The sequence below is a fragment of the Myripristis murdjan genome, chromosome 6 (genome assembly GCF_902150065.1).
Source record: "Myripristis murdjan chromosome 6, fMyrMur1.1, whole genome shotgun sequence".
Taxonomy (NCBI): Eukaryota; Metazoa; Chordata; class Actinopteri; order Holocentriformes; family Holocentridae; genus Myripristis; species Myripristis murdjan.
Window position 1 is genome coordinate 6,454,230 of NC_043985.1, and position 110,848 is coordinate 6,565,077.

The 110,848-nt window shown below is 39.8% G+C and overlaps 2 protein-coding genes across 2 annotated transcripts; both read right to left on the minus strand.

Moving 5' to 3' along the window:
- Nucleotides 1-11,611: 11,611 nt before the first annotated feature.
- Nucleotides 11,612-88,937, minus strand: LOC115360831 (rab GTPase-activating protein 1). The gene is made up of 15 exons (XM_030053981.1): nucleotides 88,677-88,937; nucleotides 87,272-87,359; nucleotides 86,593-86,700; nucleotides 86,316-86,508; nucleotides 85,286-85,411; nucleotides 84,344-84,467; nucleotides 83,591-83,660; nucleotides 82,319-82,433; nucleotides 81,547-81,664; nucleotides 73,516-73,628; nucleotides 39,276-39,380; nucleotides 36,742-36,932; nucleotides 32,999-33,123; nucleotides 27,052-27,363; nucleotides 11,612-12,153 (listed from the first exon to the last, which is right to left on the minus strand). Exons 1-15 carry the CDS (start codon nucleotides 88,817-88,819, stop codon nucleotides 12,087-12,089), a joined length of 1,998 nt encoding a protein of 665 aa, XP_029909841.1. The 5' UTR covers nucleotides 88,820-88,937; the 3' UTR covers nucleotides 11,612-12,086.
- Nucleotides 88,938-90,991: 2,054 nt separating this feature from the next.
- On the minus strand, nucleotides 90,992-98,772 carry olfml1 (olfactomedin-like 1). The gene is made up of 8 exons (XM_030054003.1): nucleotides 98,394-98,772; nucleotides 97,522-97,625; nucleotides 96,988-97,178; nucleotides 96,085-96,188; nucleotides 94,851-95,042; nucleotides 92,503-92,683; nucleotides 92,255-92,414; nucleotides 90,992-91,429 (listed from the first exon to the last, which is right to left on the minus strand). Exons 1-8 carry the CDS (start codon nucleotides 98,622-98,624, stop codon nucleotides 91,267-91,269), a joined length of 1,326 nt encoding a protein of 441 aa, XP_029909863.1. The 5' UTR covers nucleotides 98,625-98,772; the 3' UTR covers nucleotides 90,992-91,266.
- Nucleotides 98,773-110,848: the final 12,076 nt, after the last annotated feature.

Here is a 110,848-nt window from a genome sequence, read left to right on the forward strand (position 1 = left end):
AGACCTAAAAAGCAGTTTCCAGGAAAAAATTCTGATGGAGCATTGTATTTGAACGGCTTCTTTATTGCAATGAATGAGAGTGTTTTATTGCCTCAGGACCCTTAACGCTGTTTAAGAGACATTTCCACTTCCCCGGCTCCATGTTCCAGTATGTTGGCTGTGCACTGTGACTCCAGCACCCAGAAAAGTATTGCAAATTTTGCAAAAAGGTTGACAAGATGAATGGATTTTACTTGAAAAACAAACAAAAACAAACTTTCCCAGTGCACCTTCAATGATGAGAATATCCAGATAATCCATGTAATTCATCAGAGTTCTCTTTATTTGAAATAGACCGCGGCAGGATTCGATTGTTCCAGTGAGGTGCCCTCGAAATGCCCCGTCAGATTTAGACAGTCTGTCTCATTATCCAGAGAGCAGAGCTGGGGGAAGGGGGGAGAGAGAGAGAGGGAGAGAGGGAGAGAGAGAGGAATGGTGAGAAAACCAAAACCGGAGGGAGGGAACGAAGAGTGTGAGAGAGGATGATAAACAGGAGGTGTGAGGTAGCGTGATTTATAGAGGGAGGGAGACAGGCCTTGAAGTTTATGACCTTGATGAGCCTGAACTGCTCTTCTTTTCCTCCTCCTCCTCCTCCTCCTCCTGCCTTGCTCCGTCACCCGGCTCCTCTCCTCTCCTCTTCCCCCGTCGCTTTCTGCATCTGCCAGTCAGCTGAGGTGAACAGCAGGCAGGGTGGGCGGAGAAAGAGTCAATATTTCATGACAGCAGCGAGACAAACGGAGTGGAGGTAGTGACATCCAAAAAAACAGGAAATGCGCACAAGCTCAAAGCTCAAGCATTAAAAAAAAAAAGGATGTCTGGGTTTTTGTCAGCCTGCTGTCTAAAATGAATAACTATGATAGGACTGATATGGATTTTTGAAAAGCCATATCTCTGCTTATTTTGGAATGAAGCTGCTGATATAATATTCAGTACCTTCACATTAGACTATTTTTAATAGCCAAAAAAAGTTCCAATGTCAGCCTCTGAAACTATCATCATAAAACTCTAGTACTAACAATAATAATACAAGGTGTTCATGCATACTTTTGTAGAATTTCATCAAAATACATTTGATTTAAAATTGAAATGTTGCATTAGAACTGGCTGACTATGGATCCACAGACAGCCAGTCTATTATTAATCCATGGTAAATATTTCATCTGTCATATCAGTGGTGGACAACACTGACCGGACGGGATCTGGCTGATTTGTAACTCAACTAAGTTCTACTTTTAGACACAGATTAGTAAATACAAGATCTGTTATTGACAGTGTGACAGTCACTCTAGAGTTAGCTTCACTCGTACGACACTGTTGCTTTGGTGATATGAGCTTCAAAGGAACCATCTCCAAACTGCAGGCTGGTGATGAGCCAGCGATATCTGCAAGAACTGAGGTGGAAACATGCACACAATTGCAGTTTTTATCTTGAAAGTCACCAACTTGAGCACTTTCTGAGAAATCGGCTCTATTTCCAGTTCTTTTTCACTTGAGTAGTTTTCCCATCAAGCACTTTAAATAAGATTGCCTCCGAGTTTCCGTAAGGTTTATTTTTTCACTTTGACGGAGCTAGCCCTTACGGAAAGAAAATATATTCACTAATATATTCAATGAAATATATGGTAATATATTAGAATATATTACTTTTAATATATGGAATTACAATATATTGAAATAGATTTTATATTTGAAAATGTCTTAGCAACACATGGAGTAATATATTAGTGAAACATTAATGCAAGATATTTATATATTGCATCAAAATATTGTAATGTATTTCAATAAATGGAATAATATATAATTGTGCATTTCAGATATTGCAGTATATTGCATATGAATATATATGCATTTATATCCCGTAATATATGTCATTTTATACTTAGAAATATCCTCCATAATGTATTTAGATTTATATGTGATGAATACTGGGTACATATATTTAAAAATACATGATCTATGACTTTCCAATTATATCGGAACACGTGTTGGAAATATATGTACAGATATATGCCATGCATGGTCCATGCATATGTCATGGTTGTTTATTGGAAAATATGCAATGTTAAAAAAACATCCCAATATATTTTTTATATATGTTGCGATATATATACATATATGGTATATGCATATATTGCAGTATATTTGAACATATAAAGACAAACTATTACATGTAAAAATATAGTACTATTTTTGGTCTTGATTGTAATATATATTTTTTATATGTATCAATATATAGACATGTATGGTCTATGCATATATTTCAATATATTGGAAAATATAAAGAGTAGTTCCCATATATGGAAATGTATTATGTAATAGATCACATGATATTTTCCAGTATACTGCAATATATTTTTGTTTCATAAGGTGAAAATGACACTGAACATCTTGTCTCAGTTTGGGGAAGTTGGAAAAGGGTATTTTGCCCCCAAATGTTGGAGTTTTTCTTTAATCATGCACAGAGACAAAAAAACTTTGGACAAGAAGAATGATGTGGAAGATGACATGGAACTCAATGTGTTTGCTCATGTGTTGATGGGAGAGGATGGGATTCAGAGGCGAGAGACTCCGATGAAAGGCCGGTGCATCATCTGCTGGAAAAACCGAATGAAGACAAAGGCTGCACATCGGAAAACTGGCATCAAACATCAGAACAGTTCATCTGCTGCGATCATCGCTTCATCTGCGGATCACAGAGGAAGCGCGCTCGTCTATTTTAGTCATTCATTTTCCAGATGGGCAGGGCCCAGCTGCAGTAGTACATGTGTGTAATCATCGGTGCAGCAGAGAGACACAGATTTGTGATGCAGGAAGTCAAATCCCTCAATATCAATACATTTCCAAACATGCACAAGTCAGCTCAGCATCTTTTTGTGTGCAGTCAGTGCTTCAGTCAAAAATTTTATCACAACATGTAAAAGTTCTCAAATAATACCAACATTGTTGTAGACCATCCCGGATTTTCAGTCTATTTCAATTAGGTTTACACAAATATATTAGATTGCTGACATTTATTTAATGAAAAATATCCGGCCTAAAACACACCCCGTTTAAAATCAGTGATAATCTGTGCTGCTGTTGGAGGCTGTGTGTGACGGCAGGTATGTGGCTGCTGCAGTGGACTGAGCTCCACCCGGTGCACTAATGTCAACTCTGGATTAAATATCAACCAGGAGTCAACACACACTGCCTGACGCTGCCTTGACCTCACGTTCCTCACTTCTGTCACAGGCAAACACATCACCGTGTGTGTGTGTGTGTGTCAACCAAAATGACAGATACATTTACCAGATTTGTGTTTATGAGAGAGACTGAGGAAAACAGGATGGGAAGTGTGTAGCATCATCTGACTGAGACTAGACTTTGATATAATGTTGCTGTTCAAGAGAGCCATCTCATATTCTGCTATAACGGAGACAGATGAGACAGAAATATCACAAAGATCATCATGCAGTTTTTCAGGAATTCTACTAAAAAAATCTCAATACTTTTGTAAACACATGGGACTTGTTGCTGGTCATTTTTTTTTAACCACAATAAACTCAACTTGCATCAAGACTGTAAAACAATACAGTGGTGACAGGCTGGTGTTTTTTTTTTTTTTTTTATCATTCATGGATTGCTGTGATAATTGCTGTCATGCCACAGTATAATGTGAGAAAAAAGGGGGAAGTGGAGGGGAAATAATGAAATGTGACAGTAAGAAGAGGCTTACAAGGGTGTAAAGAATGTAGAGCCTTTGGACGATAATCACAATTCACTTGACAATTATACATATTTAAAGGAAGGGAAAAAAATGCAGTCCCCTCTGGTGGTTATCACAACTGATTTGAGTGCTATTTAGAGAAAAACTGACTCGGGTTACCTTTACTTGGCTTCTCACTGCACCGCCTGGGTGTCACTGAAAAGCCTGAGCAAGCCCACCCATTTACTAACAACATGACAGGGTGGGGGCCTCATTACAGTGGGGTCACTGGGTGGTTACGTGTGATTTTGCAGTCTTACTTTGCAACATAATGACATAATGACACCATCCATTATTTAAAGATAACAAGCAAGAGACAGGCTGTTGTGGAGGGTTTACAAGCACAGTAGTGGTACAACCTTAGACAGTCAGCACTGTCTCATTCAAAACAGCTGAAATAGTCATCTCAAATCACTTCTGTAGTCTGTTTGCTGTGATTTGAATCAGTGGAAGTCATTAGCACTTTGTTGCATTGTTTATTTGGCTACGTGTGGTTTCACATAGCAAAAAAAAAAGAAAGAAAGAAAAAAAAAAATCAGACAAACCAAAATGTACTGATTGCTGGTTAACAAAGGGGTTAATGCACCAGAGTTTGATTCAATCAGACTAAACAAGACAGGTGTGGAAACGCTTTTAGAGTGGCAGGAAAGATGTGACGTTAACATTGACAAAGACCACCACCTGGACTTGAATCTAGATGGAAATTTTATGGAGTCTGCTCTGCCCAGCCCATAAGAAAGGCAAACTCTCAGCTCTTTAAAAGAAGACACTTAGGTTGTGTTCACGGCAGCATGTTTCTAGAGGTTTATCTGAACTCTAACTGCAGGAAAACACTGCAAAACACAAAGTTTTACAGGAACATGGAGATGTCGACATCTAATAACCAGTAGTTGCTCATGCTTGGAAAGCCGAGTACAACAGAATGAATCAAGGAAAAACACAGTCTATAGTGATCATGTTATTCAGCTATTTCCTCCTGCGTTAATTGCTGTGAATACCAGACGAGGAAAATTATACAGCAAAGAGTGCAGACACGTCCATCAAGTTTAGCGAGTTACAGGGGCTGAAAGCAGATTTGTTCTGTCTCACACTGCCTCCAAAATCTCTGTCGTAGCAGGATCAAATGTTAACTAAATTCGGTGGCTTGGCTCCAGCCCTGATTCAGGCAGGCTGTGTGTATCCCACTGCTGGTCAAAATACTGTTAAAACTGGTTAAATGAAGTTTCGCCACACACAGCTTGGGAAGTTCATGCCGTCAGATCATGTTAGCAAAGTCAACTATGAAAACAAACTGAGATGATATCATTTAATTCAAGTGGTCCATGTTTAGCAACGATTTAGCTCTGAATTCGACCTGCAAGGCAGCCTGATACCCATCTGGCAAAGTCGCATTAAACCTTTGAATTAGCATACCCAAGTCATACCCTAACACTGTTATAGATGGCATATAAGTGATATAAAATTACAGATGTACAATTAATCAATATTGTCCCTCCCAATTACATCGACTTCAAGTACAAAGACTAGTATTAAAGTGTTTATATATATACATAATACATAATGTGTCTAAAATAATAACATTTTTTTGATCTTTCATTTCTGTCAATACCCTTGACTTAGATGGAGATCAGATCACATTTTATGACAAATTTATTCAGAAAACCATGAAATTCCAAAAGGTTCACATACTTTTTCTTGCCATTGTATATATAAAACTCTTTTATGCCATTCATGTTACATTATATTCCTGTTTCCGGGTGGCCTCTGATCCTGTGACACACACTGTAAACACACAGTATAATCATCAATATGATCATAATTAGATATTCTTAAAAAGAAAAGATTAGCCATTATTTTGTTGTCTGTTAGTTCTATCTGTAGTCATTCTGGAGCCACCTAATTGACAGGTCTATAAATGGGCCATGTCTACCAAACTTTCACTGACAGCCTGAATTTCGCTGTGTTTTAGCCTGAATGTCAGGTCCACGTCGTTATTAGCTGACTTATAAATGCAAAATTGCTTGCTAGGATTCAACCTTATTAAATCTATGTATATGAAAGCATACAGGATCTGAGAACAAACAAACCCAAAAGTTAACCCACAAAAGAGGTCCAACATTATCCAACATCTCCATAGAGGAACTTGCAGAGCAGATGGACTTGCATGCAGCCCAATCTGGAAACAGAAAGTCATGCTCTATGCAGATGATCTGGTGATGATAGTGTGATGGTGGAGACTATTACTTAATATTACTACTTACTTACTATTACTGTCTCATGCCATATAAAAGATAGGATGCAGAGACAGATCCTGACCAAATACAAGCACGCTGACCACCAAATGATGGAAGACTTCGAACTTAAAGAAAAGAGAATATTTTGTCAAAGTTGTGGCAGAAATGAGACGACAAAAAATTCAAACAGCCCAGAGAAATGTTCTTAAACAAATTCAGCTCCCGCATTCCCAAAGCCAAGCAGTTTGATGAAGAGTCCAAACTAAGAGCAGATCTACAAGTAAACAACAGATCTCAGTGAAAAAATATCAACCTGCCACAAGCTCAAGAAAAGTAGCAAGGAAGTGTGATCATTATCTCAACGTTTTAGCTACATCGTTTCTTACTTCCATGCCATTAAAGGACATTCAACTGGACTTGGAGAAATAGAGAGACAAAGAGTAACATGCAGGATGTTCACTCAGACTCCGGCCCCATCATCATCATCATCGCCGACAGATGAATAGAAGGAAACAGATGCTGCCTTTTTCCTTCCTGTCTGCCACTTCCTATTACCTCTGCGTCGTCTGTGTTTGTCTGTGTGTATGGGTGTAAAACAAATTCTGCCTTTCTGCTCTTTTCAGCACAGCTGGAAATGGTGATGGTAGTGGAGTATGTATGTGTGTGTGTGTGTGTGTGTGTGTGTGACAGTAAAAAAAGACCCTGCCTTCCAGTTTCCATTTTCTGCTTCGCGGTTCCCATCAGTTCAGCCAAAAGTGTGCGCATGTGAACATTCAGAGGTGACTTCCTGCTGGGTAAAATACTGCTTTCTGTTACGTCTGTATCCAGGTCATCCACGTGCCATGCTTTCATGTAACATCAAATCACTCACTGTTCCAAGCACATCCTTATGCTTATCCTAAAAATGGATGCAATCTGAGACATGAGGTTTAACATGCAGCCAACCCTTGTACACTTTTTTTTAGGTTTTCAGTGCAGGCAGAATGATGACAGGAAATAGAGGATAGAGGAAGAGCAGTCAGTATCGATGCTGCCCTGACCTTTGATGGTCAGCTCAACAGAGTTATGCAGCCCTCTTTAGAACCACCTCCAAAACTAATCTGGTTTTATATTCAGAAAGAAAATCATTGATGTTATTATTATCTCTCATCTAGATTATTCCAATGCACTACTCCCGCTTAAAGACTGTGGAGTACTAAATATTTCACAATATATCAAAATCCCTCAATTTTCAAATTTCAATTTTTGGTTGAAACAGCCCTTTAATGTTCTGCTTTTGCAGCTAACAAAGTCCTTAACATTTATAAACCACAGAACTGATCATCAGCTGTGGAAAGCTAATATTTTCCTGGAGACTATTCTCCGTCAGAAGGACAATTTCACTCCGCCCAGTTTCAAATCATCCAAACAGAGCAGTGCTGCTGCTTTTCGGAAAACTAATCTGGACGACTTTATTGTAGTGATGGAATATTTGAAGTCTCTGAAAGTTCATTTTCATATTGTGGTGGAATGAATAGAAACCAAAGACTGGATCAAAGGGAGGAAAAATTATATCACAGTTCTAAACTATGACTGCTTGCTTTGGGAAAAGATTTGCAGAAAAGTACATTTTATAGATATCACTCAAAACATGTAGAATCATTGGTATGGTCCTTTAAATCTACTCTCTCCAGCACCTCCAGTTTGTATGAATGCTGCTGTGAGGATTTTATCTGGTGCCAAAGAAGTCACATCACCCTGAGAAAAACACCGCCCCTGGCTACGTCTCTGACCTTTTGGTCAAAAGGTCAGAGACTGAAACCAAGCAGGCACCTTGGGCTATTCCTAAATCTAAACTGAAATGAAATTTGACCCTACATGCTTTAACACCAGCTGGGTCTCCATCCACCACATTTTTATTCAAATTTGGAATTATGTGCATAAAAAAACAAACATGAACCCTGCATGGAAACACTGAAAATGTGCAAAAGTTTATGCAAAAGTTTATGCATTTGGCTGAGGTGGATAAGTTGGTGAATCAAATGGGAGAAAACGTGATTACGACTGAAGCAAACATTTTATTTGCAATAATAATGATGTGATGGGTACTTATGAGCCGTGTGGCAGGGGCAGGTATACGGTGGATGATGATAATAACATTATAATAACGGTAGCCGTTACAGCCAACATAAAATGGGTCACTTGTGCTGTCAGCATCTGATTACATAGCATTAAAGCACCCTTTTCAGGATAATTCAAATAAAACTGTTGATGGAAAACGGTATTCATTTTCCTTTGCTGAATTTTTGAAAAATGCTTAATTATGCTAATAATTAAAAAAAAAAAAAAAAAAAAAAAAAATTCAACAACTTCAGAGAGGCTGAGATACAAGTTTCTCCACAGTAACCATAATACGTGCTGTGATTTAAGTGAAGGGCGCAACTCAGCTCTTCTTGACTGGAAAATAAGGAATAAGCACAGCATCGTGGCCAGTTTCTCATAATCAGAAGATGAGCTTACTAGGGTCATCCCAACCCAGTTATGTTTACAATAATCAGATTAAAAATTCTCCATTTATGTAAATGTAGTTTTCCATCCACACTTTTTGTAATTTTCCGCAGTCTTCCTAAGTAACTGTATCTCTGTCTTGTCTTGATGATGAAGCACTTTGTAAACTATTACAGTTATTACATACACAGATCATCTATATGAACGTACAGTCTTAGCCAGGGAACAAACAGATTCACTCCTCTCTGCTCTGGAATGAAAGAATGTGATTGTAGATTAGCTTAACAGGGAGGATGTTGGGAAACGGGGCAATCATTAACCTCCTGTTCCTCTCCAACTATTTCACACTCTCTCTGTCCTCTCACCTAAATGTTGCCTCTCTCTCTGTCTTAGTCTTAATCTCTGTCTCAGTCCTGTGTTTGTTCTCATTGACTGTATTTACATGGAATTGAATGTCCTGGCTATTATTGGGTTTTTGAAGTATCCCCCTTTTTGTGTTTGTGCATGTAGACCTCATATCCTGATTTCAGGAACCTTGATCAGCCCTTATCCCAGTTTTGAGAAACACGATTATGCTAGCTGGAGACCACTGCTGACTAGCTGCACAGGAAACAGAATCACTGAACCTGAACCTGATCGCCCCGTCCCACCAGTCACAGCTGCGTATCCTCACCCACTGCCCCCTTGTCCTACACAACGTCAGTGTCAGCCTGACACCAGTCAAAGTGAAGGACATGCTTAATATTTCCTGTTGCTCTCTGTTCCCATTGCAGATAATAAAGTGGATAAGCCAAATCCACAACGCAATGTTGGCATTTCATAGTGTTCATTTTCACTAGCCACAGTCAAATTAATGTAAGGTTAATGATTACAGTTAGGAAAATCATATGCATGATTTCAAAAATACTGGGATAGGCCTCATAATAAGTCACTGTGTTTTTTCTGTGTCTCAGATGGTATCTGACAGACTGACAGTGTTAAAATAGAGTTGACAAGCTTTCTCATAGCAGCAGACAGATTTCTTTATACAGCTTTTTAATAGGGCACAATATTGGGATCATCTGCTGTTCGTACGAAACAGATTGAACATGTGAGTCCAGGTGAAAAATTCATGTTTTTTTTTTTCTGAATTTAACCTTTAAACTACATCACTAAATTAAATAAGGAGGGGAAAAGCTTAAAAAATCTTTTGGAGCGCTGTAAATTTTACATGGACTGTGCAGAAGCAGAAACCCCACATCCTAATGTTAGGATGTGGGGTAATGATATGTTACGTGCCTTAGCTCCTTCAGCTCTGTGGATGTCCCAAACATCAATTACCCAGCATCCCGATGTGAAAAATTCAGCAAAGTATGTCATGTCCCCTGAAAAAGAATACATCATAGGTTAAAGATACACTCTCACCTTGTTAATCATCATGCTGTGGCAAAATAACCCAAACAGGCAGGCTTGTTTAGCCTACTGCTGTAAGTGTTGAGACTTCCCGAAAATGAACGCAAAGCCCCACCGCAGGATGACAGTATTTTTAAGGACTTTGGGGAATTATGAGTAAAACAAAATATTAATAATTGACTAAAATGGAAGCTTTATTTTGTTTTAGAGCAAACCTCAAGTTGACCATTTAAAAAGGTTAGTTTCCTGTAATCCCACAAAGAGAACACAATTTTAAGTCTTTAAGTTGGTTTAGTAGGTTAAGGCTGATGTTTCTCAGACAACATGGTGAACTGATTTCCTGGCTGTAACAGTGACGCTGCGTGAGCTTAAGTGAACACAAGTATGTGACCCTTCTGTCCACCCTGCTTTTCTGGCCAGGTTGTGCCGTCCGTCTTTGATCCTGAACTAGCGGGTCAAACAATTACAAGGTCAGAGGGTCCACTTTGCACATTCCACAGCCTTTAATAGGTGACTACCTTAATAGTTCACACAGAAGTGTTCAAACAGAAACTGCATTGGAGTGAAAGACCATGGAGAAATCAACTGGGGGGGGGATTGATATATACAATTTATCACCGTGTCCTAAATGAATTATTCACAAATTCCTAGTCACATATGATGCTCATAATCTGGATCTGGATCTCTGAATCCTACTCCTGCTTCAGTGAATCTCAAGTTCTCCCCCTGTTTTGGACCCACCTCTATAGGATCTGTGCCGAGCCAAGTATCGGTGTGTCGGATCAAAACATTTATTTCTATCCACACCCTTCAACCATCCATCCATCCATCCATCCATCCATCCATCCGCCCAGGTAGCGAGTGCAGATCCAGTTGTGTTTTCTCTCTGGGCATGACAGATTAATAGCAGCACTAAATCAAGCTCTGCTGTCGTGACGCTGCAGCTGAGTGGAAACAAACAGAGAACAGGGAGATGCTGGCACAATTCCCAGTCATCACACAGACAAAAAAACAACCCAAAATTGGAAAAAAAAAAAAAAAAAAAAAAAAAAACATTAGGGAAAACTCCACAAACAAACAAAAAAGGTGTCAACTGTTTGAATGTGCAGCATGATTAACACACCTTTAAAATGTTGAAATATGACTCATGAGTACATAACATAGAGGAAATAAATTGTGCAACACAACAGTTACGCAGTCAATTTGATCATGTTGAATTATTAGATGACACCTAAAGGAGAGCTAATCAAAAAATTTTGTACAACATTAAGTTAATTAAACCACAGCTATGAACTGATGATTATGATCTGATCTGAACTGATGACCTGTGCAGGAATTTTAGACAAGTAAGAAGAGGGGGAAAAAAATATTAAAAACTTAACAACCTGTGAAGAAAAAAAACACCCCACACAGACACTGTCGAGTAAACACATTCTACCTGTGGGTCTTAATTAATGTAAGTGGTTCCCACACCTACCTGAGATAATTATGTGATGACGACTGTGGTTTTGGAAGCTCGATGAAAAACTGACTCATTAACCCACACACACACACACACACACACACACACACACACACACACACACACACACACACACACACACACACACACACACACACACACACACACAGTGATGCCATCAGAGTCCCACTTAAAACAAAGCAGGCCCCCAGCCTAGGACAGACATGCTACTAAATAAACAATAAGTCACCATTAGAAAGAATGTCAATATTTTATTAGTTCCAACTCTATAAAAAGTAAATAAAAACACAGACAGAGATGACTTATGAGTCAATTGGAAAAAATAACAGCACCATCAGAGCAATTCAAGTGAAAGTAGTATCAAAATAGATTTGGGCCCTACATGCATGTGTCCGTATGAATCCATGCAAACACACACACACTCAAAATATTCAGGAGGCGATGAGTTTAAAGCTCCTGTCTGGTTCCCAGGCCTCATGCTGCAGTGTGTAAGACACACAGCTGGTTTGACAGCTGTAAAAAACATCAGATACAATATCTGGATCCATGAAAAGTGCAACAGTTGGCTGGGAGTTCCCAGGTGAGTCAATTTCTCACCTTTTCTACAGTACTAACTAGTGAGTTTTCAGTGCAGAAATGCAAATCTGAATTTTAGTGCTCTGCATTTATTCTTCCCATCTGTTACGTCCCTCTTTCTTTGTCAGTCTCAGATGAGCTTTGATTCCCTGGCATTTCTGAAGGGGACGCTGGTCTGATGTTTGGATGACAGCTCCCTGAAAGAGAAAGACAGGTGGAGAAGAAGAGATAAATGGAATAAATTCATAAAATTGGACAGAGAAGTGAACAATGTGCAATTAGTGACCATGATGTTCCCCACGATCGGTGCAAGTCGCCCTGGATGTGATTGCTTTGTTTTATTTTGGATGTATGATGTCTGGTTTGTGTGGCTTTACTTTGCTTGGCTCAAAGCATGACAGAGAAGTTTTCTTGATTCTGGATCACACTGCCAATTAAATGTGAACACGATGCACTTGTCTGCATGCTTTTCTGAAACTGACTTTCTCAGGCATTGACGCCTATTACGAGGACATGAAGAAACATCTATACGAGTATCAGTCTAGACTGTGGTTTGTCCTTGGTTCATTTTATCGTGCTAGGGTTGCTGAGCATGTGGAGCTGCTGCTTATCAGATGCCAACATCAGTTTCTTTACACCCACGAAACCTCGTGTTAAGGGGTCGTTTCCTGCTGGTGGTTTGGATTACTTTCTCAATCATACAAACTGCACTGCAGTGCTTTTGCAGAAACACAGATTCACATTTTTAGGTGTCTAAGTGCAGTTATGTGGTGCAACCTGAGTTTGAATGTGTCAAAATAAACCACATATAGCAATCCTGGTGAGAATGTGCCCTAAAGGTACATTCGCTTTTCTGTCAGTGGGGATACAGTGGTTATGATAACTGAGGATGAAAGAGTCTTAAAAGATTTATTCCATATTAACATGCTGATACCCATCATGTATAATGGTACACGGCACAACCTCACTGCTAGCTTTTAGCGATGAGAAACTTACTGTCCTATTTGACTGTGCTGTGAGTTTTCCATTTTCAAATAGAACATTTAAAACTGTTTCTGAGCAATTTTAGAGAATCTGCAAATGATGAGTCAACTTCTGTTTTTTCTGCAACTTCCCCAGATATACATACTGCCTCACTGCTTGCAAAAACAACTTAAAACTTGCTAAGAGAATGTCACACAACACACAGCTCAATTAAGAGCCTTCGGGGCTACACCTCACCAAAATGTTAATGGAAATATTATTCTGATGCTTTTGGTGACTTGCTTGGCTTGCTGATTGTTATTTGAAAGCAATAGCGCACGGAACATGCGTTAACATGGAAGCTTGTGGTTGGTCAGATGTAGGATAAGGAGCGCTTGATTTAACCAAGCAGCAGAGCCAGCATTTTAAATGCAATATCAGAAGTGATTATATTCATTTAATTGGAGAAGCCAAAATCATAATTGTGAATAATGTATGATTAATTGTATTTAAAATGGAGGTATTTATTTTTGTGCATAAAAGGAGCATAAATGAGCATTTAGGCTGTATTTCTGACATCTCTACTGTTGCATCTATTGGTAAATACAATTATGCTGATTGCATAACAATTAGAAAACTAATTTCTAAAAATCAGGCTTCAGTTGAACTAGACAGGGCAATCGATGTGCCTGCAATATAGCGTGGGGGGTTGAAAATCTGGTCATCTCACCATAGTGCAAAAAAGGACCCTAACATTACAGTTTTAGTGGTCTGATTGCAACCTCAGGATTAACCTTTTACTGTCAGAGCTGCTTTTCCATGCTCTGTCACCCACTTTTAGAGCAGCCTGCCTTGACTCCACATGGCATAAACACCACTTCAGTTCCCTGGATTAAAACCTGCTCTTGGCTGCTTGGAAGAGAGATATAAGTGTTTGTCTGAGCCTTCTCCAGTTAATGTGTTTATGTGTTTGAGCCGGCTGCTGGTCTGTTCATTTTGGCGTTATTTCTATTGTGAAACAATCCACGTGTTTGAGTGTGTGTGTGTGTGTGTGTGTAGCGATTACCCTGAGCAGGTTAGCTACGGTGGCTTTAGCAGCGTGTGGTTGGAGACAGACCCAACCTGATAGTAAACAGTCATTCAATCTGGCTAGCCCTCAGTCTGGCCTTAATACAATACAAGTCTATGGAGGTAATTTAGTGGAAGAACTGACGATAAGGAGCCCCTCACAGTGTGAGTCTATGGCTGAGTCACTTTTATACCCAAAGGAACTCAACGAAAAAAACAAATATGCATCTAAAATACCAGATATCAACTGAAGAATCAGCCTGTCACCCAAGTATGAAAACCAACAGCTCCAACACTGGCCAACACAGACCACCTACAGAACAATACAAATGTACACTGCACTGCCTTGCACGTGGGAAGAGCGCCAAAACGGGAGCAAGTAAAGACCTTGTCACCACCACACAAAAATGCTCTTGCACAATTGCTGGAGCACAACCTGCATGGGCAATGACCTGTTTTATGTGTATGTGCATGCATGTGTGCACACATCAGAGTGATGCAGGATCAGAGTTTCAGCCCAGCAGTCCAGGTGGAAACCTACACTTGGGAAAGCAATATCCACGCTCCTTCCGCCCATGTAGCTTCTATCTCTAACCGCCCCTGCCATCACATCCATCACACTCACGTTACCTCCGTCCAACTTGTTAAAAGAGCACTTGACTGAAAAACAATACTGATGTATTGTAATTGTAATCTGACAGCCTTGCATGTATGGCTCAATTCACCTGGCTGAATGCAGGTCAGTGACGAGAGGGAAGAAAACCCTGAGGACAATTTAGGATAAATTCCAGCTTGCTTATTGTGTATTCAATGTATTCAATGTTTGACATCATAAATATTTTTGAAGAATTTTTAAAATTCAAATAAAAACAAACCAATTATCATGTGTGACCAATTATCTAATAAACAACATAGCAATGCAAAAAAACAAACAAACAAAAAAAAACAATAACAGAAACAACAACAACAACAACAAAAAACAAAGAAACAAATAGATCAGTATAAAATGCTTATCATCTTTTTTAACTGCAAAAGTAAACCAATGCTGCAATTTTCTGGTGTAACTGTTTTCAGCTCTTAATCAAAGCCTGTTCTTTGACATTTTATTCATCTTTTTGTTGTGGAATCCACTTTACAGTTTTGAGCTTTCTGTTTGGACTACATGCCTGCAAAAATGCATCAGCTGAAAAGAAACTGCCCTCCATTTTTCTGCTCCTCTTGTTTACTGAAGACAGGAAAACATTCAGACAAAATACAGGCTGCAGATACTGCTGCGTACTGTAGTTTCTAGGCTGCTCTGACTCCGTTTGATAACAATCATATTCTAGAGATATGGTTTAGCGTTACAATAGGCCTATTCAGCTCCGAATCATTTTTCAGATCTACTCTTCATCTGTGAAAAACATCTGTCACACCTGAGACCTTAGACTAAAAACAAAGAAGATATCATTCATATGCTGCTGAATGTTTTTCAGCCCTAGAAGCAAAATGAGTTCAATCAGTTCTCTTGTGTCGCTGTGGTCTGAGTCTGTGACCAGTTTAGGGTCTGTCCTTGTGGTAGGGCTGAATAGTTTGTTTGCTCCACTGTTGTACAAAACAGTTAATATAGTTTCCATTCATATGTTACCACAAAGGACCTGCTGAAACATTTACACTGGGTGTCATGTAGAGAGCATGCTACAGTAGCTGCACTGTGGTGGGAATTATGTAGCTAAGGTGACTGAGTAACATCAGTCAGGTGAACAGAGCTCTCTCTCTCTCTCTCTCTCTCTCTCTCACACACACACACACACACACACACACACACACACACATACACAGTGTCATGTAAGGACTACTGTACACTAATGGGAACGTCCTAGCCAGGTAACATCACTTAGCTGAATTGAGCTCAGGTTGCAGACTATGAGAAACACAGTCATACACACAAGGTGCTCCACAGCACATGCTTGCATACACAAAAATAGGGAATGTACAGTGCATGCAAATGTACATAGATGGCTATGTGCACACAAACTTGGACAAAGGGAGTGATTATTACCTCTCTGCTCCAGCAGACATACAGCATGCATAATTTAAATTCAATTACACAGGAGGAGAAGGAAACTGGAGAGACAGAGGCAGGCAGCTGGCTTCTACTTCACCCGTTAAACCATTTCCCTGGTGATGACTCAGCAAAGCCACAAACTAGGCTCAGTTTCCCAGAACCATCTTAGTACTAAGTGAAATCTTTCTCATTTAGGCTTCAGTCAAACCTGAAGCCACTGGCCACCTTACTTCAAAAGGGCCATGCTGTAACTGCATTGTGGCGCAGCAAGCTGCAGGACTGTTGAGCCATTTTTGGTTTTGTTTACATAAATAATTCACTGGATCAAAGACATTTTTTTTCCACGGACATAGTGTCTGACCTGGAGTCTGGATAGGACCATCTGCTGAATACCAAAAATAGAAATACCTGATTGCAAAATGACAGTGTGCATCAGAGAAGTATCACACGTATTTCCAAGCTTTAGATTTCTTTGCTCTGGGGTACTGACTTAAAATGGATTGAAAAGTATACAGATGGATTATCTTTAATTACAAATCAAACTTTACAACAACACAGGTCAATATACTATGCATTTAGATACATCAAGTCAGGAGCTTTTACCGCACCTGAGCTCATTTCAAATACTTAAACATTTCTGAGTGAAGTGTTATAAACAAATGACTGGAGAAAAGCTGACTCAAGATAAGCACTCAACACAAATGTCTTCTGCAATAGGGGAAAGTGGGACTGCAGATGGAAAAGCATGGGAGGAGGCAGAGGACAAAAGCCGTAGCTAATCTTACCATTTTATACAGCTCTTCTTTGATGGTGCAATAAGCAACAGGGACAACTGGCAGAAGTTTTACCTTTTTGATGTTTTAACAAAGCTTCTCTGCCTGGCTGGTGTTCATCTTATTTAACCTGGATATATTCATCTGACTACTGAGTGACAGGCTCTGCTTTTCACAACAAAGGACAAAAGAATTTTACAACCTCATTTTATAGCCCTTCTCCCTCATCCTGTTCTCAGCAGGTGAGAGTGCAGGTGTTCCCCAGTAAGACACTGTAGATTGTAGATAGCATCTGAGGTACGGGCTACAGGGAGTGCTGGGAAGTTACTTACGACTGATATCATGCAAACTGCACTTCCACTGCACGCTTCATAAGATCATGTTCATAAAAGCCTAAGCACGAGCTACAAGGTAGGCACAAAGCAGTGGGAAATCTGTAACTGCTTCCACTGCTAGAGAGGAACACGATGATATGTTAGTCTCTACTACCTTCATTTCACTTTTACCACATTTCAGCTATGACATCTCTAGAGGTATATGGTGTAGAGGCAAGACTTTGATCATGTTGGTAATACTAAGGCGCTGACATGACAGGACAATTCACTTTTACCTTTACCACTGCTGCTTACACTCCAGCCACAGAACAGAGGCTTTCATCACATTCTTAGATAAACACACTGAGATGAGGGCATCAAGGGCACGTTCGCTTCATCTTAACAAATTTCCTCTCCAATTTCGAAGTCATAAGGGAAGCCCTGTAATTATGTTACTGGGTAAACAATATGGTGAACACCTCATGAGACTATTTAGTCTTTAATGATCATTCCTGATGTACGCAGTTTAGTTATTTTGTTGACATCTTTTGCACTAAGCACTCATTGCTGTGTCTTTCTGCAGTACACTGTTTTGTTACCACAAAACCGTGTCTGGGCTACTGGCTTCAAGCCGCTTGGAAAAGTGGTGACGGCAAGGGGTGGTTACATAACCATCAACCATGTGTTTATCATTAGCTAACGTGTCCAATCAGACAAATACAACAGTAACAACAGAAACTATGATGGTAAAAGTAAGCTACCTTATTGTTAAGCATATTGCTAACTTGTTAGCGTCTTGGTAAACGATTCTTGGACTGCATTGACACAGAATTTGTCAATCTGGCATCTAGGTTTGTGCAGAAGTGTGAGCGTGTCATTACAAGGCCTGTCTGTCTACTGTCTGCCCGCTTGGTGTGTTTGCCGGCTATGCAATTGGCCAACACGGTGTGGAGTCCGGTTGTGCTGTGGCAAAAGCTGATTCTGGCTCAACTTCCTTGCTGGACGCCGCTGCAAACTTTTGTTGCTGCCAGAGATAAAAACCCCAAGGATTCCTGTGTACCAGAGGGTTTTTCCCAGGAATAACCTGCCAAACACTGCCTTACTTAGAACCAAGTTTTCATGAATTAGATATAGGTTGAATCACTATTGTTCTATATAAATAAGTGATAGAGAGCAGCAACATTGTTATTCTTGCAATGATTTTAGAGCCAGGAGACCAACAAATGTATAAATTCACAGGTATTATTCTTATGGCCCAGGACAGTGGGCCTCCGGATACACAATCAGGGTTGGGGTACAACTTCTTTCAGCTTTCCGTCTATGGTTACAAAATTTCACACCTGACCTTTTGACAGTTATTTGGTACATTTTTTTTACGTATGAGTCACAGTCTGAGCTGTCCTTTTGACCTGCCTGGGTACAGAAGTTGCAGTGGTTGTGACACTTACTCATTCACTCTTACGCTGGTAATCTTGAAGGCCTCTCCACTGACAGTCATGCAGCTTTGATTTTTTCATTCACTGTTTTGACTCCAGCAATCACAGGCCAAATCTGTTAATAAATTCCTTAGATTATCAACACATTAATATTAACCTTTTGACACTTTTTTTGTTAAATCTCTAAATCTCTCTAACTGTGTTATCCTTTTAGTCAGGCACTATCTAAAAAGCTTCTTAAGTTGTTGAGGGCTGCATGCCATGTTTAAATCATATTAACCTTGACAGCTATTCACCTATAAAAGTCAACACCTGTACCTTTTCCATTTCCATTTACTTTAACACTACAGGTAATGTAGAGTGCTCACTTTGGTCCCATTGGTAGAAAAACAAAGTGCTTAATACATGGAAGAATTCCCTGCTGTTCAACAGTTTCCTTTACTGCTTTTGTCTCTAGACTTGGGGGAAGCTGTTTTTATTCAGCTCCCAGAAAAACAACGAGGTGTGGTGCGCTCATGGTTCATTCACTTTTACATTTGTACCTGTACGCTTTTGTTCCCCTTCCTAGATAAACAGCAAGGCGTGGGCTGAAGCTGCCATTCACTTCTGTAGTACCTCTGCCTCAAGGCTGACCCTCTTCTTGATGTGCCTTAACCCTTGGAAGGCTGTCTATACTTGTACAAGTACTGATGCTATTGAATTAACCAAAGCCAGGCTGTTCTCACAGTACTTAATTTTGAACGAAAGCAGAGATACTAACAACATCCCATAGTGTTATAGTGGTTTAATTGTACAGCCTTACGATGGCATGTTAGTTCTGGACTCAATTAACACAGACATGCAACAGCAGAGAAGAAGCAAGGGAATAGAAACAGGAGATTAAGACACAATGACATTTGACACTCAAAGTTGATACTTGAGGGGGGACCAAAGGGGGAGATTAAGTTCACTCAAAGTTTAAACTGTTGACACGCATCTGCCACTGTAATTCGCTTAAATCTTTCAGGTTTATGGGTAGCGCTCTCTTTGAGAAACTATAATATATGTGTGTGTGTGTGTGTGTGTGTGTGCATGCTTCAGATGCCAGGTCTCTTTCCTGAGATGCTTGAGGCTGAGTCTTTGATCAAACAAACACCATGGTACGGGATATCATGTCATGTCAGGCGGCTTATTTCCTTCATGTGTGACCTGAAGAATGTTATCCTACAAAAGGGCAAGGCCCGCTGCAGTTGCTGTAAAAATAAACACACACACACACACACACACAACACAACACATAAACAAACACCTACGCACACCTACCTACAGACAAACACACACCGACAGCCGGGTATCGCTGGGAAATCTGGAGTGATGTCATGAATGATTGAGATGATGGTGGTGTAGTGTGTCAAGGGAACAATGGTCAACACCATGTGGAGAAAACACACTCACACACATGCATGCTTGCACCTATATGTGTGAACATACCCTCATATCAACATAAACACAAATGTATGAATACATGCACAACAAGAACAGGGTGAAAACACACACATTAGCTGTGTATCCACGGCTCCTGTTGTCTCCTGGAACTGGCTAACTGCTGGTGAGCTCACTAAATACTTCAGAGCTCTTTTGATCCTTGAAATCCTGTCCAGAGCTTCGATTTCTGTGTAATTTTCTACCCCTTTGATGCTCTCTCTCGTGTTGACTGATTCTGTTGCCAAAGTGTCAGCTGTCAGTGTGTTCGTGTGAGTGTGTGATGTCTGAATGACTTTGGACATCACTTCTGAATGGACTTTGTAATGCCTTTTTGAATGGAAATCATTCACACTAAATCAAGACAAGGCAGTGAACAAAACCTGGCCCACTTGAGGGAGTCTGGATTAGGGATCTGCCACAGTTTTCCAACATTCATAAAACCGCAAAAAATGGGAGGGCAACTAATGCCCTCTCAAAAAAACAAAAACAACAAAACTTGGCTCACTTTTAGGGAAGGGCACAAGTACCGTTTTTCTAGATCGGGTGATCACATAAAGTACTCGAGGGGGAATCGGGGGGTATATCTTTTTTTAGAATGCATCTTACGGCAGCAGCAATATATCTGATGCATAATGCCTATTTTAAATCAAAACAGTCACAGTTACATTTGATATAAAGAATTTATTCGCAACTAACAAGAGGTAACAATAAAGCATTAACTAATAGGCCTATTAATTATGAACAGGTGTCAGCTATCAAACGTCATGAGATCAAAGCAAAAAACAAGACAGGGCTATAGTAACATGTAACAAGACTACACAGTGGTGACGCGCGTATTGCAGTTTTATCTGCGGTTACTGAGAATAATCCTTGGATCAGGCAGTTTGGGTCATAAAAATTAACCATTTCTGATTAATAGCTGAGTCAAAAAAAAAACAACAACATATTTTTGAGTTTATTAAATACTTGCAGCAATCCCCCCGTAGCAGAAACAACAACTCCCCACTAAGAGAGAGGCTGTATGTATTTACACACAAGCGACAATGGTGTAACTTCACTGACTGTTTAAATCTCTGCACACACCGACAGAAACGGTCAGGATCAAATGTTAATTAATGTTCTAGGTCACACACACAGGCCAGGCTCATACAGATAAATTGAGACATTGAGATAAATCCTAAGCTCCATCCGCTGTCTAAAAAAATTATTTCAGAGGCTAAGGGCCCTATCTTGTGCCACCTGCTATCCGCTGCCACTACCCGCTACCCGCAAATTGCGGATTTAGGAACTTCCGCTATCCCTAAACGGTATCTTGCGCCACCCGCTACCCGCTATCCGTTATGCCGACTCCGTCATTTGTGCCTGGAGGTGTGTCCATGGGCGTGTTTCATGTGCTATCCCTAAAGTTGCTATCTTGCGCACACACTTTAGGGATAGCGGATAGCGGGTTTGGGCTTTAACAAGAGTGCGCCCAGGCGGCTTCAACGCGCTCCCCGACGGAGCCTCGCCACGCACACGGTCGGACTGATACCAGGACGCCGCCGGAATGGACTGAGTATATTACTCATATAGACTGTTTAGAGGAAAGACTGTTTTAATTGGACACTTACGCCAGCACGTTTTATTGTTTTATCATAAGCCAACAGCTATGCTATATTTTTATTTTTAATATTTTATTTGCCCAATCTACCTTGTCAATAAATTAGTTTACACATAGTTCCACCTCCGCCTCTTGTGTGTGTGTGGTGTGACCCGGGGATTTTACTCAATCAGTACAACCTTGTGACACGTCCACTTGGACACATGTGGCTCCACCTCCCGAATTAACTCGCCTATAATATAATATATAATATGTATATATATAAAGCCAACTTGCTTTAGCCTCAGTAGAACCCCTGAGAAAATCTACCTCCCTCTCTCCATCGCGGGTTTAGGATTTAGGATTTAGGATAGCGCATCCTGCCCTTAAAGGCAATGGCACCTGGCACACTGATTGGTTTAACTGGCATAACGCCCAAAACACACCTATGCATAATATAGCGGGTAGCGGAGGTGTTTTGCGGATAGCGGGAGGTGCACAAGAGAGCAACTTTTACGGGGGAACGCCTCTTCCTAAATCCTAAATCCGCAAATAGCGGGTTTAGGGAGTCTGGCGCAAGATAGGGCCCTAAAAGTCTAATTCTGGTGCAGGTGCAGGTCTCTAAATCAGAGAAAACCATTCAGTTTTATGCGTGCACACAGATTTGGATGGCATCAGAGTCGATGGTGCATCACCACGTTACTTGTTCTCTCATAAAGGCAATTAATTGAGGAATCCGTAAGTCACGCCCATCCCCACTCATAACTGCCCTTCTATTCTTGCTTTTACCTGCATTTGTCTGTGGCAGGCAGAGGACTCTGGTGGTTTCACTCAGCTGGTCTAGACAAACAACACTGCATTGAGCTGCACTGTCCCTTTGTTTCTTTAAAGAAATTCAAGTGTGTGTGTGTGTGTGTGTGTTTGATCAATCACCCGTCCTCACTATCTTGTTACATAAAATCACTACACCTGCATCACAACTATTCCCTTAACCCTTCGAAACCTGCATTGATGACAGATTTTTTGTGGTTTAATGCTTGCGAGAGGTGCACACACCTTTCACAAGCATTAAACAAATGACAAAGGTGTCTATCTGGTACATCAGTGCATGTGCTTCGTCTGCGTGACTGATTTCACAAGTTTCATAAATATGAGGAAGCTGGGGTTATTCCACATTATTTTTTGTGTTTCATTACGTGGAGCATGTACAACTCAAAAACACATACACACACGATCAGGTTACAGCATGCCCAACATATCATCACACACCTACTGTTGCTGCTAACCCTAATCCGGTCCCAGTGGATATGTGCAAGCACACTCATGTACAAACACATGTGTACACACACACACACACACACACACACACACACACACACACACACACACACTTCCCCAGGGAGAGGAGATGAGAGGTGAGTACAGGACAGGAGAGTGGCTCCCACACGGCTGAACATACAGCTTACAACGCTACAGGATCAGATGACAAGCCTCAGCCAACACACAAACACACACATGCACGCATACACACACGCGCGCACATGGACTCACAGCCACCTTGTCAGTATCTCCTCTCTCAGACACACACACACACACACACACACACACACACAATGTTAACAAAAAAAAAGGCAGTACTGCAGTACATAGACCATTACAGCACAGTGAAAACAGAATGTGATGGATCACATTCCACATACCTGTGTGGTAGGTTAACACTATCATGAGCTACCACTGTTTGACCTGACACACACACACACACACACACAACCAAACAATACCTGAGGAGAACCTGACAAACAACTGGTGCAACTGTGCATGCACACACATGTACAAATAAAAAAATAAGTTTTAACTACACTCCACTAAACAATGTAAGCAAACTGGTCCAGGAATCAGTTGATACAGCAACAACAACAACAACAAAAACACAAACAACAACAGGGACAACAAATCTCCAAAAATGTAATACTTTCACCATATCAGGAGAAAGATAGTGTTTTTTGGGAGTGATATCGGAGGTGGTGCTGAAACATTTTCCAACAATACCCAGGCCTAGATTTTGAGCCAGCACTTTTCAGCCAGAGAATTCCCAAAGCAGAAAACTCAACTAAAAGCTAGTAAGCCTCATGAGTATAGCTGTCTTGTTATTGTGTAATAAAGGAGACGAAGGAGGAATCCTTTCACATATTTTGAAGTGAGTGAGCCAGGTCACGCTGAATTGTAATTAAGGAACCTTCCACACCCTGATTCTGTGGAGACACTTTGTCTCTGGATGCCACTGAGGGAACATGTGTGCCGCTGTGTGCGCAAGTGTGTGCCTGCAAGTGTGACTGTATGGTACTGCGTGTGTGAGAATGTGTCTGACCTTGAGACTGTGTGAGTGAGTGTGAGTGAGTGTGTGTGCGTGTGTGTGTGTGTGTGTGTGTGTGACTTCCTGTAGACCGTGGCAGGGCAAATACTGGTTGAGCTAGTTACCTGGCATTGTGTCAGGCATAATTAGCACTGTAATGCTCATCTGGAAAACATGTTTTCTCATCTGCCAACATCTCTATCACAGCGCTGGTAACATGTATGCTCTGTGTTAAGTCAAAGAGAGGCTGGCAAACAGAAATAAAAGGGAAAAAACAGGCAGAGCTTGGGCATCTGCAGGTTTCAGAAAACCAACATTACAACCTGTTAAGAACTTTTATCACCAACTGGAATAATATCTAAACCAGGATAATATAAAGAGAATAAATACATAATAAAAAAGAGTAAAAAGCATGAAAAAATCTGATTTATAATTGAACATAACTAATGAAAAAAAAAATCAAAAACTGAATGTGTGGTATATGAAAACGGATAATAGGAAATTTATTGTTAAGGAATTTTGTTTATAAAAGCAGATGGGACATATGTTGGACTACTGACTCATTACAGGACATTAGATAATATAGTTGAGGAGCCAAATAATGCTAGCCAGGTGTCCAGAGGTTTTCAGCCATGGTTAATGTGATATTGTCCAAAGTGTAAAGAATTTGAATGGTCTGTAATGCAGAAGAGATGTATGACACATATCTCACTGTGGCGTAGTCTAGCTCTCTAACTTGGGATGGAGGGAAAAAAAAAACAACAACTTTACTGTCCCATGATCTATACCCTCTTACACCAGGGAGGTCAGAGAAAAAGGAAAAGGACTGATGGCGGGGTGTGCCTGAGATACAGTCCATCACTGAGACAGAGCAGCTTAGCTCATCTTCCTGTACATGTCAGTTGGACTTCCTTCTTTCTCACACACGCACATCATGAACTACCATGCGCCAATAAACAATGTGAAGTCACACACTAAAAAAAGGTAGGCGTTGTCTGTAGTAGTCGAGATGTGCCTCCCACGAGATTGTTGAGAGGGACGTACCGTACAGAAGGTGTGTAACCAACTCAACAGGAAACTACAGGTCTATTTTAGGACCGCAGAGTCCCCACCCTGCCCTGATTCCAAATGGTATGGAAACACAACAGGGTGGGCTACCTCTTCCTCTTTGTCTCACTCACTCACCTCGTAAACCCATTAGAGAGACCGTAAACACATCAGTGTGATCGACCTCCCAATTACACAGACTAGCATTCACACCCATGCATTACACACACAGACGACACTGTTAATCACCCGGGAACCTGGCTGTGGTTCTCTTGAAGCCATGAGGCACGTGGAGACAAGGCACAGCAATAAAAAAGGTAGCAGCTCAACCCAGGGAGGACATATCACTCAAACTGATTCAAAGTGTCAACGATTTGGTTCCAACAAACCTTTGCCAGAGCAAAAGTCCTAGAAATAGGAAATTTTGAAAGAATTTGAAGGCTAAAAAATTGATCATCTCATCCCACAAATTTCATTCTGACAGCTTAGAGTTGTGAAGCATCTTGTTTGAACTGTGTAACATAAATACACATAAATAAAGGGTTATTGTTAACTGACAGGTTTCCTATGTCAGTTAACAATATCTATGCCGTAAACCAATGAATACGTTATATAGCAGGTCATCCCATTCATTGCCACAGTTTTACAGGTGTTGATCTACTCTCAACTCTCTCGGTTAAAGTCAGCACAACAGTTTTCACTGTGGTCTCACATACAGTATGACAGTATGGTTTTATCTCAGCTTATTCTGCTGATATAATGAATGAGCTGTTAAATACATTCTTACTGATTGGCACAGTTTTTGCAGAACATACAAAACTTGTACAACAAAAGCTGATAGATCAATGGGCATATGTTTGTAATGGGGCGTGTCTTCTCTGAAATAAACTCACTTCGTATTACTTCAGCTACCAGAAAGATTAACACAGACTCGCAAGCTGCTCTTCTGATAGCATGGAAATCTGATGTGGTATTTGATGTGGGCTGCTCTGCCTCCCACATTTACTTTGAGCTTGACCACAAGTTTCTTCTACATCCATCATCTGTCAATGCAAGGCTTTATTCAGCATGTTAGATCTTGCTAGTTACCTCTACTAGCTTACTACCTATTGTGGCTATCCAGTGCAGCGACCAGGCAGATAGATGAAAACCTATTGTTTTTTTGTTTTTTTTTGTTTTTTTTTAAATTGATTCTATGGCTCCAGGGTCCAGAACCTCATTGAAATATCTATGTATAACTTTAAAATGAATTGCTGCTTTTCTTACTGCCCGGAACTTTTTTTTTTTTTTTTTTTAAAGAAAATACCATTTTGCAGTCACTTGCAGCGATATACTTTGCAACATACCTAAACTCCCCTTCCACGAGTTATCTGTCAACAAAAGGATTATTCACCTCTGATCCCTTTAATTACCAAAATGCCTACATCATAATTCTAACCAAAGGTAGCTAAGCTGTCATGTCTTACTAACACAATTCAAACTGCAACCAGCATGGAGGCTAAAGTAAGCACAGATGGGGTCAGATTACAGTCACTGAGAAATACAAGTTGAGATGGGATATAATTGTTGAACGAGGTTTTACAGTCAATATTATACACTTAACAATTTGTTTGTCCCCAAAATAAGCATATCAACAGGAGCACTTCTCCTGTGACTGATTGTATTATGTGATGTTGAACCTTCAGTTCTTAATGGGCTCATTATATGGGGCTGCATCATGTAGCTGGAGTGGAGAGGACCTAAGTCAGTTTGTGGAACAATTACTTGAGCTTAAGTGATGCATAAAAAAGATGAAACTCATTTCAGCTGTCTGAAAATCTTGGATAAATTATTTCAATCCCAGTGGGTGGAGATTTAAATTGGAATACCAAATTAATTTCGGCTTAAATATGTTAATCCCATGCCCTTGGGGTATGTGAGTCTATTGCTGAACATCCAGCACCAACTCCTATTTCAAGGAAGAAAAGAGAAGTCTTGCCTCCTAATTTGTCATGTCACAGCAAACAATCTGGTAGTACAGGACGCAGTGTTTTCATCTGGGGTGAGCTTACTTGATGAGAGCTGTCCTGGGAGTGTCCTGCTGCTTTGGCTGCTCCCTGCTCGCAGACGCAGTGGATTCAGAGCCGCAGGATGACAGAGTAGTGGAAGATGGGATGGAGGAGGAGGGTGGAGGGGTTGGGGCGCGCAGGGATGAGGGGAGGATGGAAGAGGAAGAGGGGGAGGTCTGTGTCATCGGGTTCTTGCTGTTCCGGAGTAGGCGGAGGGATTTGACTCTGATAGGCTGGACGAGGCTGTTGTTGCTACGACGACGGGCCACTTTGCCAACAGGTCCCGTACCTGTCCTCCTGAAGGTTCGCTCTGGTCTGGGAACGCAAAGCAGAGACAGCACATTTAAAACAGCTGAGCCTGAATATTACTGAACATTAACAGCCTTGCCTCAGAATGGCTTCCATTTTGCACTTCTTATAAACTCCACATAAAACACACAGGCAGGTTCACACTATTCCACTTAAGCACGTTTTGTGTTGATAATGAGAAAATGGGTTGTTGCCTGAACAATGCCAGATGCTCTCCTCAGTTGGTGATTATGCACAGCATTTTACATCGTGACTTCTGTAGGCTTCAGAAAGACAAATTTAAGACTTCTACCAAGTACTGAGACCAGCCTGGCTAAGTTGAAAAAAAAAAAAAACTGCCAAAAACAGCCTATTTCCAACTGAACATAGGTTTCAAAAGTTTTCAAATTTTAAGTGCGTTTAAAAAAAATGGACACCCGGACACCAGGAATTTATTAAAGCAGCAAATTAAAGCAGGTATGGTTTTCTTATTGAATATCCATATTCTGTTGCACAAACCTGTGTGCAACACACATTAAACAGTCAATGCCTATAAACAATGTTAATACCACCATTTGATTTTATTATACTAAATTTAAAAAAATGTAATAATAATAATCAATAATAATCAATCAATCAATAATAATAATAAAAAAAAAAAACTTTCACTACCTAAGATGTTTTAATTTAATTAATCACTTAAAACTTTTTCCAACTTTAAAAGTATCAGTGGATACCCTGTGTTTAAAGTTAATAGCTACATGCAACCATGTTTCATGCACTGCTGGTTTAGATTTCAATGCATTTTGATCAACTATGGAGAAGAGCAGACTACCTATGTATCACAAAATTTCTAGCATTATTATAGGTATAAATGAGGTGCCAGTTTGAAAAATGCACAACAGTGTGAACATACACTAATCATAAAACATATAAAAATTTTTGTTTGGTGTGCAATAGAGAAGATAGGTCTACTGCTGGTGGAGGGTGTGTAACCCATTTATTTTGCTGAATCCATTAATTATTACTCAAAAGGAGGGGACTAACTTGTATAAACTGATAAAATTCACCAGGTTTAAAGACAGATTTGAGGTTGATCCTTTTTTTTTTTTTGCCTCGGACAAGTGGGTTAATGCCTCCTCCAACCCTCTCACCTCTCACTGTTTCCCTCATTCTCACATCAAGTCAAACACCTTAGGTAGCATTATCAAACTTCCTTTCTTTACCATAGAAAATATGAAATAGCAATCCCACACCAAAGCAACAAAAAAACTACATGGATAATCTGTTTCTCTCCTGTCCCCCCTCGCCTTCTTTCAGCTGAGATAACAATTCCATTACCACTGTGTTGGGATGTGCCCTTTATCCTCAGGTGCAGGCCTACAGGCCACAGGAAACACCTGCATGGTGGTTACCTCACTACAGAGGAGGAGACGAGGGTGTGGGCAGTGACACAGAGGGGGAGAGAGAGGTACTGTACACAAGCACACTTGTTTCTACAACACAACCTAAAATAAAACAAACCACTTCAGCATCAAGTGAGTTGCCAAAAAAACCCATTCTGCTGTGTGTTACACTGACAGTCATAAAACTGCAGCCCAGTGTAGGCTCAAAATTAAAATTAAAACACAGGCAGGAAAGCACAACTGTTTACAAATACAGCAAACCAAGAGGAATCATTTAATTAAAGAGCAAACAGCATAAACATGAAATCAGTAGGCTAGTAAAAGCCAAACTGCAACTGCAAGGAACAAAATTTCTCTTTTCTCTGAAACAATTCTCAAACTGTTTGTCTTTGTGTCTGTGGTTGTGCCCATGTGCTGTTTTGATCTTGTACTGTAACTTGTTGTTTAAGTATTCATTCTTGTGGTTTATTTGGAGGTAATGGTGTGTATCACCAAATTTCTGATAAATACAGTCTTGTTTTCAGCAAGACAATCATGCATTTTTGAGTTTCTCTGATGGGTAGGGAAAACATATCGGTCTAAGAAGTCACAAAAATTTCTCAACCCATAGAGAACCATGCAATCATGCAACACTGATGTGTCCTCACTGAAATGGAGATCAACCTGGGATTCAGATTCAGGAAAAAAAAACAATACCTTCCATAACAAATGACCCATGACATGTTTTGGGTCCTGAACTGCAATTTTAAGAACCCACTAAATAAAGTTTAAACTGGAGTTTATACAGTGCAGACACGCCAGCTGAGACAGGCTCTAGTACACCATACCTTAACATAAGGGTGTGTATTTGTGCACGTAAAGGGATTCCTGAAGAGAGACAAATGCCACAAAGGAACGCAGAGCATTACTGCTATTGTTTGAATGTTCCCATCCAGTCGCTCTCTTTATGTTTCTTCTGCTGGAATCTTCCCAAATTCAACATGTCTGACAATATTCCTGACAGGATTCCTGAGAGAAAGAAACAGAGAGATTCTTGGACCACGCTGTACAGTTAGAGATATGTCACATGGTAATGTCAAGTGACCGTGGCATTCTAGTGGCCTGACCCTTAGGGCTAAAGAATGGCACCAAATGCTGAACTTTGACCCCACCACAGCACACCCTGCCCATCCAAGCCTGATATGACCTGAGGGCTGTTAGCGCTCAGTGGAAAAGGAGGAAGATAGTGTTTGGTCTTTGAAGTTTGCAAAGGCAGCTATGTTGGCTCTACAGTCCTGCTCCAGCGTAAGAATGTTAGAAATCTCCTTATTTTAAGCTGATTCTTAATTCTGAGGACTTAATAAGGAATTAATAAGGCACACACTGCTAAATATTTACCTAAATCTCAGTCAGCCACAACTGAGGATAATTCTCTTGCTAAGGCAGTTAACATTTGAGCATAAAGACAAATTTTCATTTAGCAGAGCAAGGGAAGACTGGAATTAATAAGGTATACACTGTTAAAATACAAACATGACCTATTTTCTGTTGGAGTAATAATCCCTGCCTATTTATATACTACTAAAAACTAAAAACATTTTCATCTACTGAAAACAGAGCTTTTAGAAAATGCTCTGCCGTGTGGGTAAATATGATTTTTTTGCATAGTGTAGCAGCAAACATGGGGAAAATGGAGGGTTTCTGACAATTGGATGATTGGCATGCGATCCTGGCAAAATAATCAAAATAGCGGGTAAAGTTAGTGTTGTTCTGCGTATGCCTATTAAAGAAATTCAAGCATTTTCAGCATTGTGGATGGCCAATGTTGAGAATGCTATTGTGGATGGAAAACAGTTTGACACAAAAAACGAGGTTTCAGATTTCTCCAGATTAGTGTGGATTTGTGCATTTGTTCTAAATGTCTTCAGAAAGGTTGGATGACCAAAATGTTGACAAAATAAAAGTGCAGAATTTAATTTTGTGGGTTTGGGAGTATTTTGATTTTCTTTGTCAAGATAATTAAGTGGCCTTACACCCAGCACCACATCAGTCTGGAGCTGGCTGAGTTTATGTAAAATATTAACATATATAGACTAAACTGTGAATTTTTGTCAATGTTCCTCTCATTTTCTGTTGTTACTGTGTGAAATGAATTCAAGTCCAAGACTCAGCCTGACAGACTAACCTGAAATTAAGAAAGGCTGACACAGGTGTGAAGCTTTTTCCTCCAAATATAGAAATTATGCAGATGTCAAATGTGTACTGGTCTTAGAATTGTCAGAGGATCAATAAAGTCAGAAATGTCTGTCAACAACTTCTCCTTATCTTGATGATAGCTTCGGTGTGTTCTTTTCTCCTTAAGCTAACATGTTTTCAACACCTGGCCACAAGCATTGTCCAATCACATCTTGTGTTGCTAATCACCCATCTAGTTACAATAATCCTTTCATTGACCCCTGATGACCCCTTGTGACCTACTGCCTCGTTGAAGCAACCTAAACCACTTGACAAAAAGGCCTGAGCTGTGAGGAATGACAAGTATGACACACACACACACACACATACACACACACTCACACAAGTAAGACTAGTGCGACAACGTTGTGTTACCAGCAGCATGCCTGTCACTGTGTCAAAGAATGAACAACATTACACTAAGAAGATTAGAACACCACTGTGTAATTCCAAGTGCTGCTGGAAGACAAACTGAAAGTTTGGATGAGGTAATACCTGAAGACATGGAGTACACACAGTGCAGTTTTACAGCATGTAGTCACACATGTACACAAGACATGTTGGCGCAAGCACACAGCAAACAAAGTTGGCAGTGACAAATAAACATACATTGTAAAAGTATGTAAGGGAAAGGGTGACAGTTTATGACCTTGTCTTTCCAGAAAAGCTTCTAGTTGGATATAGGATGCACCACTGGACCGATTCACAGGAGAACAAACAAGCACAAACAGTATGGGACAAACTCAACACTCACACTCATACAGAAGTATGAGTGTTCTTTCAAAGAGAAAACATGACTTTTGTATATGCATACTCGATTGTGTGTGGTTTGTTTAAAATTCATAACTGATATGCACATGTGCAGGAACATTTGAGTGTGTGTATGTGTGTGTGTGTGTGTGTGTGTGTGTGTGTACCACCATAAACCACTATAAATTTAGGATGTTTCTGTTCTTAGAAATGGGTGTGCATCTAGTCATAAAAACCTCTCAAAATCTAACCGATGAGCTGATGCTCAGTGTCGAATGACAAAAACCCTTGGGACAGAACAGTAACCTCAGATACATTCCAATTTGTTACTGAATTACACAAACGGTAAGCGACACCCAGAATGGCTGTAGGGGAAATATTAAGGCATAAACCGATTGTGAGAATGAGTTCTCATTAAATTATGTGACGCTCTTCATTTGAGCTTGCAAAAAGGATAAGAAGAGACAGCTGAATGGGGGAGTGGTTGTCCGTGATCAAGAGTCTCTTAGGAAGATCAAGCACCAAGTAGAGGAAAAGGATGGGGATGAACAGACAGAGGCAAATTCGTGTTTTGACACTGATTTGGAAGCTTTAATATTCAGTATGAACAATGTTGTTCTAGAGAGCAGGGAAGATGGTAGGGGAAAAGTAGAAATAGAGAGAAAATCCAAAACCTGTCTTACTCACATATGTACACAAATGTGTTGTGTGATTATCCTTGAATGAATGTGTGTGTGTGTGTGTGTGTGTGTGTGTGTGTGTGTGTGTGTGTGTGTTGACACAGGCAAAACCATGACCTGCATTGTAAATGTGGGTCATGGTAATGCATTGTAAAAAAAAAAAAAAAAAAAAAAAAAAAAAACACTTTCCAAGTATATTCTCTTAACTACCATAGATAATATGTAGATAATAATAAATAGAATTACAGATAGGCTAATAGAATAATAAAATAGATAATAGAATGTGCATTACTGGATGTTGACTTAACTTCAGGTTTAGGCAAGTTAGATTTCAAAGAAATTGTAAGACTTGAGACTTGCCCTGAGAATGCCCTGAGAATGAAATTGATCCATTTTCTGAGATTTCACTATGTAGCTTAAGAAAATAAATCCTAAATTGTATTTGCCATGTCTATGGCATTTCTAAGACCTTTGAGAGACAGATTTCAATGACAATTAAGGCCTTATCTTTAAGACATTTAAGACTTTTTAACAATCTTCCTGTGTCTAAAATTCAAGCTGGAAACTGATGTCTGTTTGGTTTGTCGGGTGATGTTTGACCTTTGACCTTACCTGTCCTCTTTGACACCAGCAGCTGTATATGTCACAGTACTGGTGGCCACAGTGGGATCACCACTGGCCCCTCGTGCTGCCTGGGGGAAGCCACTCCGCTGCTGGCTCCGCCTCCTGGATATGATCTAATGGAGGAAATGAAGGTAAGGTGGGCAAGATGGAATATGGGAGAAGTAGCACACACTTTCTAAGAAGAAAGAAGCCGAATATTTCACCACCATAACTGGCAGAAATCTGAGAAATGCAAGGGTCTGATAGCTTTCTGTGCACAGTGGAGGCTGGCATTGTAAACTGTTTACACTGAAAACCACAAATCATGGTTGAGGGGACAGGGAATTAAAGCCTCAGCATGCACCACTTCTTGTAAATAAAGCATAACCATATGGCTTTTTCTTTACATAATGGTTCTCGCCATTCAACAACATTGTGGGAACCTTGAAATCCATCCACACTAACCTCCTCTGGTATAGTGGTGTTTGTAGAGCAACTTTCAGACACTGAGCTCAATGTCACCCAAGCTGGAGAGGTTTGAATCCATCAACTCTTTGATTTCTGTCAACAACAGCTACAAACCTCCCAGAATCCTCCCTATTCTGACCATGTTTATGTGGTTTCTGCTAACTGAGTAATTCATGCAATGATAACCAAAGAGTTTGTCACAAGAGGCTCTGGATTTCTCAGATTATGGAAAAGAGGGTAAAAGGGAGAACAGGGTGTTTGGATAGAGTGAATTAGAATGTGGAGGAGATTGAAGAAGAGAGAGAAAGAGATAAGAGGTTAGGAATTGAGGTCCAAGTGCAGAGTGGAAAGATAAAAAGCAATATGGAATGGAAGAAGACAGCCTAAGAGAGCAGTGCAAGAAAATGGGACATTGTGGGTTAAAGTGAGGGAAAATGAGGCAGATAGAGAGAGAGGGGGGAGTGACGAGGGACTTGGGAAAAGGTGGGACTGCAGAGACAGAAACATGAGAGGGAGATGGAAGGAAACATGAGTGAAAGAGCATGGCAAGAGGGGAGGAGAAGAAAGAGGGGGAGAGATTAGGACTAAAATGTGGAGGCACCTTCTTTTCCCAGAACACATCCTCAAGGGCCATCAAGTTCTGCATACTGTTGTCACTGCAACATTTCTAGTTGACGCTCTCTGAAGTTTACATTAATATGACAATCAGTGGCAAGCTAATCTTTCATTTCTGACTTTAGCGGACAATATGCAATTTCTGAACGGTCCTAGGCTACAGCAGAAACACATTTGAATGAGAACATTTGGAAACATTCCCAAAATGACCAAAGGAAACAAACCTGCCAGAAAGAACATCATGTTTGAAATTGTACTCCTAATAATGGGTTAAAATTGGTCTACAGTTGTTGTTGAAACAGAAGTAAACAGTCTGCTCTATTTCTAGACTGCTAAAGATTCTGGTCATTTTTCCTGACCTTACTGTAATCCTGAGTGACAGAGTGAGAAAACATGCCAATTCAATTCCCAACAAAGTTATCCAACAAAATTAGCTAAATCCGCCTTGCTCTCCCATGTCACTTTCTGGTTGACTACTCTCTCAGCCTCTGTCACACATTTTACTTCTCTTCTCTTTTTGTCCCTCTCTTCTGCCTCTCTGTCTGCTTTTCATTCTTTTCTATTCCATCTCATGCTCCTTTCTCATTCTTATGTAATAATAATAATAATATTAATTAACGTGTGGCCTGTTTCTAAGGCTGTGGAGAAAAGCAGGTGATCCCCAGTAGGCAATCAGAGTCATGCATGTGTGAAACACAAAGGTCACATTAAAGCTTTAATTCTTGTTACACTGTAGCCTAACACTGAAGCCACTGTGTACAGGGCAATGCCCTCACTATGCTGGTTCACAGGACTGAGCTGTGTAGGACCTCACAAAGTAGGGCAGTACTGTGGTGGTAAATAAAAATAAAAAGGAATTTTTATTTCAGAGAACATTCAATATTCAATATACAATTCAATATACACAGAACCAGAATAAACTGCTATTCAAAAGACAGAGGTTACTAGACACCCTGAAATATTATAACCTATTTGTTCCACTAGTACTAAATTGAGTGATTTGATGTACTCCCTGGCTGGGTTACATGGACTCAAATTTAGTTTAAAATCTATAGATACCATGACATAGTCCACTACCCTGCTTCAGCCCTGTCCAATTGACCTCTGCCTACTAAAGTAATTGGCACTCTGTTGACAGTAAGAACACAAGCACTTCAGGTCAAAAATTCAAAGAAACCTTGTTACAAAATATTATTAACACTCAACATAGTGCGAGTAGAGATAAGCTCTGTTGTGTCAAAAGTGCTTTACATCAGATGCCAGCTTAGTGAGCCCTGCTGCCCGCTCTGGTTTTAGCAGAAGGATTTGGCAGCTAAATGGGGCTGTTGAAACTCAGCTGGTCAGACACTTAGCCCTTTGTTAAAGGCTTTCATGCTGTTGGCTCTCAGTAGATCCTGATTGCTCTAATAGCTAAAGAAAACTCTGAACTGCTCAAGTGAGAGAGTTGGGGAAAGTCTCCAGATGGCAGGGAAAAGAGATAAACATCCCTGTGGAGGAGAAAGACCATAGAGTCGAGTGTCAGAATACCTTATTGCGTTGGATAAAGCAGTTCTTTAAATATGGTTTAACACTGAAAATGGATCATAGGCCTGGTTCTTTCTGAACTCCCATGTCAAGAATACTATCACGTTTTCATTAGACTAGGTCCCAGGGTGAGGCTAGATTATGCAAACTTGAATCTGGAGCTTGACAAAGCATAAAAGCCATTCTGACAAGTTCCGTGACATGCTGCTCTGTGCTATAATCTAACCTACTGGGTTGTTAATTTGATTTTAATAAAGTGAAACTGCATATTTCTGCAATATAACCTTATGAATGAAATATATATCTTAATGAATGGCCTACCAGAAAAAGACTGTAAAACATTAGTACTCCTGTACCCCTTCTTTACTATTTTGGACAAGTGGAGTAACCTATATGGGTAAAGCATCGGTGTGAAAGGGTTAACCTGGGTAAGTTGACCCCGCAAAATGACCCCGGTCGAGAATTGGGTTAAGTCGTGGATCAAAAACTTACTCGCTTTACATTGCAAGTTCAGCATTTACACCATGTCATACAGAGGTGTGGAGAGTTTCTCGATTCTAAGGTGCACCATGACATGTACACAGAGGATTCTGCATCGATGCATTGACAGTACATAAATGCACAAAATTCTAGCTTAATTTGTAATGTTTATGCACTGAGGAGAGTCACACAGATACTGGCATTGAAAAGATGCAGCTTTTGATATTCTAGACTGTTGTAGTCTGATTTTTGAAAGCATTTTCTAAATAAAAGGGGAATTCAGATTTATCTGACTGCTTGTATTAACTGGCGAAAAAGTCAGTTGCATGATGCATCGAGATGCATCATGCAATCGCACCATCGACAGTCATAATCAAATCAAACTGTGAGGCCACGGAAGATTCACACCTCTAATGTGACATATGGCCACACTTTCTTGGCTTGTGTTTCCCCTTCAAAATCATGTATGACATAAAGGTGTACAATACAAGGATGGTGTTTAGGCTGTTCAAACATTGCAGCAGCACTACAAGATAAGTTAACAATACCTTAAAGATTTACTAAAAGAAGACACAGACTGCTTCATATTAAAGTTAAAGAAATTACAGAAATTAATGAGGCATTTAGTAACCACTGGACCACTGTGCTAACCAATCAAGCCTTACCCGGGCTTGTGTTAGTGAAGCAGACATCTGACCCTTGAGGAATTGGCCACGTGCAGGGCTGGCCTGTCTGGATCTGTTCTGTGTTTGTGAACCCTTTACCCCAGCCCTCTGTCGACCTACTGGATCCAAAAGGTACCGCTGGGCCAGATGCAACACCCGGGTCAACACACTTTTAGCTCCAGTAATAGAGTCTGTGAAAAAAACAAACAAACAAAAAAAAACAATAATAAGTGTGTATCTTAATGGAACACACCTTTTTGCATCTACAATTCATGCATATTACTACAAAGTATTGTTCCAAAAAAGTATAGTATGTCTTGAAAAAATAATTATTTTCATTTAAAACTTGAGAATATCATTTACAAATCTGTCCAAGCACTGCGCAGAAGCCTGTACTGAAATGGTAGCGGTGCCGTATATTCTGCCAAATGTCTTGAATCTGTCCACTGAAACTGATAAGATAGTTGTAACTGTTTACTTTTGCTTTAAGCGAACAAGGTGTTATTCACATCAACTATGGTACCTTTGCAATGTGTTAGCAAAACAAGTCTATGAAGTAAATCCAAGCTTTCAAAGAGCTATTCAGGTATTCATCTTAGATGACCTGGCTAACTTACCATACCATGATATGTTTTGCATATTAGTGTAACAAAATAAGTTATCATTCTAGTACAGGCATACCCCTGCTGAATAGTGTATGTGCGCGTTGCTGTGTGAGTATGTCCTTGTTCTACAAATGAATGTTATCAGTGGCTCACCATATTTACACAGGGGGCAGAATCTGCCTGCTTAGGCAAGCTGTGAACACAAAGACATACTCATACACTGCACTGTCCACATGTCTGTGTGCAAGCACTCACATGCATATAGAGTCACAGACACACAATTCCAGTGCTGATGAATAAACTTGTGATTGAACACATGAGGAGAGTGATAGTAAAAGAAAGAATGTTTACCATATATTGTGTATTAACAGAGAGATAAGCCTTGTTATCTTGCGTATTTATCTCAATAACAGGATGAAAATAAAAAAATAAAATGGTGATTTAGCATGTAAACCTTCTGTTATCTCCTGATGAACAATTCATTTTGCTTTTCCACAACTACTAACATTTAAAAGAGTGATGGAGTGAATTCATTTATTTGTTCATTTGCTCACTGGATTGTTAATTTGTTTAAGTTCACTGGAATGTAGTTCTATATATAGATCATGTGTTTGGTCTGGAGTATGTATGTTTGTGTGTGCGCGTGTGTGTCTGTCAGGAGCTAATCTTGCAAAGCACTGGGTCTATCAGCCTTATATTTTTTGTGTACACTTATGACTGTATGATGAAGAACCTCTTGTGGTTGTGTGGTGACTCAAAACTTTTGAAAAATGTTTGCCTTCTCTTCGCATACTATTGGGCCTATCAGCCAAATATTGTTTTTTTATAGTATTGTGACCATGTTTGCTGTGATGGATGAAAAAATACAGGACATGTTGCATTTTTTGGGTGAGTTGATAAAACACAATGCTGAGAAAGACAGCAGAACACAGAGCAGACACATCATAAAATAGGTTAAATAGCCTGATGCTTCACAACTGTAAAAAATGACATGTAAAACTGCTGTTGCTCACCGCACACACAGCAGTCAACCTAGGCTAAACACTGCTTCTAGTTCAAAACTATTAACACATCTAACTGTCCCTGTGCTTAGTAAACTGCAAATGAATTGGAGGAATTATTCAGACTATCACTGATGTTACCTGTTTTCTGTATGGTGGTGGGTGTGACTTCCGACTGTAGTCTATAACAAAACTAAGACAGACAATGTCTTGTAGTGTGACAAACTTTAAGTCACATATTTAAGTCACAGGCTCTGAGTCCTTTTGTCTGGTCTAACCAAACCAAAGCTAAAATCACAATCTGTTGTATAATTTGTTCTTGTTACTTCCCTGCATCTGCCATGTCTGGTTTGGATTTGATGTGAGTGTTAACAAAACAATCAGCAATTCTATATTCTGTGTTTGTTTCGACTTGGGGCAACACTGCAGAAGATGTACATCTTTTGAGGAGAGATTTAGTAGCAAAACTGGACAGGCTTCCCCTTGTTGTACAATAGGGCTGTGTCTTGTTTTGCTTCAGTGACTGTATTATGAAAGGTCTTATGTGTTTAAGTTGGCCGGTGACAAGCAGTTGAGCTGAAATACTACCAGGGATTGTTCCTGCAACAGAACTGTGATTTAATGACACTATGAGGCAGGCTTTTTCTTGTTGCAGAGTTCAGCTTTCATTAATGACAACTCTTTGCACAAGGCTCTACCCTCTCGAACCTGTTGAATGGCAGTGATTTAGTACCACCGACATCCTATTTTCCTGTATTATGTGGGAGAAATCAGCAGTCAGGTTTAGATATATGGATGTGAGAGGTCTGGACCCGTTGGTTCGACTTATGTGGTGCTGCCACATGAGTGAGAGAGAGAAAGAGATACGGCACGAGTGAGTGAGAGTGCTTAAAAATGCATGAAAGGCACAAAGGATACATGAACTCACCCTTCTCAGTCTTCTTCTCTTCCTCTGCAGGTGCTGAGACATTTTCTTTTTCTTTCTCCTCTCTCACTTGGCTGGGTAGTGGGACCTCCTGCTCCGCACACCATTCTGCAAAAAAGACCATCACAAAGTTAATATGTAACATTTTGTTGTTTATCAGGAATTTGGGAAGAGTAAGAACTGGGCTATCAAAATCCATTTATGCATTTCTTCATTCATGTGCAACACTTTTCTGCAATATGCAGCATTAAAGGCAATTGCAGTATGAACTGTTTAGGTTAGTCGTTCTCAAAGTGTCCATGACACATGGCTTGGTGGTCTACAAAATAACTGAAAAAAGCCAGTGATAAGAGCCAAATACTCACACCTGCTCATTTGAAAGCTACTGAGATTGTGATATGCCATGACACTGCACGTCAGTTTTACTGCTGTCACTCAATCACCCACATGTGGGCTAGAGTTCTGCCTGCCCTATTGCTGTTTAGCTAGGAAAACTGCCTGCTTTTCTAGCGAACCAAAAGAGTGAGGAATACACCTGCCAGAATAAGCAAATGGTAAACCTTTCCACACTGGTTCAGCAGATTACTAAAAGCAAGAAAAATTGGAGAAGAGTTCATACTTCCAACTGTGCTCATACAACTCACAGGAGTATCCTCAACTGAGCCATGAGAACACTGCTCCCCTTTCTTCCCAATAATTGAGATGCTGTAGTGACAGACAGGCCAACACACCTCATCAATTTACAAGGTGAGCAACTGTGAATGCAAACAGCAAAAAGGGCCAAAATGCAACGCAAAACAAAGGTTCTGTGGTAGATATTTTGAAAAAAGGTGTCATTCCTATGCTGTGTTTTGGAACACTGTTGTGATAACTTCAGGTCCCTGGCCTGAAAAGTTTGACAGCCACTGGTTTAGATGATGCAGGGCAAAAAAACCCAACAAAAATGAACAAAAAACAATATGCAGAGTATTCGATGCCATACTAGGCAGTATGGCATCGACCAACTGTAAGCTGGTGCTCTGTATAACCACATACCAGGAAGTAGAGTGGGGATTTTCTAACTATAGTAACTAAGTCAGTGCATGCATTCAATATTTATTCAGCAATTCTTTCAGTTATAACAACAGTATGCTACCACAGCACTTTAGTGTTAAGAGGTGGAGTTTTAAAGTAAACATAGTTTCATTCAATTCACTCAATCATGCATACCCCCTGAGTCCCTAAAATGTGTAAACACATTTGAAAAGCGAAAGGCTAAGATACAGACAGACAGATATGTGAAAAATGCATGCTGTCATTGCTTAAGTGCCACTTTTACTTTCTGGCTGCAGTGAACACCAACTGAAGGGAAAAAATATATTTTTTTTTATTACTAATGCAAGATATACAAATTAAATTAAATCAAATTAAAGAAACCTTTTTCATACATACACTGTTCACTTTATAAATACAATTGAAACTGCTGAACAAGCTGTTATTAAGAATCAGAATCAAATTTATTGTCATTATACATGTAGTACAACGAAATTAGAGGCAATGCCTTCAAGTGCACATAAACACATATTAAAAATCACATTCAGTCCATCATTCATAAAGATTGCACAGTGTTAAGAGTATAAATAAATAATAAAATAAATAGTGCATGATAAGTGGCATTTGCAGCAGAAAATGGTTAGTGCATGTTTGTGTTCAACAGGGTTATGGCTTTGGGGAAGAAGCTGTTTTTGAGTCTGTTTGTCCTTGATTTTATGCATCTGTATCGCCTCCCTGAGGGCAGGAGGTCAAACAGGTGATGACTGGGATGTGTAGTGTCCATGGCTATAGTTTGCACCCTGTTCAGGCACCGTGTGCTGTAAATGTCGCTCAGGGAGGGGAGGGGGCAGCCAATGATCTTCTGAGCTGACTTCACAACCCTCTGCATCTTCTTCCTGTCTGCCTCAGAGCAGTTGCCGTACCACACTGAGATGCAGTATGTCAGCAGACTCTTAATGCAGCATCTGTAGAAGGGTGTGTGTATGTGTGTGTGTGTGTGTGTGTGTGTGTGTGTGTGTGTGTGTGTGTGTGTGGTGTGCGATATGGTAGGGGTGATGTTGATTTATAATTTGTAACTGTTTATCAGTATTTTAACACAATTGTCAAAAATAAGGCCTTTGCCAAACAGGAAGAGTCACTGATAAAAGCTGAGTGTCCGCCGCCTTAATGTGAGGTCTTGGCAGTGTCCTGGCCACACTCATCTCTGATGTTAAAACAAGTCCGTTTCCCAGACACACCCTCTCCTCCTCTATAGCCCGTGGCTTTCCTCCTGTGCCTCATCTCACACTCCCTCACTCCGATCTGTCTCAATCACTGTCAGAAAAGGGTTAGGAGAGCTTCCCATCCACAGACAACTTCAAAACACCAACATGTAGCCGCATGCCTGCCCTTGGCAGCTCGAACAGACACGGGATGAGAACGTGGCATTAGCGCGTCCTGTTTGATAAATAAATGAAGACAAGACTAAAAATTAGTAACGCCTCTCTGAAATCTGCTCACCTCTGCTGACATTGCACAGATCAAAAGTCAAACCTCATTCAGTAGTTTTACTCTTTTTTTTCATGAGGTAATTAGCTACAAATGCTGTATAACACTCAAACGTTCATATTGTAGATGACTTCCAGTTTGTGTTTTGAATGGATCTTAGGACTTCCCCTTTTCTCCCCGTGAATGGCAAGTCATAATAAAAAGGTATGAGCTCAAGATGCTGTGATGCCACCACTATATTCTACGCAAAGAACACATGCACATAGACAAATAGATGTGAACGAATATATTGTACAGATATTTTCTCAGAGCCAAAACACTCAAAAATATTGATAATCACACACACCCACACAGGTGCTGTGGATATGTCAGCACCTGTGAGCTCAGCTCTGGGGTTTCTGTCTGACTCAGGGTGGTAATGAGAAGGTTTCTATGACAGTATGTTTGTGTTTTATTGCTGGGACTGAGGACCAGCCCCCCTTCAAGTTGGGCTGCAGCCAGCCCTTCTAGTGCTGCAACCCTGGACAACAGAATTTCATCTGTATTGAATTTCACATACTGTAAATGTTTCAGAAACCCTTTCCAAAATGTCTGTGGGAAATTCTTCACAGCACACAGTATAAGAAACACTGTGCTTCTCCTTTTTGTATCCATATCCATGGCATAAATGCTTAAAAGTTAGTGTCCTTAGCTATAAATACAGTAGAGGTTACCGACAGGCATTTTCATTTAACAAAATCCTTGTATTACTTGTCTTAATGATTTTTTTTTAATGAATGCAACGATATATGCATGCCAAACACATACCAAAATGGTATATAAAGGGGTCTCCTGGCTGATAGCATTAACTGCATCAGTGGATTTGGACTTGAGGTAAACAGCTGTTGTCATGTCATCTATGCGGTTGGTTTCTCTCTCTTTGTTATGTTCATGGTGGTCCTCAGTTTGCTGGCCCTCATTAGAATGTTATGGCACTTTTTCTTCCTTATCAGGGACTCAGGTGTAATGTTTCTAATGTGAAGAAAATGTAGGTCTAATTAAACTAGTAGATTAAACTTCTTAAATTAAATATATTTGGTTCACAATTACAAAAAGTGCATCAGGTTAAGTTATCTTGAATCTCGATCAACATTTACTTTACTGCTTTTATTAGAGCAGCTCACTTAGGTGATCACACAAGCCTTTAAAAGTGACACTTGCAAACAAATAGTAGCTTGTTGTGGCATAGATTTACTGTCTCATTTAAGAAAGCCACAGTTCTTAAAAGACTGAAAACCACCACATTACTGAAGTGGAGAGGCCAGAAATAATCTTTTTAAAATAATTATAGGCCAAACAGCTAAAAATAACTGGTAGTAGAGATTAAGACATAATGCTGTGTTTGGAATTATTAAGAGTGCAACATATCACAGGCTTACCTCTGACAGCTGTCAGACAATCAAGTAAGTCTACCAAAGAGCCTCAGCCAATCACTTTAAACAGCTGATGCCAAAATAGAGGTTTACCCTCTCAGGCTAATGCTATAATGACAGATGCTAACACACCACACACACACACCCACACACACACACACACACACACACACACACACACACACACACACACACACACACACACACACACAAACTACGCAAATACAGTAATAACAGAGCCGAGACTGAAGGCAAGTTGGCAAAGCTACCGACATTAAAAGACATTTCACAGACCATTTCAGAGGGCAACTGTGGATGAGATTCAGTGCACTAGTCTCATCTCCAAAATATAGGTGAGTTGGATGCACGATTGCACGTTATTTGAGGGTTTTTTCCAGTATGTCGATACTTTCCAACTCTTTTGGCCGATGCCGATACTGCTTCCGATATATACACATATGTTTTTTCCCAACTAACAGACATCAAGTCTCTCCTGCAGTGGAATTAACATTCTATTATGCCTGCTCTTATTGTGAAGGCCTTCTGGCAGATGCAGACATAAAATACAATGCTTTCTAAAATGTACAAATTCCACTGGGCAAAATAAGAAAACTATGTTTCAATTTAGGTTATGTAAAACATGTCATATGTATTTTTTATATATTATTTTCCTTCAAAATATGACAAATTTATTTTTCTTTCAAACAAAAATGTAAGATTTATCCTACTGAAACAGGCTTAGATGTTGCTCTGCCTGAGAAAATCCAGACAACAGCCACAACCGGGGCAGATTTGACCTATTTCACATATCAGCATGTTATATTGGGCAGAACTCCTCATTTCAGGCTGATACCACTATTATGTTCCTAATACTGACATCGGCCAATACTGATGTCATAGTGATATTATCGTGCATCACTAGTTTCAAGTTTAAAGCAGCTTCATAATAACTCTGCCTGAACAATACTTCCATAATAGCTCAAATCAAGGAAATCCACAAATAAGATTTAGTTATATCTCCAAATTTAACATTTTGGAAAGGTTATGAGGTCAGAAAACATGAGAGGGTTCTTAACCTGCTCCCCAGGGGCATCAAAGTGCTTTGCAAAATATCAGGGTAATCTGAACATAGATTATGAGATATGCTGCCTTGGACAGACAGATGGACTGGCCAGTTGACAGGACGATCCTTAGGCCCCACCTATGAGTGGGGCAAAAATGTTACATTGCATCTAAACCTGAAAAATATTGAACTAACCTTACAAGGTATTATGAATAAAATTTTAAAGGTGTGGACACTGTTTCTAACCTACTTTAAAAAGCTCACGGGGATAATAAACTGAAATGATTTCTTTAATTGGTCTGATGACTGAAGTGGTCCCTAGAACAGAATGTTTTTTTTTTTTTTCAATTAAACTGTCACAGAAAATGTTTTAAGAATGTGTGATAATCTCAAAACCAGTGAAAACACAAGATGAACATCCAACAAATAGGTGGGGAAATCCACTGAGATTTCCCCAAATTGTCTAACAACTATTATATACTTTCATACCACTAGATTTCTACAGGATACTTATGGACAGTTGAGCACAGAGCCATCTGGTACATCTGATAGTTGCAATATAGTTATATCAAAATAGAATATAGCTCATAAATGTGTAATGTGATGAACAACAAAAGCCTATAGCTCTGTTGCAGGTAGTCCCTTGTGGATGCAGAGCTGAAGAACTGGGTCAGGGCCTGGCAAATGTTAACTTACTTAAGCACACACATTCAAACAAACCAGGCATACATGTCAGCACGCATTAAATGCAAACATATGCACAATCACACAAATGCGCGCGCGCGCGCACGCACACACGCACGTACACACACACACACACACACACACACACACACACACACACACACGCACACATATACATATTGCTACTGTAAAGAAGGTCAGGGTCTGGTTGGTGTCAGACAGTTAAACTTCACCCTGTCATTATGGTGAGAGCTCCCGTTGGCCCCAAGGTCTGTTCTAAGTATCAGACACACACACACACACACACACACACACAATTTGCATCCATATGCGAACAAGGACAGATAAAATGACCCAACACACTAACAAATGACCAAAAACACAGAAATGTAGAGCTACTGAACTGAAACTTATAGTCAAAATCAAAACTCACACAAACAGGAAGAGCTGAGAGTGTGTCAGAGTCAGTGAGGTCAGCTCCAGGGTTTCTTTATGACTCAGGGGTATAATGAGAAGGTCTGAATGATAGTGTGTGTTTTACTGCCAGGACACAAACCCACACACAGGCACACACTCTCTCAAAGTTAGCGTTTCAGATGACACAGTGCTCTGCTGATTCCTCAGTGTCCAGGAATTAATGCTGATGACACACAGCCTTTTGAAGGTTGTGTTTTAGTGTGTTTGAAGCGCCTGCCGTCCTCTGGGGGCTGGCGGCGCAGCACACCTGTAGCTGGCAGTAAATAAACTCCAATGTAAGGCTGGACTCAGCAGATCCTGTAGCCTGACACTGCTCAATGGCTGCTTTTAAGTGCTGATCAATTATGTTCGGGGGAGGGCGTCAGGGGTTGTGAACAGTAACACCAACTAAAAGGACAGAGAGAGGGAATAAATAGGGAGAGGTGAAAGAGAGAAACTGACAGATTCCACTCCTGTAATATAATGTGAACACAGCCAGAAGCAAAGAGATGCACAACTGCAGGCATTTATGCAATCAAAATTGGACAAGAGCTCCACAGATTAAGAGGTTTGATGAGTTCTTTGGTAAAAGAGGAGTGGCAATAACAGTTGAGTTGAACATACAGTAACTCCATAAGAATGTATGTGTCTATTAAAAGCTCATCCGCATAATGTGTACCCCTGTCCACCACGTTTGTTGTCATAAAATGGAGTGGAAGCACAAAAGTCCCTGCTACCTCTTTTTTTTTTTTCAACTAAACTGTTTCCATCAGACTTTGCATTGCATTTTTTCTTGTCAGTACACGAAGTAGTACACATCAGCCATGCATAAAAACTTTTTTTTTTTTTTTTTCAAAATTTAGAAGATCATGTGAAGCACCAGAATTTCCATTCAGGTTGTCTTATGCGCAGATTCAAAAATTTATATTCAAAAATAGGTAGATGAAGTTTTCACATCAGAGACTCACGCGAATATGGCCAATTTTTTGCTTGAGTTTAAAAATTTCAAGTCACACGAATACATGAATACACAAATGACACGAATGACACGAATGACATGATTTTCACGTGTTTGTGTTGCAGAAATTTTGTTTTGCGTGGCGCGAATTTGCATATTTGCATATTTTTATAAAACATCAAAACAATGCATAAATAAATACATACATACATTTTTGTTCTATCCCATCTCTAACTTGGCAGGGTGAACACCTATTGAAATTCTATCCAAAACTCATGAAACAAAATGAAACAACTGTAAAAATGTAACAGTGTAAATTTCACTACAGTGCATTTCATTTTCTGCCAACTCTATGAATTACACAAAGAGATGGAGATTTTCTGGGATAAAAGTACAGCTGATGTGACAAAAAACACACTGTACTGGACTGACATCAGCACAGAGAGTATCACTGTCACTGACACGTGCTCTCCAAGGACAAAATATACAAATCTTGGCAAGTTGGCCCAAATGTCCTCTTGGGAAATCTCATTTTAAGCTTATGGGCTGAGGGCAAAACAAAACATTTGGCAACACTGAAAACACAGATAATGAGTTACAATAAAAACTACTTAACTGACAATTATGATGCGCCTGAACAGGTAAAGGCATTATGTACTAGTGTTGAACAAATAGTTTTTTGGATTGGGGCCTGGTTTTAATTTGATTCATTAGAAAGAGAGAAGACTACAGAAGATGGAGAAGACTAAAGAGATAGTGGCCTGGGTGGGAGTTATTATTCACCTAGGATAATGCTCTGAGCCCTCTTCCTACAACATGTGGCATGTAGTTCACCAAGCAGAATCAGCTCGCTACCTGTTATTTTGATGCCTGTTTCACAATTCTATTAAGGTCATATTAAATTTTAACTTTATCAAGATTTCTTTCTTTTGCCATGCCTAAATCTGAGACATCTGAGAAAGAAGAGCCTTGTTGTACCTCAGGCAGGTACAACATTACTTTTGGTTAGCCAACTAAAACAACTAGTGATACTTGATGACCAAATTTGACATATTGGCCTGAGGAAAGGAAATGGGATCACCAAAACTGAGATGATTCATCCTCTAGGGAGCATGAATGTGCTCATCAAATGTAACTGTATTATGCCCATTCGATTCTGAGATATCAAATTTCACATTCTGGCCTAAGTGCAGAAATACAAGAAAGGTGAATGTGACACCAAAAGTGACCGGGTTCATTACCTGGGGAATATGCTTAGCAAAATACTTGGCAATCCATCCTTACCTTAGGCTCACTACAAGTTTAGGAAAAGTCTTGGTTTGGGTGGAAAACACACTTCAGAGGTATAAAACTTTGCAAAATCAATGCCCCTATTTACCACTGTGCTGTTTCAACATGAAACTACTGCTTGTTTCTGGTCTTATCTTCCATGTGTTATCTTTTTGTGGTAGGGAGATATATGTCTTTAACATTTTGTGGAAGGATCCTGCACTTGCATTTTAAGACATCATGCTCACTTCTTTAAGTGTCATGAGTCTACATGTTTGACACACCAGAAAGTGCCTTTATGTACTCTATTTCAATGGGGAATTTAATTAGCAGATGGCTGATTATTTTCGCCCCACTGGCAGGCAGGGCCTAAGGATGGCCACATCGGTCCATTGTTCCATCTGTCCACTCAACACTTCACTCAGAGGTAAAATATCTTGAAATCTAATGGGTAGATTGTCTTTAAATTTGGTGAGCAAATTCATGCTCCCCAGAAGAAGAATTTGGTCAACACTGGTGACCTCAAGACCTTTGCTTTAGTGTCAGCCCAGACCAAAAAGTACACAACGCATTCCCCTACTACTTACAATTCCCTGACATGCACCATGGCAGCAGGACATCAGTGGCAGAGAGCTCATGTTTCTGCGAGCAATGTTCTCTGAGCCAATATGTCTTGAAACAGAGATGTAACGTTCCATTGCCAAGTCCATATCACAGAACAACGGATGATAGTGAGAGGCTGCTCCTGTCTGTTATTTTAACCTACTGGACATAACCTTGACCAGCCTTCACTCATACCATATCCTTCCTCTGCTTATTGGCTTTTCATGTAACAGAAAGGACAGAGAAAAAAGAAACTAAAATGACAAAGGTAGAGATGTAGAGGAAAAGAGAGAAGAGGGAGGGGAAGGAAAGAAAGTATGTGAGGGGGTGAGGAAAGAACAAGAGGCACATTAACAAAAAATATTGTGATGTTTTGGATTTAATGAAGCTTAAAGGTTATCCACATACATGCATGCACATATTCAGACAAGGGTTATGGAGTCATTTTATCAGTCCAACTCATCGCTAACATCAAAGATCTTCCAAGTTCAAAGTCGTGCGCAACCCTCCTCTGATTCCCCCTAAGTCAGAGGGGGCAAGTTAAATAAGGGGTGTTACAGTAGTGAATGAACCTGCATATAGTACCTGACATGAATTACCTGAAAGAGCAGCTTACTATGTGCTGTCTTTCTTTTTGTAACAGCTGATTTTTTTGTTTACTAGATAGCAGTCAGGTGAGTCAAGGTTTTTCCCTCAAGCAATTTACTCTATGTGCTTGCCATTTACAATACAAAATTTTGTAGTTTATTTTCTTTTACAGATGTGATATCCAATATTTTAAAATAGTGGCAGGTAGTTTAAAAAAATACTACTGACAGAGTAAAATTCAGTTTGTATTATTACTGAAATTACCAGCCAATTCATGTTTTTTTCTTAGGGTATACTACATAGGCTTAAAGACATTTTCAAACCCATGGCAATGTGAGTACACTACATGCACCTTAACTACCATGCCGCCACAATTACTTCACATATTGTGACAGGGGAAAGAAGGCTTGGAGGGAAAGATAGAAAGAGGAAAAAGAGACAAAAGAAAGTAGGGAGAGAGAAGAAGTCGAGGGAAGACAAAACATTGAGGCACTGACTGAGATTGAGGGGAAGGGAATTTCCACTCATTGGCCATGGCTCTCTTAAAGGGAAACCCACTACAAAACAGAATTCATAACAGGGAAAGAGTCATTGACTGTCTCCTTTGCTTATTTTTCTTAAAACTCTCTCTTTCTGAAAACTGAAAAATGGATCATTTTAGGGTGAAAGGAATATAACCAGAGCACTCCGAGCTATTTCTTTGTAATCATGTGATATAGCAAATGAGGCTCTTCGTTACTTTCCCACACATTGAATGTTGTTCTTGACAACATAGTTAGCCAAATTTCTAAAGTGAACAGTAAAATGTAATACACTCCTGATCAAAATTTTAAGACCAGTTGAAAAATTGCAAGAATTTACATTTTGCACTGTTGGATCTTAAGAAGGTTCTAAGTAGAGCTTCAAAATGCAAAAAGAAGAAATGGGAGTGAGACCAAAAAAAAAAAAAAAAAAAAAAATTGAGTAAGCAATTTATTGCAAACAACCATTAAACTGAAATAGGCTGATCATCAGCTGATCAAAAGTTTAAGACCACAGCCTTTAAAAGCCCAAATCTCCATCCTTAATGTGGAGGTCGTGCCGCACTTCTCTGAGGATTCATGGTATAAAGACACAAAGCTGTACATATTCCATGAAGAACATAATATGTGATAACATCACACATTTAGGGCCCTATAAAATCGTTTTATTTTTTCCTAAATTCCGTTTTTTCCATTTTAATTTTTGGAAATTCCGTTTTTTCCGTTAAAATTTTTGGGAATTCTGTTTTTTACCTTTTACTCTTATCTTACTACCAAAAAAGAGTGTGTTTTTAATGTTAATGACTAAAATGCACACAAATGAAATAGAAATTACCTTAAATTAATTGAGGTAACAAATAAACAACACTTTATTTATTTATTTAACAATTATGTTGTTATAGCGATAAAAGGTGAAAATGATATGTTATTAATGATTGGACAAAAATGACAAGAGGATGCATCAGTAATTATTTCACCTGATTGTTGATGTTGGGTCAATGTATGCACACATTTAACTTAAAACACTGTTGACCGAGTGTTGACCATTGTACGTACAGGCTATTAAATTCACATTAACTTACAAATGACAATGTTTAGGGCACTGCAGTCTCTTGCATCAGTGGTCTCATCCACAACAACGGAGTACTTTTTACCACAGATCTTTTGTAGCACAGAGGAGATATGCTGCTCAAACACTCGGTATGTAGTGTTAGTGTATGTTTATGAGCTGTAGAACATAAATTATCTTGAAGGAGTAGATGTTTACCAGTAAGCTTGACTCCAATAATTTAACAATATGTTAAATTATTAGTTGTTTTAAAAATGTAAATTACTTATCAAACAGACCTACCAATTTAACTACCAATGAATGAGCAGTAGTATGCATGTGATAACATAGATTGAAAAATAAGCCGAAGTGATACCGTTTCTCTGAATAGACAAGCTAAGCCAGTGCGCTGCTTTTAGCCAGTGAAAATAGAGCGGAGTGGCAACTCTTCGCTTTGTTACACAATCCCTGTCAGTGCGCTGCTGCAGCCTGGAAAGTTTCTTTGCCTTTTGGACTTGCACGGTGCCGGAGCAGTTGATGGAATTTTTTTCTTGTTGATGCAGGTGCAGGTTGAACGACTGGAGGGGTCGTGCCACCCAGATTTGCTTCCCTCCATGTAATTTTCCCCAGACATACCTTCATATTCCACACAAAAACAGCATTTCATTCAAATTATGTCAAATTCCATGATATTCCGTGTTAAAAATAGATTCCATTTTATTTGGCTAATTCCGCGATTCCATCCGTGATTCCGTGATCGCAGAAATTGTAGGGCCCTACACATTACATTACCTTCCAGTTTCTTTCTGTCTCTCTCTCTGTCTCGTGAACAGTTTTCCCGATACAGAATTATACATGTGAATAGCAGCTAGTGTCACTGTGGGAAGTAGCCTGCTGGCTGGGCTACACATTGTGCACAACTACATTGTGCACGCTGATTAACTTCAGGATCGCATAGCTACCCACTTACTTACAAACATTATGGTAATTTCTGTTGCTGTAATGCTTCATCTTCTACAGCTAATGTTACTCATGTTGTTACTTTTTGTTGTGAAGGTGTTTGGGCTGCAGCTGCAGTGAAGGGGGCTCAAGTGGACGACACATATCAGTTGATTCAGGGCCGGGCTTGTAAATTTGAAGTATTTCCATTTTTGGCTGAAATTTCAGGCGCTACAAGTCTCTGTTAGTTTGGATTTTAACTATGGAAGAGGTTTATGTGTGTTTATAAATACTATCTGACCCTATCTGAAAACACTGGCATACATAGAGAAATGGCCTTTAAGGGTGATTTTAATTTAAGGCTGAGGTTTGCTTAAAAATTCACAATCCATGTATTTCTCAAGATGACTTTCAATAGTTCTCAACTAATTTAATGTCTAAATGTTTTTGGTGTACATGTGTATGTGGATTTGTATGTGTCTGTGCACATTTTCTGAGAGGGAAAAGGCTAGCTGTCAGGACAGTGAAAGGTGTGAGGTCAACAGAGGGAGGAAAACAGATAAAGCTGTTAAAGAAACTAAAGGCACCATAACACCACTTGCCAGAGACCAAGCCAAGGAATATGCATCCACACACACACACGCACGCACGCACGCACGCACGCACGCACGCACGCACGCACGCACACACACACACAGAGAGAGAGAGAGAGAGAGAGAGAGAGAGAGAGAGAGAGAAAACAAAGAGCCAAAGTTCAAACAGGAACATGCTGGGTCAACTGTAGATAGAGTGAACAATGTCTGGCAGCAGCAGGACATCAGCTTCAAGTAGCCAAATAGATAGATTTCTCAACAAAGATATTCAGCAAAAAAATTATTGCAGCCTGTTCCATTCCAAATTCATGAAGCCTTATTGTGTGCTGTAGGCTGATGTTAAGTAGATCTACATTCTGTCTGCAGTGCACTTAAATTGAAAAAGTATCAATTCAGTAAAAGTCCACAGGTAATCAAAAGATAATCAAAAAACTAAACTTTGTAAAAAAACATGAATGAAAAATAAATAAAATTTTTACTGCACTTAACAACAGCATTGATCAGTAGTGCTAACGTTCCACAGCAGCCATACTGACAGGCTGCCAGCAGATGTGTCTGCAGATGTGTTTTGCTTATCGGCTTTTTGAGTGCAGATATCAGCCGATGCTGCTTATCTCAAAATGCCAGATATTGGACCAATTAATTAGTCTATCTCAAATTTAGTAGCCATGGCATTTTGTGTAGAGTTTTGTGGAATTGTTTTCTTTTTTTTTGTACTTACAACTTTGTACTACAAAATGACTGATGGCATGAAAGGAAAACTCATTACTGCTAAAAAAAATAGTAGCATTACTTTTTGAGATATGAAGCCGTTAACATCTAGATTTCTCCCCCAAAATGAACATATATTTGAAATTAAGCTCTCAAATGTGTTTGCAGGGTTTCCCCCAGTGCTTTATAGGCCTGGTGGGCCGCCAGGCTTTTCTTGCCCCCCCCCGCCAGGCTAAGCATCGCTTGTTTATTTATTTTAAATAGGTTTTTTTATGCACCAGAAACAGTGATACCAAAGACGGTATATAGAGCTTTTAACCGCATCTGGTGATACGACTGAAAGCGCAATGGCGACATCTTATGGTCGATACGTGAACACTTTCTTTTTCCGAAGTCGGAGGAGCACTGGAGGAGACGATGAGCCGGCTCGTTCACCCCCAGGTCGAGGGGAGTGCATCCCCGGCGAGCCGACCGAGCCGCGGCTCGATGATGAAGCAGAGCCAGTGCGAGTTAGCATGGATGTTAGCACGTCGTCAGGGCAGAAATCGTCAGGGCAGAAATTACCAGGATACGCGGAATATTTTACATAAGTTGAATGAAATGTCATTTTTGAGTGGAATATGAATGTATGTCTGGCAAAGGCACAGAAGATTTCCAGCTACCGCAGCGCACTGACATAGATTGTGTAACAAAGTGAAGAGTCGCCACTCTGCTCTATTTTCACTGGCTAACAGCAGTACACTGGCTTAGCTTGTCTATTCAGAGAAGAGGTATCACTCTGGCTTATTTTTCAATCTATGTTATCACAGGTGTGTTTGATAAGTAATTTACATTTTTAAAATAATAATAATAATTTAACATGTTGTTAAATTATTGGAGTCACCCCCCACCCCCACCCCACCTCCCAGCAGGCCAACCTGGCTCTGGCTTATTTTTCAATCTATGTTATCACAGGTGTGTTTGATAAGTAATTTACATTTTTAAAATAATAATAATAATTTAACATGTTGTTAAATTATTGGAGTCACCCCCCACCCCCACCCCACCCCCCAGCAGGCCAACCACCAGGCTTAGCAAGTTTTCTGGGGGAAACCCTGGTTTGTGTATGTGTGTTTGAGCCAGTAAGTCTGTGTGTGTAAAAGGCCTTTGGAAGTACTTATCTAATTTTGGGCTCAGGCTCTTTGCCTTTACATAATATTAGACTTCCTGCTTCCCACTGAAATAATCCAAATCCTAATCCAAACAACTATGAATTATATAAAATTCTTATATATGTTTAGTTAGTTTTAAAATCATATCTTACAGCATGTTGCATCACTTCCAATAAAGACAGAGAGGCCCACTAGAACGAGATCCATTCCAGTCAAGTGCCAATTAAAAGATTAGTCATTTCTCTTCTCTCCATCTCTCCGTCTAAATGTCAATGTTTACAAGTCTTTGTGGATAAACCACACTTAAGTGTGGTTTATCCACCAAAACAAAACAAAACAAAACAAAAAAGCATCACCATCGTCCAGAACCCACAGAATGTTCCCTATTAAGCTAGGATTGATGGACTTGAAGAAGCTCAAGCCTTCATGATGTGTGAGGGACAGTATTTTTTAAAAACGTACCCCTGAAGGGGCCACCAGTTACCACTAAACAGCAGTGTACTGAAGCCAGGAATTCTGCACTGTATGAAAGAATGCAAAACATATATATCATGCTGAAATACTCCTGAAGACAAGTCAGCAGACTCTGTTCCTTATGGGTATGTAGCTAACTAACAAGCACACGTAACCAAACATGTCAGTGTCTACAATTCATTGTTGTATAATTGTGCATTTTATTATTTAAGTAGAAAAACAGTTTCAAGGACGGCATGCAATACATTTTTAAATTTTACAGAGCCTATTTATTGGGTTTCTGACCATGAAAATTGGTCATTGGTGAAAATATCTGATTAAATGCATAACAAAATGTTAATGATTTGGACTGTGTTTTACTTATTAGAAGCTTTAAGATGATCTATGCTTAACCTAGCAAGTGAGTTTTCTGGTTTGTAACAACTGGCCAATGTAAAACTGTGACTGGGAAGACTTGATCCAGGAGGGAACCAAAAACTAGTAGGCAATATAAAATTGTGGCATATCTATATGTTTTAAAGCATTTCACATAATCAACCAGTAGAAAAATAGTTTGGATAAATATGTAGTTGTTCACATTTATTGTTGGAACATTACAATTACAGTACAAATTACAGCCTAATAATTCAGACCTGAGCTCACTGTTGGAGGCTGATGACTCATCAGCCTCTGTCCGCACACAGATTATGAGACGGTATTTCAGCAACCACACCTGGCTTGCCTACCAGTTAGCTGCTAACTATTTTTACCGCTTGGAGTATGAACATTGTTTGGCAAATGAGTCCCTTGTTGAAATTTAGTTCAAAGTTGGCAGTCAGTTTTTTTCAGTCCCATCCCATTTTGATGTAGTATTTTTACACACCTTATTCAAGACTGCTCATTGCTTTCACTTTTTCTGCCTAATGAGAGTGGGTACCACAGTGACTTGACCATAATTGGACCCTGGGAAAACCTCTTTGATGACAGCTCTAAAATCATTTTGTAGGGCTTTGGCAGCCCCTAATTACACTGTTGCTGCCAAAACTGTCTCTTTCTTATTTGATATTCATTCCAATAAGACATTCCTCCAAATAAGAAAGCCCTTACTTATTTGATACTCATCCCAGCCAAGAAAACACAACATGTATCTCCTGCTGTTATATTTCAAGGCAATTAAAACACCCACTTTGTGTACACAATCAGTTTCTGGTGCCATGTTAATCACTCATCACTGGATACTGTCAAAGACCATAAAATATGATTTTATTTTATTTTGATATGTGACTGAAATGTGCAGTGAGTTCATATAAACTATAAATTGAATCTTTTTAGTACTGTACAACAATACACAATTAAGTGCCTTAGTAAAAGTGGATTAGAGGGCAAACTGAGTGAAAAACTGACTTCGTTATGACTCCATGTTAACATGTACACATAAAGTATAGAGCTCTTATAGCAAATGACAGCATCTTTTTACAGTGTCTCAGCAAGAGCTAATGAATAAATATCGAATCAGCATCAAAGTATCATGTTAATATTAAATCTAGGGATAAGAATATTTTTAAAGTACAGCTAGGGATGACTGAAGCATACGCACGCACGCACGCACGCACGCACGCACGCACACGCACACACACAATTGTTGTTCTATTGTAGCCTCTAACAAAATCACACAGATGACAATCAAGCTCTAACACGAGAACTTAATACCTGAACCCTTAGCACTGCAGTGCAAGGAACTCTTTAGTTAGATAAGACCACAACTTAAAATTGTGACGCTGAACCCTATGTCTACCTGAATTATTTTCATTGTTCACTTAAAAAAAAAAAAAAAAAAAAAAAAAAGCTAAGGCCCTGGCTAAATCCAGCCAGGCCCTAAAGCCATTCAAGTCCTTGCATGAGTTTATCCATAAATCACTTTGTTACAAAGACTTTTACAATAACTAACCCATGCTGAAAGATCCACAGTTCACAATGAAAATAAATCTTCAGTCATTATTATGTTACAGTATTTAAACATGTCCTGTTCAATCCCCTAGCAAATATCCAAATATCTGCCCTTGGGCGGTCCTACACAGCACACACACTGTCGGAGCCTCTCACGATTGGAACAATCTGCCGCAACACATAAAAACTGTACCAACTACCATTATCCACAACACCAAGAGCGTGGTTTATTAGAAATCAAACTTATTGTTGATGATTTAGCATTATTTTCAATTCTTTTATTCTCAGCATTTGTGCTTTTAACTATTGCCTGCTTGGGGATTATAGATGAAAAATTGTCCTTTCTGGCAAACTCTGACATATTTTCAGAAATGTTATTAATATGCACTGTCCCTGTCATATAAAGTCATAACCCAAACTAAACTAAACACATGCACGTAAACACACACACATACTCAAGACTTATCACCACACTTAGGGTTTGTTACAATACTTCCGCACCCAGGGGGATCAAAATCTCATCTTACAGATTGTCTGTCTCCTCATTAATCAGTTACTTGGCAGCAGCTCCATTATCCCCCATGTTTGTTTTTGTGTGTGTGCGTGTGTCACACTGACAGACAGGAAAAGCTCCCTGAGGAGTTGGTTTTATTTGACGGTTGGGAAAACACACACCAGTCAACAAGTGTCTGATGACAACCGCAGAAAACACATACATAGGCATTTAGCAGGAACACACAAATGCATAGATGCATTCACAACACACACACACACACACACACACACACACACACACACACACACACACACACACACACACACACACACACACACACACAGCTCTAAGAAATGAAAAGTCCCCTCAGTGTGTTGGCATGTCAAAGGCTTCAGAGTGTGGGGGCCACTGCAGGGCATGGCAATGAGAACAGACGAGGGAGGGAGGGACTGTGAGAAAGGAGGAGGAGGCAAGAGAGAGAGAAAAAAATTAGTGAAGGGGAGAGGGACACACAGTGGCTGCAATACAAGGGGATAGATGGTATGGAAATGGGAAGACAGAAGGGGGAGAAACAGGGGACCTGCAATGGCAGCTGGGTTAGAAGGAGTGAAAAAAGACATGGGGAAATAAACATTGATGTTAAGGAGCCTTATTTTACAAAAAACGGCACCAAGCGTGACACCAAGAGTGTCTTTGCTAGTTTTCAGTCAACACAACGGTCATTTTCTCATCCAGCACCATTGTGTAAACAGAAAATGCACTTGTGCCAAACTGAGTGCCAATGGGTGTGTTGGTCTTAAAATGAGGTATGGTCAGGCGCATTGTTGGCCCACTGCTATCTTGATGCAGTTAAAAGTGACTGCACAGTTGATGTTGAGGCTTTCACTATTTATGTGCTTTCACTTTGCACACAGGCAGACCTGTTTCCCCTGAAGAGTAGTGTTCCTTCTCACCTCACAAATCTGCCATTATAACAGCAATCCGCCAAGGTGCAAGTGTACCTGGCTTTTACAGTGAACGGTAGTTAGCACTCTAATTGGTTTATTGCATGTTACACCCAAAAGACACCCAAGATTAACAGAGACTAAGAACAATGTTTTTGAACAATGCACCTAGCACAACAACTCTATTTTCCACAATTAAAATGGCAAAAGTGGACTTGGACACGCCCTAAGTGAACTTGCTCTTCCATCAACCATCAATTGGCTGCATGATAACTTGCTGGCTGAGCACAGTTCCATTTGCTTGATCATTGCTGAAACAACTAGGTAAACCAGCCCAGCAATGCCATGAAAGCCATGAGAACACTTGGTTTAAGAGTGACTTCACTCATAATGCATGATATTTGTATCACATACTCCGCCTGTAATGCTTGAATCCCTGACAAAGGAAGTTTTACCCACAAGCCTTCATGGTAAACTTAGATCCAGAAAATGCTGGCCAATGGGGGGAAAAGGGTCTCTGATCCAATGGGGGCAAAGCGTTCATGCTTCTACAACAACATAATATCAAATGCTCAATTAAAAAAAGCTCATGCTCGTCATGTAACATAAGTTAAGTTGAAGTTTGTGATGGTATGCTAATTACTTCCCATGCTGCATGGCAATGCATGAGGGGATCTTCCAGAAGTGGTCCTGCGTTTAAAATTTTCTTCAGCAAGGATTCAAAACAGCACAGGGTAAGTACTTGATAAGAACAGCATGTAATATGGGAATTAAAAATTGACTGTTGGTGGTAATTGTGCCCTTTTTGTGCACTTTTATTTCACATGTCATTCTGCACAGCCAGTTTGGGTTATACCCATAATTTTGGTGATGAGCTGATCGCACGGTTCTAAAACTGGTAAATAGAATATGCTTCAAGAAATGGGACTGGTGCAAGGCTAATAAAAGTAGGTGATGGCAAGAAGGGAGAAACAGAGAGCGAGATAGCAGCAGAGAGAAAGAAAATGGGGAGGAATAGTGGGAGGAAAGTTTGTGCAACAGAAAGAAAAAACCCAAGCAAAAAAAAAAAAAAATGCGGGGGTTGTATAAGACATAGAAAGCAGAAAGAACAAGGCCGAAATGGTAAGAGTGGGCCTGTTTGTCCCTGATCCCAAATGACCTGTGAGTTTTGACCCTGGCCACACCCTGTCATTCAGATGCTGCCTCTTGATGCGCCTTAAGTCCTGCTGCAAGGTCAAAGTTCAATCCCAGAGGCCAAAGGTCCAACAAGGGCTGCAGAGGCCAGAGTAGGCAGGGTTTGGACACTGAGCAATGAGGAGGTAGACAAATGAGATGGAATGGGTGGCACAGAGGTAGCATTAACAACCTTATGGTAAAAAAGGAGAGAAAGAGGAGAAGCAAAGAAAACAGATGAGAAAGAGGGAGATAGACTGAGGGAGAAGATGAAGAGAAATTGAGAGCGAGAGCGAGAGAGAGAGAGAGAGAGAGAGAGAGAGGAGGCAGGGAGAAGAAAGAAACTAAAATAGCCATATCTCTAGTCACCACACTGTAATTACAGCTGTCAAAACGAGTGATGAGCAGTCTAAACGGGGAGACTGGCCCCTTTAATTTAAACTCTTTACCATTTTAATATTTATTTCTGTGTCATTTTATGGTGATGGCAAAACACAGGAGAATGAAGTAAGTTCTTTTGCCTCTCTGATCTCCCCCTCATTCCAAAAAGCCCTCAAATTACTCTGTGATCTGAGAGTTGGTGTGTGTAAACATCTGTGACTGCATTTGCCCTCATGCAAGTGAATTTGTATCAATCTGTTCTGAGTGCATTTGTCATCTTTTATGTTAGTGTGTTTGTGTATCTTCAGTATGGCCAGAGCTTGATAGATGAGAGGCCATACATTGGGATAAGAAACAGTTCATATTCTCACTCAATGTCAAATGAGTCTCTGTGGATCTATAAGAGGATCAGCATCAGACAATGGTTTCTCTCATTCTCTTCTTCCCCATTTCATTTGCCATTTTTCTCTCCATCATCTTCCAAATATTGCACCCATATCCAACCTATTTACCCGCCTATGCCTCTCTATTCTGTTATATTTCCCACTCACAATTTGGTCAACTTTTTGCACATTGATCTATCTACTATCTTCTTATTGCAACCTACCTTGCTGTTTGATTCCTTCAACTCACACCTTAGTAGAAAATGTAAGTATCCATATCAAAGTATGTCAAAACTCATTTACAACTGGCATTAACAAGCACTGTGGGTGATGAGACTGTTTTGATAGGACCAAAGCATAAAATTCAAATAGAAATTGCAGCACGAGACAATTAAGATCCACTCACTCAAATCACCTCCAGAAGTGGTCCGACATTTAGCTATGTAATAATTTAGCTATGTGACACTAATAATCTAAATACAATGCATATTCAGTGCACATTTAGGAACCAAATTAGTTTTCAGTCAAGAAATGTCAATAAATAAATAAAATTAATGGGGAAAAAAAAAACATGAGGTAGCAACGCATGCCCACCAGGCAATATCAACACCAGATACTGAAAGGGGACAAGACCAGCAAATGTTGGCAGCATTTCCCAAGACCTTCTGTACTGGCCGTGAACACTTTTTAAATCAATAAATCAGTGCTATCCATTTATAAATTCCCAGTTCGATCATCAGTGAGAAAAACTTTCATTCTTGCTGCCTCTTGACAAAAAGGCCAAGCATTCCCGACATCCATGGGAAGGAACACTCCCTCTGTCTCATTTGGTAGGAAAAGGACGACCCAAATTTAAATGTATGCAGATCATCATAACCTCTTTAACAAATTATGCCCCAGATTTCGACGGAAGTAAACATTATTAGGAAAATCTATTAATTATTAAGATCTCCGCTCCCCTGTTCGAGTTTGGAAGCAGAGTTCTAATTCAGCGCACACACACACACACACACAATGCTGCTTGATTCACATGCCCAAACACATAAGCATGCACAATGTTTCTCTCTCTCACCCTGTCCCACACACACACACACTCTCTCTCTCTCTTTTCTTTTTATTTCTATTATAGACATACACATTCACTCCAGGATAACCGGAGGGGCTCCACAGGGTTCTAACAGCAGAATCAGGCAAAAGGCAGATAGGGTAGTGCAGCAAAACCTACAGGGTGAGGAGTGTGTGCATGTGAACCCACCCACCCATCCACACACAAAAAGGCACACAAGCATGCAGGAAAACCCTGAGGATACAACACTTGGAGGTAAGTATTCAGGGGCTTGGTGGGATCTGAGCCAAGACTGAACTACTTTCCTTTCTCTTCCTTTAAAAACATTAGTTTTTCTCTTCTCACCCTCTCATCTCCTCTCCATTCTTACCTGCGGGTTCTAACCCCATGTCTAACACATCTATAAAGAAAGAATCAAAAGAAATTAATTCTCCTCAGTTTTTTTTTTTTTAATCCGCTTAATTAGGGACCATGTAAAAACAAGCACAACACATTTCATTGGTTGAATTGTTCTATTTTAACAAGGGGAGTTTGGGACACTCAAACTGTTGTTCTCTTGCTTTTTCCCTAACAAACTGTAGAGAGCACAAGGCATGCGTCAAATTACCCATCCCCTTTCTACTTGATAACCCCTAATGCACACAGCAAACCAAAACAACAAAACAAAAGCATATACAACAAATGTATAAAACAATGGAAACAAGTCACCATGAGGTCAACTTTGAACAATACATGTATTATTCATTTATAATTATTATTAGTCATTTATTATTTAACATATTGAAGACTAGCAGTGTTAAAGCACATGACCACAAATATCGGTAGTTGGGGTGTTAATTATGATGCATCAAATTAGAAAAGCTGCACTGGGAAGGCAAATTACCCTACAGTCTCCTCAATAGCATTCATTATGCTCACTTGACATGGAAAAGTTGTTTGTTAATTTAAAAAAAAAAAAAAAAAAGTAATTTGTCAACATGTCTACCCATCATAACCTCTTAGAAATGCTGTGCACATTGTATGGGATAGAGTACTGACAGCAGCTGAAACCCAGGACATGTCAAAAAGTTGCCCAATAATAAACTGATGCAAACATCTAATTTGCATTTTATTTTTTCTGAAATCTCAAAGGTTTGCTTCAAAATAACAGTTTAACAGATGCACAACTAATAAGCATTTCACATTTGCAGCAAGACAAGCCTCCAAGACGTATGCCCATTCTCTGCAATCCCTGAGTTAACTTGGAGTTGGACAAAGGAGCTTGGTGAAATATCTAGGTCATCCTTATTTATAGTCTATGGTAGATACTGCACAAACAAGCTTAAGTCATGACCCCTCTGTCCCACTGGAGCTAAAGAGAACGGTTAGTGAAATAACACATTTAGTGCCATAGACTTGGGTGGATAATGCACAAACAAACTTATATCTTGACCTCTATCGGTCCCATGGGGATTAGAGTGCAGAGGAGAGCAAGGAATATACTGGGTATTCTTGCAGACACTGGTGGAGCTTACAAACTGGCTCATACTGTGAAACCTCTCCTTCAGAAGTGTTCAGCAGATGCATCAGTTTTCTAGCTACATCACTGTAGTTTGGTTATACATTAAGTGGTTTTTGGCTGTGCGTTGAGTATATCATACGCTGGCTCCCTGGTATACTCACCTCATCCCATGTGAGGGGTTAAATTACATCTGTCGGACCTGCAGATTTGCAAGACGTACCTATAGCAACCACTGTGGCACTTCAGCACAAAAGCAACACAAAGATCATGTGCCCTTATGTCTGAAATGTGTTACAAACTGTTACAAATTTGCATACTAGCTTAAGTAAACATTGTAGCCAGTTGTGGGTTGTGGGCAGAGGAGTTTTTAAACAGTACTGGGAGATCATCAATGTAGTTTTCTTATATGGGAGCAGGAGCACCGGGAAAGCGTGAGTAAATTGTATGCTGGCTTCAGAGATGAGTTTGGTGAATTTCACCATTTGATGGTGGACCTGGACATAATATAACACACACATTGTCCACTGACTGATCAGCTTGGTGAGCAAATACCATGTTGCACAATTAAATGTTCAGGATGAGGAAACTTGGATCAAGGAGGCGGGCATATATATGTGCAATATGAACAGACGGAACTTTCTGTTGTCCTGCATTGCTTCTCCGCTCATCTCTCACTGAAAATGAATTGAGGGCAGGCGATTTTAGTTCTCCATGTAAAAGAGCCAATGACAGGAGTTAAAGATGCTTATGAACATTTACTTGTAACTGTGGTCTTTACACTGTACTGTAGGCTTCAACAAGTAAATTTGCGAGGAAATCCAGCAACTCAGTCCCTCCAGAATTTCAGACTTTTTGGGGTTTGTTGTTTCTTGCAAGGAAACTGTGGGAGTACAGATCACAGATCTTCTTCCTCAACAGACTCCAGACCTGCCACATGACCTGCCACATGTCTCCTAATGTGGGGGAAAGCAGTGTGGAACCACGAAACACAAATACAAATAAAATCGAGAGAAGTTGTAACTGACTGACTTGATGATCTTATGCATATTTTTCTATTTGTATGGAAATAATGATAAACAGGAGGGAAATGTTATAAAAATTGCATTTTAATCTTATAAAATTACATTATATTACCATTATTTCCATGACACTATATAGAAGTGTGTAGACAGTAGTTTTCCACTCTTCACCCAAGTGAGAGTGTAATATGACCTTGTATCCTTGTATTGTAGCTGGATTGTTGAATATTACCATATAAGGATTCATTTCCTGTTAGAATAGAATAGATAACTGTTGATGTGTGAACAAGTGCCTCAGTGAGAGGTCGCTGCCCAACGGGGTAAGCTACTCACTCCTTGCAAGTAAAAATTTACTACTCAACTGGGCGTTGTCTGTCTCTTTTGTCAGGAGGTGATCTCAGAATTTTAGTAACAACTTGTAATGTAATGACTTGAAGCTGAGGTGTGTTGCTTCTCCACTGACTCTGATGTGGGACTGTTATGATTGGTGAATCTAGTGGGAAACAATGATGACTGGTAAAATTTATGAAGGTGCTGCAGTTATAGGACAAAACTGCAAGGTTGCGTAGAGTTCTGGGGATTGGTTGAATTTGCATCAATTATTGCAACTGAGACAAAATCCTGAAGGGACTGGCTGTTACAACGGGAAAGAGAGACCAAACTATGGCTGGAGAGGGTTGTTTGACAGAGAGGGCATTAGAAGCCTCTTAAGTGCTGAGTGGCCAAGGCTGAGGCTTGTCCAAATTAGATGGTGAGATGGGGTGAGGTTGACGTCAAAGGTCCCACTCAAAAGAAGTGTCTAATAAGGGGAGGACGTTAGCCTAGGGCTGATCAAGCACACTTACCCAGGTGGCTTTCCACTGTGACCAGCAGATGCAAACAGAGAGGGGGAGAGAAAAAGACATTACAGCAAGCCCTCAACACACCAAAGCTTACTAGAAAGCAGTCCCAACTAAAGGGTCATAGGCAGGCTAAGTGCCCAGGGCTAAGAAGGCTTATCCAGGTTAGAAAGGTGACATTCTTGTTAGACTAACACACACAGTCTAGCTCTCACTGTGGCCTTAGATCACAGCACGATAATAAAGATGGCCCAGATATTTCTCTACCACTTAATTGTGCAATTCCTATCAAACCCATGAGTCTAACAATAATCTTATCTTTAAAACACAAACAAATCTTCTTCTTCACTGAAAAGAACACAAGACCAGCAGATATGCTAACATGGACTCATCTTAAAACTATGAGCAGTATCAGAATTAAGCCGTCAACATAATATCAATATCCAAGGTGACTCCCATTGTCTGATCAATAATGCAAATCTATCGTTAAAATCCAAGGTTGATTGATCATTTAAACATATTCAGTATCAGGGTCACATTCGCATTTATGTACTTCTACTTCAAGGAAGAGAGCAATAGGGCTGCACAATCAAACATATAATCATGATTTTACCATGATACATGATAACTATCATATGCTGATACTTAAGTGTTTGTTATATTTCCAACTCCTCTCAAAGTCCTGATGTGATTTATATGTATTATAAATGTATTATATATTTATATAAAATACATTTTATTGCACGTGACCAATCACAGCATTTAAATGCACATGTGCACCTTTTTGACCAAAATGAAAGCCAAGACGGAGATGCAGACCAATCTGAGACAAAAACCTTACATAAATAAACTATGTACGGAAAAATGAAACGATAAGAAAGGTTTGTCTCAATGTTAACGAGGAGAATTGTCTGACTGAGTCTGAACTGGGAACGATTTAGTTCAAATTTGAGGACATGTTGCTTTTAGACAAGTTGAAACAAATAAGTACAGATTCAGTGCAAAGATTGCCAGCTGTTGCTGCAACCTAAAGTAATAAAGTAAAATCTTTTCTTATATAAAATTTGTAAATTAAGACTGCAAAAACAGTGAGACAGTAAGAGAATACATTATAACAATGGTTACTTAAATGGTGCACATGAAAAATTAAGGGAAGACATATGGTAAAGCACAAAACAAAAAATAAAACAAAACACTACCTCTTAAAATAGTTATAAATAACCAGAATTTGATTTAGGCCTATAAGATGAGAAAACTTAACATTTATTTCAGAGTGAATGCCATACATATATTTCACTACCTACTGAGCTTTGTCTTCCGACAACTGCCATGTTTTTATGTCTTTATAGCCATTATTAGGAAGTGATTCAGAGGCCCTGGACAGCCTGGCAGGGATCAGATGCTGTGAAATGCGAACAGAAGGTAACCAAGCTGAGAAGCTCTAGAAGTCAAGCTGAGGTTACATCATCACCTGTGACCTGTGTGTTTGTGAGTGCATTCATGACCCCTCAGAGCAGTCCTGAGGGCGCTGATATCTTGTCTCAACAGTGGTGCGAGCAAGGAAAACACCTCTTTGTTCCTGTGGGTTATGAACCTCACATTCATACACTTTAGACCCCCCTCATCACCTCTCTGTCTCTCTCTTACTTTAATCTGCTTGTGTGTTTGTGTTGTTACTCCAGGTCGTAGCCCAGGCCAACATATTATGACCTGTGATTTTAGCCTGACATGCTTGCTCCAACAAACACTTCACCATATTCATCTTTCAAATCTTGTCTGCCCTTAGGTAATGTTCTCCCTTCACTTTCTTCAAATATTTCTACAATCCTTTGTTTGAAAGACTGAGAACAAAAAAAAGTATGCAAGATATAGTACATTATTCTAAATTTGTCATTTGTAATTCTAACTGAGTTTTTGATGCTGGCATGTTTGAAGACATAAAATATGGGTGGAAAATGCTCCCCAAGTGGAATATTTGAAAAAACAATTTTCTGAATAACAGAACAGAAGTGAGCGTTCAGCTTGAACTGTGCCTTGCCATCTTCAGAAGTTCTCTGATGACTCTGCAATAATTGGAGGTATCAGGAACGGTGATCAAGCTGAGTACAGGGCTGTGAAAGCAGACTTTGTCAGACGGTGTGAGCAGAAACATCTACAGCTCATATGGCAAAGACTAAGAAGCTGGTTGTGGATCTGAGGAGAGCCAAGTCACTTGTGACTCCTGTTTCTATCCAGGGTGTCAGTGTGGACATCATGGAGGACTACAAGCACCTGGGAGTGTACACACATAATAAACTGGACTGGGCTGAGAACACTGAAGCCCTCTACATGATGGGCCAGAGCTGTCTCTGCTTTCTGATGAGGCGGAGGTCCTTCAACATCTGCCGGACAATGCTTAAGATATTTTATGAGTCTGCGGTGGTCAGCGCTCTCCTGTTTGCTATGGCGTGCTGGGTAGCAGGTTGAGGGCAGCAGACACCAACAGACTCAATAAACTGATCCATAAAACTGGTAACTCTGTGGGGGTGAAGCTGGACTCTCTGGCGGTGGTGTCAGAGAGGAGGATGCAGTCCAAACAATGTGCTATCCTGGACAATGTCTCCCTCCCACTCCATGACACACTGATCAAGCACAGGACTGCATTCAATGCAAGACTGATCCCACCAAGATTCACCATAGAGCATCAGACTTTTTAACGCCTCCCGCCTCCCGTGGAGGGCCAGATAGTAACTGTACACGATTTAAACTGTTGATTTAACAATTTAACTATTCGATAAATAATTTATACCTGTAGGACTTGACAACAACTCAACAGTGCAATATCCTTGTGTATATACACTACTCACAAAAAGTTAGGGATATTTGGCTTTTGGGTGAAATTTATGGAAAATATAAAAAGTTCACGCTACAGTGATATTATATCATGAAAGTAGGGCATTTAAGTAGAAGCATACACTGGTGATTTCCTCATCTCAAACAGTTTCTTGAAACAAAAGCCAACAACAGTGGTGGATATACCACAACAAAAAATGTCAGTGTCAATAACTTGTCATGTGCCCTTGGGCATCAATTACAGCTTGACAACGACGTCTCATGCTGTTCACAAGTCGATTTATTGTCTGCTGAGGCATGGCATCCCACTCTTCTTGAAGGGCGGCCCTCAGGACATTGAGGTTCTGGGGTACAGAACCTCAATGCCTCTACACGGCGACTCAGCTGATCCCATAGGTTTTCTGTGGGATTCAGGTCTGAGAAAGTGCAGGCCACTCCATTTGACGTACCCCAGTCTCCAGCAGCTGTTCCCTAATGATACGACCTCGATGAGCTGGAGCATCAAACAGCTGATGTGAATTTTGCCGTTAAACTCCTTGTTAGAGAACAGCAACTTGTGCAAAAAGTACTGAAACACTGAACAGTTGGACATGTGCTTTCAAAAGTTTACAGAAGGTCACATTAAGTTCACCTGTAAAGGTTATAATGCATTTTAGGTTCATCCTGAAATTTCACCCGAAAGCCGAATATCCCTAACTTTTTGTGAGTAGTGTATGTGGTGTATATAGGCAGTCTTTTTTACATATGCTCAATTTCTCTCCGTATTTACTGTTGAAACACTTGTAGGATTAATAATGCACACAATGAAACTTAATGCACATAATTTTGCACAACTTATACATAACACACAGTCCTTTTAAAATCTGTAAGGCACATATTTTCATATTTTTTATATTTTTATATTTTTCTTACAATTTAATTCTTCTCTTGAGAATTTAGCAACTGTAACTGACCTAATTTCCAATCAGGGAGCAACAAAGTATTTCTGATTCTGTTTGTGACTGAAGCTGGTCCTCAATACATCATCTGTTTGTCCACAGCTAAGAGGCCAGACAGAGGAAGTGGTGTTTGTCCTTGTATAGACAGAGGTATAAAACAGATTTTGATGCAGTCCTGATGCATCACGCGCATGCATACGCACGCACACGCACGTGCACACGCATGCGCACAAGCACGCACACACACGCACACACACGCACACACACGCACACACACACACACACACACACACACACACACACACAGAGTCACAGTCACATAAATATACATACACCACTGCAGTGGAACTGCTGAGACCAAGGAACAGATGGACAATGTAGACAAAAATGAAGTGAATAAAGAAATACAAAGCAAGGGTGGGCAGATGAACACAGAGGCCATTGATAGTGAGAGAGGAAACAAACATAGCTGTCCCCTCTGTGGAAGACTAGAATTCCAAGCATAACAAGAAGCGCAATTTATTTTTTTGGACTGAAAAGTATGCTGGAAAAATCCATCTCCTCAAAAGTGACACTGACAGATGTGACAGTGGTTAATTGCATTGCTATTGACAATGCTTAATAAAAAAAAGTCTTAAAACAACCAGAATTTGAGGACAGATGAACAAATTATTCGCTAATTCCACAATTCAAATGAATTCAACAAAAGAAAAAGTTGTTATACTTATATTAATCTATTAATCTCACTAGCAGCACAATAATCGCAGGCCATCTTGTCAGCCTGATATCTCAATAAATTGCACCGATCAGTCTGAGTTATTAAATCCTACACCAATACCAACACTGTCAGAAAAAGGACATGCATGATTACTTGTATCATCTTCTCTACATCACGCTTAAAAAACTTTGCAAATTGCCTCTCACTCCTCTAAATTTCATTATTATATAATGCAGGAATTACAAGAAATACAAGTAAGTAAGCAGAACTGCAAGCAGGAGGTTGTTTGGGAGCAGTGAACAAAGTGAATGCTGAGTCACTGCACTTTCAGCTCGGGCAGCAGGCAGACAGGAAGACAACGGTGTAGGTACCATGGGAGCCTGCTGAGGGGAACAGGACATTGGCATCTGCTACTATACCAGGGCAGACTAGGAGAGAAGGAGAGAGGAGGCAAAAGAGGACAGGAGAGGGGAGGGGAGGAGAAGGAAGGTATCAAAAGGAGAGGACAGGAGACAAGAGGTCAGAAGAAGGAATGGGGAGGGTGACAAGAGAGAGGAAAAAAGTTAAGTCAAGTGGAAGTGAAGAAAAAACAAGACCAGGGTTAAAGAGACAAGAGTCAAGTGGAGGAGAAAAGAGGAGGACAGCAGGGCAGAGGGGAGGGTAGGGGAGGGGAACAGAGCACTGCAGCTAGGTAAGGTGAGGATAAGAAAGGAAGGTAAGAGAGGAGATAAAGGTGGGAAGAGAGGCTGCTTTGTTAGTGCAGGTGGAGTCTGTTGAGAGGGAATGCATTTCTCAGACTGATGAAGGAGAAGTGTGTGAGGAGGAGAGGAGAAGAGAAAGGAGAAAGAGAGTAAGGAGAAGGGAGGATTACATCAGGAGTAGCACAGACAAGTAGCTTGTAGAAGGGGCAGGACACAAGTTCCTGCTCCCACACCTTCTCAGTCTGACTCAGCATAAACCCGAAGTCACTACCACGCTGTCCTTTATGCTGACTCAGCCAAATGGGTCTGCTGTTAGAGGGGCCCCTGAGACCCTGCTAACACCTGAAATTCCACAGCGTCCAAAACAACCCTTCCTGTCACAGTAGGACACTGCACTAACATACTGTGGAATTCTGTAATATAGCATCCTCTAAACAATTTACTATAACCAAACATACTATATGATTTTTCCAGATTAAATTTTTGAGGCTTGATGACCATAACCAGCACCAATAACAAATGTATACTTGTTTCTGACTAAGAGGATCTCAGTGTGCTGGCTTATTAGCAACCATTTCAGTAAAGGGTGTTTTTTAAATATGGGCAGTAAATGATTCATCCTTGGGCTGGGCACTATGGACAAAATCAAAGACCACAATATCTTTGACCAAAACTATCAATACTGATAGTGTAAGGCTGACAATTAGTGCCTTCTTTAGATACTTACACAGAAGAGATTTTTGAGAGTCATTAGTAATGTGGATATGATGATCAAGCAGCTACAGGCAAATCAAAGAACAGCTACAAGAATCTGATAATTTCAGAAAATCACATCCCTTTACTGTGTTGCAGCCACTAACATCAGGAAGTCAGTACTTAAGCCATATTATAATAATGAGATATACCCGACAATATCTAGTCTCCTTTCACAATAGGGATAATATTAATGTATTGCAGTGGTGTGGTTCAATAACAGGTTATATTTAGATCAAGAACATAAAAAATGAAAATATATTTAAAAAAGATAAGGAATTCAGGGCTTAATTCTGTCATAGTTTTTTTTTTTTTTTGATTATTTGCAGCAGTCATAATATCGCCTACATAGAATTCATAAAAAAAACAGTTGTCTTTAAGTTAACTATATTTCAAAACTAAAACAAAAACTAAATAAAGTTAGTCTCATTTCAGAAATCAAATTTACTTATTATTACTGAGTTAAAAGAGACCAGAATCACTAGGCACATTATAAAATAGCTTGGTGTTGTTTGACATAAGACAAAAAAACTATTGCTTCCACATACAAGTCCTATTTTAAGGCTGATGGCATCTACAAAGAATGTATCAAATGAACTATTTTGACAGAAATGTTGTAATAGCTAATAAGTCACAGGTATTTAAATATGTGTAACTCTACTGTGAGTATTATTGTGGGAATCAAAAGATCACAATTTTCAATTTTGACAAATGTTAGGAAAAGCAGGCCCAGGTTGCATGATTATGAGTACCCTTATACACATTCCATAAGGTTTGCAACACCACAGTGAGTATAGTGTCTGTAAATAAAAGAGAGAGAGAGTGAAAGGGAGAATACAGGCATGTTGGATTGTATTGAAGAGACAGTGAGTGAATCAGCTCCTTTCTCCCTGCTGCCCCCTGGGCTAGACTGTCTGACAGACCTGCAAATAAGGATGACTCATCCTGACTCATTCACTTACACACACACACACACACACACACACACACACACACACACACACACACACACGCAGGTGGGCATGCTCACACCAACATAAGGATGATGGATTATCCCCACTGTAAAATGTGCTTTTGTGGCTTCCAGTTGCCCCAGAAGGAAACTGCTTTTGCTCCCACAAATTCTTCTGCCCTCTCACAAACATTCCCTCTCTCTCTCACCACTCTCCCTTTCCCTCTGCCTTCCCATCTGCATTGACAAACACAGCCCTGCAGCCACCAACCTGTGACTCATCACCGTACCCGAGCTTGTCAGGATGGGCACACGCAAACACACACACACACACACACACACACACACACACAGACACAGACACACACACACACACACACACACACACACACACACACACACACACACACACATCAAGACTGCATTCCTATCTGTCTGTCTTGTGTGAAGACGAGACTCCGGTGTGGTGCTTACAGATCTCGTAGAACTGATACCTGAAAAACCTCAAGATTAAAGTCCCTTTGATCTGTCAAGTTATAGTAGGCATGCATGCACACACTGGCATGAACACACGCACGAGCAGTCAGTTACATAAAGTTTGTCATCAGAGCAGGGTGAGGTAGACAGTCAGCTAATGGAGTCCTTTTTCTCTCTCTAGGAGCCTGTCAACTGATGCCCCCCACCCACAGTAAGAGGCAGTTTCTTAAAGACTCAACCATTGTGGCCGAGCCAGAATGAAATAAAATCAACTCAACTGAATACACCGAGCTCTGTTCAAGGTAGAGAGAGGCCTGGGAGCAGAATCACAGGGGTTTCAAGACTTTTCCACTGTCATTAGACATTCTCAAATGAGGGCAACAAAGAACAAAAGAACGTCCATCTTAACAGATTTGTTAATTTTCTTAAAACAACTTATAATCAACTGAAGGAGACACCTGTTTCCCAAATTTCACATTTCACAATGCAGCACTTGAACAAATGCTTATAATGGACTGAGTGTTCTTAATCAGCACGGAAAAAGATTTGTTTGTGCAACTTAAAAAAAATAAACACTCTCAAAGGAACTGACAACTGAACCACTATCTTGTATTAATTACCAGCCCAGCTATACAGCAATGACAAGCAAATCAGTAACTTTGTATGTGACTCTGCATAGGGCACTCCCCCTACAGGTGACTGAAAGCACTGTCAGTCAGCTGGCCACAAAACAAAACAAAACAAAAAAACAAAAAAAAAAACAAACAAACAAAAAAAACAACTGTGGTATGCATATAAATAATTAACTAAGGAAATATGAAAGGATTATATGAGGCAAGATACTTCCAGATGTAATTCTTATGAGGACGTTTATATAAACACTACTGTGAGACACTACAAGTGAGGTGAACTGAATATGCTACTAGAATAAATCAGCAAGATGAACAATAGGCCCTGAACAGAAGTGGAGCTGAATCAATCTCAGTCAGGATTAAAATATTTGTCTGGGACATAAAAACAAAATTCTGCTGAGCCAAGTGGTTCATAATTATTACCACTAGTGATTATATGGACAACTCCTAGCTCTGACCAGTTTCAAACTGCATTGAAAACAGGTGAAATTACCTCAGAGGTGTTTAAAAAGAAAAAGAGAAAAAAAAAAAAGATCTGGAAAAGTATGATTTTATCAGTACAAACTGAGACTGCATGATTTGTTTAAATAAATATTTTCGCCGTTTTTTCTCTGCTGTTTAAACTGTTCATATTTCTATTTTTTATATATTCCTTGTTTATAGTGTATATATTGCTTGCTGCTATTTATCATCTATTTATACTGTAAATTTGCACATTGTCCACATCTATGCACATTGTATACATCGATGCACACTGTTTTTTTGTTTTTTTGCACATTGTTTTTTGCACATTGGGTACTTAGATCTTTAGATCTCTAATGTCATCTTGTATTCTTTATTTTTTATTTATCTAATCTTGTAGTCTGTGGATACTGCTGAAAACTGTGAATTTCCTTCGGGATGAATAAAGTATCTATCTATCTATCTATCTCTATCATGCTTTTAAGGTAGTGAAGTTTAAACTTATGAAAAAGACAACAAAATGTCTGTGTCTGTGGAAAAAGCCACTGACTGAAGAGAGTAGGGTGAATACGAACTGCAGTCATGTAACATGTAGTAAAGGGAGGGGAAAGATAAAGGTGAACAAGGAATGACTGTTTACGTTTATTTACATTGTGAGTGCTCTTAGGAACAAACTGTGATGTCCTCCCTGGAGTTCAAATGCCGTACACATGGACATTGAGATGGGAGCACAAAGGAAGCAGCTTTAATTTAACAACATGTTGATATGTCTGTGCAAGTTTCCTTCCCAATTTTCATGTGTAAGCGTTGATATAAAGGAAATTTTTTTGTATGTTCCTTGATACATGAGGCCCATTGTGTGTATGTGTACGTGCATGTGTGTGTGTGTGTGTGTGTGTATGTGTAACAGAATCAGCATGTGTGTTACACTAAAGGTTAAGCAGTGTGGTTTGACTGAGTTACCTGGGTTTGAGCTACTGTTTACTGAGTGGTCCCCTGTGTCAGTGTGCATTATCCATGCTTGCACAAGAGCAACTGCTTTGTGTGTGTGTGTGTGTACCAGTCTTGGGACCATGCTGGGTTTCATCCAGTACCAGGCTGTTCATACATTTAATCTCCCAGTCTTGGACCTCAGTATTCCACAAGGCGGGCACCAACACTTTATACTGAGCCCTGCAGGAAGAGGAGAGGATAGGAGAGGGGTGTGTGTGTGTGTGTGTGTGTGTGGTGGAGAGACAATGTTACAGAAAAAAGGCAGAAGAGAGGGAAGGAGAGATAAAGGAATAGGGGGTAGAAAAACAACAGATTTAAATCAGGATATAGGTTTCAGGAAGCCAATTTAAAGGAATGAATCACTCAAATAAGAAAATTTGGCCATTATGAATTATGGTCACTCATTCAACTCAGAACCAATTAAAAATGAAAGCCAACTTGTGAAAAAACAAACTGAACTGTCCCACAACTGCACATAACAATTTGAAAACTATCATTTCCGAGGTCTGGTTTCTCTGATTTGCGATCAAATGACACCGCAGTACACAAAAATGGTAGAAGACAAATTGGCTTTTGCTGTTTATAGAATGAACTGTAACAATGTAAAAGCTTTTATTAAGTAAATACTGCTGCATATACTTTTGGTATTCCCTGTGAAGGAAAACAGAAAATTCTTTCTTCTTTTCGCGATCTATTTTTCTCAAGGTGACACTGAACACAACATTGTCGCAGCTCGGAAATTTATCATGTTCAAGATTCTGACTTATGAGCAGTTATACCTTTCTATAAGAAAGGCAGGAATGAGAAGAAGGTATAGGGAAGGATAAAGGCAACAATGGAGGGAGGGAGGACATGAGGTGGTAAAAAAAACATGTAATTAGGATATATCTAAGGGTTGAGCTATCCAATACTGCATATGATGACAAATGGTTGTAGGACAGAGAGGGCAGATAGAGTGCATGGATGAGAATGAAATGAAATGCAGCATGAATCATGGGTGAAGATGAATGGATGATGGGTGCACATCCCCGCAAGCATTTGACAGATGACATCATGCAGGAAGTGGCCAAGTTTAACATCAACACAACTGAGAGAAAAAAAAAAAATCACATTCAGCAATTGATATATCCAGAAAAAAAAAATCATACATGAAGATTTTAGCACAACTTCATGGTTGAAGCTGTATTCCACTTTCTTCAAAACTTTTCATTTGTCTGTATGTTTTCAGAGTTAGACACAAGATACAGGATACAATATTGCTGTGGCCTACATTTCCTTGATTGCAGATGTGGTGGAGGTAGAAGTTTTAGACAGCAATTTTAAAATATAAATAAGGGTGCAACTTTCTGTTTGATGCATGCAGGGTTCCTCCCACAGTCCAAGTGTAAGTTAGATGAGCTGATGACTATACTTTGTCCATAATTGTGATGCATTTATAAAACTTGTTTTCAACAAGTCTGACATTTTGACTTACTAAGCATACTAAGCAGTTTTATATCCCCTATGTAAAGGAGGAAGAAATGAGAAAAATGAACTGATTTTAGACTCTTCTGACCTTTGTGTGGGTATATGATGTGATGGTAAAGTGGTGTGTCCCAAAAGAACGCACAACTAGATTTAGACTCACATTGATCATAGTTCCAATATTGTTTTTTAAAGACACAAATTAAATCTAGGTTTACACTACAAAATATTTAAACTGATTAGGAACCAAAGCTGAACCGGCTCTGTGAAAAACTGAAAAACAGTGTCTGTGAAAGACACTGACTTGTAGGGGGGAGAGCCAAATGTGGGTGTGTGCATTTGTGGATGCATGTGGTTCCAAAAAACATGAATGAGACATACCAGAAGAACCCACTGAGTAATCCTGAATGTGAGGACAAATGCTGAGAGATTTAAGGGCCAACTTCTTCAATTGTAAAATCAAGAATAAAACCCATTTAAATGCAACAGTTGGTATTTATAAAAGCCCAAATGGCCTGATGATTCAAAAGAAGTGGTGACTTTATACAAACTGATCTTGTCAGTGTGAAGTAAACAAATGATGTGTCAACTCCTTTAGCAGAAGGCGGATGTCAATGGGGATAAATGAATATATGAAAGGAGGCATGGAGGAGGAAAGGAGGGGGCGGAAGAGAAGACGAGAGACACAGAGTGAGAAGGACAGCCCAGGGAGGTATATGGGAATTGACTGCTGCGAAGGAGGGGGCAGAGAAAAGAGAAAGATGGACGGACATAGGAGTAGTAGGGGGCTGACGAGGGCCTCGAGCACATGATGTGTAGGGGCAGTTAGGAGGAAGTAGGCCTGAAAAATATGGAAAAAAAAAAAAAATCAGGTCTGTACCAAACAAACATGTTTTGATACATCTGGAAAACATAATTTGTAGGCCAGGGCATCTCTGTAGCACCATAATACTTGTTGTTTACAACAATGTTTTGTCAAATATTTTACGTTTATCAAAAAACTGCAGGTCGCGCAATCTAGATATTGCATTAGGCCATATTTTGTGATTTTGATAATATTTTGAAAAGCTGCTCAGCCCTAGTGGGAAGAGGTGTAGAGGACAAGAAGGAGAGACAGGAGAACAAAGCCACTGGAGGAGTGATAAGAGGGCATAGATAGATGTTCATTTGCAAAAAAAAATGAATGCAATTCCTGAATTCCCAAAGTTGTATTCAATGCGTCACATAACAGACTTTCTGAATCTAAAACCTTGTCACAAAGGTCATTCATCAATCTGTTTTTGCTAACTGAGTCTTCATACAGACACTGCAGACAATGAACAGTAGATGTGTAAAAGAGAGAAAGCAACGAGTCAGCAGATGGGTAAAAGAGGCTATAGGGTATGTGGGAATACATGATTAATAATTCTAATCATAGTAAACCATAAAATAATAATTCAAATATATGCTGTTGTGATTCACTCCAGAGATTTATGATCACTGTTTAAAACTGGAATGTGATTAGTCTTTTTTAAAGTAACTGTTCCTTCTTTAATCTGGACAGACAAAAATATGCCTCCTAGAAAACAAAATAAACCTACTGCTGTATTTCATGACTGAATTACGCAGCAGTGAATACAGTAATATAATAATCAACTCAAACACTGTGTTCATGACACGTTCACTGAATAACAGGGCAATCATACTGCAACAAAAATCCAATAACTGTTCACTCAGTAACAGTTAATGCAGTCAATGATCACACCCCTAATGAGTGTCTGCAATAATCTGGAGTCATGTAAATTCTTAGAGGATGTGGGACAGGAGGTGAAGGAGTACCCAGAGGTTTAGAGAGGGAGGAAGAGAGAAAGCAGACAGATCGGAGAGGAATGTAGAAAAATGAGAAAGAAAGAGAGATTGCGAAAGGAAAGAGGGGTATTGATAATTACACTGGGTTAAGATGAGGAGAGGAAAACATGAAGGTGAGACAGAAGGAGCTTCGATGAGTAGCAGGGTGTATAGGAACAAATTTATATAGAGCGTCCAAAGCTGCAATTTAGGGGTGAAGTGGGGGGGCTGGGTTTATTGTTGCAGGCTCTGACTAAGGTGACAGATGACTGACAGCTCAGTGTAGACAGACAGAGACAAGCTAGATGGATGAGCCTCTCAACCAATCATTAATCAAGAATGGCTTTTACAGGGGCATGACGGGCCCATTTACACTTTTCACCAAGAGTAAAAGAGCAGGCAACCCCAAAGAAAAGAGAGGTTGAAGATCACCTCTACTACCTCTCTAACTCCCTACCTAGATTTCTATCTCACCATGACTCTCTCTTTCTACACCCCAATCAGTGTACCTTCTCCTTTCTCTAGCCAGTTCTCGCTCTCCCCCCCCCCATTTATCTTCCGTCCTCTCGTTCACCCTGTTCCCTCCCTTTCTCTCTTTCTTCAGCAGTATCCCAGAGTAAGAGGATCCAGCCCTGAGAGACAGTCAGACCACTTAGTGTTGACTCCTGACCAGGCTTTTAAAATGATGCCAAGCGGGCTACAAGGCCCTCTCAATGCAACAAGATGGCAGACTGCCCAGTAAACACCAGAGCTGATGCAAAACGGGACTGTCAGTACTGGATTGGAAGCCCTTGATGTTTACATATGCAAACAGACAAAAACAGACATAGATTCACACATAGGCCACAATGTGCTTTGCTTTTTCCTGTAGTATAGAAAAGAGGATTTATTGCACAGCATATCTGCTCTGTTAAGTGGTGATAAATGTTATTTCAGAATTAGAATCAAAATCAAAATCAGTTTTACTGTCACTTCCCAAACATATATTACAGCATGTCTGAGAGCGAGATGCCAATCTCCATAAAATCATGGTGTTTGTCCTGGTACAGAAACATAAAAACACACACACATTTAAAAAGACAAGACACTTAAGATCTAAAAAGAACATCATTTAAAAAGTAGAATGTTAAAAAAAATGTGCAGATGCTTTGCCATGAGCAATGTCCAATGGCAGAAACCTGTGTAAAGTAACATTTAGGGTGCTCTGGGTGTTATTTAAAGAGCTGGTACATTTGTGTCCATATGTATATGCAATGTTGTCATCTGATAAAAGGGGGAGGAATGGTGGGCAGCATATGTAAATTGTTCAGGATTCTGGTGGCTTGAGGAAAGAAACTGTTCCACAGCCTGGTGGATCTTGTCCGGATGCTCTGGAGCCTCCTGCCAGATGGCAGGAGTGCAAAGAGGTGGTTGGCAGGGTGTAAGGGGTCAGCCATTATGTTGGTTGTTTGTAAAATACAGGGCATCCACAAAGTCTCTTTACAATTTAAAAAATCTATTACAAAAGCAACTGATGAGATATGTTAATCAGATTTGTTCTATGTACTCAGTGGTTATCAAAGTTTTTAATCACACTGGACATCAACAGCCTGAAGCAAAAGATCACTGATGCCATTGCCACCATTGATAAGGCTATGCTACAGCGAACATGGCAAGAAATCGAGTACCATCTTGATGTGCTTCGTGCAACTAATGGTGCCCATATAGAGGTGTATTAAATGAGGCAAAAAAATTTCAATATCTACTCCTCATTTTGTAATAATTTCCACAGATTTGTCTATTCATTTGCTTTTGTAATAAATTTGTTAAATTGTAAAGACACTTTATGAACACCCTGTCTTATAGGTGAACAAATGAAAAATCAAATGGTCAATTAAAGTGTCCTTCACTCATCAGATACATCAGATTTAATCTGACAAAATCTGTCATGTAGTTATACAACTGGGACCCAGCTGATTCTGTTGGTTTGTCCTTCACAACCAGCTTTGCAAGTCACTGTTGCTGTATCACTAAAGGCCCTCCCCCCACTTCAGCTCATGATAAAATGCTTTATCACTGCATGGGACACAATTGCGTCGATGGAAACTATTTGGCGGCATAGCCTTGATCCAGAGTCTACTCTAGGATCTCTGTCCAAGGTAAACAAACTGAGGTCTCAACAGTGGGACCTTTTCTACAATGAGAGGCAGACATTGAGTGTGAAATTGAAGTACTTGAAGCAAGCTTAGATATTAAAACAAATATGATAAACTGGATTTTAATAAGCACTGTTCACCAGTCCGTCACGGACACATGGGCTGAATACACAAACCCAGTGACCCTGCTGAGTTGCCATAACAACCGCTCCATGTCAACAAAACATGTCCGCCGGCATGTGACGTTTATATTCAACATAGTGAGAGAGAGAGACTGAGGGGTCTGACTGAATGCTGCATGGGCTGCTATTGAAGAAACTAATTTAGCATAAAGGATGCTTAATCCAAACATGTCTAAAAGCAACTATGGCAAAACAAAGAAACTTTACTTTTCTTGGAACAGTCAATGTCAAAACATGTCCAGTCTTCACAGCCCTGATGAGCTGATTGATATTCATGAGCTGCCTGGGGTTTTATTGAAGAAGTCTAAAAAGCTTAGCTCTGCTCTGGAAGAACTGTGCTGCACATTTTCTTCAGATGGATCGATTGCTTTCAAAACAACCATAAGTGTGGTCTGGGCAACATATCATGCACTATTTTATCAGTGTTATTATCAGCAGCACATGTGAAAGCATTAAAAGGATGAAAGGCAAAATACCATGTGTGTTGACCAAAACTGGACTGTTGTGTCATTTCAATAATATACATATTATGATTTTAATAGTGTACAGTGGTCCCTCGTTTATCGCGGGAGTTACATTCTAAAAATAACCCGCAATAGGCGAAATCCGCAAAGTAGTCAGCTTTATTTTTTACAATTATTATAGATGTTTTAAGGCTGTAAAACCCCTCACTACACACTTTATACACTTTTCTCAAACAGGCATTAACATTTTCTCACTTTTCTCTCTTGTTTAAAAACTCTCAAAGTTCAAACCTTCGTAGAAAATAAGTCCAGTATTATAGAATGAACACATTCTGTACTGTACAGGAGACACGGCATGGAGGAGATTGATTGACAATGGTCTACAGTCCCTTAGAACACAATGCGCTGTAAAAACAATAAAAAAAAAATCTGCGAAACTGTGAGGCCGCGAAAGGTGAACCGCGTTATAGCGAGGGACAACTGTAACTCTGATGCTCACAACAAAGTATTGTTTTGTGTGGGAAAGCTGAAAATTAATGTTTGAAAATGAAAATTAATTAAGTTGCTTGTTTTGTTTTGTTTTAAATAGTCTTTCTGGCAATCACAAAATGTATTGGCACATGTTTCAGTGTTGATAGACCAAATTAATAATAATCAAAGTGCTTATAATCAGTCATAATCAAATGCAACAGAGTTATACAAACATATCTGAGCACTGAAAATCTAAGCCAGCTGTATCAAGTTTTTTTTATTGCCAGCCACATATTACCAGGCAGTTTTGCTGGAACAATGAAACAACACACAGGCATGGCTGTTTAAATGAAGCCCTTATAATGTCTACATTGTTTTAAACATGGAAATGTAAAACAATATAAAACATAATTATTAAACAGCCTAAAAAGATCTAGATTCAAGGTCTGTCAAATAGTTTCCCTGATTTTTTTTTATATGGCAACATACAGCACACACATTTTCAAAAGTAGCTACACTACTGAATTATTATAGAAATACTACAGGCAGCAGAGTAGGTGCATCTCTGGCTCTGTCTACAAGTACTCATTGCTGTCTGTCACTGTAATCATAAAGGTGTGCCTTGGCATAAATGAGCTAAATTTGATCTATTTTACTGTGATATGCACATTGACTGTATCTAAAAAAAAGAAAGAGAAAAAAAGATAATGAATGCTTAACTCAAACTTCTCAGTCAGCTGTAGGGCAGGAGGTTTACAATAGATGATTCCAATTATCGACTTTCAGGGCACAGCCCTGCACTCATTAACTTTAGAGTGATACTGCTTTGAGTGGTTATTAATCACATACCCACCTTATTCAACAGAAGTGCACCACAAAATCTGCATTTCCCTGTGTTCTCATTTATTTTGAGGAATGTACCATGTTGATAAACACACTGGGAAATGGAGACAAGAGATGCAAACACATGACAGCATTCAGTGGGATAGGGGTTTGTTTGACTAGGGATTAACAAATTTCAAAATGGAGCAAGGTAACAAAACCCAACCCTAGCTGTGTAGACCATAGACCGTCTGTAGTGTGGACGTGCGTGTGTATGTGTGTGTGTGTGTGTGTGTGAGAGAGAGAGAGTGCAGATACATTCTCAACATTAATACGGTTCTACTGCATCCAATACCACTTCACTTAAAACTGCCCAAAACATCATTGGTACCCACCTACCAAGCATCAGTGATATCGGGGAGGTGAGGTGCCTGCGCAGAGCCAAAAGGATACTAAAAGACAACACCCACCCCAGCCACAGCCTGTTAACCCTGCTGCCGTCAGGAAAAAGATACAGAAGTATCCGCTGCTGTACCACCAGACTACAGAGCAGCTTCTTCCCTCAGGCTGTGAGACTACTAAATGCACCATCTGCAGTCCTCCATGTTTAATAATTTTTATTTTTTATACAATCAATTAATCAATCAAGAGGGAACCACATTTTAATTTCATTATACAACCTGTTGTATAATGACCAATAAACTTCCTTGTATTCTTGTATCCTTGTACTTACACATCAACAGGTACCCTTAGGAGGAGGGGAAGCACTGCTCCCTCATCACTGAGGGTCATCAGACGAGACTCCAGGAGCTGAATGATGACCAGAGCAGCACGAAACACGGCTGGCAAGCCTGAGGAGAGAGAGAGCAGCTATTTTCAAAACTTAGTTTTATGGTATAAGTTTGAATAAGAAAAGACAGTAGACAGAAACACAGCTAAGGTTGTGAGTCCGATGAGAGCCACACAGATATGTCTAGTTAAATGAAGCTCTTCTATATTAAACATAAGAAATATAAGCAATTATTAAATTAAGGGTAGATTGTTCCTCATTTTAAAAGGCACTGAGGTATTTATATACCATCAAACTGGTACTGGAAAATTGTTTTGCACAGCTGTATGTGACTGGATAAGTGGCATATACAACGGTAACCCAGTAGAGTTACTGTGGGATTTTGCTGTTGTGCCAACAAAGTTCTAGTTGAGTCAGATTTTGAACAAAAAGACACAATATGGAAATAAAAGTTGCTCTGGAGATTGATTGAATTGATTTAAAACATTCAGTTACAGCTAGATAAAGCATTGTGTGCTTTACACAGTGATTACAACCAAATACAGAAGCTAAATAAAAGTGAGAGACATACACGTTACCCACGATACAGAATACCAGAAACTTACTGCATGTGTCTGCTGCTATATGTATTTTTAAATGTCTGTGCATTATATCTGTACACCAGAATATGTGTGCATGCATGTGTATGTGTGTTTTTGTGTTTATGTGCGTGTACCGTGCAGGATGATGAGGTCCCAGACAGCCAGGACAGAGTCCCAGCAGGGCAGGGAGGTGAAGAGGGTAAGGAACCAAGGCATCACAAAATGGACTGAGGACACTCCCACTGACTCCTGCAGGGGGGTTGGAAGGATGGAAGGGTCCAGACAACATAAGCAGAACATATATAAAAGTATTGCTTTCCTATTAATTCAACTCACTGATGTTCCAGCTCAGTGGTTTTCTTGACCTCCTACCCAAAACATCCAATATCCACCAATTTCATGAACAGTAGGCCTATACTGTATCTTATTCTGACAATTTCTATGAGAGATGTTCTGTCCTTGCATAGGCCTTTGTGTTTCTTGCGATAGAGTGTTGAGAACAGCTTCTCCGTCACCAAGAAACTAAAAGGTGCACTTTCCCGCAATTTCCAAATTCACTGCTTGTGGAAACGGACATACAACTTACAAGGCAAGATACATGATGAGCACTTTCCTGTTTTTCAAAATGTATTCAGCCCAAGTCAAGAAGGTAAGGTTGCACAGTACAATACTTAATGTAAAAATTTCACTTAAGAGTATTCTGCTGAACAGCTCCATTACAAAGAGCCTATCAATAGAGAAAATGCTAAGCTCTGATCCTCAGAAATAGGCTTTTTTTCTGTGGAGAAAAGCTGAGCACTGTCCACTCCAGTGCCTGCAATAAGCCAACTCCTGTGTGGGAGTTGGCTCAAAAAGCAGAGCTTTTCTCTCAGATCTGCTGAGTCGACCTGAAGAACGACAATCCCTTCAAAGACACTCAAGCAGCACAAATGACAGCAGCTGAGTGAGTGAGTGTATGTCTATGTGTGCATGTGTGTGTGTGTAACAGTGTGAATGCCAGCAGAAAGGGGCCCAGTTGGTGATGAATACACACACACACACACACACACACACACACAAATTTTCTGTCTTCTTAATACAGTATACTCAAGGACTCCCAGGATCAATGTCTATCTAAGGCAACTCATTAGTTGCAAAATTTTACAGGTGCATCAGCTTCCATTCAGATCCAATTCCTCATTCTCTATGACCCCATTTACACTTGGTATTCAAATATAATTGGCAAGTGGATATTAGAGGAAAAGGTGTAAATGCACACAACATGCATTGCAATCAGAATGTGATGGAATCATTCAGACCACTTCAGATCTGAGCCAAGCATCAGCCAAGCGCAAATGCCAAGAAACAAGCATCAGGCATAAACCAGTGCTCGGGCCCTAATGAAATGAAACCCCAGAGGGACTTACGATGTGCTGAAACAGGTGTGGCTTCCGGTGCTTTAGGAACTGATCAAACACCGTCACCTGATGCTGGACCCTGAAGAAACAATAGATTTGTCTCATTTTTTGCATAAATGACACACATCGCCAATTAACAGCAACAACAAAAAAAGCTCTCTGACTTTGTGTTTTTCCTTTTCTTCACCGAGGCAAGGCTCATCTTATGCTTTGTTTTGTTTCCTTGTGTTTGCTGAATACATGGGGTATACAGTAAAAAGCCGTTGAACTTTAACCCGGACCAAAAACAGAATAAGGCCATGGTCAAGGCAACTGGTAGCCTCTATCTCAGCTGAGTGTTATTGGTAGTGTTAACACCACATTTCCCATAAACCCTGTTGCTTCCTTTTACAAAGAGGATGTCATTACATGTCTTCCCTGCGCTTGTGTCACTCTAGGTGTGTTGGTGTTTCTGTCAGCCTTTCATGTCTTCAAACACATGTAATTGTGAGAAACTCTGAAAGCATTGACTCTGTTTTGAGCCATAAAGCAAAATTCCTTTTGTCATAAACAAATAACCAGCTAAGTGTTATCCTTAGTGTACTGTGTGTAGTGTACTATGCTGTACTTGTTAGTTACCTTGTATAAACGCCTGCACAATACACATTTTCTGTGGTTACAGTGTATGTGTGCTGTATGTTAATACTACTACCACTACTACTACTACTATCACTAATAATAATAATGATAATGATAATAATAATAATACATGCATATTCTTACTTGGTGAGGTTGAGGTCAAATAGTTGTGCCAGATATTTGGGTTTATCCAACAAGGCTACCAGGGCCCAGAAAGCCTCCTCCTCTCCTAACTGCATTAGCAGCACCGCAGCTATGTATGACATCCCTGCAATCGCAATCACACACACATACACACACACACATTTTTCTCAAATGTAAAGAAACAACATGGCATCCATATTTCTAAGAAAAAATACTAAAGAGTTGGGCATTTGTGTTGAGAAAATAGCTATATTAAAAAAAAAAAACTGACGTTAATGTTGTTTTTCAAATGAGGGACCTTAAGGAAATGTGTCTTTGGGAAACCATGGGCTATACTGTTGAACAGGAAAACATATTGTAATCTCACCACCAACTCATCCACAATGGTGGGAGCTGTGTAGCATACTGGAAAACATATGTAAACTGTGTATACCAAGAGAGGTGAGCGGGCCATGTACCTGCCGTCATCATCACCACTGTTAAAGCATTTTGAGAACTTCCCGAGTCATGTGCTGCCTTCTTATTTATTGACAGCCCTCTGCTGCCATCATATGGTCACTGTCCAAACTGCAACTATTGGCACACAGGACAAATGCCAGGCCTCTCTGTACAGGAAAATGACTGAAGAGGTGCCTAAAATAAATAAACTGAGAGGCCTCAGAGAAGGATCAAGAACTGAAGGAGCACAATATGAAAGTAGGTTGCAATACTCCTCCAGTCCAACTGGCACATTGATAATAACCACTTGAAAATAAATTTCTGGGAAGCAACAACTCCTCTGTTTAAAAAAACACAGTACCAGAGAAGGAGGTAGCCGTTTTACCTCTGGATACCATTAAGTTCACACAAGCACAGGAGCAGCATATGAAAAAAATAATGAATCAACCAGTTTTTTATGATATACAAATGAAAAAAGACATCCATCCACTATCATTCTGTTACCTTGACTGTATCCAATCTGAGGGTTGTACTTGGCATAGGCGATGAGGACTCTAAACAGTTTGGCCTGACCCTCGATGGCCTCTGGACTCTCGCCCATCAGGGAGCGGTGGGTTGGGAAGGAACGCTCTGTGGCACAGCCAAACTAAAATTAATATGTGCTTGACAGGATTTCTCAATTTCAATAGTAGACCTAAAGTTGGCTTACACTTGCAGTACTAAGAATACTTTAGTAGTGATGAACCAATTAGCTGATTTGTCGAAAAATCAATTGTCAGAAAATGAATCTATTATATTTCGACAGTCAATTATTTGCTGGCTTTACCTTCAGGAAGATTTACTTTTCTCCAATTCCATTAATATATAGTAAAAGTAATACTTAAGGTTTTTGTAAGGAGGCAGTTTTAAGACATTACTATGGGCTCTGTTAACCTGCCATGAGAATTTTTCATAATTTTGTAAACAAGACACTTTTTGATACTAAATGTTGAGTCCCTTCCACTAATACATTCATTTGCAATTCATTCCCTAACCCTAATCACTACATAACAAACCTTAATTCTCATCCTACTGTAAAGCAGAGTGACATTAAGTTTCTATGAGTTAATGTCAGTTTCACACTGATTAAGACCTACTGAATGACACTTGATACTGAACACTGAATAAAACTCAAAGCAAAAATAACCCAAACCACAAAACAGTTATAGTATGAGAATATATGTGTATGCCACCAGCATAATTTGTCACTGGAAAAACAGGATCACCAAGTAACAGCAATACTTTTAAGACCCCTGAAACCCTATCTGGAACTAAAAGGCAACATTTTACCATGTTTAAGCCATTAAACTGGGCTTAATCCTATTTCTAACCTCAACCTTAAAGTAGCCCTTTGAAGAAGTGAGTATCCAGCCAGCCACGAGGTCCTTACACTAAAGGTTTAAAACTCAAACTGTTTTTCTCAAGTACAGTAAAACAAGAATACATACACACTCACAAAAAAAAGCTACTACTGCATCAGCCCTTTTAAACTCACGCAGATCCAGAGCAATCTGTCGAAAGAGCATGACGTCGTCTCTGGAGCAGCGGGGCTCGGGGCAGCTGGAGGCTTGCTGATGGACCGAACCCTGATCGTTCTGGGTGTCACTCAGAGTAGCGATGGCAGACAGAATGCCATACTCACTGACACCCAAGTCCACCAAGGGCCCTCGCACCTCCAACAGGCAATTCTGTTGGGAAAGACAGAATACATTATTGTTGTGGGATGAAATACACCAGTTTGCTCTATCCGGTGCAGTTTTACGACACTCTACCTGGTAGTTGAAGTCACTGGTTTCTCTCAGAGAGTCAATGCTGAGGAGACACTTCCACACTCTGCCTCGGAGGCTCGGAGGAATACCCATCCTTATAAATCGCTCAATCTGAGGAGAAAAAAAAAATGTTATTTTTTTCCATTTTAAGAAACCTTTGCTTTGATGTAATAAAAAATGCACATTATAAAACCTTATTCAGAGATTCATTTGATCTACTCTTTTCTATGGTTTAGGAACAGAATAGAATACACTACAATACAATGCAATACAATACAACACAATAGAGCCAATGGAACTATTGCTAATTTTCTTTTCTGAAGTCTTACATCAAATATATGATCAAAAACATACTTGATTTCAACAAGTGCTGCATTTTAGCTTTTTTTTTTTTTTTTTTTTTTTTAATTCAAATGTCATCTTTTTGACCAATACACCAAAGCTAATGTAGATTCATTGTTTTGTGCAGCTTAGCCTACTGCACCATCACATGCCTAATAAATTCGTGGAGGTGATTCTCATTACTTTCCAGATTAATTGTGAATTTCCCAAGGAGGCAGCAACTGACAATCAGGATTTGAAAATTATTCAAGAATGGGGACTGTTTTTCAATAAAAAAAGAACTGTCTAATATTCACCACAGCCCTACTGAATGGAATAAAGTAGAAAACCAAAGCACAACCTGACTCCTGCAGATGAAGCTGGCTCCATTCCAGTAGCTGAGCAGCTCACACAGCTCCTTCACTCTCACTGAGCTCAGCTGGGGGTAGCTGACAGAGACAAGGCAACACAATAGTAAAGTTAGAGAGATACAAAAGTTTGAAAAAACATATGGAGATCCATATAAGGGCAATGCAGCCCATCTGGTCCACCTTTGATAGAGTGAAGTCCTTACTGACTAACGCTAGTCCCTGTAGATTAATAAATTTAATCCTAGCGCTGTGTCTTTAAGTGTTTGCAAAGATGCATGCATAAATATGTTCTTGCTAATATTATCATAACAGAAATCATTCTAGTAAGATGCCGGGTTTTTTACACAACTTCAGAGGTGTCAGTCAGTAAACCCTACACAGGAATGTGCCTTACTCTGCCTTAGAGCTGCTAATAAACTTTAAAATTATTTTTCATGAGCATGAATTTAAGAGGAGAGTTTTAGTGTCCCATGATGGCTTTGATGCTATTTCATAGACATTTCTACCCTGACAAGAATAAATTTAATGATGATGAATACAAACTTCCAAATAACTGGTTTCAGTATAGTAAAGCTAGAGTGCTTTTTAGCATGTAATGCACTGATGTAACACAGACTAGCAACCTACCAAAGTGACAAGCATGCTACTGCTTACCCTGAGATCTATCCAGCAATTAAAGCACAAGCTTAATGGGTAGTTTTTAACTATGCCCTGTCAGTAGGTTTAAAAGCACAGACCTTTAACTGAGCTCAAACAGAAGCTGTTGCTGCAAATACAGTTGGTGCCCTCACAGCACATGTGTTTCTATCGCTAAAATACACTTTGGATGTCAATTAAGTGTGCTGACAGAGGAAGACAGAGGCAGAAAACAACTGACACATTTGATATGCACAACACTCAAAACAGCAGATAGCATGTTGCAAGGCGCACAAGCAAGTAAATCAATGATAGCTTCACATTTAAGACACAGAACCACATCATAACCGTATCAAAGTAATCATGCAAATATCATTTCCATGTCAACCCTTGACTGTGAGGCAAATATACTGTGTTTCTGACTTAACCATTTATACTATTTGTATACTTCTGATTTGAAGCCTTCAAACAACAGCCAACCTTCCACAAAAATGTCCGTTAAACGTACACCACCGCCGTATGACCGACAGTTTCATAGCTTGAGTAATATAAAAATGAAAACCAAACTAACACAATACAGTATGGTTATAGGAGTAACTTGAAGTTACTCAACTCAACTTTCTCAACGTTCTAAGACCTTTTAATGCCGAGAATGTAAATAAGGTCACTGACAATTTTAGCTAGCGAACTGTCACAAAGCTATTGTTTACAGCTGTTTAGTGAGTTGGGCTCTCGACACAAAGCCTGGACGTCCCGCACCTGTATTCGTGACATCGGTGATGAAGTTTCTGGTCCTTTCTTTTGGTCAAGGCAAAGCCGAATTCATCAAAACCCAAATTCTCGCTGCGTCTTTTGATGGTGGAGCTTCTCCTGCTGGCGTTGCTGCTGTTTCTCTTCTTCATGGTGGAAACTGTAGTCACTACACTTTGTCAGAGAGCAAACTGGTTTAAAAATCACACTCACTCACTCACACACACACAGCCCGGCTGGTCTGTTGCCGGTCAGTCAACGGTCCAGCTCGCCCCGCCCCTTTCCCTACGTCACCCCGAACTGAAAACAGGCGGGATGAATCACAGACGTTACAAGAAAGCAGATTAGTCAACAGCTGCAGAGTCCAGGCAGCTGGGATTGTAAAGTAAACAATATAACGATACTGCCCACATAGACCTACTTAGTGTCACTGCATTGTATTAGTTATGATGCCACCGTATGGTCAGCAGCGACTGTAAAGTACATTATATGCAGCGATCTGAAGTTTACACACACATGCATGAAATGTTCACACAGAACTACGATTTACAGTAGGTGATCGCATAGGTGATCATCATGAGGTAACCGGCCAACAACCACTGATGACCAAGAAAAGCATGATGTTGATTTTTTTTTTTTTTATTACAGCATTTGACCCATACAATATACATTATAAAATGGATATGAAGTTACATGTTTTATGACAGGCTGGTGGCCAAACTTTTTTAATGGACCAGTAGGTAGACTGAGTTCAAGAGGGTTTGTCTCCAAAAATCATTGCAAACAAACAACATACTGCAAAAGAAAAAAAAAGAAAGAAAGAAAAAAAAAAAGAAAAAAAAAAAAAACACTTGCCTAGGCAGTAGGTCTATATTAAGTATATAGTTTTTCAGTGTATTTTCTTGTGTACAGTAAAAGAGAGTGAAAATGACATATGGTCCAAGAAAGTGGATGAAGATGAGGTTCCAGCTGAAGTTTTAGTTTTGCTATAGAAAGGCAAACGTTTGGTTTCTCTCGTGTGTGTAATTTTGTGAAGATGGACCTAAGAGACGATGTGACCAATGTAGGATTTCACATGCGGTATGCGTTATGTGTTTGTATGGGGTAAAAAGCATCATCTTGATTTAGAAGGGACTAAGGCTTGATCACCCTTGTGTTTTCTCTGAACCTCTATAGCAGGTAGCTTACACAGCTGATGGTAAAACCTAAAGTTTTTCAGCAGACCTGAGCCAGGTTTTCACCTTTTGCAGGGGTTGTCTTAGTGTTTCGATTGGTTTATTCAGAGGTATGGTCCAGATTCTGGTTAAATGTAGGAGCGTTGGATGTAACCAGTGTATTAATATAATAGGTTTATATTTCACCAATAACTCCATCCTACAGTTCTGTTCAGGTTTTGCAGTTTTTCTATGTAGCCTATATACCTGTTTTTATTTACATTTCTTTGAGGAGATTTTATTTTGATAACTGTATTTTTGTTGTGTGGCCTTTGACCTTTTGGTGAATTTGTGCTACTCTCTTCGGCTGTACGCCATGCTGAGGAGAAGTGAGACTACACGGTTGCTCCCTTCAGAAGCCTGTTAAAACGTGGTAAAACCGCTAAGGTGAGGCACAAATCTTAGTTTGAACAGGTCATAGACACTGTTCATTGTTGTCACAATGTTTACTACAATGGCAAGGCAGGAGTTGTCCTTGTTTCATTCATCATCATCACCATCCACAAACACAACACAGAGTTTGAAGCAAAATACATATGTGCATATATATATATATATATATATATATATATATATTTTATATATATGTAGCCAGACCAGATATATATATATATATATATATATATATATATATATATATATATATATATATAAAATACCTGCTATACTGTACACACTTACCAAAGGGACCAATGGAAATAAGGCCTATGGCTTTATAGTGTTAAACTGACTCTTGTAAGTACTGTCAGAGTTGGTGGTTGCGTGTAAAGTGTAAAACAAAACCAATCAATTAAACTTATTTGTGTGTGTGTGTGTGTGTGTGTGTGTGTGTGTGACAGAGAGTGTATATGTCCACCTGGATGTGTGGAGCTTCACCAGTGTACTGCATATGAGTTCTCAGCTTATTCAGATGACTTTTTTAATTGGCTAAAACGCTTAAAAATACATACTAAAATACAGGTGACATACATACATAATGGGATAAAAGCTTATCTGAAGGTACTCATTTCCTGACATTTCACAAAAGTACGTCAGATTTCAGCAAGCAGTCCACCAGCAGCTCCCCTAATATTTCCATTCAGGCATACAATTTTGTGAGCACATCTTTGACACTTCAATGCTCTTTATTGTGATATTACAAAACATGAGGCCTGCATGATGCATAACATGTGCCTCTGGTTGGACATGATCTTTTTCTTTAAAATAAGAACAGTGATAAAGGCAGGAACCATTGCCAGCAAAGGATCGTGGTACTGAACAGTAGATCATCAGTAACTTTTAGAAATGCTTTCTTTATGAGAAGAGATGTACCCTATAGTGCATAATTTGAGAGTATGTTTAAACGTGAAAACAGACAAGTTTCTAACTGATGAACATTGTAGATATTATCCTGATTCAACAGGGACTTGGTCATTCCTGCGTGTCTCCACCTTGTATATGGTCTGGTAGCCATCGTCCCAGGCGTACAGCTGTTTGTCTTTAGGGTGATAGTACAGGCTGCTGTGGCTGGTGTAGCGCTTCGGGAAGAACAGCACAGGACTCTCATTACTGCAGATGGATGGAGAATTAAATAAGAGAATATTATAATCAAACTAAGTAATAGCAAAAAAAAAAAAATGGTTTAAAGTGATTTGGGACACAAACTGCACAAACCATAGCTGACTGGTTCTCAACATGATTGCAAGGTGTGTGTGTGTGTGTGTGTGTGAGTGAGTGAGAGAGAGAGAGAGAGAGAGAGAGAGAGAAGGAGAGAAGGAGATAGAGAGAGAGTACATATCAAATGTAATGTATCAAAAGCTTGTTCAAAACAGAGGGCTACAATGATTTAAAACATGTTTATATATGTTTCTGTGTGTTTGTGTGTGTGCATGGCAAGGTTATTATAGTCAACTAAAACTAAACCAAAAACTAAAATTAGGTGTGAAAAAAAATTCTAGTGAACAGACTTCATTTCATTTCAGTTAGTTCATTTAGAAAAAAATGTACAGAAAATGTCTTTAGTTTTGTGAAATTTATCAACACAGCAAGCATGAGGTGGTGATGTTTATTGAGACTAGACGTCTACATAACTTCTGCTGCCTTCACAAAGTGTTGGGTTTGGATTGTAATACCTATTCTGAATTTCTTAAATCGAGACCCTGACAAATACCTGTATTATTAAAAAAACAAACAAACAAAAAAAAACAACAAAAAAAAAACAACCTAATACTGAAAAAAACTAAATCGAAATTAAACATTTTTAAACAATTAAAACTAAACTGAAATGAGCAAACCCAATCCAGGAACTGAAAAATATGACAAAACTATAATAACTCTGGTGTGTGTTTGTGTGTCCAGGTGAATCTTTATGCCTCTGCCTGCACATGAGCCAACCTGTGGATGGTGTCATGGATGTCATAGAGGCACTGTATGGCGGATCGTCCTCCATAGCGGGTGTTGTAGACCACGTAGAGCGTCCCGCAGATCAGGAAGGCTCCCTCAGCATCGCGGCTTTTACACAGTGTGTCCCAGGTGTACTCCACTGCCAAAGTCCCTGAGATGGACACAATATGTATTACGATTGTTATATTGTTTTGTGTATGAAAGTGAGAGAGGGAGAGTTGGGGGGGTATACTCTTTACATTTATCCAGTTTGGTGATGACCAGGTTTCCTCCATAGTCAGGGTCGGCATGGATGACCCAGAGGCCCAGTTCATCCACAGCTAGGTCCATGTAGGTGTTGAGGTTCAGTCCATAGACGGGTAGACGACCTGCTCCTGGCAGCAGTGTGCTATCTACCACTGTACCGTTCACCAAGTCTACCTTCATGTGATGGAAAGTAACAGACATTAGACATACTCATCCATGATCACCACTGTAGATACAGAAGTGATGCATCTGGTGTCATCTTGGAGGTCCAGTGAAGATATGTAACTGCTAAACCAGAATAAGAGACATACCTATTAACCAAATAAAAGTTACAATGACCAGTAAAACGTTGTCTGGTTTAGCTGCTATTCCATAATATAGTTGAACTGTATTTAGAAGAATCAGTAAGTTCCTAGAAACATAAAATCAATCATATGTATCAGTGATTAAATAATCAGTGTTCTGCCAAAAGCAGCAGAAAATATCCTTTACATATGGTTATGAAGTCTGAGTTCAAAATTTAGAAATGTGGTGGGCTGTGGGCTACTGGCTAGGTTAAAGGGATATTTCAGGAGTTAGTGGATGAGGCCTATGAGAGCAAGCACCTACACTATGCTGAGCTAGCTGCCGAAGCCTGACATCGTGGCTGGAACGCCGAGGTCCGCCTAGTGGAGGTGGGGTGTAGAGGGTTCGTGGCAAGATCTACCACCAGACTCTTTGCAGACTTGGAAGACAGAGGGCAGAGCCAACACCGAGCCATCAAAGTTGTATCAGAGGCAGCAGAAAGAAGCAGCCAGTGGCTCTTTATGAAGAGGAAAGACCCCTGCTGGACTCCGAAGTAGCAGGACAGGAGGTATGCGGTCAGCTTTTTAAACTTGACTCAGGGAAAAGGATGCCCCTGCCATTCATAGTCCCGTGGGATGTCTACCATGCAACATCGAGGTGACTCTCATGGCTACTTGGGCATGGGATGCAAGCTCAGGTCTGATCACACTGTAGCTAGCTGCCTTTGGGGAGGGTGGAAAGTGTCAAAGGCCGAAACACCCCGGGAACCAAGGGAACACTACTGATGATGCGTCCCAGATTCACAACCCAACCTCACCTTCCTTGTGTCCAGCGTTCATCACCAAGACATTCTCATGTAAGTGCTTGCACAAAGTTCTACACCTTATCCTGGGTTTCGCAAACACCCATAATGCATAATTTCTGTATCAAGTACTCCCCACTTGCTGCCTTCACCCCCCCCAACAAACAAAGTTTTACCAAAGATACTTGATAGATTTGCACCAATGACAATGAATCATCAAAGGTAAGAAAACAGAGGCACGGTGGGTAAGGTCGGCTTTTTTCTGCCTAAAAACATCTCTGTAACAGGGAGTGCCAACAGACAGTGGCGAGCTGAAACAGAGCAAATCTCAAACAAATTACTGATTTTTTTTTCATCTGTAAAATACCAGTTTAGCTTGAAAATGTTGGAAATACCTGTGGCTTATATATAAAAAAAAATGGGTCCAAAATTTCCTTCAGTGCCTATGGGACATAAGAACGAGTCATAACCTGTACCAAGGCATGTCTTCTTCCACTGGGGTCAGTAGCGTCAGGACATGCTGCTTGTCTCCTAAAGCGGCAGTGGGAAGGGGATCAGCAGTAATGAACCATGGGAGACAAATACAGGAGATGACCCAGACAGGGGCATCTCAGCGCTCCACTGTCTCTGGTTTTACTCACAAGCCTTGACAGTAAGCCCATATTCCAAAAAATGCTAACCATCTCTGATCCAAAGGAAAAAATCGAGTATGCATGCACAAACACATGATGTGCTTGTGCACAGACTCCTCATGTTTTGCTGAGCTTTTTCAGTGGAATGTTTGATAATGTTTTGCTGTTATGAAATCATAAAATTACAGCCCCAGTTTTGTACATTGGATTAGAGATGGTTAGCGATTTTGGAATATGACCTCACCATGAAGGCTTGCGAGTATCTTCGTCAGGCGTTGAAGGCAGCACAGGGTGAGTACTAGTATGCATTATGGGTAAAGTATGCCTTCAAGGGTGATCATCTTGGTCATTATTCTTTTGCCTTTTTAGTAAATCTGATGATGTATATGTTTATGAATATATATGTTTTTAAATGTATCTGTTTTCATATACTTGATGAAATAATTTTAAAAAACTCAGCAGCAAAAAAAAAAAAAAAAAAAAAAAAAAAAAATGCAATCTGTATTTAACACTTGTTGCTAAGAAATGCAGATTTCCAGTATGGCCAGACACAGGAGTAGGCACAGTAAAAAGGAGCCACATAAGCTACCATATAAGTTTGATTTCCACTTCGGTCACCCACCTTCAGTATCTGGTTGGGAGTGTCTGCCTTGTGGTAGTAGAGGAATCCATTGTAGACCACATGGCCAGTTCCCTGCCAGTCAAAAGGCAGCTCTATTGCCTTCGCTGGCCGTGTGGTGCTTCCCTCTGTGAAGCGCTTCAGATTAACATATTCCAGCAGGGTGTTGTTTCTAAGCCCACTGAGGAAGTAGACCTGAAAGAGCAATGAGTGAATATTTTGTGGTGCGCAAGTTTAAAAGAATCCACACTCAGAAGGTCGTACACTATTAGAATCAGCTTGCATTGCCGGGTTTATTTTGTGATGACAAAGTATTGCAATTTTTTGTTGTCCATTTTTTTGTTTTTCATTGATGTCTGATAGTGATTTCCCACATTTCCCAGAATGACTTTTGGCAAACCCCGGAGAATGGACATGACTTATTCAACTGTGCATTTACATGCAGATAGGGACAGCAATAGGAATAGCAAGACAATGACACTGTAAAGGAAAGCGAGCAAAAGTGTTGCCACTGCAAACACTACATGTCTTGTGACTGCGTTTCATTCTGATCTACTGAGGCTGTCAGTGGAGAACCTGGTATCTCTGCTTCTTCTGTGATGGATTTGTCCCTGTGTGATTGCTGAATGTCGGTTGGTGTCTCTACAACGAAGCCCTTGCTCTTTGATTTTGAGGGACTGACACCAATACCTGACGTTAACCATTGTTGTTTTAGATGACTGAAGTGTTTTCAGTTTCCAAACTCTTTTGTAGGTGGTCTAGAAATAACTCCTCTGATGGAAATGTCTATATTTAGCCAGTTAGGTGGAATAATAAAAATACACCACCAAATGGGCCTAGAATGTAGCATAAATCGCAAAAGTATTGATTTTTCAATAGCGTTAAACTGTTTTTAATACAAAAACACAATACATGTGGAATAGCAATAATTGAAAACATCATATAAATAGGCACACTATTTAGGTCAATATTTATCAGCTGTTGGAAAATGAGAGTGCTGTTCTAGGATGAATGTAGCCTTTATGTATAATAAATGAGATCATCATGGGAAGAGTGATGAGTCATTCTCAATCAGTAATCTTATATTAAGACCTAGACCTAGATAGGTACAGGCTTTTGCTTGCTTGTTTAGAAGAAAAATGATTTGTTTGCCTAGTGAACACCTGCTTACCTGCTCTTTCATGACAATTTGTGATAATAACATGCAAAAAAAAGATCATGTTCAAAAAGAATAGACCTTAGCTGATCCTTCAGAGGGGTCCTTGAACCAGGAACCATAGGTGTCTCCCTCTCTCTTCACAATCTTCAGAGACTTGACTGTACTCAGGACTGTGCTGCAGTCTGGATGTGTTGGAGAGTAGAGCATAATGGGACACATTCAATGTCACTGTGCCTCTCTATTTCTACTTCGCTGGTTCAGTTTCTCTGTTCTGATAAGTTTTGATTTTGTACTCTTTCACTCTATCTTTCTCATGCTATTCTGTATTTTTCTCTCATTCTTTTTAGTTTAGTTTAGTTTAATGAATTTTATTTTGGTCATTTTCAACTTGCAGAAATCAAATACACATATAAATAGACAATATCTTATACACATATTTTTAAACAATAAATAATATTTCATTTCCTTTCAGTACTGGAAAACCAAAACAAATATAAGATATATGCAAATATACACTGACCGAAAAGGTATAGGCTGAAGCCTTAGCTTATTTTGCCTATCCTTCTTACATTACTAAGCTTTCGTCAGCTCACTTAAAATAATAAAATAAAGTAAATGAAAGACACAAAAACAAAATATGTGTATATTATACATACAAAGGATCCCAAGGCAGTTCATAAATACACTAGTGTTCATAATTTATATTTACTAATAATATTATTTTTAAATAGCTTTTTAAATCTATTAAGTGTATTACATAATTTCATTTCTATTTCTAAATTATTCCATAAATTTACACCTTTTACTGTTATACATCTTTATTTTACATTTGTCCTTGCCTTTGTTTTTTTGAACATGCAAATCCCTCTCAGTTCATATTTATTCACTCTGATCTGCCTTTGATATCTACGTATGTCATCACTACGGAAAAATTCGATAACCATCATAACTCACACACACATGCACAGACACTCTGCGTACCATTGTCCAGTTTGATTCTGTCTTTCTTTTTCAGCTGGTCCAATTCCTCGGCTTTTATCTCTTGTTCCAGCAGTGCCTGCTCCATCTCAATGTTGGGCAGGCTGGGGATCTTATTTTCTAGATACTCCAACTCTCTCTCCACCCGGTCTACACGCACAGAAACGCCATCCACCTGGCTCCTCACCTCTGATCTATGGAGCGAAACAGTGATTATTTAATGTACCTGTTCTTTCAGTATCTACTTGAGTCATTTAGCCACACTCTGCCTCACTGCTGAGCTAGTTCTTGGCCTCCGACCTGCAGAGGTTGACAGATTTTCATTATTCATTCATTTATTCAAGGCATGCAGAGTAAACATCAAATGAGTCAAATGGCATTACTGTCTGCTTGTTGAGTAAAAAGTGGATTTCCAGACACGATGTCTGACATTCAGTGTACAGACAAATGAGAACATAGTCATGTCACCAAGGCTGAGGCTGTCAAGTCTGGCATCTGTCAGTGTTTTCAGTTAAGTTAAAGCTGTTTATAAGGTACCTCAGACCGCTGACAGTGGACAAGTGATTCCTGACTTCAGAGGAGAGGTCGTAGATCTTCTGTGTTACGTCCACTGTGTTTTGCTCACATCGATTCAGACGTTCCTGATGTCAGTGATACATGAAAAAAAACTTGAGACAATATATCACAGAATTTTCTTTTAAAGTAATAATATGTATGTAGCATGCAAAAAATATTCCAAGACATATACAGTGTCCATAGATTTGGCTTCGTAATCTAACAGCAGTGTCACTCACATATCATTAACAGATATTTTCTAAAGATGTGTTTATTCACAGGCTCATGGTTTTGGCTAAAACAACCTCCAGTGCTCATGATATCACCATTACAGAGCAACGTCATGAAGAGCAGGCAGAGTAGCTGGGAGAATGCCAAGAAAATCTGAGCCCAGTATAAAGTGATGGCTGGTATTTCAAAATCCTCTGCTAAATGGGTGGAACCGGCTCATGCAAGGTCAGACATTCCTGATGTTAAAGGGAAAAAGTTGAGAAAGTTCCTATTTCAAGCAATCAATAACTAGCACTGCAATGGTTCAAGGCCATATGGTGCTCTAATAATGTTTCCATGAACCTAGAAAAGTAAGTGCTTAGGAAAGCTATTACATAGGAGAACTCAGGGTGTGCAGAGGAAATAAGATTGGCTGTAGAAAAAGGGATGACAGGTACTTGAAACGATTAGTTCAGCCTTTGACCATCGACTCTCAAACTGAAAATATCTGTAGACAATGTCCTATGTTGTGTCAATGCTTTGCAGCCAACTAAGGTGAATCTAAAGTGTGTTACAGTTGCCGTCTATGTTATCTGGACAAGGACAAGCACTTCATGCCAAATGGAACTAAAGAAGACACCTACCTCCATCTGTGCAAGTCTCCTCTCTAAGTACTGGATGATGAAGGTATTGTGGGAAGACGACTGGCCCAGGACTGAACCCACAGTCAGGGACAGAGACAAGAGAAGGACAGGACTCACACTGCCTGGCATCACTGGTGCTGGTGTCAATTTCTCGGCACGGAAACTGCTGCTGCAATGACCTCTTCTAGGGGAACGTCTGCGAAGTTTACAACATCCCAGATCTCTGGACATGCATCCTCAAATGTCCTTTATTAACTGAACTTCTGGTTCCTTTCTGCTGAGTTCAGTAAGCTTTGAAGTGAGTTGTAGCTCCAGAGCGTTCCATTTAACTGTTTCTCTAATCAGATTTGGCTCCAACAGGCTTGAGTCCAGCTGAACCTCACCCATCGGTCCCTCCCCTCTTGCTCACTCTGTTTTTTCTCTCCTCTTTCACTCTTTCCCCCTTTTTCCTGTTTCTCTTTTTTCTCTTCTGGATGTGTTTGTGCATTTGAGCAATGGAAGAGAAAATAAAGAAAGTTAGAACATGAGGCAACAAAGAAAGTTCATAGTGTATTGGCCCACCCTGTGGTATTTTACTCTAATACTCTCCAGATGGGCCAGTGACACGTCCTCAGTTTTCAAACAAAGCAGAAGCTGTCCAATAAAAGGCGAAAAGTGGGCTGTATAATAGAAGGAAACACTGTAACAGGTCATCCTATACAAAAAATGCTGTCTGTAGTCCTTAAATCAGGAACTTTGCCTTTACCTAGCTACACAAGTTTATTTTGCTGTTGCAGCTTTCTTCAGTGCACTGCATCTATTTTGCCCACAACCAAAGGCTGTTTCCACTGGCAGGATACAAAGCTTAATTTCAACCACAATAATGTCAATTTTTTTTTTTTTAAAGTACCTGCTTAAAACAGCAAATATATAAATAGCATGTTGATCACTTTGAATCAGGAAGAGATTGTAATACCTTTGCTTGCTTTTGGATTGCTTTGACGGCATATCCTATGGAGCGTGATACTAATCAAAGAAGGGTTATTCTGGTTTAGATTGACTCTAAACTGTATTATCATCATAACTTTCCAAAATAGTTATTCCAAAGTGTTTAACATTTTTCTGTTGTCTATAAATGCGCTGCCCGAAAGGAGCATATATGAGATACTGGAAGATTTTCTAACAGTTTTGTCTTTTTGGTGCTCAAATGTTTCATTTGTAGTATACTTTTGTAAACCGGCACGTAGCTTGAAGATTTCCTGTCCTGTCTGTGAAGTTTGTTTCTCTTGAATAATGTCTTCTGTTTTTGTCTGGTGCTTCTCACAGCCATCTGTGTCTGTTTCCGGGGCTTTATCTGATGACAGACACAACATCTGGTTGTCAGCTTTCAACATTTTACTCTGTCTGACTCATATTAAAATCAGGGTTCAGCTCTATTATATAGAAAAGCAACTGTGCGGGGACAAGACAAGGAAGACATCAGACATGATAATCCATGACATTTGCGTTTACTGTTGATGATCTATTTTCTTGTGGTGGCTTAAGCCTCGGTAGTCATGCCAGGTTTGTACCACCAGGTGGCGCCATATTACAGCAGAAATTGGACACAGTTTCCACTAAATCAAGTCAGTACAGCGGCACCCACAAGAGTGAATTGTATAATCCAGAACAAAAGAAAAAAGTCTACAATTTATAGGTGGTAATGTGAGTCACATTGTTACAATTAACATCATCTTCCACCATTCAAAAACAGATCCAATTCATATTCAACTAGTTTACAAGTATCTATAATAGGATTGCCATTTATTTATATAAATATATTTATATAAAGGACAGAAATATACTTGTTTTGTTTTCTTGGGGATCATATTACTGTCATCAATTATATGTAATCTTTTGCTTCCACCCTATGCACACACATAGACACACACATGCACAGACACACATGCACAGACACAGACACACACACACACACACACACACACACACACACACACACACACACACACACACATTGAGATGTAACCTCATGAAATATTCATTGAGATTTGTAGGGGAGGCCTATTAAATATCCATAGAGTCTCAGCAAGACATCTGACCGGGCTCACATTCAAGAATGACAGGAGGACTCCCAAGTGGATATGTGTGTGTGTGTGTGTGTGTGTGTGTGTGTGTGTGTGTGTGTGTGTGCGCATGTGCATGTGTGTGTGTGTGTGTGTGTGTGTGTGTGTGTGTGTGTGTGTGCATGTGTGTGTGTGTCCACTAAACATGTGTATGTTGGTCTTTGTCTGTGCATGCAAGAGTACAGTTGTCTGAATGTTAGTTGTTACTTCGTTCTTATGCCTATGCATTCGTATGTGTGTGTGTGTGTGTGTGTGTGTGTGTGTGTGTGTGTGTGTTTGTACGTATGACTGTATTATGAGAACATGCATGTTTCTCTGTATAAGGTTTTGTTTCTCCATGTGTGCATGTTTATGCTTATGTGTGCACATGTGTACTTACAACTGTGTGTATGTTTGTATGAATGCACAGGGACAAAGTTGTTGGCCTGATTATATTTCATGTTTGTGTGTGTGTGTGTGTGCGTGTGTGTGTGTGTGCCTGCTTCCCACCACCCTCTGTCTCTTGACCTTTCCTGCCAGTCTTTGTGTCTGGCAGATGATGAAGTTTTAATGCCAGGGAGCACAGACAGACAGGTACCGTCTGTTGGAGTCAGTTAATTCTGTAGAGGCTTAAAGGCGGCAGGGGAGTATGAACAAAATTCGTCTTGCGCTGCTTTCAAACTGCTGTCAAACCTCTGTCAAACACACAACTGCCGGCAAACGTCTGAGGTCTGTTTATTCAGCAACACGCTTGGCGGTTGGGAGCACGCGATTTGCAGGGTTAACGATGAAATAGAATGAGACAAGGAAACCAGAAATAGCCTACTACCTGCTGTAGCCAAACTGGTCCTGCACAATTTGCATTTGATAATTTGACAGGAGAACTAAAGACTGGACAGGACACTTGCTGAAATGAAACAATTCTCTCCTCATGGCCATGTCCACTGTTGCCCTTGTTATGCCATCAGCTCATCAACTTCACAGTATAAGAACCTGGGGCCGGATTCTCCAAAGGCTCTTAAGATTAAATTTCTTCTTAAGTTCCACTTTTTTTCTTAAGTTTGGGTTCAAGAAGAATCTTAAGATATTTTTGAATTCACAAACAAAATATCTTAAGAATCCAAACAAAAGATCTTAAGAATGTTCTCAACTTTATTCTTAAGATTTTTCTTAAGAATAAATGGGATTCTTGAAAGATATTATCTTACTATTTTTCTTAAATAGTATCGTAACTTTAAGACAGGTAAAGGTTGTCTTAAGTAACCACATGCTGTGTGAAGGTAAGCTATTTTTCAAACATCTTTGATTAATTTAGAGCTAAATTTGATTATATAACATAGATTAATGTAGTAGGCTAATACCTTAATAATTTTACATTGTATAAGTTAACAGAGATAATCGTTATCTAAACTGTAATTCAGCCTAATATCTAAACCAGTACTTAGACACATAGAGGCACATATATTGTTTCTGAGTCTATATGAGGACATTTTGTTTAGCCACCAGTCACCACTCAGGTGTCAATTATATTTAGATTCCATTAACTAATAGGTTAGTAATATCGTCGCTGTCCAATACAAAGTATGTATCTCAATTTTTGAGAAAACACTTTTATAACATCAAATCAAAGTTTAGACTATAATGGATATTGTTTTGTATTTTAGATGGAGCTGCTGTGGGTTACAGCTCGAGGCTGTTTGTTTACATAAGGGTAGAGAGTTGAGAAGTTCGTAAGTGGAAAAAATTAAGAAGTTCTTAAGATAATGTGCAGTTCTTAAGAAAATAATGGGGAATAGCACTTGAGAACATTCTTATGAACTTCTCATTTTTTCCTCTTACGAAACGTCTTAAGATTATTAGTAAGAACTTTTTGGAGAATCTGGCCCCTGGCCTCCACCCCCTCCCTTGCCAGATTCTTGCCTCAGTTATAGTGGTAGTTTCATGTTCATACCACAGTATTACATTGTTCTGCTCTCAAGTGTTCTTCCTTGTTGCCTGCACTAACCTGCTTCTCCCCAGTGGTCCCCAGGGTCACCACACCAACCTGCCTCAGCCACGCCACGCCGTCCTCACCAGACCAAAGCCTGGCTACAGCCGCCCTCCATCCTCACTCTGCCATGCCTCGTCTTCTTCATGTCACCTCCATCCATCTCCAATTCCCTTTCCTCTCAATAAATCTGATTAAACTCACAATCTTGTTGTTAGAATCCTGCATTTGGGTCCACCCCCGTCAACACATAAAAACTACCCCATTATAAGCAAGTCACACTGGCTTATGAAATTATGCTCTCACAGCAATCGTTCTGGGTTACCTCTTTTTTCATTGTCATGTGTTTAGCCATTTTAAGTGAACAGACAATTCTCCAGTGGACCTCCGCCAGCTATGGTTGCTAAGAGATTTTGTGATGCAACTGCGACTACACCCTCCATCTGCCTTGACAATGCACGCAAAATGTTATTATGCCAATAAAGCACACTGAATTCAATTGAATTTGAAACACACACACACACACACACACACACACGCGCACAGATGGGGCTGCCTCAAGCTGTAAAATGAAATTTGGATTTAGTTCCAGTAAGGCCTGATAGAGCAAAGAGACATCAGGCAGCAGAAAGAGAGCAAGGTAGGCAATGGTAAGAGAAAGAGGCAGGTAAGAGAGGGCACAATTATCATAACTCTGGAGGAATGGGGAAAGGATCAGCCATTCAGGAATTTTCTGCTAATGCATCAGCCAGCCTTTCACTTCATCTGTCTGTTACAGCTCAGAACCACAAAGACCCTCCAGCTTTGTCCTTCATCATGGCTCTCCTCTTCACTTGTGTCTTCAATCATGTTTCCCCATGTTATTCCCTATATCATATCCTCGCAATCTCCACCCTTTACCACAGCACTCGTCATGTACAGTAGCTGCTGGGGGCCATAATACTTTAGTGCCCCTGGGCTTGTTTGAATTTTGATCCCTGACCTTCCCATGTCTCTGTTGCCCCCGCCCCCTCTCTCTCTCTGGCTTCCTCTCTCTCCCTGTCTCTGCGGGTCATCTGACTTCCCATGGATCCACTCTTGAAAATTTCATCATTGAGGGCGCTCCCTGGTGCAGCAGGGCCAAGGTGAATGTCATGTCAGCCCCAGGAGTAGAAAAGAATAAATCCATGTACTCAGTAACAGTGCAGGTTTTGGCTACTTCACTTCAGTATTTCCACTTGGAGGAACTTTTGACCTTTCTGTCCATTACATTCTAAAGCAAATTATCCTCAGCCATATTTGTTGAACATCTGCTATCTGCTATTTGCTAGTTAAGAATTCATTACATGGAAATGATGCAACCCATGAAGATGAAATTGGAGTGAGCATAACGAGACCACAGCGAGGTTAATATCCTTCAAAGATGGAACATTTCCACGCACTGGCATTCAGTGATACATTCAGCTGTCATTGGCTTTTATTACATGCAAATGTGATATGGAAACTCCCCTTTTTTTCTCATTTAGATTTAAGTATTAAGGTGCCACATACTAGAGTGAAAGTTATGAATAAGCTCCTTATCTTCAGAGTAATTGGCGCCCTGAGACATTTAAACTGAATATGAAACACGAAACCGTCTCTGAAAACAAACATATTTTTAATATTCATATGATTCAAAGCGCATTGTTTTCACCAGGCAGTGAAAAGAGAAGGCCCGAACCTTGATCAAAATGTGATTCATTCATGCCTTGTTTAAGAGACAAGTCACCGATGGAATCATTTCTCACCGCAACTTATTTCTGTGCCATCATCTGTTATGCCAGACAGCGGGACATAGTAAATAATGGAACAAAACAAATGATTTTTAATCATGTCACAACGGCCTTTAACAGACATTACTGATGCAAAAAACTCTGTGTAATGTGACTGAACTCAGCCTGCAGTCTGTACTACACATCTATACTGCAGACTGACTGAAAGCAGGGCTGTTGTGTGTGTGTCTTGGACAGAAGACACACACACACACACACACACACACACTCACAAACAGGCACTCGCATATACACAAAATCAATCACACAGTCTGAGAAATAGTTTTAGTAACTTATGAATTAGTGTTAACTTCCCAGAGTAATAAGAAGAATGCAAAAAACGCAGACATCAAATTTGTACACTAAAAGGTCTCATGGAAACAGCATCAAGTATTGAACTGTGCTGATGGCAATTTGTAGAGAAATCAATAAATTCCTCTACTTGAATGAACCATTTGAGCCACAGTATGCAGGAATATTCGTGTTAATTTCAGTGGCGGGAGATGAAGGAAGAAGCTAAGCTGAAGTCATTGTTATGTTGCTAGAATATTCCTGAGACGCTGGCAAAAAGATGCACTGTGGCTATGAATCAGTGCAACTAAACTAAAGAACTGAGGCATGCAGATGGATCCAAATGCAGAGGACCAGGCAAGCTGGGCTGAATTGAAGATCATTTATTAAACAGCAGATGAACACAGATCTCAGGGTCCTTGGATTGGTATTCCTTGGACCAAAATGCCATTCTTCAGTCATCCAGCTTTGGTGATCACATGCACAATGTATTTTAGGACATCCTCAGACCTCAGCTTCAGTTCTCAAACATCAGACAAAAACAGCATCATCCCTCAGACTAAAGGGCTTGAGAAAAACCTCACCCAAAACTCCTCTGGATAAAATGGCCGCAGACTAGGCAGTGAAATTCTCTCAGACTGTGGTAAAATTCAGTGTCGTATATTCAGAAATTTGCAGGCAAATATCTTTATATTTGGTAATTACAAGTAAATTTCATGCCCCACCTTTCGATCGAGGGAACGAAGGTATGCCGTACACGTCAACTTTAGCTTCATCTTGATATTCACAGTTGATAGGATGAGAAAGTGTTGTATTTACTTATGTGTTCATTTTATTTGTTTAAAAAATAAAATCAGGAATAAAGTGAAAGACAAGACAACCAATATGACAGCATAGATCCAGAAGCTGAAGGCTTATGCAGTGGATAAAGTAGATACAGACATTACGTATGAAAAAGAATACTACATGAAATAATTAAATAAATGAAAGAACAATGTCTTTAAAAGAAAAGAAATTAGAAACAACACAAAGAAAAATGAGGGAAAGGAAAAAAATAGCATAACATAATAAGGTGCAACAGAGGTGACAGACACAGGAAACATCATGCTCTAGCTAATGGTCCTGATACTGAAATCCATCTGCTTCTCAGTTTGATGAGCTCTGTGTGCTCTTCTGCGTATCGCTATTCGTTATGAAGTAAAGATTTAAGGAGTCTAACTTTAACTTGTCTAGTTCATACTGGGTTTATCTGGATAAAAAAGTGCAATTTTGTAGTTTCCTCATCTATCACTGGTGGTTTATGTGCATGTGATACAGCCTCTCTTATGGAAGTCTGTGTACTACCTCCATCCACCAAACATCAGGCCACTATTCTATTTACAGGGCTTTCAAACCAGATTGCTGCTGTTTGAAGTAAGTTTGTGCTCTTATCAGAACTGCTGGCTTAAGCAAAATTTGATTTACATATGGGGCACTGCACGCCTGTTTTTGCATGCACTCCCTGTGTGGGGCTATACTGTGGGTGCTTTGTACACTGCATCAGTGCATACGGCCTTTTGGGGTCTTTTTCCACAGCTGTCACGCATGATTCCTTGGCCTCTGGGTCTGCATGTCCTGGAAATACACCTGGCACCTCGACAAATGAAACACCTCCCTTGGTGTTTTACTTTCTCTTTCGTTCCATCAGGGGTCCCTTCAACAAAGGCCTTTGTTTTGTGGTCAGAGATGTTTTTTTGTACCAGTGATGTAGCTGCAGGAAAAGTGCAGCAGCTGAGGATATACTCTACTTTTTCCTTTATATTTTAAACTTGCTTATTATTTTCACTTGAATGGTCCGTAATCCTTAATTAAGTGTAATTTCATCCTAAGTAGTTAAATCATTCCACTTTGTCCTCCACTCCCTGTAGTCCAAGTGCACTTGAGTACCTCAGTACTAGCCTTGATATCTCTACCCAAGTCCACTAACGTCTGTTTCTTCTCTGATAATAAGCCCCAGTGTTCCTCAATTGTATCCCGTTCTGGACTTCTCCTCAAGAAGGTGTCACTCTGTTATCAGCTTCGTGACAGAAGTCCACATTGTGCCTCTTTTATTCTCGAGTTTCTCCAGCACCTCTGCCGTTGTCGATTTCTTTCTTTGGTGTGTAATCCAGTTCAGTCCTCACAAAATCTTACATCTGAAGGATTTCACCACCAGCCTTTTTGCATGTTGTCTTACTTTATTTCCTATTCAACCTCACTTCTAAAGACTTGGAATGATGAGGACAAAGACAAAGGCAGCATGGCGAGGCTAAGTCGCCATCTCGTGTGCTGTCCATGGTGCTGAAACCGTTTAACCTGCAGCACACGCCCAAAAGCCATTAATCCCACAACTGTTGCACTGAGCTGTTATTTACGTGCTTGTGGCCCACCTGTTAGCTTGATTGAATCTTTTCCTTCTTTTCCTCTGACCTCTCTCATCAACAAGGCATTTTGTGGCCCTCAGAACTGCTGCGGGGCTGCATGTCTTTTGTTTACCACATGCTTTTTGGTAAAATCCAGACACCGTGGTGCCAAAACGCCTGGAGGTTTGCTTGAGTTTTTCTGTGATACTGTAGCTGGAGAGTCTAGCGCTAGGGATCACACTTTGTTTAAAGATGCCTCACATGTTTATTTGAAGAGTAGCTGAACCCTTCGACCTTGTCTGCATGCTTTATACCTCATGCGTTATTCATATGTCACTCATTATCTTATCTTTGCAAAGGGGAGATATTTGATCATATTTCCAAAAAAGAAGAATGGCATTCATTCAGTGCCATTTGTGATGGAGTCATACTTGTTAGTAATTGAATTCCTGCTGCTTTTCTGTTAGTATTTGAATATTCTTTTCACATCACCCTCGATCCACTAAGCAATGTTAATATTGCTGATCTTTCTTTCTTTTCTCACACACAGTGCTGGATATCAATCCAATGCCCCCAACGCCACCAACCCATTTCTCCAAATGTTACATGGCTTGAAGCAAAAACCTCCAGTCTAGGGGTCTGCTGAGAGGAGGCTCTAAAAGCACAGCAGCCATCAGACATGCATTAGGAGCGGACAGGATTATCTCATGCGCCCATTAAAATTAGAAACCATTGGCACACTGTAGACAAGTAGTGCTGAAGAAAGTCATCTCTAATCACCAAGTCAAACCTTAAACATATTTTAACTGCTTCGGTATAATTATTTCTATAAATGTAGGAATGCTTCTTAATTAGATAGATGAAAAGTAAATCCCATGGGGATGTGAGAGGGAAGGAAGACCACGGAGTCAAAGCCACACAGAATAATTGTTCAGAGGCGTTTTAACAAGTAACTGACTACAGGCTCTTAGGGGACTTTAATGTAGGTTGTGTATGATGAATGGGCTGTGCAATGTTTAGGTGGAGGGGCTCTGAAGAACAAGGCAGGTCTCTGGGCCTATAGTGCTCAAGGACATCAGTTGCTATGGAGACAAAAGTATATAGGTGAAAGAATGTAATAGTTAGATTGGACCCCTGCTCCCTTCACCCTGCCAACACTGTCAAACCACACACACACACACACATGCACCGTGCACACACCCCTCCATTCACACAAAGAACAGTGCTTTATTAAGCGACCTTTTCAACACTGGGTCACACTGCAAAACACATTGCCGGGGTCACAGCACCTTGCTACATAAAGGAAAAGATGACTTCTGTTGTCTGACATCTAATGGGGAGTAGACAGCTCTTTCTCTTCCTCCACTGAGCCCTGGCATGCAGTCATTATGCAGTTCAACACATTTGGTCTCTAATCCTGAAGTGCTGCTCTGAGAATAATGGCTCTGACAGAATCAAAAAAAGTACCTTTGTTGACAAAAAGACAAAAACTGGTACAGTATGCCCATCAATTCAAGTGTTATTATTAGCAGAATACCCTTTATGATGCGTCTTCCTTGCAGTCATTATGCTAGCTAATTAAAGAAAACACACATTTTTGTGGAAGATAATACTTTGATGTATTTATTCTTGAATTCTTACTTTAATATGTATACGCTACACCATTCATTATTCTATACTTGCTTGCTCTAGATTTAAAGGGAAAGTGACATGATTTTCAAACTATTTATTTTTTTTTTTTACCTTTTTGACTATTGATTGTGCTCAAAATTTTATTCTTTACTTCACTGTACAGGATGCTTTAAATAGCTACAGTTCTTAGGACACACTCAAATGCCAAAGCAATCTGCCTGGATGCAAATGTGATTAAAACACATCTTTTCAAAAAAAAAAAAAAAAAAAAAAAAATCACTCTTAGTGCAATCAAACATCTGATTTACCAGATATCCACATGGCTGAAGCTTGCATATCTTATGTATTAGACCATGTCCACATGGATTTTTTTTTTAACAATGCACCTTATCCGTTTTTTGTTGTTTGTCCTGTTTTTTTAAATGAGAGAATTTAGAAAATATTTCTGTACACATAAGAATGAAAAAACTCATACAGTAGCTCATCACGACATGAGCACGCACAGCTAACCCTGTCCATGACTGTGGTGATTTGTTGACGTCCCAGAGAGCTAAAAATGCAAGAGCAAAAAAAAAAAAAAAAAAAAAAAAAAGTGCCGGTGACATCAACATTGTCAAATTGTTCAATTTTCACCTACATCAGAATAAAAAAACTGCCTTTTCAAACAATTCCACTCTGGAGATAGTTTTCCCAAAGTTGCATTTTGAGGGGCCAGAAACACTGTGTTTGTGTGGACCGGAACATAACTAATGGTAGCGTTTTAAAAAAAATGTGGGTGTAGCCTTAGATATTATTACACATATTATTTTAACAGGGAGCTAGATTTCAAGTAGACTGCAAGTAGACTGTGTGAGTTGACTAATCAAGTGTTCAATCATAGTGGATATTCTGTAAATATAATCTAATACCTTCTCTATTCACCTGGCACCATGAATTGTGAATGTATGTCAGTTAACAGTAAACATAACAGTGCACCCACCAATGTTGCAGTCCAAGGTATGAAGTATCAATATTATCTGTTATACTCACACTGATAAAGTCAATCAGTGATTAAATGGTTTTAGATGTTCCAGTGAGTGAAAAAACATAAAGACCGTCACACTGTAGCAATAAAATACAGATCTTTTGCTTCTTCAAGGAGGACATGAAACAAATTAACTATTATGTCTGAAATGTTGTTATAATTGATCATTCAGAGCTATTGAACAGTCACAATCACTTTTTGATTTCCACTGTTGGAGCCTTTTTAGGGATTTGGCTTTTGTGTGTGTATTAGACAGCAGTGCTCCGAGCAAACTGGCGGAACAAAAAGCTCCACAGTGGCCAAATTTTGGATATAAACAGTCATCGTGATGGCAAAAACTGGTAAAACAAGGCACTGGATAAAAATGATGGTATCTGGCCTTTAGGATTAAGCACATTCTATATAATCAAGTTAGATGGAAACTATACACTCTGTACATCTTAACATCCCAGTGGTGATGAAAAATTATGCAGTCAGTCTGCAGGCTTAATTGGCTGGCCACTGTATAAATAGCAACTGAGCGAGTGTACACACACACACACACACACACACACACGGACATTCTATCTCTGCCATCATAGCACTCCAGCTAAGTGCTAGTGCAAGGAGCTCATTTCCACTGTGAATTTGAAGTCAGTGCATATGCAGGAAACCACACCCTGCTAATGAGCAAATGCTCTTATCCATCCAAGGACAAACAAACATGCAAACAGCAGGGGATGCTGCTCACTGAACTGCAGCGTGCATCCAGGTGTATCAGCTGATCCCTGCTGAGAGCGTTTCTGGGGGAGAATATCTTTTAACAGATGGTCTTTAACTTTTTCAGCATCCCAGTCCCAAATATGGAAACCTAGTCTCTCTACCATTTGCATACTATTCAAACTTATATGGCAATCCCCACTAATTACATAAGAAGCAATGCATTAGTAGTCTGATATTCAGACTGAATGGACATTCAGTTTTCAACCCAGTATTTGATTTGAAATTGCCCCCGTGTTGTTTCAATCCCGTGGGAGGAGGAATATGAATCCTGCCAACCAATCACTGGCGACTAACGTGTGTGCTCACTGTGACGTAGTTCAGTCGACGCATGAAGTTGCTTTAGCCAATTTGCAGAAAGTAGGTCTGTCATGACAAACTCACACACCAAATAGCCTATATTTGTTTAAGAACTAATGCAACAAAAGGAGGCCAAAAACACAGCATTGGAGGGAGTTGGGGTGGTGAATGCCACCATCAACAGGACTTTCTGCTGACTCAGGTTCAAGT

Bases quoted from the DNA above. Each gene is read 5' to 3' on its own strand.
- olfml1 (XM_030054003.1), bottom strand. From the start codon at position 98,624: ATGTCCAGAGATCTGGGATGTTGTAAACTTCGCAGACGTTCCCCTAGA. The intron at 97,626-98,393 runs GTAGGTGTCTTC...CACTGACATCAG, and splicing joins GGAGACTTGCACAGATGGAG to GAACGTCTGAATCGATGTGA. The intron at 95,043-96,084 runs GTCTATTCTTTT...TTGCTCTTTCAG, and splicing joins CCTCTGAAGGATCAGCTAAG to GTCTACTTCCTCAGTGGGCT.
- LOC115360831 (XM_030053981.1), bottom strand. From the start codon at position 88,819: ATGAAGAAGAGAAACAGCAGCAACGCCAGCAGGAGAAGCTCCACCATC. The intron at 86,509-86,592 runs GTAGAGTGTCGT...CTTTCCCAACAG, and splicing joins CCAGTGACTTCAACTACCAG to AATTGCCTGTTGGAGGTGCG. The intron at 84,468-85,285 runs GTAACAGAATGA...TTGCGATTGCAG, and splicing joins TCAGATTGGATACAGTCAAG to GGATGTCATACATAGCTGCG.